Below are 121,896 nucleotides of genomic sequence, written 5' to 3' on the forward strand. Positions count from 1 at the left end.
TTCATCACTCCAAAAATATCATACCCAAAGATGGTGGTAGTATTAGCATTTGAAAATTATATTTATATTTGAAAAGAACCCAGATATACTGTTTTTAGCAGGACTAAACAAAAAAAATGAGCTAGCTCTTTGTATAACGAACTATTCTAGAGAAAAACCTCTTTACTGTAAAGTTTAGAAATTGCAAGTATTTCACATTCGATATGTATAGTTTGCTACTGATCAAGCTGTGGATGAAGCCTGGTTTCTAACTCCCAACAGGTCAGGAATTCCTGGGATATATCTCAGCTTTGCTTGTCAGCAAGGGTAGAACTGTTATGTTTTCTACACATAGCAAGATATTTTAGATGATTGGAAGGCTTAATTTTTCGAAATTTCTTTAATCGCTCTACATGATTGAAGATGCACTATAACATGGCAAAATGGATTAATGGTACCAGGATGAGGTATTATATCTGCATCCTCAGAATTAATGTAAAAGTTCAGGTTTGGTATCATACCTTTAACTCTCGGGCTTGAAAGGCAGGATAAAAGGTAAATTCTGGAGAAGATCCAGAAACTAGCCTTTATGCACCAGAAGAAAACAGAGACCTGGGTCAAACAATGTAGAAGGAGAAGATGAACCAGCATCCGAGTTATCCTGTGAACTCCACATGTCGTCTATAACATGCTCATAGTAATGTGTGCTCACACAGTTACACATAATTAAATATAGTCAAATTGCTAAGCATGGAATACAATGCTGTTGAGAACACACATCATCCCCATTCTGAGGGATTAGTGCTACTTTAGCACTTGGAGAGATAAAGAAACAAAGAGCTTTGGAGACTATTCAAAGATGGTCAGTGGGGAAATAATTTTCAGTTCCATCTACTCCCATGCCTGTTCCACTTGGACAGGTGGTTACAATCTATTTCTCCTCTGAACCCTAGTAAGGTGAGTGATAGCAAAGAATCTCAGAGTGTATGTTTTGTTTCTTGAATAACAGAGTCAAGGCTCTGTAATACCGTGCTTCAGTCTAGGGCTGAGCGGGATTCTGAGCTAGAGACTTGGGGGAGCTTTTTGCTAGCTTTGTGTATTGTGGAGCATTTCTGCTGACACTGCAAAAAATTCTCATGGCAACCAGTAAAATAAGTTTCTGAGTTCTTGCATTCTCCCTCAGAGGAGGCAGATGACAGTGGGTGTTGCTCATCATTATGGTACACGGGAACTTCAGATGATCATGTCACGCTCAAGGCCTAATAAATTTTTTCTCCAGGTCTCAGCCAGAAGGAGCTCCAGCAAGGTAAATAGGGGAGGGCCCCAACCTGTGGGTCAGGAGATGAAAACACTTTGACAGGAACACAATCCCATGGTTGGCTGTACAATCTAAGCACCTTCCCGTTTAAAATTCGAGATGCATGGATTCCTCAATTCCTTTCAACCAATAAATTAACAGACAGGTGCATGGCCAGGATGTCAGCAGCTAGATATTGCATCATAGTTAGTCACTTTTCTGTTGCTGTGGAGACATCACAACCAATGAAACTTACTGAAGGAAGAGTTATTGGGGATCCAGTGCCATAGGATTATAGTCCAGGGCCCTCATGGTGGGAAGCATGAGATCAGGAAATCAGACTGTGATGGTGCTGGAGCAGTAGCTGAGGGCTTAAACTATTGGGAGGCAGCCAGTGGTCACTGGGAATGGCATGGTCTTTCTGAACCTAAAAAGACTATCCCTGGGAGTAATCCTGTCTCAATCGAGGCCACACCTCCTAATTCTTCTCATATAATACCACTGACAGATAATTGAGAATTCAAACATGTGAGGTAACAGAAGCCACTCTCATTCCATCTACCACAACCAGTATTATGGAAACAATGTTGATAATCCCTGAGCAAGAGGGTTTATATTCATAGCATGAGGGCTCCCTGTGCAGTCTTGGCCTAAAACCCATTATTTCTCCAGGCTTTGTATCCTTCACCTACAAAATAATGTCATCATGGTGAGTAATTATCCTTGTCAGCTGGGCACAACCCAGAATCACCTGAAAAGAGCATCATATCAGTAAGGAACTTACTACACTGGTTGTGCCTGTTAGCATGACTTAAGGGGATTGTTTTAACTAAATTAATTCTCTAGGAAGATTCATCCCACTGACGGTACCAACTTTCTATATACATAGGGTAATGAACTATATAAGTGGAGAAGTTGAACTGAGCACAATCAGAGAAGCCACTGAGCCTACACACATTCATTTATCTGTTCATGGTTGTGGATTAAGCCTCACCAAATGTCTCAAGCCTTTGCTACCAAAACATTGCCACAATGATAGACTTCAAGCTAGAATTGTTAGTTAAAACAAACCCTTTGTCTCCCATGTGTCTTTTGCCAAGATATCTTACCACAGCAATGGAGAAGTCACTAGGACAGACATCCAACTTACTGTGAAGTGCCTGTCAGATTCAGGTTCTTTGTATTAGGTGTGTTTTAATTAGAACTAACCTTGAGTCAGGTCCCTAGATGTAATTTTTTCTCTTGAATCTATTTTAACTTTTCTCTTACACATTTTAGCTTCCCAGGTTCTTTGGCAGAAAGACCCAGCAAACAGGTTATCTTGCTCATATGTCTGCCTTCCATCCTAAAACACACATATAATTGAGTCTGTGTAGGATGCTCTCCATAGGGTTATCTATCATTTCAACCTAGCTCAGTTGCCAGAGGAACATCTGTCATGAGTGAATATGGGCATTTCTTCCTCATCTGCACTGAGCACCAGAGGCGCAATGTCATTGCAGCACTGGAACCATCCCATCTTCATGGCATCTCTGTTCGGCTATTTCACAGTTATGCAACTTGAGCAGCTTAGGCACACCACGGACACCAATAAAATGAGGAAGTGACCTTGTTTTTCCATGATGATCAAGTTTCCCTAGCAGCACCTCACATTTGCAACACGGAACCGTTGTTCAAATCACATGGAAAATTTCTACACACCAGGCATATGTTAACCATCTCTATAGCCATGTGATCTTCACATTTTCTCAGCTGCCCTGAGTGGTGCTTATTCCCCTGCCTCAGATTGTAGAACAAGAGGCCTGAAGAGACTTACACATTGTTTAAGGTGACACAACTTTTGAATAAATGACCAGACCCATCAGCACATCATTCCACACCCTTAAGTATCATGCTGTCTGTCAGTTATGCTCTGGATCAACCCCTGTAATGTGTAGTCTCTCCCTGGCAAAGATCCACTGCCTATTTCTTGCCGTTTGGTGGTGAGTCTGTTTTTCATATCCTGTGATTCTTTCCTTCTTAGTGTAGACTAACATTTTCTCTCTGTGATCCTTTTATTTCTGTGTTTCTCTTCTGAAGCTGAACATTTCCACCTCATAGAAATTTTCTGTATAGTTCTGGAACTTTTTATCAAAGCAGTGTTATGCTCATGGGAGCTCACACATCCTATTGTAGACTTAGGGCTTATGTTTTGGGTTAGGACTATGGGCAGCATGCAAATATTTTTTTTGAACACAAGCTTATAGCAGTTCTGTCATGATTTTCAATATCCATCTGTTTTTGGGCATGTGGCATCATTTAATAAAGAAAATATTTTCTCTGGGATCCAATTTGGTAAGGACACATTTGGCAGGAGAACCTACCAAGAGATTTTCAAGCACCAAGTAAAATTTGAGCCCATGGCCTTCTGGGAAATGCTTGTATCTCATGATCCATCTATTTTACTCTAGGAATCTCATTATCTGGCATGTTCTGGGTTCAAAAGTGATTAGCTTTATGCTTTAGACTTATGTTGTTATGAAATTATGTCAATTTTATTGATATTATTAAAGTATTATTCATATAATCAAGGCTCCAAACTCATGGACTTTTTAAAATAAATATAACAATGAAATATTTACTAACAGGAACCTGAAAATGCTTTAAATAGGGTAGAATGCAGAAGAAACATTGGGTTAAGAAGCCTCTGTTACCTTGTTTACCTTCCTGATTCTCCATGGCTTCTCAACAAAATGAGGGGTTTTCTTTCATGTACACAATTCCTAGGAGTCTCTTGAGATTGATCACCAGCAACTGTAGTGTGTGTGTGTGTGTGTGTGTGTGTGTGTGTGTGTGTGTGTGTGTGTGTGTGTATTGGTGTGAAGAAGCACCTGGGCAGGACATTTCTAACTTTTCACTCATCATCTGCACTAACACTTTATGCCTGATTTTCTGTCATATGCCACACACTGTGATCTCCATGTTGGACTCAATAGGAAAGGTTGTTCTTTCACTTTCCTGTTGGTTAGAGCAGCCATGAAGAATGTCCAAGCCACTGGTCCTTCTGAACACTTTATGAGGTTTGAGTGCAACATCTGTCACAATTTTCTTTCCCATCAGCTCTGTTGGTGGAATTTCTTCTTCTGAATTCGAGCCCTTGGGAGAATAGAGACTGACATCTAATTGACCGAAACTTTTTTCTCTATCAACAATTTCTGTCTGGATATTAGAGCCTGCACCATCCATTGGATGCTTGGCAAAGTGCTGCTTGTCTGCAAAATGCAATCTAAGTTTTAGTTGTAATTCTATGTTTCTCAATTAGAGGCTCATAAGTATTGAGGGTAAAAGAATGTTCCACCGGCCTCTTCTTTCCAAAAAGAAACAAGATCACGGTAAATATTGCCTTGGTTTGACCAGAGACCTTGATTGGAATACAAGCCTTTTCCCATTCGTTGCCATTTGTTAAGGCAAAAAACCAGTAACCACAACCATATTGGTCATATGGACCAGCCTCTGAGTTTATTCTGTATAATATGACTCAGTTCTATCAATAGTTCCTTGAGATGGAGAAACCAACCGAGGTTCATAGAAACTTACTCAAACTCTGTAATGACAAAACCAAGACAGAAACTCACTCATATTTTTTGAAACCATTGCTCCTGTTTGTTCCAAAGTTTTCTAATCTGTTGAACTTCAGCTCTGCTAATTTTATAGCAGTAAATGAGGAACCATAGGACATAGAGAAAGGGTTATGTCATGTAATTAAGAATTTGTGGTATGCACTGAATAGCAGACAAAATCGGGGAATGATAATTTCAAAGATATCCCTTCAGCCACTTTATGTAAACACATCTCTGTGAGTTTCGTGGTAGTATTGCCTCCTGGTAAATCAGGAGGGTTGGCCACAGCTCCCCCACATTACACAAAGAATTTTTGTTCACCTCTTTCTGGATGAGAGTCCTTTTACTTTTCTTCAAATATTGGGCTGCTTTTACAGCAGAGTGATTAAAACATATTTATGATAGGCCCAGTTATAAATTCTATAGTTTGTGGCATTGGCTGTCGTTGCTACCCAGTGGCGAGACTGAATATTGCAATTAATTCATTGTGAGAATCAGCAGACAGCATCACTGGGTTGTCCTACAACCAGAACAGTACCTGCATCTGGAGGTGAGTGAAGTAATCAAGATACTAAAGAAAGAGTTTAGTTAGTTGTCCACTAATAGAGAAAGTGGGCACAGTGGGTTGCATCAGAACCTGATTTTGAAGATTACTCAGAATCTAGAATCCTCTTGTTGTGAATAGTGGAGTGAGGTTGTGTTGTGTATATATGAAATCGTCAAGATAATCTGGGTTTAATTATAGTCTACGGGGTCATTCCTTGTACCATATAGTCCTCACATCCAGCTTCGTTGACATTATCCACGCCTCAGCTCTTCACCTGTTGGTAAAGAGATGCATAAAGCATGAAGCTACCATGCTTCATTCAGTATGAAGATTGTTTCTTCAAGACCACTTAGGGAAGTTCACCATCAAATAAGGGTGAGACAGTGTTGAGTGGTAAACCTTCGTCTCCTCCTTGGGACATTTGCAATGCATATTGGCACCACAAAGTTCCTGACACATTCTACATCACATAAAGTGAATAAATTTAAGTGTCATAGGGTCTTCCAATGTAATTTGATCACAAAAATCTAACCTAAACATCTATTGTTTTAGTTGTTTCTCCTGCTAAAACAAGACAATACCCAATAATTGCAAACAGGGGTTATTTTTGCCCAAATTGCAATGGAAACCATCACTTAATATCACTGAGAGCTTGATCCTCTCCATGCCTTGGTGCACTTCTCATCAACAATCATGACTTCCTCATGTTTTCTAATGTGTATCTCAAGATTATCTAGAGGAAATAAGAGAATCAAAGAACCTGGTTATTCTGAAGGAGGTTGTATACACAGCAAGGCTCTGTTGTGGGATGATGTGTTATTTTTTCAAAAAATCAACAAAAAATATTTAAAAGGAAGGTAGGAAACATTTCTCAGTCTGTACCAGGTAGATTTTTCCAGAGAAATGGAACGAAATCTCTAATTGGCTAGTTTGTGGAAAACAGAGTTATTTTCTCAGGAGAGAAGAGAGAGAGGAGGGGCAGATGGACAGCTGTGATGTGATTTCATTTTGAATAAAACTTCCATTCAGAAAAGGGGTCAAAGTTTAACTTCCCAAGACCGACCTGGATGAGGGTCATCGTGGTTGGCAAGTTGCAATACGAATGCTGGTCACATCTCTTGAGCAAACCAACTAAGGAGACCCATATAAATTTACCACAAAAAAATGTTTCCAGTAAAGTTCTGATTGGCAAAAAATATAACTGTAACTTGGAGCGGATGAATATGCCTGTTCTTATTTTTATTTTATTTTACTTTTTTCCTTAACAATTCTTTAGCATCCCTACTCAGGGTCACAGTTCATCTCTAGAGTCCGTTGTGTATATCTGTAATGGCTTATTATAAGAAACTTTTCTTTTCTGAATTAACTTGGAGTTTAAATTATGTTGGGCACAAGAGGAACCCACAATAATACTAGTTTGATAGGTTTTGAAATATTTAGGAGCAGAGCCTACTGGAATAAACAGGTATCTTGGAAGATTGGCTTTGAGTTATAACCTGCTCGGATGTCATCTTGTGTTTTCTACATCCTAAATGAGACAGGAGTAATCAATAACCTGTGCTTTTGGTTCTCATCACCACACCAGATGCCTTAAGCACAATGCCATCCCTTATATAATACTGAACCTTCTGAAACTATGAAGCAAAATAAATCCTTCCTCCTTTAAGGGGCTTCTGTCATATACCTTGAGATAGTGATGAGAAAAGCAGAACACACTGAAGGACTCCAAAGACATGGTGTAAGACTGTCTATGTCTGAAAGAACGTCTCTGGAAGCTTGACTTGATAGGTGCTGGCCTGAGGTGTTGAGTCCATGCTAAACAGTCATATGAGTTGCTAAAATCTCATTTTTCATCAATACAGCATTGACTCTCTTCATTCTAACTCCTAATCCAAGTCCAACATCTCTCATCCCAGGCCATATTTTATAATCCACAGGGACTATAATCTGTTAGTCATCTCACAGCAGGCCTAGGTATTGAATATTATTCAAGAGAGCCCTGAGACTAGATTCTTTTCAGCTGAACTCTCTGACAGTCCTCTACACAGACATTTCTAGACGAAGAAGATAATCAGATATATCTGCCTGCAGCTGTCTCAAGGGATCTGCACGTAATATCATTAGAGTTCATAATGTTGCCAGTGGTGGGAGCATCATGTCACGTCTCATCAGGTTTAAACAGGTCATCTACTAACCAGCACTTTTCCCCACAGACTATAAAACTGTGGTGAACTGCCTCCTACATCTGTCAGGGAACAGCTGAGTGTTTTTGTGTATTCTTCTTAAATTTCCTTTCCGAAGCATCAATAAACATTGCTAAACCTTCTGTCATTTTCTTTCACTAACAGCCCTAGCAGAGAAGAGAAACATGGGTTTCTATCTCTGTTATCATACACACTGGGTAGACATGTTAAAGGTCACTACACGTCAGAATCCCTGGTGAGTGACCCTGAACCGATTTACCCCTTTTGGGTGTTTATGCTTCTCTTTCTACTACAGCTTTCAGCTGTGCTTTTAAGTTACTGTTATGAGATTTCTCCAAAATCCTAGTGAAGGCACTTAGTGCTATGACTGTTTCTCTTAACATTCTTTTCAATGTGTGCCTTAAGGTAGGGTATGAGTGCTTTCATTTTCATTGAATCCTGCAAAGTTTCTTAATTCTTTATCTCTAACCAAGTCATCATTGAATAGAGAGTTGTTTAGGTTCTGTAGTATGTGTGTTTTCATTGTCTGTTGTTGAAGTCCAATCTTAATCTTTGGTGATCTGATAGAAAGCAGGGGGTTACTTCAATTTTCCCTTATCTATTGAGGTTTCTTTTGTACCCAAATCCATGGTGAGTGCTGCAAAAGGTTCTGTGAGGTGCTCAGAAGAAGGGATATTCCTTTATGTTGGGGTGAAATGTTCTGTAGATATTAGGTAAATCCATTTGTTTTCTAGCCTCCATAAGTTTCAGTGTTTCTCTGTTCTGTTTTTTTTGCTTTGTTTTTTTTTTTTACCTGTTCACTGATAAGACTGAGATGTTGACGTTCTACATTATTATTGTGTGGGGTTCAATGTGTGCTTTGAGTTTTAGTAAAGTGTCTTTTATGAATGTGGATGCCCTTGCATTTGGGCATAGATATTGAGAACCGGGACTTCATCATAGTGGGTTTTTCTTTTGAAGAGTGTGAAGTGTCATTCTTCATCTCTTTTGATTACATTTGGATGCTTGTTATTTTATTAGATATTATAATGGCTATTCCCCCTTGTCTCTTGGATCCATTTCTTTGAAAATATTTTTATCCATTTGATCTCTTTTTGCTGTCAAATTGCTCTGGCTAGTACTTCCAGTACTATATTGAATAGTAAGGAGAGAGTGGGCAGCCTTGTCTCATCCTTGGTTTTAGGTGAATTGATTCATGTTTCTCATCATCTAGTTTAATGTTGACTACTGGGTTGCTATATATTGCTTTTTCTATGTGTAAGGGTGAGCCTTGAATTACTGACATTTGCAAGACTTTTAACAGGAAGGGTTGTTGAAATTTGTCAAATGCTTTATCAGCATCTAGAGAGATGATCATGTGTTTTTGTGTTATTTTTTCCTTTGAGTTTGTTTATATAGTAGATGCCATTGATGGATATCCATTAATTGGACCATGCTTGCATCTCTTGGATGAAGCCCACTGGATCAGGGTAAATGTTCATTTAAATGTATAATTGGATTCAATTTGCAAGGATTTTATTGAGTATATTTGAATCAATGTTCATGAGGGAAATTGGTCTAAAAGTCTTTTTCTTTATGTTTTTTTTTGTTTTGTTTAGGAATGAGCATAACTGTGGCTTCAAGTATGAGTTGGGTAGAATTCCCTCTGCTTCTATTTCGTGGAATACTTTGGAGAGTATTTGTATTAGATCTTCTGTGAAGGTCTGATAGAACTCTCTCTAATAAGCTTTCTTAGGTGTGTCTCATTTCCAGGCTCCAATCACAGTATGCCATGTGCTGCTAAATAATCTTCTTAACCCTCCTAATGTCCCAGTGGAAATTCTCAGCATATGGATAGAGTGACCAAATATGAGAACTATCAGTAACTTTCCATGATTACTTAGTGAATAGGCATTAGAATACAAATGATTGCTGAAGGCATGTTAGAGAAAACAAGTTTCCAAAGAGAGTTCCTTGGAAAGTTTACAATGATTAGTGTCATAATATGATATGCACAATTAAATATATGACATGTTTTTTTTTTTATTTTGAAAGACACCTCTCATGACTGCCTGAATAGATGTATCACAGATCCAATGCAAATGAAAATTTTTCTCCTGTGAGCTCTGGGCTTTCTCCACCTAAAATGTCCCATCCAGACAGGATGATATTATCCAGATCACACACGTCCACAGAGAATATTAACATGGTCATTTTGAGTGAATCAACTTTCTCTGGATATCACAATCAGTCTGTATCAAATCTAATAAGCACTGATGGGATCCAAAGAATGCTGATTTATTCAATGAAGTCAGACAAGTCCAGTGCCTGAGGCAAAGAAAGTAGAAAATTAGATCTGTTCATCCTCTAATTAACCTTGAAACTTTATCTTAACTTACAATTTTAGAGAATTAACAAAAAGGCAGGAAGTAGGAAACTATAAATAATGACACAGGAAAAATAAATATCTTACTAGAGGCTAAATGATTAAGTCATCTCTTCATTTACAGTGTCTTAAGAAGAGTAAACAATCTCCATTATAGTTCAGGAATACACCACTGTGCTTCTGTGTGATGTCAATCATGCTTCAAAATTTTAGGCTGATCAGTTCAAGAACTTGTTTTGTGACTTCAAATTCAGCTTTGTGGACGCAGTACTGTCTCATAGAAGTTAGAAATTTTGTAGACAGAAGGCTTTTTTGTTTATCTTTATTCATTTTCTTCATAAGTGCATTACACTGATAGTTAATAGGTCTATAGAACTTCGTGGACTGTAAATGTTTTGTTAGGTTTATCTTCCTTTTTCCCTGCCAGAAGTATGGGCATCTTCAACATGAACAGCCTCCATCATGCTTAAGATAGTTTCCCTTGTTCCCTTTAGTGTAATTTGTAAAGATATGTTTCTTCAAGATGTATAGACATGGGCTGGAGAGACAGCTAAGTGGCTAAGAGCACTGACTGTTCTTTCTGGGGTTCCAAGTTGAATCCCCAGTAAGCACATTGTGCCTTACAACCATCTGCAATGAAATTTGATGCCCTCTTCTGGTATGTCTTAGGACAATGATACGTGTACTTCCATAAAACAACAAATATAAATATTTAAAAGAAAGTTTTTAAAATTAATGTGGAGATACATCTTGTGTCAAGACATTAATATATGCATGCTCCCCCCTCACAGAAATACAGAAAACAGAGTGAGGTGCCTGCTGGAGAAGTCAGAACTTCCTTAGAGTCACATCATAATTTAGAGATTTAGGACTTCTTCCCATCAGGACGCACAACTTCCATAATTTTTCCATACATTAATAAGAAATATGGGACTTCTTCCCATGTGGGGATCCAATAAACAGAACAGCTTCTCCCGCTGCCCCATCATATCCACCAATTATCATGTGGATCCCAAGAACAAGGCTGCTTCCCACACAGGTACATGATAGTCAGGACTGCCTTACATATGGATAAGTAGTGTGTCTTACCTCTTCCCATTTGCGTACATGATATCTGAGAATTTTCCCATGTAGGAACAAGATCTACAGGGTACTATTTGTGTACGGATGCCCAATATACAGGACTGTTTTTCTGTGACTTTAATGACATCCAGTATGTCTTTCCATGTGTCAACAGATGCCAAAGACTGACTCACATAGAGGTATATGACCTTAGATACTTAATCATATTAAAGTGAATAGTCTTAATGGCTGTTTCAGAGGTGGGTCCATGAGATTCTATACTTTTCCTCATTCAGGAACAACATTTTCAAGACTGTTTTCCATGTAGCTATGTAAAATCCAGGAATGCTTTCCTCACTGGTCATAATAAGCTGGTCCTCCTCAATTGTACATGTATTATCCAGAACCACATGGATACAGAACATCCAGCACTGTTTTCCACATGGGTAAGGGTTATTCAGGACTCCTTTATAAACAAAACATGATATCCAGGGCTTCCAACCATCCAGGAACATGATATTCAGGACTACTACACATTTGGAAACAAGATATTTACAAGGTTATCCCATGCAGGTATTACGTATCCACATATTCTTCCAATGCTAGAACATGAAATACAAGAACTAATATGGAGGCACATACATGTAGTACTTCCTCCTATGGAAAACCCAAATTCAGGACTGCTGCCATTCAGGCTACCTAATTTAATGAATTCTTGCTCTCAATACATGATATAAGAATTTTTGGCCTTTGTATACTTGATATGCAGGACTGCTTTCTATGCATGAAAAATTTATATATGAATACTTTTTTCATTTATGATTTATTTATTCATTTTACATTCTGGGCACTGCACCCCTTTCTCCTGACCCTCCCTCACAATTTCCTTTTCCCCATCCCCTCCTCTTCTTTTTGCTTTCTGAGCAGGGAGGAAGCCCTTTTGGATATTACTCCACCATGCTACATCAAGATACAACAACTTCTTATGTAGGAAAATAATATGAAGAATTGTTTTTCATGTTGATACATGACATGTGTGACTAATTCCAACGTGGATACATGATAACAAGGACTTTTCTGAATGCTGATACAAGATATGTAGGACTTAAGTCTCTTGCATGTAGAGGATAACCAGGACTACATGACATTTGGATTTTATATATTAAAACTTCTTGTAGATTCCTCTGAGCTGTTCTAAAATCCACTCCTCCAGGTTGAGGCGCTTCAGCAGCTCCTTGTGGTCTTACTTGAAGGTGACCTTCCCTTGTTGTCTCACCAGGCCATCTTCATCCGCGCCCCCCTGGCCCTCGCCTGCGGCCCCAGTGGGACTCTGGAAGTAGACCCGGGGCCCTTGCTGCCACTGCCTGGCCTAGGGCCCGGGGCAGCCAATGCCCCCCACCCCGCGGGGCCGCTGTCTGCCAAGGCTGTCCCCTGGGCGGGCCACATGCAGGCTTGGGCCCCTCCCTGGGCCACAGCCTCCAGGATGCCCGCTGCTGGCTCTGGTTAGCTCGCAGCCTCTGCTCCGCGCAGCTCCGCGGCGAAGGCAGCGGCGGTGGCGCCCGGGGTTCAATATTGTTTCCTATGATGTGCATCCATACAATATTTCTTCCAGTTAGGGTACTTGATATCCAGTATTTTGTCCCATGTAGGTACTGATATAGAGGAATGCTTCCCATACAGGTACATGATACACAAGATTTCTTCATATATGAACATGTTAATGCAATAATGCTTTCCATGAGGTATGTGTTTTGGATGATTTTTCCCAAGTGGAAACAAAACATCCAGGGTGTTGTTTGAATCTCTTAAGAAATACTAGTGTGGGTTTATTGCATACATTAAAGTTTATGTTCTCAAATGAAAGACACACACACACACACACAGCCTCTATATTAAAATATGCCTCATACTGCATAATAGTTGGGCAACTGAATAACCTCCATGTAGTTCGAATCCATTTTCCCATCGATATCTCTGAATTACTAATTACTAATTTCTATGTTCCATCTTCGATGCTCTCTTTTTCAATTACTTAGCCCTTTGGGTCATGTTTTCTTGGCACAGTGCCCAGAGAACTGTTCTTGCTTCTTTACATCATGGTGGCTCTTTCCTGCACACACTTCGAAGGCATGGATGCTCTTCTTCCTGCTCCTTCATGGTCTCTAGCCTGGCAAACATAAAACATAAAACATACTTAGGTCTCTTCTCTCCAGCTATTAGCTGCTGACACCTTTATTTACCAATCAGAATCAATTTGGGGCAGGTTCCCAAAAGCTACACGCAAAATCCAGATCTTTGAGACTGGCACTTAACATTACAATAATCTGATAATGGTATACTAACCCCAGAAAGCTCTGAACATTCCAGAAACATCTCACAGACTGTGTGAAGTTTAACCAAAAAATTAATATATATATATTAATTAAAATAGAATTGTATAACATCTCCCTTTGCTCCCTACAGCCCCCTTCCTAGTTTCTATCCTCTTCCTTCAAATTAATACCCTCTTTTCCTATATTATTGTTACATATATACTTGTGTGTATGTATATGTACCCACAAATACTTAATTAAAACCTTAAAAATGCATTCATATACTTTTATGGAAAAATGCTGAAAATTTGTACATTTATCTTTGTTTTTAAAATAAATAAATGAATGAATAAATAAATAAATAAAGTACTCTAATGAAGCAAAAACACAAAAGCCAATGGACAGCAAAAGACAAGACCTCAACACCAAGGCTGATTCCCATGTGTTTACATGATAATGAAGCCTCCTTCTAATGCCCATGCACAACATCCACTTCATTGGATCACAGGGACAAATAGAATCCAGGGCTTTTCTTCACGCAGAAACATTGGACTCAAGACTGTTTATCATATATCCATTACATTCTGGAATGCTACCCAAGCATTTATACTTAAATCTTCATTTGTAATGTCCATTTTCTGAAGCATGTCCTGGATGGCAGTCTCTTGGTTGCCCTAAAGGCGATCACGCATGCGCTGCAGGTCTCCAGCGCCCTCTAGTGTGTAGCGCTGGCTTTGCCCAGAGGCTTCTCATCCTTGGAGCCTGATCCACTGGTTGCACAGCTCATCATCCAACTCTTCTGGCAGCAGTGGAGTGAAGGGCAGAGAGCCATCAGCAAGTGAAATCTTAGTCTGAGAGGGTGCTATACACCATTTCTATTTTTACTAAGAAGGAATGAGGCTTTCAATTATGGCCTTCGGGTTTTTGTTGTTGTTGTTTGTTTGTTTGTTGAGCTTCATAGGGACTGTAAATTGTTTCTGGGGTATTCAGAGCTTTCTGGGGCTAGTATCCAATTATTAGTGACTGCATATTATGTCTGTTCTTTTTTGAACAGGGTAACCTCAGGATAATATTCTCTAGATGTATCCATTTTCCTAGGAATTTCATGAAGTCATTGTTTCTAATAGCTGAGTGGTACGCCATTGTGTAAATATACCACAACTTTTTATCCATTAATCTAGTGAAGGACATCTGGGTACTTTCTACCTTCTGGCTATTATAAACAGGCTGCTATGAACATGGTGGAGCATGTGTCCTGACTGTATGTTGGAGCGTCTCTGGGGTATATGTCCAGTAGTGGAATAACTGGGTCTTCAGGTAGGACTATGTCCAATTTTCTGAGGAACAAACAGACTGATTTCCAGACAGGTTGTTTCAGCTTACAACCCCCACCAACAGTGGAGGAGTGTTACTCTTTCACCATCATCCTTTCCAGTATCTGCTGTCAGGGGTCTCGCCCTACTGTGGGCTGCAGGGGCAAGTCCTTTGTGAGCTCTGCCCAGCCCTCTCAGCACCAAGGTCACTCACAGTGCAATATCGCCAGACCTATGTCCTCTCACTTCTGAATAGAGGCACAGAACATATATGGCTGTCATACCAAATTCATAGGACATAGAAGGCCAATATGGTATGGCCTGCAGAGGTCTCACTGGAAATAGTCTGTGAATTTTTCTCATTCATATTTGGTGAACAATGGTGTTTCTGAATATCTTTTAGCAGGTGCCATCTCTGGGGCAGCTGTAAAAGTCAGTACATGAGGGATTTTAGTTCATAAGAGATGGGACACTGAACTTTGTGGATCCCTGTGAGGATGTTGTCCTGTTGCTCACCTTGTGTGTTCCCTTGGATGTTTCAGTTCTGCATTGAGAGTAACAGGATTATCACAGGAGGTGAAGGGAGAGGAGGACCTTGGAAAGAGAGGAGGCAAAGAAAATGAGGGGTTAGAATGAGGTCCTGGAGGAGATGGGAGAAAGGTGTAGAACATCAGAACATCAAATAATATGTAGCTAGGGAGGAGGTGTGTTGAGGAATTGCAAATAGCCACTGTAGGGCCCCAGACAACAGGAAAATGAGAGACTCCTAGGACTCAGTGAAAAGGATTTTAGCCGAAATGTGCAGAGATGATGGAGATAGGACCTTTAGAGAACTCCTGCAGTAGATAGGCATGGTCCCCAATCAAGGGATGGGCCACCCATCTCAAATATTTTAACCCAGAAATATCCCTATCCAAAGGAAGAGTAAGGAAAAAAATGTAGCAGGAACTATAGGAAGGGCCATCCAGGGTCTTTCATACCTGTGAATCCATCCTGTCTGCAGACATTAACGTGATGCTGTTGCCTTTAACTAGAGGTGTTTTCTGACAGTGACTGGTTGGGCTGTTCCTTGGAAGGTCTGGAAAGCAATTTAGATGTAGATGCTTGAAGCTAACCTTCAGACTGAAATCAGGGACACCAGTGGGGGAGCTATCAGTAGGACTAGAGCAGGAAAGGGGATTGCAATGGAAGGAAGAACAACATCAGCTGACCAGATGACCCAGTGCTCCCAGAGACTAATTATACTTAAAAGTATCATGGGAAATGAAGTCCCAAGCTAGCAGAGAAAATGGCCGACATATATTCAACATCTCTAAGCATCTGGTGGCCTTGATGTTCTCCGTGTTCTGTCCTCCAAGGGGGAAAAAAAAACATTGAGCCCCTGGACAGAAGCTTCAAGTGTATCCCCTCTTATCTTTCCATTCCTCACTAAACCAGGAAATCTGCCAGTAACCCTGGCCTGACTTGACTCTGCCTTACAGGGAGACTTTAACAAAAGCAGACAAAATGGCTCCAGACAAGGCAGGTGGGTCTAATCTCAGAAAAGGCACAAAGCTGCCTTTTGGTACAGCCTTTAGAAGCCATACAGAAATTGGAACCCAAGCCAGGCATGATTGTGAGAATCATGGGTATGAGTCATCCTCTTACTTCCTGAAAATACATCCCTACCCACTAATCCGTGTTCCATCCATCTAGAGGTTTTATGGCACTCTGGATATTGATATTGATGTACTACTTGGTAGAGTTGTTTGAGCTCCGAGATCCAACCATACTCAAGATCAGGAGAGTAAGCAATAATTTCCTACTTCTCTCTAGACGGAGACATATAAAGAGGGATTTCAAATAATCCACCCAAAGCTTACAGGCCCCAAACATTCCATATGGTTACTGACCTTATACCATGCCTTAGATGCCAAACCCAGTTTCCCCAGGCCCAGCACACAGGAGGATAGAAAACCTACAGTCCAGTTCATCATCAGAGAATGTGAGCCTTTCACTCATTTTCTGTTCAAACACAGATTAGAGCCAAGCCCCCTCTCTGATGTTTTTCTGAAGAACTGAAGCATTGTTTGGGATAAACCACATAAAGAGTCCTGAGCCTAAACTGTGAGTCATACAACTGTTCACAACTGACAGACACAGGTAATCTCAGGTTCCAGCCTCACATCCGTTTCATACTTGAAATATCTTATCAGTACCTACTCTACGTGACTTCCTGTCTTTGGAGTTAGAATATCTGGGATAAAAGTCTGTTATCCCAGTAAAATAATTCAAATAACTAGGTTTTAAACCTCAGACGTTTTTGGCAAAGCCTAAATATTAAATATTATTTTAGAAGCTATAAAGAATCCCCTGGTCAGTGACTGATATTGGCAGATAGAGGACATATGAGAATTCATTCCATGCCAAGTCAACAAGGGGAAGAACCATAGGAAAAGCTACCAGTAGCACTGTCGACTTAAATAGTAAGAGGCCCACAGACCTTCTCCTTGACAAATATGTCAGCATGGCAGTCTTGTGCACATATACCTAGGAGAAGAAGCATTTCAGCCTTCCAGGTCTCATGTTGCATGATGTTCAAATAATGGGGCTTGTCTTTTCCACCTGCAGCAGCTAAAGAGATATTCACTAAGAGGTACCATGGCTCCAATACAAGCTGAAAACAAACTGCTATTCCCATCTGGATGAGCTGAGCTACAAGGTCGAGCAGCTAGAACTTAAGTGACATGCCCTGGGGAAGAAGGTAGAATGTATCTTTCCCCCACGATGCTTCAGAGCTAGACAACTTGTCTGCACCCAGTGCAGCATCACAAAGACACTGCCTTATGTCTCCCCATCTAGGTTGAGGGAATTTGATGGCCACAGTTCCTCTGTCCTCTCAAAGAGGCTCTGTCAAGTTAATGTCTGGCAGCAGGCTGGCTAGGCCAAAGTTAACAGTACTAGATATGCTGCTATTCCAAAAAAAGTGCCTGATTATTTGAGCATTGTAAATCCATTGCTGTTGCTACAGAGAAAGGCCCACTCAACATGCAATTACACACTCTGTAGTGTCAGTGTCATAGGACCAGTCATCCATCTTTCCTATTTCTTGCCTGGTATCGATGGCTTCTCAATCTGAGGTCTATTTTTATCATTTCTTTGCTTTCTCTTTCACACTCATGGTTGTTTTAAACCATTTGAGCAATCTCCAGTTTTCCGGACCTACTTATATGCTCAAAATATTTAAACCTTTGAAGATTCATTCCCAAGATCTGAGGTCAACCTCACAACAAGAGCAATATTTTTGAGCCCCCAACAATTCTAATATAAGCTGAACAAACATTTTCTGGGACCTCATAATCCTGGTAAGTTTTGGGCACAAAGCCTGGTTAAAGATAAGCCTGGGGAATGGTGAAAATACACTTTTTTTTGTGGCTTCACTCTCTGGTTTAAAAGAAGACAAATACCAAAAAGTCATAGTTGGGAAGCAGAACTCACCATGCAGGAGGGAGGAAGGTCAGTGTTACCAAGTAGGGCTAAAACCAGGTACAAGTTTTGTTTTTCCTGAGCGACATGACTATCCAAAGTTAGTAAGATCCCTGAGAAGAAGGGCAAGTTTTAGTCAGCTGTGTTCTGGGCAGGGATGAGTGGTCTTGCACAAGAAAGCTACTCTTCAAAACAGAAAAACTGGTCAGTATAGTTGGGTTAGACTAGTCACAGGTTCAAAACCATCAGTGGGCTACCTGACTGCAAAACAACTACAATCTGTTTCAGACAATGTCTGGAGATTTTCCTGCTAAAAAGAGTCATCATATGCATGCTGTTCAGGAAAACGCCCCATGGGGCATGTCAGGTACTGCACAAGAGTGCCCTGTGGCATTCTCTATAGCCATCTCCAAGAGTTCCAATGATAAACCATAGTCACAGTTGGAGGAGAGTGTGTGCCTTCAGTCACACAAAGTGTGGGAGAGGTGGCACTGCCACCTGTTGCTCAAGCAGTGCTGTGGACAAGAAAGTGATACCCTGCTCAGCCCTTGTACCTCACCACCTATGGCAAGGATCAGACTTGACACTGGTGTGACTAGAGCAAGAGAGCTGCCCCTGCCACTCACTTACTACAACACTGGGGATTTCAGGCCCTGGATCTTGCTCGGGAAGTTCATCAGAGCTAGCCCTATACATAACGATTGTGTATGAGCAGCCCACAAGGGTCTTGCTTCTTGTATACTATGCAATAGTAAAGATGAGGGAGAGACCCCTCTCTGCTCATTCATCCACTGACATCTATGGCAGGCAGGAGAGATGGCCCTGTGGTCACTGTCAAGGAACATCCATGTCCTCCTTAACTGCAATACTTGAAACACTGGGAGTGGCACCTAACCTAGGCAGTAGGGTAGAGCTCTTCCTCTTTGCAAGGAATACTGCATAGGCACTGCCATTGAAAGGGGGCTAGTGCCCACAACATGACACACTCAGATGATTCTCATGCACAGATCCAGGCATTTGAATTGTCCCACACCAATATCTAGATCATTGGTGAACTACTGTAGTACATGAAGTGGCCAGTTCTACACGTCCAAAACTCCAAGATTTATATAATATAGATAATCTCCATGATAACAAGATACCAGAGAAGAGTCCCATTGAAATTCCAGTGTTGATAGAGTAGCTGAAATAGCATGCAATGCCAAACAGGCATCATAATGAAAATGTGCAGGCAAAAATGTGTGGAGCAAATGGTGATATACTACAGCTTCCACAGAAAAATACTGAACCTGAGATTGGGGAACGTGGGCGAGGGTGAAGAATGGAATAGGGAGGAATGGAAGATAGGAGGATTGTGGCATGTGCAGGGACATTCACTCACTCACTCACTCACACACTCACACACATGCAAACACACACACACACACACACATAGAGAGAGAGACATACACAAAAATATTATAATGTCAACCAGGATAAAGCTCAGAGATCTTTGGGATGAGAGCTAGAAAGACTGTAAATGCCACAGTTGTAGTTTACATTAAGGACACCACCAATTTGTTGGAAGTAGAACCACACACTGATGGTTACAGTAAGAATGAGAGCTAAGCAAGCTCACCAGGAAGAATCTCATGAATAGGGAACTGAGGACTTGGACAAGAAATCCAATTACAAGCTGAGAAATGGCTGGCACTTGACAGGGGATAGGGAAGGGAAAGTCTTTTCTTTGATGCAATCCCTGAGAGGGCAATGATGCCAACCCAGACTTCATGACTTAGGTTCATTGGGTAATAAAATATGGACATGAGAGAAAGACAAGAAGAAACATGATGAGGAGGTAAGGAAAGAGGTAAGGAGCACGAGGAGGAACTAACAGGTAGGTGAGGGAGAGGCAGAATATGAATATGAAGAGGAGAAGTATAGGAAAGGGTGCTGAAGAGGAAGACCAAACAACTTGTCAGAGTTGAGTGGAATCAGATAAGTGTCTTCTGTATCCTTTGCCTGAGAGATTGAAACATTCTTTTCTGCAGTGAATTAAACTGGAAAGTAAACAATGCCAAATAGCTCCAGGAAGTTCCTGAAACTGACCAGATTCTTTAGATCTCTCCTTTTCATGATGTAATCAACCCAAAGCCCTCAGAGTCTCTCTCACACAAAACAAGGAACAAAGACAACTGAAACCAGACCACCTCTTGCCATGCTGCCAGGAAAAAGTTTTAACAAACTGCTACTTGTAACAGATAACTCATCTACCTATTAAGCTACTCTCAGACTGTGAAGTGTGCTCCAAGTTCCCAGCTTTAGTGAGCTTGTAACCCATGCTGGGACTAGCTTTGATGATGATTCTGTCTTTGATTCTCTCTTCCATTGAGTCACCTTACACTCCATATTCCTGGGAATAATTGTCATTGCATCACAAAGCTAGACTTTATGGTATCTATACTATGTTCTTTGTTTCCTATATGCAGTGGGTAGATTTATGTTTTGAATATTCACAGGGAATGTTTTGAAGGGAACAACACACAGGAGGAATAGAGAATGCTCACTACAGGAACAGGATTAAGCTGAGACCACAAATGCACACATAAACACACATGTTTTTCACTGTTGATTTAAAGTGGCTAATTTCTGACTCACTCAGGCACAGCAGCAAATAATCAGTATCTCAGATTTTCAACAGGAAAAGGTTGCAATGGGTAGAATACACTGAATTGTTGTTACTGGGCATGGCAAATAGGTGAGTTAAAAGGGGATTCTGATTGCAGAAGTTCAATTCTTTGATAACCGGACATGGGTAGGAGCCTCAGAAAGAAGACAGAGTAAAATAAGCTAATGGAATTGGTTGCTAAACTAAAGAATGGAATATAAGGATTTAAGAATAGAGGAGAAATTAGTAAAGGCACAGCCCACTAGAAAGATATTTCTCATACTCTGACTGGAATTCAATAACCCCTCTGGTTATGTCACAAAACAGAGGATGTTGGGTAGGAATGCCAATGCATTTTTGGTAGCACTTGGAAGAAGGGGAGATGAATATGTTTGAGACAAGTCCTTTGAACTCTTAAATATTAACCAAATTATTGTTTACAAAAAGAAAGCAGAACAATGAATGCTGGCAATGTGGTAGACAACAGGGCCTTAGACACTGGTAATGGTAATGTGAGCTTGTCTAGTGACTGTGTAAATCAGGATGCAGGTTTTTCAGAATACACAGATTGTCAATATGACCTAGCTGTACTACTCTATGGTATATAATGGATGCCAACATAGCACAGAGGTAGGTATTGCACATCATTGCTCACTACACTAGGAAGTATGACACCAAACAATTGAAACAAGACACCCATCTCCAGAGCTGTGGACAAATGAAATATAATACTCATACAAGATGGGATTAGCAGAAGTCATTATCTGGACAATGGAAGCAGTCATGGAAAATCACATTACGTATATCAAACCAGCTACAGTCTTAAATTCTATATGAACACATTAAGTCATCATACATACATAAAGTTTACATAATCTTGTGTAATATGGAGACAATGGAACCAATGTAATGGGAAGTGGGTGACAAAGGGAGGTGAGTGAGATAAAAAAGAAATATACTACACAATATTCATGTGCAAAACCTTTTCTGAACATTTGTGGGCAGAAGAAATGGTCACGTTTTTAAGAGCTATCATTGTTCTTGCAAAATACCTGAGTTTAGCTCCTAACCACATGTTGATTAAAGATCCAAGTCATGCCTCAAGGCCATCCATGAACCCTACATTGTAAAAATTGGAGAGACACCTCAAGAGTGAAAAATACTGTCTGCTCATCCCGACGACCTGGGTTGCAGTATCAGCACACAAGTAGTGACTCACAATCATCAGTGACTCCGGTGTAAAAGAGGAAAATTACTCAGAACAAGTAAAATAGGACTGCTGTTTGATCCATCAATATGATGCAGGGATACTCGGTCATACAGGCTCATTGCTGCACTGTTTACTATAGCTCAGAAAAGAAATAAGCTAGGAAGAGCTCCAACACATGAGTGGGAAGAGGAAATCAGCAACTTGCCCTGTACATTTGTCCCTAATAATATAAAGTACCTTGTTGTGGCTCTAACCAAGCAAGAAAAGATCTGTATGACAAGAACTTCAAGTGTCTGAAGAATGAAATTGACGAATATCTCAGAAGATGAAAAGATCTCCCATGCTCATGGACTGAAAAAATCCACATAATAAAAACTGCATGGTCTTGATACACAAACAGGCAGGAAGATCTGTGGAATAGTGTTGAAGGTCCAGAAATGAATCCACATACATATAGTCAGTGGATTTTAGACAAAGGAGTTAAAATCATCCAAAGGAAAGCATTTTCAACAAATGGTGCTGTTTGAACTGGAGGTCAGCATGTAGAAGAATGTAAATCTCCTCATCCAAAATTCAAGTCCAAGTGGATAAAAGACTTCCACATAAAGCAGATACACTAAAACTGATGAAAAGAAAGTGGGCAAGACGCTGAAACACATGAACATAGAGGAGGATTCCATTAACTGAATACCAATGACTTATCCTATAAAGTCAAGAATTAAGAAATTGGACCTCATAAAATTGTATCACTTCTGTAAGGCAAAGGATGTCAATAAAACAAAACAGCAATCAACAGATTGGGAAAGGGTCTTTACCAATCCTACACCCATTCGAGGCTAATATCAAAGGTATACAAAGAATTCAAGAATTAGACTTCAGAGAACAAAATAATCCGAGTAAAAATGGGATGCAGAGGTAAACAAAAAATTCTCAACTGAGGAATATAAAATGGCTGAGAAGCACCTAAGCATGATTCAACATTCCTAGTCATCAGGGAAATGCAAATGAAAACAACACTGAGATTCCACTTCACTCCAGTCAGAATGGTTAAGATGAAAAAAAAAAATCAGGTGACAGCAGATTCTGGCAATGATGTGGAGAAAGATGAAAACTCCATAATTGCTGGTGAAATTTGAAGCTGCTACAAGCACTCTGCAAATCAGTCTGATGGTTCCTCAAAAATTTGGCCATAGTACTACATGAAGATCCAACTATACCACTCCTGGAAATATACCCAAAAGATGCAGAAACCTTTAACAAGATTATAAGCTCCACTACAATCACAGAAGCCTTATTTATAATAACCAGAAGGTGGAAAGAACCCAGATGTTATTCAACAGGAATAAAGACAGAAAATATGGTACATTTGCACAATGGAATACTACTCAGCTCCTAAAACTTATGACTACATGAAATTCTTAGGAAAATGGATGGAACTAGAAAACATCATCCTGAGTGAGGTACCCCATTCACAAATGAACATCCATGGTGTGTACTCACCAATAAATAAATATTAGCTCAAAAGTTTGGGATACAATTCCCAAAGAAACAATTCCCATACCATATGAAGCTCCAGAAGAAGAAAGACCAAAATGTGGATCCATCAGTCCCTTTCAGAAGAGAGAAGAAATACTCACAGGAGGAATGACATTGACCAAAAGGGGAGCAGGGCCTGAAGGAAAGGTCATACTGAGACTGCCCCATCTCGAGATCTATCCCATATGCAGCCACCAAAATCAGTCACTATTGTTGAAGTCTAGACATGCTTGATGATATAAGCCTGATAGGTATGTCTCCAGGAATAAGGATGATTGCAGCTAATCATTGAATTGTACAAGGAGACCCCAATGGAGGAATTAAAGAAAGGTTAGAGAAAGGACTGAAGTAGCTGAAGGGATTTACAGCCCCATAAAAAAAACAACAGTATCAACTAACTAGACCCACCCCCAGAGCTCCCATGTATCAAAAACTAACCAATGAGTACACATGGAGGGATCCATGGTTCAAGTAACATATTTAGCATAAGATGGCATTGACTGGCACCAATAGGAGGAGAAGCCCATGGTCCTGTCTGTGAAGGCACCTTTTCACCAGTGTGGTAAAATTCCAGGTGGTTGAGGTGGGATTGTGTGATTGGGAGTGGGAGCAGTTTTACAGAAGCATGCGAGGGGGTTGAGCCTCCAGGGGACAGGATAAGAGAACAGGGAAAGGGGATAACATTTGTACTGTAAAGACATAAAATATCCAATAAAATTGTCTATGAAGAAAATCGGGACCAATGGTATGAAAATGTGAAATTTTTAAGAAAATGGATGCATCTAGAGAACATCATCCTGAATGAGGTAACCCAGTCACAAAAGAAGAGACATAATATGCAGTCACTGATAATTAGATACTAACCCCAGAAAGCTCTGAACACCCCAGAAATAACTCACAGACTATATGAAATTCAAGAAAAAAATAAAGAAAATGAAAAACCTTTATGCTTAATCTTTACACACCAAGAAAACTTTGACTATTTCCAGGTTACATCTGGTTTTACAGGTACTTTATGCTCATTGTAACTAGTAAGATTTTAATGCATCCTATCAAATCTTTTTTAAAAAATCAAGTACTGACAGAAATGCATTCTCATACTTTTATGCATAAATGCTTAAAATCTGTACATTTGTCTTTGATTTGTAAAATAAAGTTGTAAAAGAACAGAAAATATGTTCATAATAAAGAAGAGAGTCAGATACAGAAGGAATAAACTCACCATATATACATGTGCATATATTTTCAAAGAAGAAAAAGAAAGAAGACAGGGTTGGGGAAATGACTATGTGGTTAAGAGCTCTCATTGCTCTTGTGGAAGACCTATGATTGGCTCTTTCGAACATATAGTCTGAGTCAGGGTTTATTACCTGCACAAACATCATGACCAAGAAGCAAGTTGGGGAGGAAGGGGGTTTATTCAGCTTACACTTCCATATCACTGTTCATCACCAAAGGAAGTCAGGACTGGCACTAAAGCAGGTCTTGAGGTCAAGAGTTCTACAAGCACTAATTGATCTTTGTTAGATTTTTCTGTAGGTGAGAGGTAATGTGGACAAGAAGGGGAGTACCCAGGAAAAAGCCATAGGACTGACATGTCCTCCTCTTAACCTGTTTGCTTTCTAGTAGTCAATGTTTCTTTTATTCCTGCCCATTAAGGCAGGAACTTATGTTTTTTCTTTACTTTTTAATTTTTTTTTAAATTTTCACTTGGCATCAATGAGTGTTTTCCTTGCCTACATGACGGCAGGCCATTCCAGCCCTTGGTATGTGAGGACAATAGAGGAATATGTTGATCCATTGGTCCTGGAGATTAAAGATGTTGTTAGCCACATGTAGGGCCTGAAACCACCATGTGAGTCCTGTGAAAGAGCATCCTGTGCACATCACAACTGCACTGTCTTGCTAGCACACCCATATCATCTTATAGGAATAAATTTGAAATGTAAGATTAACTTATAGGTTATCTTTGTCAATTTTGATTAAATATATTCCTCCTGCATGGACAAATGCTTATTCAGTGGATGAAAAATGTAGCCCCTATGAAAGACCCCCGCTTAGCAACAATAACGCCATTTCTTCAAGGCTGTGTACACCGGGCAGGCCAGGTCATGGCCCAGGTGGCCAAACAAGATACTGATGGGCAGCCAGCTTGCAACAGACAGAGAACAGAAAGCCCCCAAATAAGCCCTATAAGGCAACTGCTCTCAGAGAAGCACAAAGCAGCTATTCTCAGAAAAACTGCAGCCCCAGCTGACACCAGGAGCAGTGTCTTTGGAACCGTGTCCTTAGACTCACTCCTTGACCACACTTAAACTAAAAAATTAGAACGCTGTAACTATGCTTCTGCTTCTGTACCTCACTTCTGCCCCCCAAGCTCAAGACACAGACACAGATACAGGCACAGGCACAGACAGACACAGACACAAGAATGCCAAAAAGTAGACGGTGGAGCCTCAAGACGACCCTGCTTCTAAAAGCAAAGCCTTCAGGAAGAAAAAGGAGCCCTTGGGAAGAAAGCAGCCACTGCTAAAACCAGAGATTCAAACAAAGGAGCTTTCTGATCAAGAGGCAACCATTCCTGAGACCAAAGGAAAGAATAAAGGGAAGGAAGCCAATAGAAATGTGGGATAGAAAATCCTCAGGCTGAGGAATGGACTCTGCCATTCTAAAACAAACTCAAAATCAGTGAAGCTCCCAGTGAAGAAAGTAATAGTGAGACAGAAAAGGAAATACCCATGGAGCACAAAGAAAGAGCTCTCTTTAAGTTTTCGATATCTGAAGAGACTTTCAAAGATTGTGGGGTGAACTTCCTATTTCCTTCACAAGCCAGGACATTCCACCATGTGTACACTGGGAAAGAATTAATTGCCTAGCCATGTACAGTAACCAAGAAGACATTCTCCTTTGCTATTCCTTTGAGAAACTTCATGGTCTGCGACAAGAGAGGAAGTGAGGCCAAGCCCCTCAGGTTCTATTCCTGGACCTAGAAGAGAACTAGCAAATCAAGTGACCAGAGGCAACAGTGACATCAGCAAAAAGCTATCAGTAATTTGTTCTTCGGGTGGAACTACCTAAGGTGGTCATTTTGAAGGAGTGCATAGTGGGGGTGATATCTGTTTGGAACCCCAGGTTGTGGTAATACTATTTGGATATGGGTTTTGCTAATCAAGTGGAAGAAATTTTATGTGTTGCAAATAAGAAAGCTTTTGAAGACAACCCCCAAACACTGCCTTTTCTCTAAAACTTGACCTCATGGGATTTTAATGTTTTGAAGAAATACACAAAATGTGCACACAAACAGCTGGACCTGATAGGGATGAAGACTCAGGAAGCAGCCGTAACTGTGGACACCTGGTGATTAAGTGTCACAGGACAGAGAGGGCAGTGAGGATTGGGGATGTGATCTGAGTGCACAGTGGTCATCTCTGGCACACACCCATCTTCTCTGATAAAAAGGAGGAGGTCAAGGAGCTGTTGCCTAACACATTCATAAAGCACGATGTCCAGTCTGTACATGGCTACATTACAAAGAAGCCAAAGGAAATCACACTGGAGGGTGTTTCAATGGCAATTTTCGAGTCTTGGTTGCAACCACTGTTATTGCCTAAGGAAGACATGGTGGTTCAGAGCTGTTCATCACAGGATGTGGAGTCTTACATTCATAGTTCAGGGCGTATAGGCAGAACTAGAAGGACAGGGGTCTTCTTTCAGCACAAAGAAGAGGACAGTTACTATAAGTGAAGCAGAAATCAGGAATTAAATTTAACAAATAGGTACTCCTTGTGAAGAAGAAATAATAAATGTCTCTAGCAAAGATGCCAACAGGCTTTTGGATTCTGTGCCTCCCACGGCCATTGGCCATTTCAAGCAGTCAGATGAGAAGCTCATTAAGGAGAAGGGAGCTGTGAGGCTCTGGCAGCTTCTCTGGCCCAAAGCTCAGGGACCACATAGGTTGACAGTGCTCTCTGATCAGCTCCCATGTGGGTTTACTGACCCTGGTCCTTCAGTGCTTTGTTGAGATGTCCAACATCTGTAACTCTTGAACAAATCTTAAGAAGCTGCTGGCCAAGATCATTGAAGCCAAAGTGAAAGGAATGGTCTTCCTCAGAGGAAAACTGTGAGTCTGTTTTGATGTCTGCCCTGAAGCAGTTGCAGAAATACAGTACAACTGGCATGATTCAAGACACTGGCAGCTCACAGTGACCACTCAGCAGCTGGAGCTGGAAGGAACTCTGGAAGGATATCTAGATGGCAGAGGTGAGCAGGATGGCAGCCATGGTGCTTTCAGGGGACAGTTTTGTGGATGCAGGAACTATCAGAAACACAGGCAGGAACAGTGAAGAGGAGGAGGAACTTCAGACAAAGCTCAGAGGAGACACAGGAGGCTGCAACAAAAGAAACAGATCCCAGAACAAAATCCAGAGATGAGTTTTAGTAAAGTAGTAGAGGCAAGAAGAAACTGTTCCTACTGGGGAGCCCAGGGCCCTTCCTGCTCTCAGAGTCCCAGTGCTTCCTTCCTGTTTGATCATTGCAGTTTGATTTGGCCTCCTTATTTGCAGAGGGAGGCTTCTGAACTGTCCAAGCACTTATCATAAACTGTCTTTATTTTGGAAAGTGATAGGAATAAATAAATTAATCAATAAATAACCTGAAGAGGACTAAACAAGGGCTCTCCTATTGGACCTTCAGTGCACCTCCCAGGTGATGCTCCTCTAACTGGAGGCTCATGAGCCTAAAGAGCTGGAGGGTGCAGAGCTGACCAAAGCTCTCTCTCTGGCTGCAGCTTTAATGCACTTCCCTGGTGCAGAAGATGCCCTCTGCAGCCTGTAACTGCTAAACAAGTAAATATCTGTCTTTTGATCTGCTAAAGAAGATAATTGAGGATAGTCTCATTTTCATGAGAGTGGAAATGTCCCTGTTGCTCAGAGTGGAAATAGCCACACTGCAGGATAACCCTATCTCCATGGTGAAGTTCATGCTCTAACCTCACAAAGAACCACTGTGATAGAAGAATGAGTGTCCTCGGTATAAGACTGTGAACTGGCCTGTGAGCTTTGTCCAGTTAGAGCAGGAAGCTAATTTGGGTGACCTGTGGGACTCCTTCAGAGTTTTCTAGGTTGTTCATTTTAAGGTTGTATTATCTCACAACCTCTGTGCACCAGAGCACAGGGAACAGCCTCATGGACAGCAATTTGAAAACAGAGACTTTGAGAAGTCAGTAGAGTGTGGGTTTCTTACTTGGCCAGGGTTCATTTGGCACTGTGAAATTGGCCTGGCACCTGAAAAGCAAGGCTCTGGTTGCCATCAAAACGGTTACAATTAGCAAGAAGAACATCAGAGGGATCAGGACAGAAAGAGCAATATTGGAGACACTACATCATCCTTACATCATTTGCCTTTTCCAAGTCATAGAAACAGCAAGTAACATACATTTCATATTGTAATATGTCCCAGGAGGAAACTTATTTGAAATAGTAAAAGACCAATTCCGACTGTCTGAGGAGGAGGCAAAAAAAAAAAAAAAAAAAAAACAAAACAAAACAAAACATTTGGACAGATAGTTTCGGGAATAAAATTCTGCCACCAACGAGATATTGTACACAACGAGATATCAAGCCGGATAACATAGTAAGAGATGCCAGAGGTAATATTAAAATAATAGACTTTGGCCTAGCCTGGAGATGCAGAACTGGGAGATTAATGAAAGTGCCACTTGGAACCAGAATATATTTTGCCCCAGAGCTTATATTAAGTGAGCCCTATGAGGGAAAGAAGTCGGATGCGTGGAGTTTGGGCGTTTTGCTGTTTTTTATTACAACCGGGTTCTTCCCCTTTAGAGGAAAGACCATTAAAAGAGATAAGTAACAATATTGTAACAGGGACCTATGCAGTTCCACGTTTCCTCCGGGGACCTATGCAGTTCCACGTTTCCTCTCTGGACAACTGGAGAACCTGATCCACCAAGTCCTCACGGTTTCCCCAGAGATGAGGCCTTCCATCAAAGAAATTGAAACCATCCATGGGTGAGGAAGTGAGAAATAACCATCTCGACCAAGATCGACTCAGATTTCAAAATTATCTATATGCTCTGTTACATGAGGTACAATGCCAGCCAGATATTGAATTCCTGCACAAAAGAAATATGATGCACCAATGGGTGCATATTTAACATTAAAAGAACATGTACACCTAGGGCATGAGCATGGATCTCCCTCTTCAGCCAAGGCTGTGGATCCCTGCCCTACATGATCCCCATCCCCAACACATACTCTTCCCCTAAAGAGAAGGGCCAGTGAACCAAACTTTGATGCCTCCTCCGCATCAGGCCCTCAGGAGAGCAGGGGCCTGTTCCACTGGCACAATCAGGACACAAGCTGGCCAGGAGTGTGTCCCTGCCCCCCATTGCTCAGCATTACCCCTGTAAGCAGAGCAGAGCTTCTAGCAGTGCCCCACATTCAACAGAAGTGGCTGGCCCATGTGTGTGTAACAACATATTAGAAATTGAAATACTCCCGCCTACTTCACAAGACTCTGACATGGAAATATCATCTCCCTGTAAGAAGATTGGGCAAGTGAAGAAACTTTGTAGGAGGAGCTGAAGTCTCATATCCAGGCCATAAAACCCATGACAAAGGAGGAGTGGGATGCACGACCGAGCATCATTCACAATGTAGTGGACCCAGAGACAGGACACACAAGACTCATCAAGGGAGACTTTGTGAGGTTTTAGAGGAGATCGTAACTGGCACAGAAAGATCAACAATCAAGCCACCCAAGGGGCGATGGGGGTGAGCCTGCTTCCCTGAGGGCCCCGACACCCCCAGGTGGCCTGAGGCTTCCAGGTGTTTCTTCATGTGGCTGGTCACCAAGGCTAGGCAAGATAGGTGGGACTGAGGGAGGAGGCCCCTTGTCCCTGAAGCCCCCAGTGGAGCAGTGATTGTCAGGCCAGCATCTTCCTGTGGAAGTCAGGAGTGGTGGGGCAGATATTACACTTTTACTGTTCCATGCAATTTTGATCCTTAAAATAATCACTGGTTTACACAGAATTCTGGAAACAACACAGAGCTACACCTGATGAGGAGACCCTGAAGGTTTCATCCCTCCAGACATTGGTTTTCGTCTGAAAAAAATCAATAGCTTTCCTCCTGTGTAGATGTGCCATGGCACGAATCCCACGCTCCTGTGCTGTACATACACAGCAAAGTCACTGTCTCCTGTACACCTCTTGGGCCAGCCAAGTGACTCTGAGTCTGAGTCCAGTTTGTCAGCTGCTCAGGCACAGAACCCCATGACTGGACAGCAGGCTCTCATCCAACACAGGGAAGTTGCAGAATTGTGGCCAGTGTTGTGTAGAAGGAAGGGCTCAGACACAGTGTAGGATTCCTATCCTTGTTTGCACAGAAATAAAATGGCTGTATGACCTTAATCTGAAAAAAAAAAAAAAAAAAGATTAGACACTTGCGCCCACCACAAAGAAAAGCAGATCAAAGCTGACATATGCTTAGGATTTGGAATGTCAACTCAACTCTCCTTGTCTAGTGAGTGTTTACACACTGTACTGTATCCGTAGGACCCGAGACAGAGCCTCTAAGCAAGTTGCAAGATATGGTTTATAATTAATAGCCAATGGCATCCTCAATAGCATGGAAAGAAGCTACAAGAAAATCTCAAACCCAGACTTCTGGGGGTAGAGGGACCAAGATCCAGAAAGGAAAGCCTCCTAATTAAAAACTCTTCCTGGAGAATTGCAGGTCTATAAGATGGATGCCCTCAGATGACTCTCGGTAAAATTCAAGTTTTCCATCTGAACAGGGATCTTATGAAGATTATGATGTATGGTTGGATCCAGGGAAAGATGCTTCCATTTGGCTAAATCTGAGATGTTAGGATGCTTTATTTACATGGGGGAGGATCTCTGGTGTTGTGGCTAGGTGGGTGACATCATGGTCCTAGTGAAATATTGTGTTCACTTGTTCTGACACCAGTAGGCATTGACTTGAATTGAACTAATGTCTACTCTTCTCAAAGAGAATTATTGTATTTTAAACATCCTTCAACCTAGCCAGTTCTTATGTCTCATGACAGACTCCATTGACCCACATAAAACTTCACACACACATACAAAATCCTGTCTTCTAAACAATACATGCGTTACAAAACTAAAGAGATGGTCCTCAAAATAAGACACTCAAAGTTAGGTACTTTGAAAAAGTGTTTCACAATATTGTTATCTGAAAATATAATTAAAATGTATTAGGTGGCATGTGCTCCATCCGTGACTAGTAACAGGAACCTAAGTGCAACAAGTGATGGGCAGGACAACAAGAATCATGGATGCTTACACACTGAAAGTGCGATGTAAAGAAAGGTCAGCCACCCTGGTGGCCAGCATGAAAGTTCCTCAGAACAAGTTGATTAGGAGTGCTGTCTGATCTGTCAGTATGATGCAGGGAAACTCAGACAGTCAGGACCATTGTGGCACTGTTCACTATCAGAAAAGAACACAGCCAGAATGAACTCCAACACCTGAGTGGAGATAAAAATCAGGAACTAAGCATATCATTAATGTTCTGTTTAGACTCTCTCCTCTCTGAGTTTGTGTGTGTGTGTGTGTGTGTGTGTGTGTGTGTGTGTGTGTGTGTGCGCATGCGCACGCGCGTGAATGTAGTTTTTGCATGAGATGTCTTATTTCCATTCTCTTTCCAGTGGCCTGTTTACTTTCCTGACATTGATTTTTGGATTTCCTTCCATTCTCACTGTGATGTTGTGTCATATGCATTACAAACTAGTATAAGCCTCCCTTTTCTTGCCCACTATATGTCCTGACTTCCCCTCTCAGAACTGGTCTACTCTTTTGTCTTACTGCTGTCTGAATATTACAAGTGGATTGAACTTTGTTTTAGGGCAGTAATTGGTTTCTCTTAGGAGTAGATAGTTTCTTGTTCATTTCTTCACAACCTTAACAGGATGATTCTGCCAGGAAGAACATTAAATTGCTAAAATAAAACATATCTGTCATTATGCCATGGAATATGAACCTTGAATTCAGATTCAGTTGCTGGTAGAGAACAGCAATATCAAAACTGATATAGTACAGGTACTTCCCTGTGGTTTCCACATTAGTAATATTATGACTGTCAGGTCACTTCAAGGCAAGGGTAGGCTAATGTTATGAAGTCAAGCCCATATAACTATGCTCACTCCTGAGGTTTCTCTTTCTCAAAAGGCTGGACAAGAAGTGAGGCTGAGTATTTTCCTTGACTTCTGCTAACAGGTCCAAGAAAATCACAAAACATGGACTTGAAATTAAACCAAGAGAGAGACAGGAGGACAGTAGTTACAAAATAACAGCTTCATAGACCCTAGGGATAAAACTCCAGCCAGACTGCAGACTTTTATACATGGTGTTACTTTTTCTTATAATTTTCTCACAAATGCTCCACAAAAACAGAAGATGGACACTGACCCTCTCAATATATCTTCAGAGTGGCTCTTTCAACTTTTGCCTTCAGGGCCTTTTTCTTCCTTCTAATAATGCTAAGAATCTGTTTAAGGGTTTGAATGAGGTTCGATCCCTTAGGATCATGTATTTCAGTATATGGTTCTTCGTTGGTAAATCTGTTTCAGAAGTATAATGCAGAGGGCTGGATCTCTGTCAGCAGGACTCAGGATCTGCCCAGGAAAGGCTGTGCTCACAGTACAGCTGCACGGGCTCTTTTACAGCTCAACCAGTGCAGAGCTTGAGGACAGGGATGGTGATTCCCCCAGAAGTGTTTTTATTTTCGAGAATAGATTTCGATATTCTAGGTATTTTGTTATTCCAGATGAATTTGGAAATTGCTTTTCCCAACTCTATGAAGAATTGAGTTGGAATTTTGATGAGGATTGCACTGAATCTGTAGATTACTTTTGGCAAGATGGACATTTTTACAATTTTGACCCTGCAAATCCATGAGCATAGGAGATCTTTCCATTTTCTGAGATCTTCTTCAATTTTCTTCAGATTCTTGAAGTTCTTGTCATATAGATCTTTCACTTGCTTGGTGATGGTCACACCAAGGTATTTTATGTTCTTTGTACCTTTTGTGAAGGGTTTCAATTCCCTACTTTCTTTCTCAGCCTGTTTATCCATTGTGTACTGGAAGGTGGTTGATTTGTTTCGGTTAATTTTATAGTCTGCCACTTTGCTGAAGTTGTGTATTAGTTGTAAAAGTTCTCTCGTGGAATTTTTGCGGTCACTGAAGTATGCTATTATATCTCCTGCAAATAGCAATATTTTGATGTCTTCCTTTCTAAAGTGAATTCATTTGATTTTGTTTTGTTCTCTAATTGCCCAAGACTTCAGTACTATACTGAATAAGGAGGGGGAGAGTGGGCAGCCTTGTCTATTCCCTGATTTTGTGGGATTGCTTCATGTTTCTCACTGTTTAGTTTGATGTTGGGCACTGGATTGTTTTATATTGCTTTTACTACGTTAAGGTATAAGCCTTGGATTCCTGCTCTTTCCAAGACTGTTATCATGAAGGGGTATTGAATTTTGTCAAATGCTTTCCCAGAATCTAATGAGATGATCATATGATTTTTTTATTTGAGTTTGTTTATATGGTGGATTATGTTGATGGATTTCCAAATATGGAATCATCCCTGAATCCCATGATGGTGAATGATCATTTTGATGTGTTCTTGGATTTCTTTAGAAAGAATTTTATTAGTTTTGCATCAATGTTCTTGGGGAGACTGGTCTTAAGTTCTCTTTCCTTGCAGAGTCTTTCCATGGTTTAGAGTAATTGTGGCTTTGAAGAATGAGTTGGTTTGTGTTCCCTCTGTCTCTATTGTCAAAAAAACCGCAGCTATACTCAGAAAAACCGCAGCCCCAGCTGATACCAGGAGCAGTGTCTTTGGAGCCGTGTCCTTAGACTCACTCCTGGACCACATTTAAAGTAACCAATTAAACCCTGTAACTATGCTTCTGCTTCTGTACCTCACTTCTGCCCCCCAAGCTCAAGACACAGACACAGATACAGGCACAGGCACAGACAGACACAGACACAAGAAGGCAAAGAAGTAGAAGGTGGAGCCTCAAGACGACCTTGCTTCTAAAACAAAGCCTTCAGGAAGAAAAAGGAGCCCTTGGGAAGAAAGCAGCCACTGCTAAAACCAGAGATTCAAACAAAGGAGCTTTCTGATCAAGAGGCAACCATTCCTGAGACCAAAGGAAAGAATAAAGGGAAGGAAGCCAATAGAAATGTGGGATAGAAAATCCTCAGGCTGAGGAATGGACTCTGCCATTCTAAAACAAACTCAAAATCAGTGAAGCTCCCAGTGAAGAAAGTAATAGTGAGACAGAAAAGGAAATACCCATGGAGCACAAAGAAAGAGCTCTCTTTAAGTTTTCGATATCTGAAGAGACTTTCAAAGATTGTGGGTGAACTTCCTATTTCCTTCACAAGCCAGGACATTCCACCATGTGTACACTGGGAAAGAATTAATTGCCTAGCCATGTACAGTAACCAAGAAGACATTCTCCTTTGCTATTCCTTTGAGAAACTTCATGGTCTGCGACAAGAGAGGAAGTGAGGCCAAGCCCCTCAGGTTCTATTCCTGGACCTAGAAGAGAACTAGCAAATCAAATGATCAGAGGCTACAGTGACATCAGCAAAAAGCTATCAGTAATTTGTTCTTCGGTTGGAACTACCTAAGGTGGTCATTTTGAAGGAGTGCATAGTGGGGGTGATATCTGTTTGGAACCCCAGGTTGTGGTAATACTATTTGGATATGGGTTTTGCTAATCAAGTGGAAGAAATTTTATGTGTTGCAAATAAGAAAGCTTTTGAAGACAACCCCCAAACACTGCCTTTTCTCTAAAACTTGACCTCATGGGATTTTAATGTTTTGAAGAAATACACAAAATGTGCACACAAACAGCTGGACCTGATAGGGATGAAGACTCAGGAAGCAGCCATAACTGTGGACACCTGGTGATTAAGTGTCACAGGACAGAGAGGGCAGTGGGGATTGTGGATGTGATCTGAGTGCACAGTGGTCATCTATGACACACACCCATCTTCTCTGATAAAAAGGAGGAGGTCAAGGAGCTGTTGCCTAACACATTCATAAAGCACGATGTCCAGTCTGTACATGGCTACATTACAAAGAAGCCAAAGGAAATCACACTGGAGGGTGTTTCAATGGCAATTTTCGAGTCTTGGTTGTAACCACTGTTACTGCCTAAGGTAGACATGGTGGTTCAGAGCTGTTCATCACAGGATGTGGAGTCTTACATTCATAGTTCAGGGCGTATAGGCAGAACTAGAAGGACAGGGGTCTGTATCTACTTCTTTCAGCACAAAGAAGAGGACAGTTACTATAAGTGAAGCAGAAATCAGGAATTAAATTTAACAAATAGGTACTCCTTGTGAAGAAGAAATAATAAATGTCTCTAGCAAAGATGCCAACAGGCTTTTGGATTCTGTGCCTCCCACGGCCATTGGCCATTTCAAGCAGTCAGATGAGAAGCTCATTAAGGAGAAGGGAGCTGTGAGGCTCTGGCAGCTTCTCTGGCCCAAAGCTCAGGGACCACATAGGTTGACAGTGCTCTCTGATCAGCTCCCATGTGGGTTTACTGACCCTGGTCCTTCAGTGCTTTGTTGAGATGTCCAACATCTGTAACTCTTGAACAAAACTTAAGAAGCTGCTGGCCAAGATCATTGAAGCCAAAGTGAAAGGAATGGTCTTCCTCAGAGGAAAACTGTGAGTCTGTTTTGATGTCTGCCCTGAAGCAGTTGCAGAAATACAGTACAACTGGCATGATTCAAGACACTGGCAGCTCACAGTGACCACTCAGCAGCTGGAGCTGGAAGGAACTCTGGAAGGATATCTAGATGGCAGAGGTGAGCAGGATGGCAGCCATGGTGCTTTCAGGGGACAGTTTTGTGGATGCAGGAACTATCAGAAACACAGGCAGGAACAGTGAAGAGGAGGAGGAACTTCAGACAAAGCTCAGAGGAGAAACAGGAGGCTGCAACAAAAGAAACAGATCCCAGAACAAAGGCCAGAGAGGAGTTTTAGTAAAGTAGTAGAGGCAAGAAGAAACTGTTCCTACTGGGGAGCCCAGGGCCCTTCCTGCTCTCAGAGTCCCAGTGCTTCCTTCCTGTTTGATCATTGCAGTTTGATTTGGCCTCCTTATTTGCAGAGGGAGGCTTCTGAACTGTCCAAGCACTTATCATAAACTGTCTTTATTTTGGAAAGTGATAGGAATAAATAAATTATCAATAAATAACCTGAAGAGGACTAAACAAGGGCTCTCCTATTGGACCTTCAGTGCACCTCCCAGGTGCTGCTCCTCTAACTGGAGGCTCATGAGCCTAAAGAGCTGGAGGGTGCAGAGCTGACCAAAGCTCTCTCTCTGGCTGCAGCTTTAATGCACTTCCCTGGTGCAGCAGATGCCCTCTGCAGCCTGTAACTGCTAAACAAGTAAATATCTGTCTTTTGATCTGCTAAAGAAGATAATTGAGGATAGTCTCATTTTCATGAGAGTGGAAATGTCCCTGTTGCTCAGAGTGGAAACAGCCACACTGCAGGATAACCCTATCTCCATGGTGAAGTTCATGCTCTAACCTCACAAAGAACCACTGTGATAGAAGAATGAGTGTCCTCGTATAAGACTGTGAACTGGCCTGTGAGCTTTGTCCAGTTAGAGCAGGAAGCTAATTTGGGTGACCTGTGGGACTCCTTCAGAGTTTTCTAGGTTGTTCATTTTAAGGTTGTATTATCTCACAACCTCTGTGCACCAGAGCACAGGGAACAGCCTCATGGACAGCAATTTGAAAACAGAGACTTTGAGAAGTCAGTAGAGTGTGGGTTTCTTACTTGGCCAGGGTTCATTTGGCACTGTGAAATTGGCCTGGCACCTGAAAAGCAAGGCTCTGGTTGCCATCAAAACGGTTACAATTAGCAAGAAGAACATCAGAGGGATCAGGACAGAAAGAGCAATATTGGAGACACTACATCATCCTTACATCATTTGCCTTTTCCAAGTCATAGAAACAGCAAGTAACATACATTTCATATTGTAATATGTCCCAGGAGGAAACTTATTTGAAATAGTAAAAGACCAATTCCGACTGTCTGAGGAGGAGGCAAAAAAAAAAAAAAAAACAAAACAAAACAAAACAAAACATTTGGACAGATAGTTTCGGGAATAAAATTCTGCCACCAACGAGATATTGTACACAACGAGATATCAAGCCGGATAACATAGTAAGAGATGCCAGAGGTAATATTAAAATAATAGACTTTGGCCTAGCCTGGAGATGCAGAACTGGGAGATTAATGAAAGTGCCACTTGGAACCAGAATATATTTTGCCCCAGAGCTTATATTAAGTGAGCCCTATGAGGGAAAGAAGTCGGATGCGTGGAGTTTGGGCGTTTTGCTGTTTTTTATTACAACCGGGTTCTTCCCCTTTAGAGGAAAGACCATTAAAAGAGATAAGTAACAATATTGTAACAGGGACCTATGCAGTTCCACGTTTCCTCCGGGGACCTATGCAGTTCCACGTTTCCTCTCTGGACAACTGGAGAACCTGATCCACCAAGTCCTCACGGTTTCCCCAGAGATGAGGCCTTCCATCAAAGAAATTGAAACCATCCATGGGTGAGGAAGTGAGAAATAACCATCTCGACCAAGATCGACTCAGATTTCAAAATTATCTATATGCTCTGTTACATGAGGTACAATGCCAGCCAGATATTGAATTCCTGCACAAAAGAAATATGATGCACCAATGGGTGCATATTTAACATTAAAAGAACATGTACACCTAGGGCATGAGCATGGATCTCCCTCTTCAGCCAAGGCTGTGGATCCCTGCCCTACATGATCCCCATCCCCAACACATACTCTTCCCCTAAAGAGAAGGGCCAGTGAACCAAACTTTGATGCCTCCTCCGCATCAGGCCCTCAGGAGAGCAGGGGCCTGTTCCACTGGCACAATCAGGACACAAGCTGGCCAGGAGTGTGTCCCTGCCCCCCATTGCTCAGCATTACCCCTGTAAGCAGAGCAGAGCTTCTAGCAGTGCCCCACATTCAACAGAAGTGGCTGGCCCATGTGTGTGTAACAACATATTAGAAATTGAAATACTCCCGCCTACTTCACAAGACTCTGACATGGAAATATCATCTCCCTGTAAGAAGATTGGGCAAGTGAAGAAACTTTGTAGGAGGAGCTGAAGTCTCATATCCAGGCCATAAAACCCATGACAAAGGAGGAGTGGGATGCACGACCGAGCATCATTCACAATGTAGTGGACCCAGAGACAGGACACACAAGACTCATCAAGGGAGACTTTGTGAGGTTTTAGAGGAGATCGTAACTGGCACAGAAAGATCAACAATCAAGCCACCCAAGGGGCGATGGGGGTGAGCCTGCTTCCCTGAGGGCCCCGACACCCCCAGGTGGCCTGAGGCTTCCAGGTGTTTCTTCATGTGGCTGGTCACCAAGGCTAGGCAAGATAGGTGGGACTGAGGGAGGAGGCCCCTTGTCCCTGAAGCCCCCAGTGGAGCAGTGATTGTCAGGCCAGCATCTTCCTGTGGAAGTCAGGAGTGGTGGGGCAGATATTACACTTTTACTGTTCCATGGAATTTTGATCCTTAAAATAATCACTGGTTTACACAGAATTCTGGAAACAACACAGAGCTACACCTGATGAGGAGACCCTGAAGGTTTCATCCCTCCAGACATTGGTTTTCGTCTGAAAAAAATCAATAGCTTTCCTCCTGTGTAGATGTGCCATGGCACGAATCCCACGCTCCTGTGCTGTACATACACAGCAAAGTCACTGTCTCCTGTACACCTCTTGGGCCAGCCAAGTGACTCTGAGTCTGAGTCCAGTTTGTCAGCTGCTCAGGCACAGAACCCCATGACTGGACAGCAGGCTCTCATCCAACACAGGGAAGTTGCAGAATTGTGGCCAGTGTTGTGTAGAAGGAAGGGCTCAGACACAGTGTAGGATTCCTATCCTTGTTTGCACAGAAATAAAATGGCTGTATGACCTTAATCTGAAAAAAAAAAAAAAAAAAGATTAGACACTTGCGCCCACCACAAAGAAAAGCAGATCAAAGCTGACATATGCTTAGGATTTGGAATGTCAACTCAACTCTCCTTGTCTAGTGAGTGTTTACACACTGTACTGTATCCGTAGGACCCGAGACAGAGCCTCTAAGCAAGTTGCAAGATATGGTTTATAATTAATAGCCAATGGCATCCTCAATAGCATGGAAAGAAGCTACAAGAAAATCTCAAACCCAGACTTCTGGGGGTAGAGGGACCAAGATCCAGAAAGGAAAGCCTCCTAATTAAAAACTCTTCCTGGAGAATTGCAGGTCTATAAGATGGATGCCCTCAGATGACTCTCGGTAAAATTCAAGTTTTCCATCTGAACAGGGATCTTATGAAGATTATGATGTATGGTTGGATCCAGGGAAAGATGCTTCCATTTGGCTAAATCTGAGATGTTAGGATGCTTTATTTACATGGGGGAGGATCTCTGGTGTTGTGGCTAGGTGGGTGACATCATGGTCCTAGTGAAATATTGTGTTCACTTGTTCTGACACCAGTAGGCATTGACTTGAATTGAACTAATGTCTACTCTTCTCAAAGAGAATTATTGTATTTTAAACATCCTTCAACCTAGCCAGTTCTTATGTCTCATGACAGACTCCATTGACCCACATAAAACTTCACACACACATACAAAATCCTGTCTTCTAAACAATACATGCGTTACAAAACTAAAGAGATGGTCCTCAAAATAAGACACTCAAAGTTAGGTACTTTGAAAAAGTGTTTCACAATATTGTTATCTGAAAATATAATTAAAATGTATTAGGTGGCATGTGCTCCATCCGTGACTAGTAACAGGAACCTAAGTGCAACAAGTGATGGGCAGGACAACAAGAATCATGGATGCTTACACACTGAAAGTGCGATGTAAAGAAAGGTCAGCCACCCTGGTGGCCAGCATGAAAGTTCCTCAGAACAAGTTGATTAGGAGTGCTGTCTGATCTGTCAGTATGATGCAGGGAAACTCAGACAGTCAGGACCATTGTGGCACTGTTCACTATCAGAAAAGAACACAGCCAGAATGAACTCCAACACCTGAGTGGAGATAAAAATCAGGAACTAAGCATATCATTAATGTTCTGTTTAGACTCTCTCCTCTCTGAGTTTGTGTGTGTGTGTGTGTGTGTGTGTGTGTGTGTGTGTGTGTGTGTGTGCGCATGCGCACGCGCGTGAATGTAGTTTTTGCATGAGATGTCTTATTTCCATTCTCTTTCCAGTGGCCTGTTTACTTTCCTGACATTGATTTTTGGATTTCCTTCCATTCTCACTGTGATGTTGTGTCATATGCATTACAAACTAGTATAAGCCTCCCTTTTCTTGCCCACTATATGTCCTGACTTCCCCTCTCAGAACTGGTCTACTCTTTTGTCTTACTGCTGTCTGAATATTACAAGTGGATTGAACTTTGTTTTAGGGCAGTTATTGGTTTCTCTTAGGAGTAGATAGTTTCTTGTTCATTTCTTCACAACCTTAACAGGATGATTCTGCCAGGAAGAACATTAAATTGCTAAAATAAAACATATCTGTCATTATGCCATGGAATATGAACCTTGAATTCAGATTCAGTTGCTGGTAGAGAACAGCAATATCAAAACTGATATAGTACAGGTACTTCACTGTGGTTTCCACATTAGTAATATTATGACTGTCAGGTCACTTCAAGGCAAGGGTAGGCTAATGTTATGAAGTCAAGCCCATATAACTATGCTCACTCCTGAGGTTTCTCTTTCTCAAAAGGCTGGACAAGAAGTGAGGCTGAGTATTTTCCTTGACTTCTGCTAACAGGTCCAAGAAAATCACAAAACATGGACTTGAAATTAAACCAAGAGAGAGACAGGAGGACAGTAGTTACAAAATAACAGCTTCATAGACCCTAGGGATAAAACTCCAGCCAGACTGCAGACTTTTATACATGGTGTTACTTTTTCTTATAATTTTCTCACAAATGCTCCACAAAAACAGAAGATGGACACTGACCCTCTCAATATATCTTCAGAGCGGCTCTTTCAACTTTTGCCTTCAGGGCCTTTTTCTTCCTTCTTATAATGCTAAGAATCTATTTAAGGGTTTGAATGAGGTTCAATCCCTTAGGATCATGTACTTCAGTATATGGTTCTTCGTTGGTAAATCTGTTTCAGAAGTATAATGCAGAGGGCTGGATCTCTGTCATCAGGACTCAGGATCTGCCCAGGAAAGGCTGTGCTCACAGTACAGCTGCACGGGCTCTTTTACAGCTCAACCAGTGCAGAGCTTGAGGACAGGGATGGTGATTCCCCCAGAAGTGTTTTTATTTTCGAGAATAGATTTCGATATTCTAGGTATTTTGTTATTCCAGATGAATTTGGAAATTGCTTTTCCCAACTCTATGAAGAATTGAGTTGGAATTTTGATGAGGATTGCACTGAATCTGTAGATTACTTTTGGCAAGATGGACATTTTTACAATTTTGACCCTGCAAATCCATGAGCATAGGAGATCTTTCCATTTTCTGAGATCTTCTTCAATTTTCTTCAGATTCTTGAAGTTCTTGTCATATAGATCTTTCACTTGCTTGGTGATGGTCACACCAAGGTATTTTATGTTCTTTGTACCTTTTGTGAAGGGTTTCAATTCCCTACTTTCTTTCTCAGCCTGTTTATCCATTGTGTACTGGAAGGTGGTTGATTTGTTTCGGTTAATTTTATAGTCTGCCACTTTGCTGAAGTTGTGTATTAGTTGTAAAAGTTCTCTCGTGGAATTTTTGCGGTCACTGAAGTATGCTATTATATCTCCTGCAAATAGCAATATTTTGATGTCTTCCTTTCTAAAGTGAATTCATTTGATTTTGTTTTGTTCTCTAATTGCCCAAGACTTCAGTACTATACTGAATAAGGAGGGGGAGAGTGGGCAGCCTTGTCTATTCCCTGATTTTGTGGGATTGCTTCATGTTTCTCACTGTTTAGTTTGATGTTGGGCACTGGATTGTTTTATATTGCTTTTACTACGTTAAGGTATAAGCCTTGGATTCCTGCTCTTTCCAAGACTGTTATCATGAAGGGGTATTGAATTTTGTCAAATGCTTTCCCAGAATCTAATGAGATGATCATATGATTTTTTTATTTGAGTTTGTTTATATGGTGGATTATGTTGATGGATTTCCAAATATGGAATCATCCCTGAATCCCATGATGGTGAATGATCATTTTGATGTGTTCTTGGATTTCTTTAGAAAGAATTTTATTAGTTTTGCATCAATGTTCTTGGGGAGACTGGTCTTAAGTTCTCTTTCCTTGCAGAGTCTTTCCATGGTTTAGAGTAATTGTGGCTTTGAAGAATGAGTTGGTTTGTGTTCCCTCTGTCTCTATTGTCAAAAAAACCGCAGCTATACTCAGAAAAACCGCAGCCCCAGCTGATACCAGGAGCAGTGTCTTTGGAGCCGTGTCCTTAGACTCACTCCTGGACCACATTTAAAGTAACCAATTAAACCCTGTAACTATGCTTCTGCTTCTGTACCTCACTTCTGCCCCCCAAGCTCAAGACACAGACACAGATACAGGCACAGGCACAGACAGACACAGACACAAGAAGGCAAAGAAGTAGAAGGTGGAGCCTCAAGACGACCTTGCTTCTAAAACAAAGCCTTCAGGAAGAAAAAGGAGCCCTTGGGAAGAAAGCAGCCACTGCTAAAACCAGAGATTCAAACAAAGGAGCTTTCTGATCAAGAGGCAACCATTCCTGAGACCAAAGGAAAGAATAAAGGGAAGGAAGCCAATAGAAATGTGGGATAGAAAATCCTCAGGCTGAGGAATGGACTCTGCCATTCTAAAACAAACTCAAAATCAGTGAAGCTCCCAGTGAAGAAAGTAATAGTGAGACAGAAAAGGAAATACCCATGGAGCACAAAGAAAGAGCTCTCTTTAAGTTTTCGATATCTGAAGAGACTTTCAAAGATTGTGGGGTGAACTTCCTATTTCCTTCACAAGCCAGGACATTCCACCATGTGTACACTGGGAAAGAATTAATTGCCTAGCCATGTACAGTAACCAAGAAGACATTCTCCTTTGCTATTCCTTTGAGAAACTTCATGGTCTGCGACAAGAGAGGAAGTGAGGCCAAGCCCCTCAGGTTCTATTCCTGGACCTAGAAGAGAACTAGCAAATCAAATGATCAGAGGCTACAGTGACATCAGCAAAAAGCTATCAGTAATTTGTTCTTCGGTTGGAACTACCTAAGGTGGTCATTTTGAAGGAGTGCATAGTGGGGGTGATATCTGTTTGGAACCCCAGGTTGTGGTAATACTATTTGGATATGGGTTTTGCTAATCAAGTGGAAGAAATTTTATGTGTTGCAAATAAGAAAGCTTTTGAAGACAACCCCCAAACACTGCCTTTTCTCTAAAACTTGACCTCATGGGATTTTAATGTTTTGAAGAAATACACAAAATGTGCACACAAACAGCTGGACCTGATAGGGATGAAGACTCAGGAAGCAGCCATAACTGTGGACACCTGGTGATTAAGTGTCACAGGACAGAGAGGGCAGTGGGGATTGTGGATGTGATCTGAGTGCACAGTGGTCATCTATGACACACACCCATCTTCTCTGATAAAAAGGAGGAGGTCAAGGAGCTGTTGCCTAACACATTCATAAAGCACGATGTCCAGTCTGTACATGGCTACATTACAAAGAAGCCAAAGGAAATCACACTGGAGGGTGTTTCAATGGCAATTTTCGAGTCTTGGTTGTAACCACTGTTACTGCCTAAGGTAGACATGGTGGTTCAGAGCTGTTCATCACAGGATGTGGAGTCTTACATTCATAGTTCAGGGCGTATAGGCAGAACTAGAAGGACAGGGGTCTGTATCTACTTCTTTCAGCACAAAGAAGAGGACAGTTACTATAAGTGAAGCAGAAATCAGGAATTAAATTTAACAAATAGGTACTCCTTGTGAAGAAGAAATAATAAATGTCTCTAGCAAAGATGCCAACAGGCTTTTGGATTCTGTGCCTCCCACGGCCATTGGCCATTTCAAGCAGTCAGATGAGAAGCTCATTAAGGAGAAGGGAGCTGTGAGGCTCTGGCAGCTTCTCTGGCCCAAAGCTCAGGGACCACATAGGTTGACAGTGCTCTCTGATCAGCTCCCATGTGGGTTTACTGACCCTGGTCCTTCAGTGCTTTGTTGAGATGTCCAACATCTGTAACTCTTGAACAAAACTTAAGAAGTTGCTGGCCAAGATCATTGAAGCCAAAGTGAAAGGAATGGTCTTCCTCAGAGGAAAACTGTGAGTCTGTTTTGATGTCTGCCCTGAAGCAGTTGCAGAAATACAGTACAACTGGCATGATTCAAGACACTGGCAGCTCACAGTGACCACTCAGCAGCTGGAGCTGGAAGGAACTCTGGAAGGATATCTAGATGGCAGAGGTGAGCAGGATGGCAGCCATGGTGCTTTCAGGGGACAGTTTTGTGGATGCAGGAACTATCAGAAACACAGGCAGGAACAGTGAAGAGGAGGAGGAACTTCAGACAAAGCTCAGAGGAGAAACAGGAGGCTGCAACAAAAGAAACAGATCCCAGAACAAAGGCCAGAGAGGAGTTTTAGTAAAGTAGTAGAGGCAAGAAGAAACTGTTCCTACTGGGGAGCCCAGGGCCCTTCCTGCTCTCAGAGTCCCAGTGCTTCCTTCCTGTTTGATCATTGCAGTTTGATTTGGCCTCCTTATTTGCAGAGGGAGGCTTCTGAACTGTCCAAGCACTTATCATAAACTGTCTTTATTTTGGAAAGTGATAGGAATAAATAAATTATCAATAAATAACCTGAAGAGGACTAAACAAGGGCTCTCCTATTGGACCTTCAGTGCACCTCCCAGGTGCTGCTCCTCTAACTGGAGGCTCATGAGCCTAAAGAGCTGGAGGGTGCAGAGCTGACCAAAGCTCTCTCTCTGGCTGCAGCTTTAATGCACTTCCCTGGTGCAGCAGATGCCCTCTGCAGCCTGTAACTGCTAAACAAGTAAATATCTGTCTTTTGATCTGCTAAAGAAGATAATTGAGGATAGTCTCATTTTCATGAGAGTGGAAATGTCCCTGTTGCTCAGAGTGGAAACAGCCACACTGCAGGATAACCCTATCTCCATGGTGAAGTTCATGCTCTAACCTCACAAAGAACCACTGTGATAGAAGAATGAGTGTCCTCGTATAAGACTGTGAACTGGCCTGTGAGCTTTGTCCAGTTAGAGCAGGAAGCTAATTTGGGTGACCTGTGGGACTCCTTCAGAGTTTTCTAGGTTGTTCATTTTAAGGTTGTATTATCTCACAACCTCTGTGCACCAGAGCACAGGGAACAGCCTCATGGACAGCAATTTGAAAACAGAGACTTTGAGAAGTCAGTAGAGTGTGGGTTTCTTACTTGGCCAGGGTTCATTTGGCACTGTGAAATTGGCCTGGCACCTGAAAAGCAAGGCTCTGGTTGCCATCAAAACGGTTACAATTAGCAAGAAGAACATCAGAGGGATCAGGACAGAAAGAGCAATATTGGAGACACTACATCATCCTTACATCATTTGCCTTTTCCAAGTCATAGAAACAGCAAGTAACATACATTTCATATTGTAATATGTCCCAGGAGGAAACTTATTTGAAATAGTAAAAGACCAATTCCGACTGTCTGAGGAGGAGGCAAAAAAAAAAAAAAAAAAACAAAACAAAACAAAACATTTGGACAGATAGTTTCGGGAATAAAATTCTGCCACCAACGAGATATTGTACACAACGAGATATCAAGCCGGATAACATAGTAAGAGATGCCAGAGGTAATATTAAAATAATAGACTTTGGCCTAGCCTGGAGATGCAGAACTGGGAGATTAATGAAAGTGCCACTTGGAACCAGAATATATTTTGCCCCAGAGCTTATATTAAGTGAGCCCTATGAGGGAAAGAAGTCGGATGCGTGGAGTTTGGGCGTTTTGCTGTTTTTTATTACAACCGGGTTCTTCCCCTTTAGAGGAAAGACCATTAAAAGAGATAAGTAACAATATTGTAACAGGGACCTATGCAGTTCCACGTTTCCTCCGGGGACCTATGCAGTTCCACGTTTCCTCTCTGGACAACTGGAGAACCTGATCCACCAAGTCCTCACGGTTTCCCCAGAGATGAGGCCTTCCATCAAAGAAATTGAAACCATCCATGGGTGAGGAAGTGAGAAATAACCATCTCGACCAAGATCGACTCAGATTTCAAAATTATCTATATGCTCTGTTACATGAGGTACAATGCCAGCCAGATATTGAATTCCTGCACAAAAGAAATATGATGCACCAATGGGTGCATATTTAACATTAAAAGAACATGTACACCTAGGGCATGAGCATGGATCTCCCTCTTCAGCCAAGGCTGTGGATCCCTGCCCTACATGATCCCCATCCCCAACACATACTCTTCCCCTAAAGAGAAGGGCCAGTGAACCAAACTTTGATGCCTCCTCCGCATCAGGCCCTCAGGAGAGCAGGGGCCTGTTCCACTGGCACAATCAGGACACAAGCTGGCCAGGAGTGTGTCCCTGCCCCCCATTGCTCAGCATTACCCCTGTAAGCAGAGCAGAGCTTCTAGCAGTGCCCCACATTCAACAGAAGTGGCTGGCCCATGTGTGTGTAACAACATATTAGAAATTGAAATACTCCCGCCTACTTCACAAGACTCTGACATGGAAATATCATCTCCCTGTAAGAAGATTGGGCAAGTGAAGAAACTTTGTAGGAGGAGCTGAAGTCTCATATCCAGGCCATAAAACCCATGACAAAGGAGGAGTGGGATGCACGACCGAGCATCATTCACAATGTAGTGGACCCAGAGACAGGACACACAAGACTCATCAAGGGAGACTTTGTGAGGTTTTAGAGGAGATCGTAACTGGCACAGAAAGATCAACAATCAAGCCACCCAAGGGGCGATGGGGGTGAGCCTGCTTCCCTGAGGGCCCCGACACCCCCAGGTGGCCTGAGGCTTCCAGGTGTTTCTTCATGTGGCTGGTCACCAAGGCTAGGCAAGATAGGTGGGACTGAGGGAGGAGGCCCCTTGTCCCTGAAGCCCCCAGTGGAGCAGTGATTGTCAGGCCAGCATCTTCCTGTGGAAGTCAGGAGTGGTGGGGCAGATATTACACTTTTACTGTTCCATGCAATTTTGATCCTTAAAATAATCACTGGTTTACACAGAATTCTGGAAACAACACAGAGCTACACCTGATGAGGAGACCCTGAAGGTTTCATCCCTCCAGACATTGGTTTTCGTCTGAAAAAAATCAATAGCTTTCCTCCTGTGTAGATGTGCCATGGCACGAATCCCACGCTCCTGTGCTGTACATACACAGCAAAGTCACTGTCTCCTGTACACCTCTTGGGCCAGCCAAGTGACTCTGAGTCTGAGTCCAGTTTGTCAGCTGCTCAGGCACAGAACCCCATGACTGGACAGCAGGCTCTCATCCAACACAGGGAAGTTGCAGAATTGTGGCCAGTGTTGTGTAGAAGGAAGGGCTCAGACACAGTGTAGGATTCCTATCCTTGTTTGCACAGAAATAAAATGGCTGTATGACCTTAATCTGAAAAAAAAATAAAAAAGATTAGACACTTGCGCCCACCACAAAGAAAAGCAGATCAAAGCTGACATATGCTTAGGATTTGGAATGTCAACTCAACTCTCCTTGTCTAGTGAGTGTTTACACACTGTACTGTATCCGTAGGACCCGAGACAGAGCCTCTAAGCAAGTTGCAAGATATGGTTTATAATTAATAGCCAATGGCATCCTCAATAGCATGGAAAGAAGCTACAAGAAAATCTCAAACCCAGACTTCTGGGGGTAGAGGGACCAAGATCCAGAAAGGAAAGCCTCCTAATTAAAAACTCTTCCTGGAGAATTGCAGGTCTATAAGATGGATGCCCTCAGATGACTCTCGGTAAAATTCAAGTTTTCCATCTGAACAGGGATCTTATGAAGATTATGATGTATGGTTGGATCCAGGGAAAGATGCTTCCATTTGGCTAAATCTGAGATGTTAGGATGCTTTATTTACATGGGGGAGGATCTCTGGTGTTGTGGCTAGGTGGGTGACATCATGGTCCTAGTGAAATATTGTGTTCACTTGTTCTGACACCAGTAGGCATTGACTTGAATTGAACTAATGTCTACTCTTCTCAAAGAGAATTATTGTATTTTAAACATCCTTCAACCTAGCCAGTTCTTATGTCTCATGACAGACTCCATTGACCCACATAAAACTTCACACACACATACAAAATCCTGTCTTCTAAACAATACATGCGTTACAAAACTAAAGAGATGGTCCTCAAAATAAGACACTCAAAGTTAGGTACTTTGAAAAAGTGTTTCACAATATTGTTATCTGAAAATATAATTAAAATGTATTAGGTGGCATGTGCTCCATCCGTGACTAGTAACAGGAACCTAAGTGCAACAAGTGATGGGCAGGACAACAAGAATCATGGATGCTTACACACTGAAAGTGCGATGTAAAGAAAGGTCAGCCACCCTGGTGGCCAGCATGAAAGTTCCTCAAAACAAGTTGATTAGGAGTGCTGTCTGATCTGTCAGTATGATGCAGGGAAACTCAGACAGTCAGGACCATTGTGGCACTGTTCACTATCAGAAAAGAACACAGCCAGAATGAACTCCAACACCTGAGTGGAGATAAAAATCAGGAACTAAGCATATCATTAATGTTCTGTTTAGACTCTCTCCTCTCTGAGTTTGTGTGTGTGTGTGTGTGTGTGTGTGTGCGCATGCGCACGCGCGTGAATGTAGTTTTTGCATGAGATGTCTTATTTCCATTCTCTTTCCAGTGGCCTGTTTACTTTCCTGACATTGATTTTTGGATTTCCTTCCATTCTCACTGTGATGTTGTGTCATATGCATTACAAACTAGTATAAGCCTCCCTTTTCTTGCCCACTATATGTCCTGACTTCCCCTCTCAGAACTGGTCTACTCTTTTGTCTTACTGCTGTCTGAATATTACAAGTGGATTGAACTTTGTTTTAGGGCAGTTATTGGTTTCTCTTAGGAGTAGATAGTTTCTTGTTCATTTCTTCACAACCTTAACAGGATGATTCTGCCAGGAAGAACATTAAATTGCTAAAATAAAACATATCTGTCATTATGCCATGGAATATGAACCTTGAATTCAGATTCAGTTGCTGGTAGAGAACAGCAATATCAAAACTGATATAGTACAGGTACTTCACTGTGGTTTCCACATTAGTAATATTATGACTGTCAGGTCACTTCAAGGCAAGGGTAGGCTAATGTTATGAAGTCAAGCCCATATAACTATGCTCACTCCTGAGGTTTCTCTTTCTCAAAAGGCTGGACAAGAAGTGAGGCTGAGTATTTTCCTTGACTTCTGCTAACAGGTCCAAGAAAATCACAAAACATGGACTTAAAATTAAACCAAGAGAGAGACAGGAGGACAGTAGTTACAAAATAACAGCTTCATAGACCCTAGGGATAAAACTCCAGCCAGACTGCAGACTTTTATACATGGTGTTACTTTTTCTTATAATTTTCTCACAAATGCTCCACAAAAACAGAAGATGGACACTGACCCTCTCAATATATCTTCAGAGCGGCTCTTTCAACTTTTGCCTTCAGGGCCTTTTTCTTCCTTCTTATAATGCTAAGAATCTATTTAAGGGTTTGAATGAGGTTCAATCCCTTAGGATCATGTACTTCAGTATATGGTTCTTCGTTGGTAAATCTGTTTCAGAAGTATAATGCAGAGGGCTGGATCTCTGTCATCAGGACTCAGGATCTGCCCAGGAAAGGCTGTGCTCACAGTACAGCTGCACGGGCTCTTTTACAGCTCAACCAGTGCAGAGCTTGAGGACAGGGATGGTGATTCCCCCAGAAGTGTTTTTATTTTCGAGAATAGATTTCGATATTCTAGGTATTTTGTTATTCCAGATGAATTTGGAAATTGCTTTTCCCAACTCTATGAAGAATTGAGTTGGAATTTTGATGAGGATTGCACTGAATCTGTAGATTACTTTTGGCAAGATGGACATTTTTACAATTTTGACCCTGCAAATCCATGAGCATAGGAGATCTTTCCATTTTCTGAGATCTTCTTCAATTTTCTTCAGATTCTTGAAGTTCTTGTCATATAGATCTTTCACTTGCTTGGTGATGGTCACACCAAGGTATTTTATGTTCTTTGTACCTTTTGTGAAGGGTTTCAATTCCCTACTTTCTTTCTCAGCCTGTTTATCCATTGTGTACTGGAAGGTGGTTGATTTGTTTCGGTTAATTTTATAGTCTGCCACTTTGCTGAAGTTGTGTATTAGTTGTAAAAGTTCTCTCGTGGAATTTTTGCGGTCACTGAAGTATGCTATTATATCTCCTGCAAATAGCAATATTTTGATGTCTTCCTTTCTAAAGTGAATTCATTTGATTTTGTTTTGTTCTCTAATTGCCCAAGACTTCAGTACTATACTGAATAAGGAGGGGGAGAGTGGGCAGCCTTGTCTATTCCCTGATTTTGTGGGATTGCTTCATGTTTCTCACTGTTTAGTTTGATGTTGGGCACTGGATTGTTTTATATTGCTTTTACTACGTTAAGGTATAAGCCTTGGATTCCTGCTCTTTCCAAGACTGTTATCATGAAGGGGTATTGAATTTTGTCAAATGCTTTCCCAGAATCTAATGAGATGATCATATGATTTTTTTATTTGAGTTTGTTTATATGGTGGATTATGTTGATGGATTTCCAAATATGGAATCATCCCTGAATCCCATGATGGTGAATGATCATTTTGATGTGTTCTTGGATTTCTTTAGAAAGAATTTTATTAGTTTTGCATCAATGTTCTTGGGGAGACTGGTCTTAAGTTCTCTTTCCTTGCAGAGTCTTTCCATGGTTTAGAGTAATTGTGGCTTTGAAGAATGAGTTGGTTTGTGTTCCCTCTGTCTCTATTGTCAAAAAAACCGCAGCTATACTCAGAAAAACCGCAGCCCCAGCTGATACCAGGAGCAGTGTCTTTGGAGCCGTGTCCTTAGACTCACTCCTGGACCACATTTAAAGTAACCAATTAAACCCTGTAACTATGCTTCTGCTTCTGTACCTCACTTCTGCCCCCCAAGCTCAAGACACAGACACAGATACAGGCACAGGCACAGACAGACACAGACACAAGAAGGCAAAGAAGTAGAAGGTGGAGCCTCAAGACGACCTTGCTTCTAAAACAAAGCCTTCAGGAAGAAAAAGGAGCCCTTGGGAAGAAAGCAGCCACTGCTAAAACCAGAGATTCAAACAAAGGAGCTTTCTGATCAAGAGGCAACCATTCCTGAGACCAAAGGAAAGAATAAAGGGAAGGAAGCCAATAGAAATGTGGGATAGAAAATCCTCAGGCTGAGGAATGGACTCTGCCATTCTAAAACAAACTCAAAATCAGTGAAGCTCCCAGTGAAGAAAGTAATAGTGAGACAGAAAAGGAAATACCCATGGAGCACAAAGAAAGAGCTCTCTTTAAGTTTTCGATATCTGAAGAGACTTTCAAAGATTGTGGGGTGAACTTCCTATTTCCTTCACAAGCCAGGACATTCCACCATGTGTACACTGGGAAAGAATTAATTGCCTAGCCATGTACAGTAACCAAGAAGACATTCTCCTTTGCTATTCCTTTGAGAAACTTCATGGTCTGCGACAAGAGAGGAAGTGAGGCCAAGCCCCTCAGGTTCTATTCCTGGACCTAGAAGAGAACTAGCAAATCAAATGACCAGAGGCTACAGTGACATCAGCAAAAAGCTATCAGTAATTTGTTCTTCGGGTGGAACTACCTAAGGTGGTCATTTTGAAGGAGTGCATAGTGGGGGTGATATCTGTTTGGAACCCCAGGTTGTGGTAATACTATTTGGATATGGGTTTTGCTAATCAAGTGGAAGAAATTTTATGTGTTGCAAATAAGAAAGCTTTTGAAGACAACCCCCAAACACTGCCTTTTCTCTAAAACTTGACCTCATGGGATTTTAATGTTTTGAAGAAATACACAAAATGTGCACACAAACAGCTGGACCTGATAGGGATGAAGACTCAGGAAGCAGCCATAACTGTGGACACCTGGTGATTAAGTGTCACAGGACAGAGAGGGCAATGGGGATTGTGGATGTGATCTGAGTGCACAGTGGTCATCTATGACACACACCCATCTTCTCTGATAAAAAGGAGGAGGTCAAGGAGCTGTTGCCTAACACATTCATAAAGCACGATGTCCAGTCTGTACATGGCTACATTACAAAGAAGCCAAAGGAAATCACACTGGAGGGTGTTTCAATGGCAATTTTCGAGTCTTGGTTGTAACCACTGTTACTGCCTAAGGTAGACATGGTGGTTCAGAGCTGTTCATCACAGGATGTGGAGTCTTACATTCATAGTTCAGGGCGTATAGGCAGAACTAGAAGGACAGGGGTCTGTATCTACTTCTTTCAGCACAAAGAAGAGGACAGTTACTATAAGTGAAGCAGAAATCAGGAATTAAATTTAACAAATAGGTACTCCTTGTGAAGAAGAAATAATAAATGTCTCTAGCAAAGATGCCAACAGGCTTTTGGATTCTGTGCCTCCCACGGCCATTGGCCATTTCAAGCAGTCAGATGAGAAGCTCATTAAGGAGAAGGGAGCTGTGAGGCTCTGGCAGCTTCTCTGGCCCAAAGCTCAGGGACCACATAGGTTGACAGTGCTCTCTGATCAGCTCCCATGTGGGTTTACTGACCCTGGTCCTTCAGTGCTTTGTTGAGATGTCCAACATCTGTAACTCTTGAACAAAACTTAAGAAGCTGCTGGCCAAGATCATTGAAGCCAAAGTGAAAGGAATGGTCTTCCTCAGAGGAAAACTGTGAGTCTGTTTTGATGTCTGCCCTGAAGCAGTTGCAGAAATACAGTACAACTGGCATGATTCAAGACACTGGCAGCTCACAGTGACCACTCAGCAGCTGGAGCTGGAAGGAACTCTGGAAGGATATCTAGATGGCAGAGGTGAGCAGGATGGCAGCCATGGTGCTTTCAGGGGACAGTTTTGTGGATGCAGGAACTATCAGAAACACAGGCAGGAACAGTGAAGAGGAGGAGGAACTTCAGACAAAGCTCAGAGGAGAAACAGGAGGCTGCAACAAAAGAAACAGATCCCAGAACAAAGGCCAGAGAGGAGTTTTAGTAAAGTAGTAGAGGCAAGAAGAAACTGTTCCTACTGGGGAGCCCAGGGCCCTTCCTGCTCTCAGAGTCCCAGTGCTTCCTTCCTGTTTGATCATTGCAGTTTGATTTGGCCTCCTTATTTGCAGAGGGAGGCTTCTGAACTGTCCAAGCACTTATCATAAACTGTCTTTATTTTGGAAAGTGATAGGAATAAATAAATTATCAATAAATAACCTGAAGAGGACTAAACAAGGGCTCTCCTATTGGACCTTCAGTGCACCTCCCAGGTGCTGCTCCTCTAACTGGAGGCTCATGAGCCTAAAGAGCTGGAGGGTGCAGAGCTGACCAAAGCTCTCTCTCTGGCTGCAGCTTTAATGCACTTCCCTGGTGCAGCAGATGCCCTCTGCAGCCTGTAACTGCTAAACAAGTAAATATCTGTCTTTTGATCTGCTAAAGAAGATAATTGAGGATAGTCTCATTTTCATGAGAGTGGAAATGTCCCTGTTGCTCAGAGTGGAAACAGCCACACTGCAGGATAACCCTATCTCCATGGTGAAGTTCATGCTCTAACCTCACAAAGAACCACTGTGATAGAAGAATGAGTGTCCTCGTATAAGACTGTGAACTGGCCTGTGAGCTTTGTCCAGTTAGAGCAGGAAGCTAATTTGGGTGACCTGTGGGACTCCTTCAGAGTTTTCTAGGTTGTTCATTTTAAGGTTGTATTATCTCACAACCTCTCTGCACCAGAGCACAGGGAACAGCCTCATGGACAGCAATTTGAAAACAGAGACTTTGAGAAGTCAGTAGAGTGTGGGTTTCTTACTTGGCCAGGGTTCATTTGGCACTGTGAAATTGGCCTGGCACCTGAAAAGCAAGGCTCTGGTTGCCATCAAAACGGTTACAATTAGCAAGAAGAACATCAGAGGGATCAGGACAGAAAGAGCAATATTGGAGACACTACATCATCCTTACATCATTTGCCTTTTCCAAGTCATAGAAACAGCAAGTAACATACATTTCATATTGTAATATGTCCCAGGAGGAAACTTATTTGAAATAGTAAAAGACCAATTCCGACTGTCTGAGGAGGAGGCAAAAAAAAAAAAAAAAAAAACAAAACAAAACAAAACAAAACATTTGGACAGATAGTTTCGGGAATAAAATTCTGCCACCAACGAGATATTGTACACAACGAGATATCAAGCCGGATAACATAGTAAGAGATGCCAGAGGTAATATTAAAATAATAGACTTTGGCCTAGCCTGGAGATGCAGAACTGGGAGATTAATGAAAGTGCCACTTGGAACCAGAATATATTTTGCCCCAGAGCTTATATTAAGTGAGCCCTATGAGGGAAAGTAGTCGGATGCGTGGAGTTTGGGCGTTTTGCTGTTTTTTATTACAACCGGGTTCTTCCCCTTTAGAGGAAAGACCATTAAAAGAGATAAGTAACAATATTGTAACAGGGACCTATGCAGTTCCACGTTTCCTCCGGGGACCTATGCAGTTCCACGTTTCCTCTCTGGACAACTGGAGAACCTGATCCACCAAGTCCTCACGGTTTCCCCAGAGATGAGGCCTTCCATCAAAGAAATTGAAACCATCCATGGGTGAGGAAGTGAGAAATAACCATCTCGACCAAGATCGACTCAGATTTCAAAATTATCTATATGCTCTGTTACATGAGGTACAATGCCAGCCAGATATTGAATTCCTGCACAAAAGAAATATGATGCACCAATGGGTGCATATTTAACATTAAAAGAACATGTACACCTAGGGCATGAGCATGGATCTCCCTCTTCAGCCAAGGCTGTGGATCCCTGCCCTACATGATCCCCATCCCCAACACATACTCTTCCCCTAAAGAGAAGGGCCAGTGAACCAAACTTTGATGCCTCCTCCGCATCAGGCCCTCAGGAGAGCAGGGGCCTGTTCCACTGGCACAATCAGGACACAAGCTGGCCAGGAGTGTGTCCCTGCCCCCCATTGCTCAGCATTACCCCTGTAAGCAGAGCAGAGCTTCTAGCAGTGCCCCACATTCAACAGAAGTGGCTGGCCCATGTGTGTGTAACAACATATTAGAAATTGAAATACTCCCGCCTACTTCACAAGACTCTGACATGGAAATATCATCTCCCTGTAAGAAGATTGGGCAAGTGAAGAAACTTTGTAGGAGGAGCTGAAGTCTCATATCCAGGCCATAAAACCCATGACAAAGGAGGAGTGGGATGCACGACCGAGCATCATTCACAATGTAGTGGACCCAGAGACAGGACACACAAGACTCATCAAGGGAGACTTTGTGAGGTTTTAGAGGAGATCGTAACTGGCACAGAAAGATCAACAATCAAGCCACCCAAGGGGCGATGGGGGTGAGCCTGCTTCCCTGAGGGCCCCGACACCCCCAGGTGGCCTGAGGCTTCCAGGTGTTTCTTCATGTGGCTGGTCACCAAGGCTAGGCAAGATAGGTGGGACTGAGGGAGGAGGCCCCTTGTCCCTGAAGCCCCCAGTGGAGCAGTGATTGTCAGGCCAGCATCTTCCTGTGGAAGTCAGGAGTGGTGGGGCAGATATTACACTTTTACTGTTCCATGGAATTTTGATCCTTAAAATAATCACTGGTTTACACAGAATTCTGGAAACAACACAGAGCTACACCTGATGAGGAGACCCTGAAGGTTTCATCCCTCCAGACATTGGTTTTCGTCTGAAAAAAATCAATAGCTTTCCTCCTGTGTAGATGTGCCATGGCACGAATCCCACGCTCCTGTGCTGTACATACACAGCAAAGTCACTGTCTCCTGTACACCTCTTGGGCCAGCCAAGTGACTCTGAGTCTGAGTCCAGTTTGTCAGCTGCTCAGGCACAGAACCCCATGACTGGACAGCAGGCTCTCATCCAACACAGGGAAGTTGCAGAATTGTGGCCAGTGTTGTGTAGAAGGAAGGGCTCAGACACAGTGTAGGATTCCTATCCTTGTTTGCACAGAAATAAAATGGCTGTATGACCTTAATCTGAAAAAAAAAAAAAAAAGATTAGACACTTGCGCCCACCACAAAGAAAAGCAGATCAAAGCTGACATATGCTTAGGATTTGGAATGTCAACTCAACTCTCCTTGTCTAGTGAGTGTTTACACACTGTACTGTATCCGTAGGACCCGAGACAGAGCCTCTAAGCAAGTTGCAAGATATGGTTTATAATTAATAGCCAATGGCATCCTCAATAGCATGGAAAGAAGCTACAAGAAAATCTCAAACCCAGACTTCTGGGGGTAGAGGGACCAAGATCCAGAAAGGAAAGCCTCCTAATTAAAAACTCTTCCTGGAGAATTGCAGGTCTATAAGATGGATGCCCTCAGATGACTCTCAGTAAAATTCAAGTTTTCCATCTGAACAGGGATCTTATGAAGATTATGATGTATGGTTGGATCCAGGGAAAGATGCTTCCATTTGGCTAAATCTGAGATGTTAGGATGCTTTATTTACATGGGGGAGGATCTCTGGTGTTGTGGCTAGGTGGGTGACATCATGGTCCTAGTGAAATATTGTGTTCACTTGTTCTGACACCAGTAGGCATTGACTTGAATTGAACTAATGTCTACTCTTCTCAAAGAGAATTATTGTATTTTAAACATCCTTCAACCTAGCCAGTTCTTATGTCTCATGACAGACTCCATTGACCCACATAAATCTTCACACACACATACAAAATCCTGTCTTCTAATCAATACATGAGTTACAAAACTAAATAGATGGTCCTCTATAGGAAGCCGTTTGCGCCAATAGATGGCCCCAGCTTCCCGCCCATTGTTCAGCCTTCAAAAACCTTTCTCCTCGTGTTTCTTGGCAACCACATAAATCATAGCCCAATCTCAGGGCACGTGATTGAGCTACAGGAGGATGCACCAATCAGGTAGCAACACAAGTTTCTTAGGCATTTCTCCCCCACGGGAGGGGATTGAGAGAGATAGTGGTGAGATTGCGGGAGACCCCACATGGAGAAAAGGCAGAGAGATACCTCGTGGAGAGAGACCCGATAGGAGAGATTGCAGGAGATCTCACGTAGAGAGAGACTGGGCAAAGAGATCGCACGTGGGAGACTGCACGTGAGAGGTCGCCTAGACAGTAGAACCCGGTAGGGAGTCCCCGGCTCAGAGAGAAGTTTCCTGCTCAAGAAGTCTCCTTCTCAGAGTGCTGTACAATAAAGGTTGTCTGCAGAAGAATCTTGTTTGTTGCACGCCTGTTCCTATCGTCGGGAAGCGTGGGCGCGCGACAAGTGGTTCCGAAAATCCCGGGAGTGCCGAGGGGACCCTTAAGTTCGCTGAGGTGGATTCAGAACTGTGAAAAGGTAAATGGTAAGCTCCGAGAGGCATGTCTCTCTTTGCATTTTATGGGGTGCCAAAAGAGCGTGCCAAAAACTTAGGCATGTCTCTTCTTGGATTTTCTCCGGAAGTAGAAGGGTTATTGCTTGCATTTGTGGTAACTGTTGTAACATTACTGTTGTGGAAGTTATCTAGACACAAAGTTATCACGCAGCACCAAGAGGTTGGGTCAGAAACGGAGCGTAATCAAATAGGGAGCGCGCAAGAAAAAAGCTTAAGAGGTAGTCTCCTAGAGACATATTCAAAACAAGTCAGAAACGGAGAGATGGCAAAAAAAAAATAAATAAATAAATAAAAAAATAAAAAAAAAAAATAAAAAAATTAAAAGAGGTAGTCTCCGAGAGACATGTTCAAAACAAGTCAGAAATGGAGATATGGCTGAAAAACCGCTGAGAGAAGAGAGGATCTCGTCCGGGGAAACAGAGTATAATTTTTCCGGAGAGAATGCTTTGTATCCGCTAAAGGAACAATAGGCCTTAGAGCTGGCAGAAAATTAGAGGATGAATTATTTGAATCTGTGGAGGAATATTTAGAGGAGGAGGCAGCAGAATGTGAGGTGGAGCGGTTTCAGCCAGGACAGAGGACTCCTGTAACACAACCAGAAGCTCTTAAAGCAGCTGCCGTCTCTGCTCTTCCGCTTTACCCAGAGAGGAAGTGCGAGTTCTTTTGTACTCCGGAGACATGCCATACCATCAGGCAAATGTTTCCCTTGTTTGAGGATGATCACTGCCTCGAACATAAGCAAGTTAAAGAGTTGGCAAAGTCAGTCCAAACTTATAGAATCACTGCTAATTATACAAAAAACCTGGATAGGCTAATGCCACCTAGATTGCCGGTCGCTGGCCTCTTTCCCAGCCAAAGGGTAATTTGTTTATTCCTGCCCAACCTAAGTGGTCACCTTTCTGTACAGGAAGAGATTCAGCCCTGTATCCTTGGATTGGCTGTCAATCTCGGGGTGTACGTTAGGCAGTTAAGGGCCCTGAAATATATGGGGCAACCAGCTCCCCAGTAGTCTGGGAGCAGGAGAACCCCCGCGGAGAGCCACTCCAGTTTCCCTGGTATTGGACCTCCGTGCCACCACCAGAATTGTCCTGACCGCACAAATGGGAGTTCAGCCTATCCCTTGTGACTTTAATGGGCCATTACCAGCTATAATACAATAGGGCTGCTTTTGGGATGGTCATCAGCCACCCTTAAAGGTTTGGTAGTACAACCTGGGGTAATTGATCAAAATTATAAAGGCCAACTAAAGATCATGTGCTCCTCCCGATGGGTTTGTTTCCCATCTCAATTGCTCATCCTCCCCAATAGTCCTGCCCAATTTGCATCAAACTGGGCAAGAAGGGAGAACAAAGGGAGAAGAGAGAACAAGGCTTCAGTTATTCAAGCACTGACTTAGCATATCTATTAGGAGATTTAAATACTCGACCAACCTAAATTTGGAGATTAAAAGAAAACTTTTTAAAGGACATTGGGACTCTGAGGCAGACAAAAGCATCTTATCTACCAGGTGGTGGCCTGCTAAGTGGCCAGTTAATCTTCCCATTTTTGCAAGGCCTTGGCTATGAAGCCAGTCCTACTATTAGTTCTAAATTATTAAAATCGAAAGCCCCTGAGAAACAAAAAAGAACTTTTACACCATATGTCCTTCCACTACCTGTTAATCTATGGGGAAGAGAAATTTTAACAGAACTAGGTCTTAAACTTATGAACAATTGTTTTCTGCCTGCACAAGAGATAATGATTAATATGGGGTATATCCCCAAAAAGAGGCATTGGCAAATGAATGTCACCCATGTTCCCTCCTTCGGGAAATTAAAATATGTACATGTGTCCATTGACACTTGCTCAAGAGTTATTTTTGCTTCTCCTTTATCAGGAGAAAAGGCTTCTCATATTAATACTCATTGTCTTGAAGCGTGGAGTGCATGGGGCATTCCTAAAGTGTTAAAAACGGACAATGCTCCTGCATATACCTCAGCAAAATTCAAGCAATTTTGCCATCACATGGGAGTATCACTCCTGACAGGATTGCCTTATAATTCTCAGGGTCAAGGCATCATTGAACGTGCCCATCGAACCCTAAAGGTTTATTTAAACAAACAAAGAAGGGGAATTGAGGAAGTGCCCCCTACGCCTAAAATGGCCATTTCTACTATACTTATTACTTTAAATTTTTTAAATTTGGACACTCATGGCCATTCAGCTGCCGAGCGCCATGGACAATGGCCTGTGCCACCTAAAGAGCTAGTGAGATGGAAAGATGTCCTCACTGGTAATTGGAAAGGCCCGGATCCTATTTTACTATGATCCAGGGGAGCTATTTGTGTTTTTCCACAGGGAGAAGAAAGTCCAATTTGGATCCCAAAACGTCTAACACGTCGACTGTTACCAGAACAAGAAGCTGTTCCACCTGCTTCTGATGAGCCTGTTCTGCATGACGATTCAAGCGGAACCGAGTTAGAAGATTCTGTCGGTGTTCCAAAAACCGATGCCCAGGTGCCTTAATGCAAAACTATTTTCTTGTTTGTTTGTCACCATTGTAACCTTTAATGTACTGTACTTGCCCTTAGACACAGAGGTTATGGGGATTATAGAACTCTTGCCTTATCAAGTAATTTTGGCATGCTTTTGTGCAGAGAGACTGTGTTTCTGCTCTAGATGGTGTGCAAACTCCGTACCCAACAATATCGTGACAAAGTGGTCATAGCACAAGCTCTGGCTGCACTCGAAATGGGCACCTCTCCCTCTGTTTGGCTTAGTATGCTTAGGAAAAGTGTTGGGTCTGTGTCTGGATAGCCCCTGCACCCTGAGCTTTTCGAGGCATTGCACCAGGATCGGGTGTCCTACACTAAGGCAGCCTTTGCACCCTGCAGGGCTTGTTCCCATTGCACGCAGGAAGGTGTCTTACCCAAAATTATAAGATATGCTTTAGGAAAAGTGTTGGATCTGTGTCTGGATAGCCCTTGCACCCTGAGCCTTTGAGGCATTGCACCAGGATCGGGTGTCCTACACTAAGGCAGCCTTTGCACCCTGCAGGGCTTGTTCCCAGTGCATGCAGGAAGGTGCCTTACCCAAAATTGTTGCTGATCATGGTCTTGAACCCTAAACGTCCAACAAGAGCCTGATGGTTGATCGGCCATGTTTTATGTTTTTTATTTAAGAGAAAAGGGAGAAATGTAGGAAGCCGTTGGCGCCAATAGATGGCGCCAGCTTCCCGCCCATTGTTCAGCCCGCAAAAACCTTTTCCCTCGTGTTGCTTGGCAACCACATAAGTCACAGCCCAATCTCGAACAAGTGATTGAGCTACAGGAGGATGCACCAATCAGGTAGCAACCCAAGTCTCTTAGGCATATATAGCAGTGCATTTCTCTCCCACTGGAGGAGATTGAGAGAGATAATGGTGAGATTGCAGGAGACCCCACATGGAGAAATGGCAGAGAGATACCACGTGGAGAGAGACCAGATAGGAGAGATTGCAGGAGATCCCACGTGGAGAGAGACTGGGCAGAGAGATCGCACGTGGGAGACTGCACGTGAGAGGTCGCCTAGACAGTAGACCCCGGTAGGGAGTCCCCGGCTCAGAGAGAAGTTTCCTGCTCAAGAAGTCCCCTGCTCAGAGTGCTGTATAATAAAGGTTGTCCGCAGAAGAATCTTGTTGTTTGTTGCACGCCTGTTCCTATCGGCGGGAAGCGTGGGCGCGCGACAGTCCTCAAAATAAGACACTCAAAGTTAGGTATGTTGAAAAAGTGTTTAACAACATTGTTATCTGAAAATATAATTAAAATGTATTAGGTGGCATGTGCTCCATCCACCGTGACTAGGAACAGGGAACCTAAGTGCAACAAGTGATGGGCAGGACAGCAAGAATCATGGATGCTTATACACTGATAGTGCGATGTAAAGACAAGTCAGCCACCCTGGCGGCCAGCATGAAAGTTCCTCAAAACAAGTTGATTAGGAGTGCTGTCTGATCTGTCAGTATGATGCAGGGAAACTCAGATAATCAGGATCATTGTGGCACTGTTCACTATCAGAAAAAAACACAGCCAGAATGAACTCCAACACCTGAGTGGAGATAAAAATCAGGAACTAAGCATATCATTAATGTTCTGTTTAGACTCTCTCCTCTCTGAGTTTGTGTGTGTGTGTGTGTGTGTGTGTGTGTGTGTGTGTGCATGCGCACACGAGTGAATGTAGTTTTTCCATGAGATGTCTTATTTCCATTCTCTTTCCAGTGGCCTGTTTACTTTCCTGACATTAATTTTTGGATTTCCTTCCATTCTCACTGTGATGTTGTGTCATATGCATTTCAAACTAGTATAAGCCTCCCTTTTCTTGCCCACAATATGTCCTGACTTCCCCTCTCAGAACTGGTCTACTCTTTTGTCTTATTGCTGTCTGAATATTATAAGTGGATTGAGCTTTGTTTTAGGGCAGTAATTGGTTGCTCTTAGGAGTAGATAGTTTCTTGTTCATTTCTTCACAACCTTAACAGGATGATTCTGCCAGGAAGAACATTTAATTGCTAAAATAAAACATATCTGTCATTATGCCATGGAATATGAACCTTGAATTCAGATTCAGTTGCTGGTAGAGAACAGCAATATCAAAACTGATATAGTACAGGTACTTCCCTGTGGTTTCCACATTAGTAATATTATGACTGTCAGGTCACTTCAAGGCAAGGGTAGGCTAATGTTATGAAGTCAAGCCCATATAACTATGCTCACTCCTGAGGTTTCTCTTTCTCAAAAGGCTGGACAAGAAGTGAGGCTGAGTATTTTCCTTGACTTCTGCTAACAGGTCCAAGAAAATCACAAAACATGGACTTGAAATTAAACCAAGAGAGAGACAGGAGGACAGTAGTTACAAAATAACAGCTTTGTAGACCCTAGGGATAAAACTCCAGCCAGGCTGCAGACTTTTATACATGGTGTTACTTTTTTCTTATAATTTTCTCACAAATGCTCCACAAAAACAGAAGATGGACACTGACCCTCTCAATATATCTTCAGAGTGGCTCTTTCAACTTTTGCCTTCAGGGCCTTTTTCTTCCTTCTTATAATGCTAAGAATCTATTTAAGGGTTTGAATGAGGTTCAATCCCTTAGGATCATGTACTTCAGTATATGGTTCTTAGTTGGTAAATCTGTTTCAGAAGTATAATGCAGAGGGCTGGATCTCTGTCATCAGGACTCAGGATCTGCCCAGGAAAGGCTGTGCTCACAGTTCAGCTGCACGGGCTCTTTTACAGCTCAACCAGTGCAGAGCTTGAGGACAGGGATGGTGATTCCCCCAGAAGTGTTTTTATTTTCGAGAATAGATTTCGATATTCTAGGTATTTTGTTATTCCAGATGAATTTGGAAATTGCTTTTCCCAACTCTATGAAGAATTGAGTTGGAATTTTGATGAGGATTGCACTGAATCTGTAGATTACTTTTGGCAAGATGGACATTTTTACAATTTTGACCCTGCAAATCCATGAGCATAGGAGATCTTTCCATTTTCTGAGATCTTCTTCAATTTTCTTCAGATTCTTGAAGTTCTTGTCATATAGATCTTTCACTTGCTTGGTGATGGTCACACCAAGGTATTTTATGTTCTTTGTACCTTTTGTGAAGGGTTTCAATTCCCTACTTTCTTTCTCAGCCTGTTTATCCATTGTGTACTGGAAGGTGGTTGATTTGTTTCGGTTAATTTTATAGTCTGCCACTTTGCTGAAGTTGTGTATTAGTTGTAAAGTTCTCTCGTGGAATTTTGCGGTCACTGAAGTATGCTATTATATCTCCTGCAAATAGCAATATTTTGATGTCCTCCTTTCTAAAGTTAATTCATTTGATTTTGTTTTGTTCTCTAATTGTCCTGGCCAAGACTTCAGTACTATACTGAATAAGTAGGGGGAGAGTGGGCAGCCTTGTCTATTCCCTGATTTAGTGGGATTGCTTCATGTTTCTCACTGTTTAGTTTGATGTTGGGCACTGGATTGATTTATATTGCTTTTACTATGTTAAGGTATAAGCCTTGGATTCCTGCTCTTTCCAAGACTGTTATCATGAAGGGGTATTGAATTTTGTCAAATGCTTTCCCAGAATCTAATGAGATGATCATATGATTTTTTTATTTGAGTTTGTTTATATGGTGGATTATGTTGATGGATTTCCAAATATTGAATCATCCCTGCATCCCATGATGGTGAATGATCATTTTGATGTGTTCTTGGATTTCTTTTGAAAGAATTTTACTAGTTTTGCATCAATGTTCATGGGGAAACTGGTCTGATGTTCTCTTTCCTTGCAGAGTCTTTCTGTGGTTTAGAGTAATTGTGGCTTTGAAGAATGAGTTGGTTTGTGTTCCCTCTGTCTCTATTTTGTGGAGAAGTTTGGGGATTATTGCTATTAGGTTATCTATGAATGTTTGATAGAATTCAGCACTGAACCCATATGGTCCTTGACATTTATTTGGTTGGGAGGCTTTGTATGACTGCTTATATTTCTTTACGTGTTATGGAATTGTTTTGATGATGTATCTCAACCTGATTTAACTTTCGTATCTGGTACCTGTCTAGAAATTTGTCCATTTCCTCCTGATTTTCCAGGTTTGTTGCATATAGGCTTTTGTGTAGGATCTAAATATTTCTTGAATTTCCTCAGTTTCTGTTGCCATTTCTCCCCTCTAATTTCTGATTTTGTTAATTTGGATACTCTCTGTGTGCTCTCTAGATAGTCTGGCAAAGGGTTCATTGATCTTGATTTTCTCAAAAACAAAGTTCTAGTTGATTCTTTGTATACTTTTTTCTCTATTTAGTTAATTTCTGCTCTGAGTTTAATTATTTTCTGCCTTCTAATCCTCTTGGGTGTATCTGCTTCCTTTTGCTCTAGGGCTTTCAGCTGTGCTTTCAAGCTGCTAGTGTATGCTCTCTCTAGTTTCTTTTTACAGGCACTCATTGCTATGAGTTTTCCTCTCAGTACTGCTTTCATTGCATGCCATAAGTTTGGGTATGGAGTGACATCATTTTTGTTATATTCTACAAAATATTTTATTTATTTAATTATTTCATCCTTAACCATGTTATTATTTAGCAGAGCATTGTTCAGCTTCCATGTGTATATCTGCTTTTGGACGTTATTGTTAATAAAGATAAGCCTTACTCCATGGAGATTTGACAGGATGCATGGGAAATTTTCAATCATCTCATATCTGTTGAGGCCTGTTTTGTGATTGATTATATGGTCAATTCTGGAGAAGGTGTTGTACCTTTCTAAGAAGAAAGTAAATTTTTTTATTGTGGATGTCACTTAATTCCAGTTGGTTCATAACCTCTGTTAGTTTTGCTCTGTCTCTGTTTAGTTTCTGTCTCTATGAAGGTCCATTGATGCAAGTGGGGTGTTGAAGTGTCCCACTATTATGGTGTGTGGTGTAATATATGCTTTGAACTTTAGTACCTTTTTTTTTTTTTATAAATGTGGGTGCACTTGTATTTGGATCGTAGATGTTCAAGATTGAAAGTTCATTTTGATAGATTTTCCTGTGGTGAGTAAAACATGTCCTCATCTTATTTTAAAGCTTTTGGTTGAAAAGAAAATCTCTTTTATTTGATATTAGAATAGCCACTCCAGCTTGTTTCCTGGGCCCATTGGCTTGGAAGATTTTTCCCCAGCCTTTTAAAAAGTATGGAATGCTTCAGGAATTTGCATGCCATCCTTGCACAGGGGATATGCTAATCTTCTCTGTATCTTTCCAATTTTAGCATATGTGCTTCTGAAGTGAGCATGACCTCAAGCAGTAATACAAAGGTGATTACTAACACAAGGCTGTGCTGGCCTCTTGGTCCCTGCATTTCTTTTTCATAAGAATAACTCTGTGTTAATGTTTTTCAGATGGATGTGTGTCCCTGTCCCTCAGGAGGGGACTGTACCTTACCTCTGTTTATGGTCTCTATACTTTTTCTCCTGCTTCCAGGATATTTTAGCTAATGTCATTGCTTTCTCCCTTCCTTTCTGGGTATATTTCAACTAATGACAACTATCCTGGTTCCTGAGAGTCTCTTGATTTCCTGTCATCTGAAACATTCTAGTGGCTACTCTCAGTTCTCCGTCCACCCCGGGTACATAGCTCTGTTCACATTTCTGGTACTCTGTACTTCTCCCTGTCTCCCCCCACACTGGATCCTGCCCTCCCTTTCCTCTCCTCCTCCCTCTACCTCCCATATCCATACCTCTCTCTCCTTCCTGTGTTTATCTTGTTCTGCCTTCTAAGTAGGACTGAAGAATCCCCACTTTCATTGTGCTTCTTCCTGAACTTCATATGGCCTTCTACTTGTATAGGTCTGTGATTTGTGTCATGGGTATTCTGAGGTTTTTTTCTAATATCCATTTCTCAGTGAGTACATACCATGTATATTCTTTTGAGACTGTGTTACCTCACATAAGATGCTTTTTTCTAGTTCTATCCATTTACCTGCAAATTTCATGAAGTCATTGTTTTAAATAGCCTAGTTGTATTCCATTGTGTAAATGCACTACAATTTCTGTATTAATTCCTCTGTTGAGGGACATCTGTGTCGTTCCTCAGATTCCTCAGAAATGTCCTTAGCATATTACTCCTTCTGCTTTTGGAAAAACAGCCTTTCTGGCCCTACATTGCCTGCTGGAGGTTGTAATGGAAACAAAGATATTAGAGATAGGCTGATGTGTCTTTGACTTATACTCTTGGAACATCTGCCCTATACTTACCCAGTAACAAGATAATTAGAACAAAGTAAATATAAAAAGGTAAACTGGGTTCAGTGGGCTAGGAAAGTTTTTCTGCAGGCCAGGGTAAAAGCCTATTCCTACTCCACCATCAGGCAATCATGTGGTATAAGAGATTGGGACCACATATACCAAGCCTCTCTAAGAAATGATACTGCGAAAAAGAGAGATTGGCTGGAGTTATTTATCTCTTGCTTTTACTGATGAACAAAGAATGGTTTGAAAAAAAATGATAAAAGATTGAGGTATTAAGTCCTCCCTTTCTCAAAAAAGTTATACAGGGTCACTGTGCTATCTTATGTCCAAAGAAAAAAAATGATAAAATTGAACCTATGAACAAATTATATATATATATGTGTGTGTGTGTGTGTGTGTGTGTGTGTGTGTGTGTGTGTGTGTGTGATATATAAAAATTTAATTATATTAAAATGAAATAATATTTGCATCTGCTTTAGTTTGAAATTTTCTTGGACCTAATGATAATTAGACTCTAATCCATATGACAATATGGCCAGGTTGGCTTGGATGTTTTTATTTTGTCTAGTGCCCTGGAAACCACAATATTCTTAACGTTGGTTTCTGGGGTTATTTATGAATAATGAGTATAAAAGTTAGTTCTGTTCTATCACAGTTTATGAATGATAATTAAACATATCAACCCCCAAAACATTTAAAAACATGTGCCTGGGGACAAAAATAATATAATCTATGTTTTGGAATATGAATCTGTCCTTGCCTACTGAATTCCTTATAAATAAAGAAGCAAGGGGACTGCCAATCACTCAGGCTTCACTCACTTCTTTCTCTCTGACTCCTTACTTCCTCAGTAGAACATTGTCAACAGCAGGGCTGGCCTCTGGCAGCATATAGTATATATGTATGGGCAGAAGTACAAATGTAACTCCTGACTTCCACCTCCCTGAAGTCTCACACTGGGGTTTTCCTTACTGTTGCCATCCTCCCACACACAGCCTCTGGCGAAAAGCACTAATTGCTTTGAACCCTGTACAGATGCAGCTCTAGCCTCGACAATGGTGGTGGATCTCAGGCAGGGGCATGCCTAGAGTCTGAGGAGGCCAATACACAGAGAGTATGGGGAGGTGGGGAGGGGAGGGTGCTTTCCTTCCCCAGGCTTGCAGGCATCACCAGGCAGCCATCCATAGTCGCTGAGGACTCATAAGTTCCAGTGGATTCAGAGAGCCAGCTGCTTAAGCAGCCCTGCCTTCTTGCTCTGGGAACAAAGAAGGTGATGGCCATGTCTGCAGCCTCCATCATGTCTCCCAAGGAGGAGCTAAATGGCTATGGGCCAGAGGAGCTCAACAAGCTCTGAGCGGTGCTGCCCATACTGGAGAGCATGAGCAAGGCGACTAAGATTTCCCTTGCTGATGGCTCTCTGCCCTTCACTTCACTGCTGCCAGAAGAGTTGGATGATGAGCTGTACAACCAGCGGCTGGAGATCAGATCAGGCCATAGGCTCCAAGATTGAGAAGCCTCTGGGGAAGTCCAGTGCCGCGTGCTTAAGGACGCTGGAGACCTGCAGCACATGTGTGATGTCCTGCAGATCAACCAAGAGACTGCCATCCAGGACATGCTTCAGAAAATTGACATTACCAATGAAGATTTAAGTATAAATGCTTGGGAAGCATTCCAAATGTAATGGATATATGATAAACAGTCTTGAGTACAATGTTTCTGCATGAAGAAAAGCCCTGGATGCTATTTGTCCCTGTGATCCAATGATCTGGATGTCATGCATTGGCATTAGATGGAGGCTTGGTTATCATGTAAGCACATGGGAATCAGCCTTGGTGTTGAGGTCTTGTCTTTTGCTGTTTATTGTAATTCTAAGAGCCAGCCTACAAGACCTGGATTCTGCGTGCAGCTTTTGGGAACCTGCCTCAAATTGACTCTGATTGGTAAATAAAGGTGTCAGTAGCTAATAGCTGGAGAGAAGAGACATAAGTATGTTTTAAGTTTACCAGGCTATAGACCATGAAGTAGCAGGAAAAAGAACCTTCATGCCTTCGAGGTGTGTGCAGGAAAGAGCCACCATGATGTAGAGAAGCAAGATCAATGCTCTGGTAGTTGTGCCAAGAGCACATGATCCAAAGGTTAAGTAATTGGAAGGGAGAGCATCGAAGATGGAACATAGAAATTAGTAATTATTATCTCGGAGATATCGATGGGAAAATGGATTCATACTACATGGAGGTTAGTCAGTTGCCCACCTGTTATTGTGCATGTGGCATATTTAAATATACAGGCCGTGTGTGTGTGTGTGTGTGTGTGTGTGTGTGTGTGTGTGTGTGTCTTTCATTTGGGAACATAAACCTTTAAGTGGGTAATAAACCCACACTGGTATTTCTTAAGATATTCAACCCACCCCCCCCCAAGTCTCCCTCCCCAGCTGGCCTGCCTCCCCCACCCATGACAGTGGTTATGGCTGCCCAGAGTCTGGCCCCCTGAGTAGCAGACAACCCAGCACCCCACTTCCCCAAAGTGGAAAAGAATGTCAGGCTCTGCATCTTTACTCAGAGGCAACAGCAACACCAAAGAGTGAGTTCCTGTGCCCAGCTCTGAGCATGTTGTTGAGGTCACGGGCAGGCAAGGCTGCAAGATTAAGGTTCCAAGGGCCATCCCAAGTCCTACATCAAGACATTTGTCCAAGGCAAGGACGTAGGTATTCTTGGTGACTAGAACAGAGTCCAGAAGAAGTGGTCAAGGTCCATCCTGACATCTTCTAAGCAGCTTAGTGCTTCTACAGGATAAGAGCTTCAGGTAACCATCTGGTGCTGCCTTTGGCATGGCCCCTGCTCTAGCAGTCCAAGTGATCATCCATGTACGAGTGTCCAACTGTGTGGTGAGATTTTAGGTGGGCCGCATGGGAGAAACCATCAAACTCTTCCAGCAGCTGACCAACACATATGTCATCACTCTAGCCAGAACCATGACTCAGTGTTTTGAGATCACCAGAGGCATTGAGGAACATGGCAGGTGGGGGCATGAGAGGAGACAGAGAAGCACATTGCCATATGCACTGGAAGTATTCTTGAGTACAACAGTGAAGATGACTTCCTAGCTGCCAGACCCAAGGCTTTCCCGGGCAGCTGCTGCTCAGAAACCTGTCAGGTACATGCACCAGGCTGTAAGCCTCTCTCCACCTCCATGCAGAATAGCCTGGGATGCATAGGTGCAAAGGCAAAATGGACTGGGCCTTTGAGGCCCTGCACTTAGGTGAGCAGGGCTGGGACTTAAGTTGTAGCAGATATCTGTTTCCATGCTACAGCTGTACTGTGGCATGGTGGAGACAAGCCCCCAACCCACACTGTGGGTGGGACACGAATACACCACACCCAATCTGGTACTCTTCTCCTGACTGCTCCTCATCTTCTTCAGCCAAGGCATGTGCAGGACTCTCAGCATATCACTCTCCTGCCACTTCTGAGGGGACAAAGCACCTGGCCTTTGAGGCTGCCCAGAGAGCCACTGCAGGAATTCTCTAAACGGGGGATGGCAGGCTGAAGAGCCCAGGTGGCAGGTAGGAGTGCTTGGTGTGCTTTGAGAACAAGTGACAGCAGCCCTGATGCCCTGTGGACACAACCTTTTCTGCATGAAGTGTGTTGTACACATCTGGGAGAGGATGGACCCAGAGTGTCCTGTCTGCCACATCACCTGCACATAAGCCATCTGAATATATTCCTAAGCACCATGTGCCCTGTCTCCTGGGCCTACTCCCTAGGGTGCCACTCTGGACCTGTAGGGCTTTTTGAAAAAGAGGTGACTACAGAACAAGGTGCTTGGAAATATTCACTAGCTGTGGTGGAGCAGAGAAGACCTAAGGGCCTGAGTGTGGGGTCACTTATAGAGCCTCTGGTTACTCTTGAGTGTGGGACATGAATTTGACTAGAGTTGCAACTCTGACACCTCAACACACTCTTAAATCTGGGAGCATCTCAAAGAAGCTTTTGTTTAGCTTGAAGTGGCCACCAGGATATCCTGACCTTTCCCTTCTGCTTATCCATGTCTCATTGTGTCTGTTCCTCTGGAGCATAACAACAGGGAGAATTGGCATCAGTATCTAGAGATGCTCTTATTGATTGGCAGCCCTCTGGCCCTGACTTCTCATCTGTTAACATGACCCTTTACTGACCCCACACTCACAAACATACTCCTGTCCTGAGTTCCCAAGGGTATAAGGAGATGGGGACATATTAAACATCTGGGTACATCTGGGGGGAAGGAAGATGTCATTCACTAAAGGGTTCACAACTCACCTGTCTTACAAAGCTGGGCTAAAGAGATCTTGAAAGAGGAGATCCTCTTTCCCCTCCAACTTTTTTCTTGGCTGTTCCTTATTTCCGCCTCCCCCCCCCCCCGGACCTGCCATTTGCTGTATAGTTTTCTTTTTCTTCCATTCTCCTCTCCCTTCACCCCATCCAGGAGTTACTTTCAGTCCTTTGTTACTTTTGCTACTTGTAACTCAGCTTTGGGTATATCAACTTCCTGGGAGAGAAGTCTGGAGAAAGATTTGATGGACCCCACCCTTCATTCATCTTCATGTTGTGGACAGCCCTTTCACAGACTCCTCAAGAATCACTTCTAATTATTGATGGAATGGTTTTACACTCAGTTGAAGTTTGAGACTAGAAACTAATAATAGGGTACATGATAGAAACTAATAGTGGGAATACATAAAAGGTTGGAACCCCACCTTTATCATCTACGGGCATTATACTTATCCTGGATCTTCTGCATAAGGAAAGGAAAAGGAGAACGTAGGGAAAGTCCTGGGGCAAGAGCGATGTGGCTGGAAGAATTCACCTTCCCCTCACTTGCAGTGGCCTCCCCTTGACCTCTCTGCACCTTTCTCAACTATTATTAAATCCTTATTAGTCACAAACTATAAGATCTCTGTCTTACCACTGGCTGAACAGAGACCCCTTTGCTAGGGGTCAGGCCAGGGCAAAGCAGGATTGTTTTGCAGTGTTGCCTGTTACAAGAATCAAGTACTGTGATAGTACTAGCACCCCTTTACTCCCCCCTTGCTCACTTGTGTCTGTCAGCATCCACCTATCATCCAGGTTCTGCTGGGCAGGCCTGGAGAGGATGGATGACCAGGAGGCACAGGAGATGCTTGTGTAGAGTTCAGTAGGTCTATTGTGAGATAAAGCCCAGGTGTCCCATGCTTACAGGAAGGGAAAATGATTTGAGAGTAAGGTTCTCTCTCTCTCTCTCTCTCTCTCTCTCTCTCTCTCTCTCTCTCTCTCTCTCTCTCTCTCTCTCTCTCTCTCTCTCCTCTTTGTTTTGCCTCTTGGAAATTAACTTGCCTTTCCTCAGCCTTTCCCTCCAGACAACCAGCCTATGATGGGAGGAAAAAGGAGGTCACAGCCCAGAAAACTGGTCTGTGGCAGCTTCCATCCTCTCCACCAATGTGAGCCATCTTCAGATGACATGGGCACCCCAAGCTGCCAAGATTAAAGGGATGTGAGGAGGTGGGAAGGAGGAATGTCTGTCAATCCTTCTCCCTATCCACTATCCATTCACAAATGTTAAAAATGTTATACCAGGAGCACCACAGATCCAATCTCACCCTTGCTTGCTGAGCCTTTTCTAGAAACAAGAACAAAACTGAACAAGTGCAAATTAAAGCAATGATGGAGCTAGAAGAACACACAACAGAGGAGAGGAAAAAATGCAAAACTGAGTAGTTTTTTATAATTGAATATTCTATTTTCATAAATACTTTTATTAACATATAAATATAGCAAAGAACCTGGGCTAATATAAAAGAATAATTTTTTCCTAGGTAAATTATTATATGAATGAAATATACCACTCTATGATAAAGTTATTCTTTTTGTAGCTAGAAATATAGTGAAAGAAATTATTTCTTTTTTGTGACTTCTTTTAAATTGAACAAATTTATTCTAAAAAACCAAGAAAAATGTACAGATTTTAAGCATTTACGCATAAAAGTATGCGAATACATTTTTGTCAGTACTTGATTTTTTTAAAGGTTTGATAGTATGTATTAAAATCTTACTAGTTACAGTGAGCATAAAGTACATGTAAAACAAGATGTAACATGGAAATAGTCAAAGATTTTTTGTTGTGTAAACATTAAGCTTAATGGTTTTTCATTTTCTTTTCTTTATTTTTTTGGCTTTTGTTTTTTCTTGAACTTCATATAGTCTGTGAGACTTTTCTGGGGTATTCATAGATTTCTGGGGTTAGTATCCAATTGTCAGTGACTGCATATTATCTCTGTACTTTTGTGACTGGGTTACCTCACTCAGGATGACATTCTCTAGATGTGATATTTTTTATTTACATTTTAGATGTTATCCCCTTTCGAAGTTTCCACTCTAGAAAGACCCTGTCCCATTCCCCCTCCCCCTGCTCCTATGAGGATTCACCCTCACCAACCTACCCCTCCCTCACACCTCCATACCCTGACATTCCCTATACATGGGAAGTGAGCCTTTGCAGAACCAAGGAAATATCCTCACATTCATGCCAAAAAAGGCCATCCTTTGCTACATATGCAGCGGGAGCCACAGGTTCATCCATGTGTACTCTTTGAATGGTGGTTTAGACCTTAGGAGCTCTGGCTGGAGAAAGTGATCCTTACAAAACCCTGGAAGTCCCCTTTTCCACCTTGCTACAAGTGGGTTCAAGAGCCATGTGTAGTTATCCCATGAACGAGCCAGCAACTGCTGGTCAAGTCAGACTCCAGCACCCATGCAGTGAGGGAGTGCCATTGCAGCTTCTACGTTGTTTGCCTTCACATCTCTAGTAGGTTCTGATTATATTGTTGTTATTGTCGACACACAGTCTGTACTTCAGACTGGAATTAAGCTAATAGCCATCTTTTTGCTGCCTTCAATTGCTGGGGCTATAAGGCATGATGGCTTTGTAGAGACTCAGAGAAGTTAACATCCCAAGAAAGACTTCCTACTCAGCAAGTATAGTGCAAGTATTGTCCTTATGGACCTGGGAGAACTAGCTCACCCCAACCCTAAGAACAGAGATAAAATTGTGCAGGGGACGTGGGTTGCGCCAGTGCTCCACTCTGTGTTCAGGTAGAGATCACCCACAGGGCCACATCACATCACCTTCCAACACAGAAAGCTGGAACCATGGCTTTTGCATGTAAGAAATAGGCATTTTAAGCAAGTAACTTCGAAAAGACCTAGCTGGCAATGAGGCCACGATTGGGAGAGGCCTTTTGGCTTTAGTTTGATTAAGAAGTATAACAGTGATTGACAAGTTACTTCAGGATCCTAAACACCAAACACATCTCCCTCTCCCCAATGTGCTCTTCTCACACCATCTAGAGACTAGAAGTCCCCCTGCCATATTTGTCTAAGAACCCTCAATAGTTTGAGACATTAGCATCTGGGAATGAGAAGCATTTCCCCAGACCTACCTGAGGGTGAGTGTTTTAAGGGTCAAGTAATTGAGTGGTTGGTTGGAAACAGCCCTGGGGCAGGGAAGATGGTCTCTCTACTGTAGAAAGAAGAGTAGAGTCATGGTCAGACTAAATTTGGGGTATCAAGTGACTCATAGAAATCATCAAGGAAGATTTTAAAAGCAAAGTAAATATGTGAATAAAAAAGACCCAAGAATAATCAAATGAAAGTGATATTACACTTGATGCAGAGAAACAAAGAAGTGGGGGTTACTGTATTAAATATGCTATTGAGAAGTCAATTTTATTAAAATATTACTATGTAAAAGAAGAAGAAAGAAAAGACACATAAGACACTTGAATAATGAAGCTGGGAACACGTGGATTATCTGAGTATGCCTATGGCTACCAGGAGTCTAAGGCTGTTTCATTGGTATAGAACAAGACAGATATCTAGACTGGGTGGGAGGTCTCTGTGAGCAGTATCAGGCTGTAAACATCCAAGAGGGAGATCCACAGTTGCTAGTTACTGTACCCAGTGATAAATCATGCATTAACCATCAAGATTGGACTCCACAACAAAGCTTTGCCTTTGCTCTCCATCCTCGCACATATAAGTAATACCATTGCCAAATGAAAATGGGACAACTGGTCCCTTAAATCCTAGTGCACTGCAAAATTGACTGCCTCAGGACCCCTCCCATTCAGTTTTCTCTTGGTCCCTACACAAACAGGTTGGAGAACATTTCATTGAGATCAGTGGGTACCAGTCTGGACATCTCTCAGACAAGGGTTTTATACCAGGCAGGTCAGAGCCAACAGCTTCTCTCAGTACTGTCACAAACAGATCTCCAACTAGTGAACATTGAATTCAAGCCTGCAATTCTCCAGACCTTCCTTTCTGCTGTAAATAGGTCTTGAAACAGCTACAAAGTACAGCTAGCTACTTCTGAAATTTAGACACTCTACATAGATCTCTGCCCCTGGTGACATTTCTCCTGAAACTAGCACTGCTCTTTCCATTTGTATGGTGCCCATGTGTGCTAGCCAAGTTGTCAACCACAAATCTGAATGGAGAAAAATTGTGACTGAGAGAAAACCTGCATCAATAACTGACAGCAAAGTGTATGGTGAGTTTCTTCATCAGGGACTAGTATGGGAGTATTGTAACCCACTGGGGGATGTGCACTTACTGGGCATCATTTTCTGAGCAGAAAAGTCAGGTCAGCAACACAGGACATTCACGGCTTTACATGCGTCCATGTGCAAAATACATGTATATCATAGGCTACTTTGCATTGTTTTGAAGACATTATGACCAAAAGCAACACTGGGTACAAAGGGTATTTTGGGGCTCATGTAACCTATTCATTGGCCATTTTTGAAGGGAAGTCAAGGCAAGAAGAAACGAAGAAAGGAAGGATGATAGACACGCCCCCTTTGAGAAAGGTGGTTGGTGGGCGGAACCTTGGGGGATGGTCAAGCCCTAACTGTCAGAAGCTGTAGTTTAACTTACATTAACTACCTCAGTACAGGAGGAGCGATACTCAGATACACTGCCTTTGTCTCCACAAGACATTTCTCACTTTGGGGTATAGAGGTAACAAGACAGGGTTTCTCTGTGTAGCACTGGCTGTCCTGGAGATCCCTCAGTACACCAGCCTGTCAAGGAATTCAGAGATCTACCTGGCCCTGCCTCCTAGTATTAAAGGTGTTCACCTCCACCACAAGTCTTCCCCAGGTGATTTCTAACCATTTAACTACCAACTGTGGAGAGTCCAGTGACCATCCCCAGGCAGCAACCACAGGGAGAGCAGCAGATGAGAAGCAGGCCCTGTGGCCTAAGGGAACAAAGCATCTGTTTGGGCAGGAGGAATACTTTTTAGACACTCTATGTGGAAGGTTAATGGTCATGCTAAAGTAATCTCTCCAAGATATTCAAATCAACTGCTGGCTTCCTTTGAAGCTAGCACCTTAAGTAGACAGCATACAGAGACCCCTGGATTTGCAGGAAGTGTTTAGGGAATCAACCAAGTTTGGATTCTTCCCCAAGTTAAATCATAATGTCTCCATATTCTGTTTACAGATCCCAGCCTATTTATCTCCATAGTTAAACAGCCCAGAAGCAGGAGGTATTCAGGCTGTAGTTGGCCTGGCATGTGATACAAGTCCTGTAAGGCATAAAAGTCATCGAGGATGCCCTTGAGAAGGACTATGAAGGTGGCCTAGGAAGCAGATCTAGGTGTCCTCTTTTCTTTTCCAGAAAGTTGTCTACAAAGCTGAAACTGGCTCTGGATGAATTCCAATCTCCTATTTTTATTTATAATGGGAAATAAGCATACTAGATACTGAAACTTCACTAAGAGACTGAAGGAATTTGGTTTCTGTTACAGGAGTCACCACACCTGTTAAAGTATGCAAGTGAAACAACATCAAGCCTTTGGCCTCAGCCTCTAGAAAGTACTGCTGTAAAGTCCAGCGAAAGAATGCCAGCATGGGTGTGCCATATTGCCATCCAAAATGACAGCTGTGAGAGTTTCAGTGTCCACAAAGTTTTGTTCCAATGCACAGCTCTATGCCTCTGAGAATGTGAAACCTCTGTCCAAGGGAGGCCAGTCCTGACTGCATGGGACAACTCCCACATTCTGCTCTATAGGAGGCTGTATCCAATCACAGACCTAGGACACTCCCACTGACCTCAGAGGATTGGGGAAAGAAAGGACAGTCCTCAGTATAGCAGGGTGAAGATGCAGCCAGGTATAGGGAAGACCTTTAGGATGTGTCCTGTGATCATGCAGTTGATCCTTGCAGCTCTGTAGTCATTAATAATAGTAAAATTAAGTCAAACATGTCCCTCTCCAAGTACTCAGAACTGCTCTTCTGCCTAATCCATGAGCTATAAAAAAGGAGGTTGAAAGGAGGTTAACATTCAGGCCCTGAAGAAATGTCAAACCTCATGGGAAAGTTGATGATAATGAAGTCCTAAGTTTTTAGTGCCTATAGAAGGAAGGACGAGTATCTGAAAGAATGAAGATGGGTTTGCTTAATTGCCTTTTACCCCCAAACAACAACCTGGCCAGTATCTTTAACCTCTGATGAGGTATAGAACCCCAATCTTGAGCTTCAATGTAGATTTCTCCCTCAGGAGGACAGTTATCCATAAAGGCAGGTGGTCCCCACTTTGGAAGATGACAGAAAGGCTTTCAACCTCCTCTGAGGCTTCTCCTGCAACTTTCCAAAGTGCTTCCCATAAAGAAATAGGGCAAGGCCCATAAAGAAGGATAAAGTTTTCAGACATAGGAAGAAACTGCAAGCTCATCATGGACAACAGCCTCATGGACAGCAATTTCAAAACAGAGACTTTGAGAAGTCAGTATAGTGTGGGTTTCTTACTTGGCCAGGGTTCATTTGGCACTGTGAAATTGGCCTGGCACCTGAAAAGCAAGGCTCTGGTTGCCATCCAAACGGTTACAATTAGCAAGAAGAACATCAGGGGGATCAGGACAGAAAGAGCAATATTGGAGACACTACATCATCCTTACATCATTTGCCTTTTCCAAGTCATAGAAACAGCAAGTAACATACATTTCATATTGTAATATGTACCAGAAGGAAACTTATTTGAAATAGTAAAAGACCAAGTCCGACTGTCTGAGGAGGAGGCAAAAAAAAAAAAAAAAAAAAAAAAAAAAAAAACAAAACATTTGGACAGATAGTTTCGGGAATAAAATTCTGCCACCAACGAGATATTGTACACAACGAGATATCAAGCCGGATAACATAGTAAGAGATGCCAGAGGTAATATTAAAATAATAGACTTTGGCCTAGCCCAGAGATGCAGAACTGGGAGATTGATGAAAGTGCCACGTGGAACCAGAATATATTTTGCCCCAGAGCTTATATTAAGTGAGCCCTATGAGGGAAAGTAGTCGGATGCGTGGAGTTTGGGCGTTTTGCTGTTTTTTATTACAACCGGGTTCTTCCCCTTTAGAGGAAAGACCATTAAAGAGATAAGTAACAATATTGTAACAGGGACCTATGCAGTTCCACGTTTCCTCCGGGGACCTACGCAGTTCCACGTTTCCTCTCTGGACAACTGGAGAACCTGATCCACCAAGTCCTCACGGTTTCCCCAGAGATGAGGCCTTCCATCAAAGAAATTGAAACCATCCATGGGTGAGGAAGTGAGAAATAACCATCTCGACCAAGATCGACTCAGATTTCAAAATTATCTATATGCTCTGTTACATGAGGTACAATGCCAGCCAGATATTGAATTCCTGAACAAAAAAAATATGATGCACCAATGGGTGCATATTTAACATTAAAAGAACATGTACACCTAGGGCATGAGCATGGATCTCCCTCTTCAGCCAAGGCTGTGGATCCCTGCCCTACATGATCCCCATCCCCAACACATACTCTTCCCCTAAAAAGAAGGGCCAGTGAACCAAACTTTGATGCCTCCTTCGCATCAGGCCCTCAGGAGAGCAGGGGCCTGTTCCACTGGCACAATCAGGACACAAGCTGGCCAGGAGTGTGTCCCTGCCCCCCATTACTCAGCATTACACCTGTAAGCAGAGCAGAGCTTCTAGCAGTGCCCCACATTCAACAGAAGTGGCTGGCCCATGTGTGCGTAACAACATATTAGAAATTGAAATACTCCCGCCTACTTCACAAGACTCTGACATGGAAATATTATCTCCCTGTAAGAAGATTGGGCAAGTGAAGAAACTTTGTAGGAGGAGCTGAAGTCTCATATCCAGGCCATAAAACCCATGACAAAGGAGGAGTGGGATGCACGACCGAGCATCATTCACAATGTAGTGGACCCAGAGACAGGACACACAAGACTCATCAAGGGAGACTTTGTGAGGTTTTAGAGGAGATCGTAACTGGCACAGAAAGATCAACAATCAAGCCACCCAAGGGTCGATGGGGGTGAGCCTTCTTTCCTGAGGGCCCCGACACCCCCAGGTCGCCTGAGGCTTCCAGGTGTTTCTTCATGTGGCTGGTCACCTAGGCTAGGCAAGATAGGTGGGACTGAGGGAGGAGGCCCCTTGTCCCTGAAGCCCCCAGTGGAGCAGTGATTGTCAGGCCAGCATCTTCCTGTGGAAGTCAGGAGTGGTGGGGCAGATATTACACTTTTACTGTTCCATGGAATTTTGATCCTTAAAATAATCACTGGTTTACACAGAATTCTGGAAACAACACAGAGCTACACCTGATGAGGAGACCCTGAAGGTTTCATCCCTCCAGACATTGGTTTTCGTCTGAAGAAAATCAATAGCTTTCCTCCTGTATAGATGTGCCATGGCACGAATCCCACGCTCCTGTGCTGTACATACACAGCAAAGTCACTGTCTCCTGTACACCTCTTGGGCCACCCAAGTGACTCTGAGTCTGAGTCCAGTTTGTCAGCTGCTCAGACACAGAACCCCATGACTGGACAGCAGGCTTTCATCCAACACAGGGAAGTTTCAGAATTGTGGCCAGTGTTGTGTAGAAGGAAGGGCTCAGACACAGTGTAGGATTCCCATCCTTGTTGGCACAGAAATAAAATGGCTGTATGACCTTAATCTGAAAAAAAAAAAAAGATTAGACACTTGGGCCCACCACAAAGAAAAGCAGATCAAAGCTGACATATGCTTAGGATTTGGAATGTCAGCTCAACTCTGCTTGTCTAGTGAGTGTTTACACACTGTACTGTATCAGTAGGACCCGAGACAGAGCCTCTAAGCAAGTTGCAATATATGGTTTATAATTAATAGCCAATGGCATCCTCAATAGCATGGAAAGAAGCTACAAGAAAATCTCAAACCCAGACTTCTGGGGGTAGAGGGACCAAGATCCGGAAAGGAAAGTCTCCTAATTAAAAACTCTTCCTGGAGAATTGCAGGTCTATAAGATGGATGCCCTCAGATGACTCTCGGTAAAATTCAAGTTTTCCATCTGAACAGGGATCTTATGAAGATTATGATGTATGGTTGGATCCAGGGAAAGATGCTTCCATTTGGCTAAATCTGAGATGTTAGGATGCTTTATTTACATGGGGGAGGATCTCTGGTGTTGTGGCTAGGTGGGTGACATCATGGTCCTAGTGAAATATTGTGTTCACTTGTTCTGACACCAGTAGGCATTGACTTGAATTGAACTAATGTCTACTCTTCTCAAAGAGAATTATTGTATTTTAAACATCCTTCAACCTAGCCAGTTCTTATGTCTCATGACAGACTCCACTGACCCACATAAAACTTCACACACACATACAAAATCCTGTCTTCTAAACAATACATGCGTTACAAAACTAAAGAGATGGTCCTCAAAATAAGACACTCAAAGTTAGGTACTTTGAAAAAGTGTTTCACAATATTGTTATCTGAAAATATAATTAAAATGTATTAGGTGGCATGTGCTCCATCCGTGACTAGTAACAGGAACCTAAGTGCAACAAGTGATGGGCAGGACAACAAGAATCATGGATGCTTACACACTGAAAGTGCGATGTAAAGAAAGGTCAGCCACCCTGGTGGCCAGCATGAAAGTTCCTCAGAACAAGTTGATTAGGAGTGCTGTCTGATCTGTCAGTATGATGCAGGGAAACTCAGACAGTCAGGACCATTGTGGCACTGTTCACTATCAGAAAAGAACACAGCCAGAATGAACTCCAACACCTGAGTGGAGATAAAAATCAGGAACTAAGCATATCATTAATGTTCTGCTTAGACTCTCTCCTCTCTGAGTCTGTGTGTGTGTGTGTGTGTGTGTGTGTGTGTGTGTGTGTGTGTGCACGCATGCGCACAAGCATGAATGTAGTTTTTGCATGAGATGTCTTATTTCCATTCTCTTTCCAGTGGCCTGTTTACTTTCCTGACATTGATTTTTGGATTTCCTTCCATTCTCACTGTGATGTTGTGTCATATGCATTACAAACTAGTATAAGCCTCTCTTTTCTTGCCCACAATATGTCCTGACTTCCCCTCTCAGAACTGGTCTACTCTTTTGTCTTACTGATGTCTGAATATTACAAGTGGATTGAACTTTGTTTTAGGGCAGGAATTGGTTGCTCTTAGGAGTAGATAGTTTTTTGTTCATTTCTTCACAACCTTAACAGGATGATTCTGCCAGGAAGAACATTTAATTGCTAAAATAAAACATATCTGTCATTATGCCATGGAATATGAACCTTGAATTCAGATTCAGTTGCTGGTAGAGAACAGCAATATCAAAACTGATATAGTACAGGTACTTCCCTGTGGTTTCCACATTAGTAATATTATGACTGTCAGGTCACTTCAAGGCAAGGGTAGGCTAATGTTATGAAGTCAAGCCCATATAACTATGCTCACTCCTGAGGTTTCTCTTTCTCAAAAGGCTGGCCAAGAAGTGAGGCTGAGTATTTTCCTTGACTTCTGCTAACAGGTCCAAGAAAATCACAAAACATGGACTTTAAATTAAACCAAGAGAGAGACAGGAGGACAGTAGTTACAAAATAACAGCTTCGTATACCCTAGGGATAAAACTCCAGCCAGGCTGCAGACTTTTATACATGGTGTTACTTTTTCTTATAATTTTCTCACAAATGCTCCACAAAAACAGAAGATGGACACTGACCCTCTCAATATATCTTCAGAGTGGCTCTTTCAACTTTTGCCTTCAGGGCCTTTTTCTTCCTTCTTATAATGCTAAGAATCTATTTAAGGGTTTGAATGAGGTTCAATCCATTAGGATCATGTACTTCAGTATATGGTTCTTAGTTGGTAAATCTGTTTCAGAAGTATAATGCAGAGGGCTGGATCTCTGTCATCAGGACTCAGGATCTGCCCAGGAAAGGCTGTGCTCACAGTTCAGCTGCACAGGCTCTTTTACAGCTCAACCAGTGCAGAGCTTGAGGACAGGGATGGTGATTCCCCCAGAAGTGTTTTTATTTTCGAGAATAGATTTCGATATTCTAGGTATTTTGTTATTCCAGATGAATTTGGAAATTGCTTTTTCCAACTCTATGAAGAATTGAGTTGGAATTTTGATGAGGATTGCACTGAATCTGAAGATTACTTTTGGCAAGATGGACATTTTTACAATTTTGACCCTGCAAATCCATGAGCATAGGAGATCTTTCCATTTTCTGAGATCTTCTTCAATTTTCTTCAGATTCTTGAAGTTCTTGTCATATAGATCTTTCACTTGCTTGGTGATGGTCACACCAAGGTATTTTATGTTCTTTGTACCTTTTGTGAAGGGTTTCAATTCCCTACTTTCTTTCTCAGCCTGTTTATCCATTGTGTACTGGAAGGTGGTTGATTTGTTTCGGTTAATTTTATAGTCTGCCACTTTGCTGAAGTTGTGTATTAGTTGTAAAAGTTCTCTCGTGAAATTTTTGGGGTCACTGAAGTATGCTATTATATCTCCTGCAAATAGCAATATTTTGATGTCTTCCTTTCTAAAGTGAATTCATCTGATTTTGTTTTGTTCTCTAATTGCCCAAGACTTCAGTACTATACTGAATAAGTAGGGGGAGAGTGGGCAGCCTGGTCTATTCCCTGATTTTGTGGGATTGCTTCATGTTTCTCACTGTTTAGTTTGATGTTGGGCACTGGATTGATTTATATTGCTTTTACTATGTTAAGGTATAAGCCTTGGATTCCTGCTCTTTCCAAGACTGTTATCATGAAGGGGTATTGAATTTTGTCAAATGCTTTCCCAGAATCTAATGAGATGATCTTATGATTTTTTTATTTGAGTTTGTTTATATGGTGGATTATGTTGATGGATTTCCAAATATGGAGTCATCCCTGAATCCCATGATGGTGAATGATCATTTTGATGTGTTCTTGGATTTCTTTAGAAAGAATTTTACTAGTTTTGCATCAATGTTCTTGGGGAGACTGGTCTTAAGTTCTCTTTCCTTGCAGAGTCTTTCCATGGTTTAGAGTAATTGTGGCTTTGAAGAATGAGTTGGTTTCTGTTTCCTCTGTCTCTATTCTCAAAAAAACCGCAGCTATACTCAGAAAAACCGCAGCCCCAGCTGATACCAGGAGCAGTGTCTTTGGAGCCGTGTCCTTAGACTCACTCCTGGACCACATTTAAAGTAACCAATTAGAACCCTGTAACTATGCTTCTGCTTCTGTACCTCACTTCTGCCCCCCAAGCTCAAGACACAGACACAGATACAGGCACAGGCACAGACAGACACAGACACAAGAAGGCAAAGAAGTAGAAGGTGGAGCCTCAAGACGACCCTGCTTCTAAAAGCAAAGCCTTCAGGAAGAAAAAGGAGCCCTTGGGAAGAAAGCAGCCACTGCTAAAACCAGAGATACAAACAAAGGAGCTTTCTGATCAAGAGGCAAACATTCCTGAGACCAAAGGAAAGAATAAAGGGAAGGAAGCCAATAGAAATGTGGGATAGAAAATCCTCAGGCTGAGGAATGGACTCTGCCATTCTAAAACAAACTCAAAATCAGTGAAGCTCCCAGTGAAGAAAGTAATAGTGAGACAGAAAAGGAAATACCCATGGAGCACAAAGAAAGAGCTCTCTTTAAGTTTTCGATATCTGAAGAGACTTTCAAAGATTGTGGGGTGAACTTCCTATTTCCTTCACAAGCCAGGACATTCCACCATGTGTACACTGGGAAAGAATTAATTGCCTAGCCATGTACAGTAACCAAGAAGACATTCTCCTTTGCTATTCCTTTGAGAAACTTCATGGTCTGCGACAAGAGAGGAAGTGAGGCCAAGTCCCTCAGGTTCTATTCCTGGACCTAGATGAGAACTAGCAAATCAAATGACCAGAGGCTACAGTGACATCAGCAAAAAGCTATCAGTAATTTGTTCTTCGGTTGGAACTACCTAAGGTTGTCATTTTGAAGGAGTGCATAGTGGGGGTGATATCTGTTTGGAACCCCAGGTTGTGGTAATACTATTTGGATATGGGTTTTGCTAATCAAGTGGAAGAAATCTTATGTGTTGCAAATAAGAAAGCTTTTGAAGACAACCCCCAAACACTGCCTTTTCTCTAAAACTTGACCTCATGGGATTTTAATGTTTTGAAGAAATACACAAAATGTGCACACAAACAGCTGGACCTGATAGAGATGAAGACTCAGGAAGCAGCCATAACTGTGGACACATGGTGATTAAGTGTCACAGGACAGAGAGGGCAGTGGGGATTGTGGATGTGATCTGAGTGCACAGTGGTCATCTATGACACACACCCATCTTCTCTGATAAAAAGGAGGAGGTCAAGGAGCTGTTGCCTAACACATTCATAAAGCACGATGTCCAGTCTGTACATGGCTACATTACAAAGAAGCCAAAGGAAATCGCACTGGAGGGTGTTTCAATGGCAATTTTCGAGTCTTGGTTGCAACCACTGTTACTGCCTAAGGTAGACATGGTGGTTCAGAGCTGTTCCTCACAGGATGTGGAGTCTTACATTCATAGTTCAGGGCGTATAGGCAGAACTAGAAGGACAGGGGTCTGTATCTACTTCTTTCAGCACAAAGAAGAGGACAGTTACTATAAGTGAAGCAGAAATCAGGAATTAAATTTAACAAATAGGTACTCCTTGTGAAGAAGAAATAATAAATGTCTCTAGCAAAGATGCCAACAGGCTTTTGGATTCTGTGCCTCCCACGGCCATTGGCCATTTCAAGCAGTCAGATGAGAAGCTCATTAAGGAGAAGGGAGCTGTGAGGCTCTGGCAGCTGCTCTGGCCCAAAGCTCAGGGACCACATAGGTTGACAGTGCTCTCTGATCAGCTCCCATGTGGGTTTACTGACCCTGGTCCTTCAGTGCTTTGTTGAGATGTCCAACATCTGTAACTCTTGAACAAAACTTAAGAAGCTGCTGGCCAAGATCATTGAAGCCAAAGTGAAAGGAATGGTCTTCCTCAGAGGAAAACTGTGAGTCTGTTTTGATGTCTGCCCTGAAGCAGTTGCAGAAATACAGTACAACTGGCATGATTCAAGACACTGGCAGCTCACAGTGACCACTCAGCAGCTGGAGCTGGAAGGAACTCTGGAAGGATATCTAGATGGCAGAGGTGAGCAGGATGGCAGCCATGGTGCTTTCAGGGGACAGTTTTGTGGATGCAGGAACTATCAGAAACACAGGCAGGAACAGTGAAGAGGAGGAGGAACTTCAGACAAAGTTCAGAGGAGAAACAGGAGGCTGCAACAAAAGAAACAGATCCCAGAACAAAGGCCAGAGAGGAGTTTTAGTAAAGTAGTAGAGGCAAGAAGAAACTGTTCCTACTGGGGAGCCCAGGGCCCTTCCTGCTCTCAGAGTCCCAGTGCTTCCTTCCTGTTTGATCATTGCAGTTTGATTTGGCCTCCTTATTTGCAGAGGGAGGCTTCTGAACTGTCCAAGCACTTATCATAAACTGTCTTTATTTTGGAAAGTGATAGGAATAAATAAATTATCAATAAATAACCTGAAGAGGACTAAACAAGGGCTCTCCTATTGGACCTTCAGTGCACCTCCCAGGTGCTGCTCCTCTAACTGGAGGCTCATGAGCCTAAAGAGCTGGAGGGTGCAGAGCTGACCAAAGCTCTCTCTCTGGCTGCAGCTTTAATGCACTTCCCTGGTGCAGCAGATGGCCTCTGCAGCCTGTAACTGCTAAACAAGTAAATATCTGTCTTTTGATCTGCTAAAGAAGATAATTGAGGATAGTCTCATTTTCATGAGAGTGGAAATGTCCCTGTTGCTCAGAGTGGAAACAGCCACACTGCAGGATAACCCTATCTCCATGGTGAAGTTCATGCTATAACCTCACAAAGAACCACTGTGATAGAAGAATGAGTGTCCTCGGTATAAGACTGTGAACTGGCCTGTGAGCTTTGTCCAGTTAGAGCAGGAAGCTAATTTGGGTGACCTGTGGGACTCCTTCAGAGTTTTCTAGGTTGTTCATTTTCAGGTTGTATTATCTCACAACCTCTGTGCACCAGAGCACAGGGAACAGCCTCATGGACAGCAATTTCAAAACAGAGACTTTGAGAAGTCAGTATAGTGTGGGTTTCTTACTTGGCCAGGGTTCATTTGGCACTGTGAAATTGGCCTGGCACCTGAAAAGCAAGGCTCTGGTTGCCATCAAAACGGTTACAATTAGCAAGAAGAACATCAGAGGGATCAGGACAGAAAGAGCAATATTGGAGACACTACATCATCCTTACATCATTTGCCTTTTCCAAGTCATAGAAACAGCAAGTAACATACATTTCATATTGTAATATGTCCCAGGAGGAAACTTATTTGAAATAGTAAAAGACCAATTCCGACTGTCTGAGGAGGAGGCAAAAAAATAAAAAACAAAACAAAACAAAACATTTGGACAGATAGTTTCGGGAATAAAATTCTGCCACCAACGAGATATTGTACACAACGAGATATCAAGCCGGATAACATAGTAAGAGATGCCAGAGGTAATATTAAAATAATAGACTTTGGCCTAGCCTGGAGATGCAGAACTGGGAGATTAATGAAAGTGCCACTTGGAACCAGAATATATTTTGCCCCAGAGCTTATATTAAGTGAGCCCTATGAGGGAAAGAAGTCGGATGCGTGGAGTTTGGGCGTTTTGCTGTTTTTTATTACAACCGGGTTCTTCCCCTTTAGAGGAAAGACCATTAAAAGAGATAAGTAACAATATTGTAACAGGGACCTATGCAGTTCCACGTTTCCTCCGGGGACCTATGCAGTTCCACGTTTCCTCTCTGGACAACTGGAGAACCTGATCCACCAAGTCCTCACGGTTTCCCCAGAGATGAGGCCTTCCATCAAAGAAATTGAAACCATCCATGGGTGAGGAAGTGAGAAATAACCATCTCGACCAAGATCGACTCAGATTTCAAAATTATCTATATGCTCTGTTACATGAGGTACAATGCCAGCCAGATATTGAATTCCTGCACAAAAGAAATATGATGCACCAATGGGTGCATATTTAACATTAAAAGAACATGTACACCTAGGGCATGAGCATGGATCTCCCTCTTCAGCCAAGGCTGTGGATCCCTGCCCTACATGATCCCCATCCCCAACACATACTCTTCCCCTAAAGAGAAGGGCCAGTGAACCAAACTTTGATGCCTCCTCCGCATCAGGCCCTCAGGAGAGCAGGGGCCTGTTCCACTGGCACAATCAGGACACAAGCTGGCCAGGAGTGTGTCCCTGCCCCCCATTGCTCAGCATTACCCCTGTAAGCAGAGCAGAGCTTCTAGCAGTGCCCCACATTCAACAGAAGTGGCTGGCCCATGTGTGTGTAACAACATATTAGAAATTGAAATACTCCCGCCTACTTCACAAGACTCTGACATGGAAATATCATCTCCCTGTAAGAAGATTGGGCAAGTGAAGAAACTTTGTAGGAGGAGCTGAAGTTTCATATCCAGGCCATAAAACCCATGACAAAGGAGGAGTGGGATGCACGACCGAGCATCATTCACAATGTAGTGGACCCAGAGACAGGACACACAAGACTCATCAAGGGAGACTTTGTGAGGTTTTAGAGGAGATTGTAACTGGCACAGAAAGATCAACAATCAAGCCTCCCAAGGGTCGATGGGGGTGAGCCTGCTTCCCTGAGGGCCCCGACACCCCCAGGTGGCCTGAGGCTTCCAGGTGTTTCTTCATGTGGCTGGTCACCAAGGCTAGGCAAGATAGGTGGGACTGAGGGAGGAGGCCCCTTGTCCCTGAAGCCCCCAGTGGAGCAGTGATTGTCAGGCCAGCATCTTCCTGTGGAAGTCAGGAGTGGTGGGGCAGATATTACATTTTTACTGTTCCATGGAATTTTGATCCTTAAAATAATCACTGGTTTACACAGAATTCTGGAAACAACACAGAGCTACACCTGATGAGGAGACCCTGAAGGTTTCATCCCTCCAGACATTGGTTTTCGTCTGAAAAAAATCAATAGCTTTCCTCCTGTGTAGATGTGCCATGGCACGAATCCCACGCTCCTGTGCTGTACATACACAGCAAAGTCACTGTCTCCTGTACACCTCTTGGGCCAGCCAAGTGACTCTGAGTCTGAGTCCAGTTTGTCAGCTGCTCAGGCACAGAACCCCATGACTGGACAGCAGGCTCTCATCCAACACAGGGAAGTTGCAGAATTGTGGCCAGTGTTGTGTAGAAGGAAGGGCTCAGACACAGTGTAGGATTCCTATCCTTGTTTGCACAGAAATAAAATGGCTGTATGACCTTAATCTGAAAAAAAAAAAAAAAAGATTCCAGTGATTCCATCTCTGCCTCCCACTTGTGTACCAAGTGAACTCTCAGCTGTTCCCCTCACAATGCCTTTGCTGCACCATAGTAGACTTTTGGTTTTTAAATGAGTCTAAAGTACACACTCACTTTTGTAAGTTTCCTGCCTTGGTCCTGGGGTATTATTACAGCAAAATAAGGAAGATACAGATCTTAGAATCTACTGCTAGAGTGGAACAAACGTGCTGACATTTACACATTCAGAAGTCATGGTCAGTGAAAACTTTAGTGGCCTTTGCTGTTAAATAATAACATTGGGGACTGTTAAAATGTTTGTTATTGAAGGGAAAGTCAATCCACCATCCTACCAACTTGGGGTATTTATAATCCTCAGCAATGACAACCACCGCCAGATCTCAGGTTATCAGAAGCTGTAGAAATGCAGCTCATCCAAGCTGAAGGCAGAGCTGGGTCAGGAGATTTTTGACAACAACTGCCCTGACTAACTTCTTGTAAGTGGCTCCACAAGCATAGATGAGCAAGTCACTCCTGCAAACCCACAGCTTTAAATAAGACAGAATTGGGTAAATTAATTCTGTGGTCTGTTGTGCAAATCGGAGGTACACAGATATTTGCTGATGGATTCCCAATGTATGCCACCTGGTGCACTCCTGGGCATTACCAAAAAGTTGTTCCAAAACATAACAAGGGCACATGTTCAACCATGTTCATAGCAGACTTATTTATGATAGCTAGATGCTGGAAAGAACCCAGATGTCTTTCAACAGAGGAATGGATATAGAAATTGTGGTACATTTATACATTGGATTACAAATCAGTTATTAGAAATAATGACTTTATGAAATTCATAAATGGCAGTGGGTAGAACTAGAAACTTTCATCCTGAGATAGGTAACTCAGACACTCACTCACATGCACACACACATACACACACACACACACACACACACACACACACACACACAAAAAACAAACAAACAACAACAACAACAAAAAAAAAAAACCCAAAACATGATATGTACTCACTGATGGCAGATACTAGCCTGTAAAAGATCCGAATACCTAAGAACCAATTCACAGACCTTATGGAACTCCAAAAAGAGGAAGACCCGAATTTGAATGACTCAGTCCTTAGAAAGGAGAACAAAACACTCACAGGAATAAATTCAAGTCCTTAGAAAGGAGAACAAAACACTCACAGGAAGAAATTCAAGGTCAAATAGAAGAGCAGAGATTGAAGCAAAGATCATTCAGTGACTGTCTGGCATGGAGATCCATACCATATGCAGCCATCAAACAAAAGCACTATTGTTGATGTTGAGAAGTGCTTACTGGCAGGAAGCAGATATGGATGCCTCATCAGAGGATCTGCATGAGTCATACATATGCATTTGAGGATGTTTGCAGCTAACCATTGGACTGAACACAGGGACTTCAAGGAAAGATCTAGAGAAAGGACTAAAGGAGCTGAAAGAGTTTGCAAACTCATGGGAAGAATAACATTATCAAACAAATGAGCCTTCTAGAACTCCCATGGACTAAAACAACAAACATTGAGCCCACTTGGAGAGACCCATTTCCCAGTTCCATATGTAGCAGAAAAACAGTATTATCTGGCACCAATGAGAGAAGAGGCATTTGGTCCAGTGAAGGCATGTTTTCCCAGTGTAGGGGAAAGCCATGGCCTTGAGGTAGAGAGGGTGGTTAAGAATGGGAGAATCTTCATTGAAGCAAGTGGAGGGGGAGGGGAGATGGGAGTGGGAGTAAAGGAAATAACATCTGAAATGTAAATACAGAGAATAAACAACACAATAATATAAAAATACTAATTTACAAACTAGAAATCAGGATCTATTAGTTTCATATTTTAGTCTGTAAAACGCAAAAATATTTTGATGTTTAATGCCTGCATAAACAGTGTCAAGATTGTGGCATTACTGTATAATTGACTCTATCTGCACAGATATTTCCTATGACTCTTGTCCTGCAGCAAGCCAGACCCAATTATTAGCTCAATGATGTCTCCTTCTAGAGCACACTCAGGACCTTGATGTTACTAGAACCTGGAAGAGGCTCATGATGTTTGGATGGTGTAGTAAACAGTGACAATGCCGTGACAAACTCCCATATGTGTTACACACTCACTGGGTTCTACATCTTGCATCTTTCAGAGGACCAATTTTCTTGGAAGATAAATGGTTGTTTTTTGTCTTCAGAGCCATCTTGATGCAACAGAGTCTTAACAGGCAAGCTCTGTCTTGCTAAGTCTATTGAACCAATGAATTCTATGACATAGTGATGAGGTTTCATTGTCCACGTCTTCTTTAGGAGATGGACATTTCATTTTACAATATGCTTTTATAGACACATGTGGCAAACTCATCTCCAGAATGGAAGGCAAGGGCAGTGTCTGTGCTCTTCTTCTTGACACAATGTAAACCAATGGCAGGTATGGAAACACTCCTGCCACTATGTATCCTGACAGTGTCAGGAAAATAGGTCCATGATATTCAGAGGGCCAGATGTGGCCAATGTTGAACTAACTGATTCTTTTTTTGTAACATGAGAGATAAAGTGATGTCCTGGTGACAGAGGTGTCATAGGGCCTGGGTCCACAGGCATGGATGAAGACATAGATTTATGTCTAAGTGTGTTGCATACCTGTTCTTTAAAAATGAAAATGGCTTCATCATTTGCCATGCTTATTCTATTTCGGGGACTCCAATATTTTGTGGCATTGAGCCATATGCTTCAGAGAATGTCTCTAATGTTAGAATAAAGATAGATCACAATCTAGGTATTTAATGACTCAATTTATGACCCAATGATGTTTCTAATGTCTTCAATAAGGGGCCTCGTATCTGGCGGAAGTGGAGAGAATATGGTGAACAAGGGTTTTCAAGTTGTCCATAGATGTTAGCTGGAAAGTCATAGGTCATGTTGGCAATCTTTTTTGCGAGCTTTTTCTTGGTGCTTCCTCTGAAGAGTACACATTGGTGATAAGATAGAATTATATGCCCTGGCCACACACAACTGCTTCCTTACTCTCATATGGTTTCCCTAGTACGAGATCTAGGCAATAATAGCCTTTGCTCCAACATCGTGTTTTCAGTAAAAGCTGAGTTGCACTTGATGTCTAAGCCAGGTCTATGACTTTCACATTACCCTTTAAATCTGAGGATATTCTGTGGTTTCATGTGTAGATATGCAATGTCCAGTTTGTGGCATTATTTTATGACTGCAAATATCAGCCACAGTATTTTCTTTAATAATTCCTTCTGTAGCAGGCCATACTCCATTATTTCTTCTAGAGCATACACAGTATCTAGATGGACCAGCTTAAATGTTACTCCATCCTGGAAGAAGCTAAAGATGTTAGGATGGAGTGGTGGAAATGTCAGTGTTTTGATGCACCAACACATATCTGCTCATCCTTTCATTAGGTTCAGTGTCTTGCTTCTTTCTTAGACTGTACTTTCTGGGAAGAAACATGGTGGTGGGTTTTTGTCTTCACCGACTTCTTGAAGCAATAAAGTCTTGAAAATAAAGCCCTGATTCTGTTGAGCAGTTTCTTGAAGCACCCTCTGTGGGGGTGATGAGGTTTTCTTATACAAATTTTCCCTAGGGGTCAGGGGCCTTTCCTCTTATTATATGATAATGCAGGCACATGTTGCACACATATCTCCAGAGTGGAGGACACAGCAATATCTGGGTTCTTTTTCATGACACAGTATAAAGCATTGGCAGGTATGGAAACACTTCTTGACACTTTGTGTCCTCATAGTGTCAGAGCAAAAAGTTCATTCTATCTAGAGGGACAGATGTTGAAGCTGCCAAAGGTGGTCTCACTATCACTTCTCTTTGGTGAAAGAGGAGAGTAAAAAGGATGTGCTGGTACTGGGGTGGCATAGAGCTCAGGTCCAAAGTCCTGGCTGAAATCACAGATCCATGCTCAAGTGCCTTGCATACCTGTCCTTTTTAAATCATTGCATCTCCTTCATTTGCCATAATTATTCTATTTTTGGATTCTAATATATCTAGGGAATTAAACTACCTGCCTCAAAGCATGTCTATAATAATGGAATAGGGGTAGATCACATTCCAGATAGTTAATTCACACTTCATGACACAAGGTGTCTTCAATGGAAGGTCTCATGTCTGGAAAAAGACAGTACCTGGTGAACTAGGATTTTGTACTGGAGAGTGATGTTAGTTGGAATGTCATAGGTCACTGAGAAAATCTCTTTTTCTAGCTCTTTCATGGTGATTCCTCTGAGGGGTTGGTACAATTGTGATAAGGTACATTATCTTACACCCACTCCACAATCTACTTTCTTGCCTCATATGTTTTCCTCAGTATGAGCTGTGGAGCATAATAGCCCTTGCTACAACGTTGTATTTTCACAAAGGCTGGGTTTGCAATTGATGGCAGAGCTTGTCTATAAACTTTCCCCTCTAATTCTGAAGACATTTTGGAGATTTATGTATGAATCGACAAACTCAAGGTTGTGGCAATAGTTTATGGTTTCCAATAGCAGCCATATTATTTTCTCTGCCCTTTTGTCCTGTAGCAGTCCATTCTCCATTATTATGTCAAAGAAGTTTCCTGCTTGAGCTTACTCAGTATCTAGATGGACCAGCTTTGATGTTACTCCATCCTTGAAGAAGCTAAGGATGTTAGGATGGAGTTGTGAAAAGGTCAAAGTTGTTTGGCACAATCCTATACCTGCTGACCTTTTCATTGGGTTCTGTGTCCTCCCTCTTTCTGACAACACACTTTTCTGAAAGATAGATGATGGGATTTTGTCTTCAGAGACCTCTGAAAACAACAAAGGTTTGAGAGGCAAACCCTGATCCTCTTGCCCAGTCTCTGGAAGCAATCAAACCTCGGTGTGGGTGGTGAGGTTCCTTGTTCAAGACTTCCCTAGGTAGCATGGGTGGTCCTCTGCTGATATCCTGCTACATACAGGTGTAATGCACATTTACAGAATGCAGGACAAAGGCAGTGTCTGTGCTCTTCTTCTTGGGGCAAAGTCAAGCAATAGTAAGCATGGGAGCAATTCTTGCTCCCCTGTGTCATGACAGTATCCTGGCAACTGTCCCATGCTCTGTTATGGAGGGGGATGATGTTGGACTTGCTGGCCCTTCTCACTGTGGAAAAACCACAGATAAAATGATGTGCTGGTGAAAGGATGGCATAGGGCCTGGACCCACAGGCTTGGCTGAAGTTGTAAATCCTCGCAAAAATTCTTCAACTTGTTCTTTTAAAGTCAGATATGTCCTCATCATTTTGTCATATCATTTCTTTTGGGGGATTCTATTTTTTTCAGTGGAATTAAACCCCATTCCTCTGATTTAAGAATCTAAATGGGTCCCACCCAAGTTATTTACTTTACATTTTATGACTGAAGGATGTCGCTCAATATTCTCAATAGAGGGCCTTATCTTTGGTGAAAATTTGAGTATCTCGTGAATTAGGGTTTCATGTTGCCCAGGTGATTTGGAACGTCACAGGTCCCAGTGTCAAACTTTTTCTCCAAATCTTTCATGGTGCTTCCTATGAAGGGGTTGCAAACAGTGATGACAAAATAGAATAGCACACCAAGACTCCAAACATATTTATCCTTGCCATCATATGGCTCCTCTACTCTAGGTTCTCAAGCAAAAAATCCCTTAATCCCACACTGCCTTTTCAGTACTTGGCTGGGTCTGCACTTGAGGGTCAGGGAGGTTCTGTCAAGTACATTGTGCCCCTGGTATATCTGAGCATATGCTGGAGCTTTATTTCTAGATGGACAAAGTCCTGATTGTGGCAGTATTTTATGGTAGCCATTATTTCCCCAAAATATTTTTTTTTTTTGCCTCTTTCTCTTGAGTAGGCCCTCCTCCATTATTAGGTCAACATGTTTCCTCCTGTAGCATAATCAGTAACTAGATGGACTTGGTTTAGTGTTACTAGAACCTGGAAGGGGTTAATAACATTAGGAGGGTGTAGTTAACAAGGTCAGTGTTTGATGTACCCTCCCATACGTGCTTCTTCTTTTTGGGTTCTGTATCTTGTTTCTTTCAGAGGACACACTCTTTTGGAATATGTATGTTGTGTTTTTGTCTTCAGAGACCTCTTGAAACAACCCAGTTTTGTGAGGCAAGCCCTATTTCTCTTGCCCAGTCTCTTCAAGTACTCTATCATCTCAGGTGGTGATAAGGTTTTTTTGGGTCAAGTCTTCCTTAGGTGCAGGGGCATTTCGTCTTCTGATATACTGCTGTAGACATGTATGGCAGTCATATCTCCAGAATGGAGGGCATAGGTACTGTCTGTGCTCCTTTACTTGAGAAAATGTAAAGCAACGGCCAACAATGAAACACTTCTTGTACCTTGTATCCTCATAGTGTTAGGGCAACAGGCCAGTACTCTCTAGAGGACAGACATGAAGGTGGCCAAAATTGATGATACTAGCTCTCCTCATTGTTGTAAAACCAGACATAAAGAGATGTTTTGGTGATAGGATAGCATAGGGCCCAGTTCCACAGGCTTCACTGAAGTTGTAGATCCTTGCCCAAATGCTTTTCCTGTTCTTTAAAAATCTTACCATACTCTTCTTTTTCTCAGATTCCAATATATCTGTGGCATTAAACAACATTAATAAGAAAATATCTAAAATGTTGGAACCTGAATGAGTCACAGTGCAGATATTTACTTCACATTATTATGACCCAGGATGACTTTCAATAGATTCAATGCAGGGCTTAATCTCTGGGGAACATAAGGATTTGGTGAATAAGGTTTTCAATTTTCCCAGAGGTTTGATTTCTATTGTCACATGGTACTGTAACAAACTTTTTCTCCATCTCTTTCATGCTTCTTCCTCTTAATGGGTGGTAACCTGTGGTGATATACTACAATGCCATACTTTGACTCCACTCATCTGTCACACTGCCATTATATGGCTCCCCTCTTATGAAGTATGAGGAATAAAAGTCCTTTCTCCAACACTGCCTTTTAAGTCAGGGTCTCAATTAGCACTTGGTGTCTTGGCCAGCACTATCTACTTTACCCTCTGTATCTTTGAAGATATTCTGGGGTTTTGTTTATATAAAAAAAACAATATTAAGGTTTTGGCAGTACTTTAAGGCTGCCATTATCTTACTAAATGTGTTTTACCTCTTCCTCATGCAGCAGGCCTTCCTGCATTATTATGTCAAAGAAGTTTTTTGCTAAAGCATACTCGACATCTTTATGGACCTGCTTAGATGTTACTACTTAGTCCCTTGAAGAATCTAAAAATGTTAGGATGGAATACTGAACAAGGTCGAGGTTGTCATGTGCAATCCCATACATGCTTACTCTTTCACTGGGTTCTGAGTCCTGCCCCTTTAGAGGACCCACATTCTTGGAAGGTTGCCTTTTGTCTTCTGATATCTCTTAAGGCAACAGAGTCTTAACAGTCAAGCCCTAACTCTCCTACATAGTTGCTTGAAGAACCCAATCCTCTTAGTAGGGGATGAGGTTTCCTTGTTCAAGTCTTCCTTAGGAGGCAGGGGCATTTCATTTCAGAATGGAGGGAACACATATTATCTGTGCTCTTCTTCTTGGGACAATGTAAAGCAATGGCAGGTATGGAATCACTTCTTGCCACTTTGTGTCCTGACAGTGTTAGGGGAACAGGTCCATGCTCTCCAGTAGGTCAGTTGTGGAGGAGGTCAAAGTTAGGTTCATTAGCCCTTCTCTTTGGTGCAAGACCAGTGATAAAGTGATGTCCTTGCTATGTGGATGGCCTGAATCCTGAATCCACAGGCATTGATGAAATCCTGGATACATGCCAAAGTGCCTTGCATACATGTTCAAATATGGCCTCATCATTTCAGCATACTTACTCTTTTTCAAGGATTCCAGTTTCTTTAAAATAGGTTTTCAAGTTGACAAGAGATATGAATCATACTGTCATAGGATTTTCTGACAGTCTATTTCTTCAACTTTCCTTGTGCTTCCTCTGAAGAGGTTAAACCCGGTTGTGATAAAATATAGTAGCATAACCTGACTACACTCACTTGCCTCATTACAATCACATGTATCCCCTAGTATAAGTTCTGGGTCATAGAAGCTCTTGCTCCAACATTGTGTTTTTTGTAAGGGGCTGGATTTGCACTTGATGGCAGGCCACATCAACTGTACATTACCCTTTCTATCTCTTAGTATATTCTGGGGATTTTACATGTACTATGTCCAAGTTGTAGGGGTACTTCCTGGTTACCAAAATTACCCTGAATATTTTCCTTGCTTTCTTATCCTGCAGTAGGCTTTCCTCCTTTCCTCGGTTGAAAATGTTTTTACCTGGAGCATCCTCAGTATCTAAACAGACCTGCTCTATTGTTACTAGAACCTGAACCAAGCTAAAACTATTAGGATGGTGCAGTGAACAAAAACAAGGTTGTGATGCACATCCCGATACTTGTTTACATTTTCACTGTGTTCTGCATCCTGCCTCTTTCATTTTGTGGATCCACATTTTGGAACATGTGTGGAAGATTTTTTTCTTTAAGAGACATCTTCAAGCAACTGTCTTTACAGACAATCCCTGACTTACCTACCCTCTCTCTTGAAGCATGAAAATTGTCTGAGGAGATGATGAAGTTTCCTTGTTCAAGTCTTCCTTAGGTTACAGGGGCAGTTCCTCTTCTGTTATACTACTGCAAACACATGGACCAGTCACATCTCAAGAATAGATGGCACAGGCAGTATCTGTGCTATTCTTCTTGGGATAATGTATAGCAATGGCAAGCGTGGAAACACTTCTGGCAACCTTGTGTCCTGATGGGTCAGGGCAAACCCCTCTACTCTCCAGTGGGCCAGATGTGGAGGATAAAAAAGCTGGGCTCACTGGCCCTACTGCTTGTTATAAGACAAGAGATAAAGTGATGTCCTGGTGATGGGTACAGCATGTGGCCCAGACATAAATGCTTGGGATGCACAATGTCAAGGTTGTGGCTGTATTTTATGGTTGCCACCATCCCCCAAATATTTTCATTGCCTCTTCCTTCCGCAGTAGGTCCTCCTTCATTATTAGGTCCAAGGAGATTCTTCCTGGCAGAGACTGAGTTACTAGATTAACCTTCTTTGGTGTTTCTAGAACGTGAAAGAGGCTCTTGATATTAGGATGGTTTAGTGTCTCAGTTGTTGATAATTCTGCCAGAATCCTCCTGATGAGATGCTTGATGATCTCTAAAATTTTATGGTCTTGAAAGCCTGTGTATTTTGTGGCAGCTGACATCCATAGTGTCAAATATACCCTGGTCAATTGGAAAGATGGATTATGTACTGACTGCTGAGTTGGTTCTTGCCAGAAGTGCTATCCATAAGGCTAGATTCCTTAGATGGTCTCTATCAGTACTTTACACAATTTATGTGTTGCTTTAGACCAATATTTCACATTTTATAGCTGTTAAAATTTCTTATTTTCTCATAATTGTAGTTTCCTGATTTGTTCTGGAGGAAACCTAAGAATTAGACATACTTACAGATTCAATGGGATACTTCTATCTCTGCATAATTACCTCCAAGATCCTGCCTGACACACCCTTACCTAACTTTATAAAGTATGGGGATGATTCCATCCTAAAGTACTTAGAATGAAGTTTCTCATTTTCTACTTCTCCCAAACTTCATCTCAATGATCTTTGTTAGATACCAGTTTAAGATGTTTGTTCTGTGCTCCAGAGTAGTTTTGTTCTAGATCACGTTCTTACAGGCAGGCAGGAAGGCAGCTGTTAAGAGATGTTCTTTTTACAGGGAGGAAGTCGTTTCCAAAGCCATGTTATCCAAAACACATAACGTTCTTTAGATATCCTGGCCTCTTCCAGTAGAATGTTTTTTTTAAGAAGATACTGAGACCCCTGAGGACCCCAAATACATATACAGGATACAAATTCTTTGTCTCAATTCAAAGAATTTAACATGACTGAAGAAAGTTTCACTCACATTTATGACAAGTCATGTCAAAACATTGAATATATAAACCAACATTTTGTAGGGCTACTAAAGATTAAGATTTCAGTTTTGGAAAATAAACCCCTGGTCAGGCTAGAGACTTACTTACTCCAGGAGGAAGAGGCTTGACAAGCTCCTGGGCATGTCAAACTCCTGTGTTCCTGTTGTTCATGGGGCCAGGAAGCCGGACAACTGTCTTCCATGGAGTATCATATGTGCCCACCATGTGTCAGCCTCAATGTTGAAAGTGATTGCCTATCTTACTCCAACCCAGTGTACTTCACTTGGCTTTGTTAGGATGGAGAAAGGAAAGATACACAGCAATAATGAATGGCAACTGCAGGCCTAGGCGCCTGTGAACAATACCCATCAGCAAGGCTAACCTTGTTGGAAGATACAGATGTGTTAGCAGAGCATGTACTTTAATCCTGCCCTGGAAGAAACAGTGCACACAGGATGTCTGAGGGAAGGATCCTTTTGTGCTTGTTCAAACAAGATGTGAGTTAGGGTAACTACTGCACAGAAAGGGATATTTCTCAGTGCCAACAAGTGACCTGATGATAGACAGAGGACCCTAAAAGGATTCATTATGAGAGAATATTGACCAGGTCTGTCTACAGAGGTTATGGTATATATAGTGGACTCAGCATATTCTCAGCAGGCCAAAGAATTAGGACATGCTTGATTAAGAAGAGAAAAGGGTTCAAGGAAGAAAGAAACAAGTCCTCCTGGTGTGGATCAGACAATGAAGCTTAAAAAGGGGACATCTGTGTCTGTGATAGGAGTCCCAGGCCAGGAAGAGCTCACTATACCCAGAGGACGGATGCAGTGTATAGGTCTGTGTGGTACAAAGTCCAGAAGTCTTCTGAGGGGGGAGTGAAGACTATCCAAAAGACAAAAAAGAGGACCCAGGGACGACATTTACCACTGCTTAGAATACACAAAAATTCTTCAACATATAACAAGGATACATTTTCATAGCAGCTTTAATTATAAAACTTAGAAGCTGGAAACAAATCAGAAGTACCTCAGTAGAAGAATGGCTATAGGAAATGTGGTACATTTATACATGGATTAATAGTCAGAAATTAAAAACTGACTTTATGAAATTCTTAAATGAATAGTTGGAACTAGTAAATGTCACCCTGAGTGAGTTAACTGAGACACAAAAGAACACACATGGTATGCACTCACTCATATTAGCCCCAAATCTTATAATGCCTATGATACAACCCACAGACATTACGAAGGTTAGGAGGAATAAATACCAGGGTGTAGATGCTTCAGTACTTCATTGACGGGGGACCATGATTAACACAAGTTGTGGGCAAAGGGGGATCTAGAATGAAGAGAGGGGGGAATGAAAATAAGGAGATAGTTCAAGGTACTGGAGGGGATGGAAGAAAGGTACAGAGAGTCAGGAAATCAAACAACGTGTAACGGGCATGAGGAGGTGGAGATAGCCACTGGAGGGTCCCAGATGGAAGGAAAATGAGAGGCTTTTGGTACAGGATAAGAATGACTTTAGCAGAAATGTGCAGAAAAGGGGAGACAGACCCTCCAGACCCTCCTCCAGTAGATTGGAAAGGTCACTAATCAAGCAGTGGGGTCACCCATCTCAAATATTTTAACCCACAAATGTTCCTGTCCAAAGGAAGAACAAGGACAAAAAATGAGGCAGAGATTAAAGGAAGTGTTATCCAGGACATTAGCCACCGGGAAATCCATCCTGTCAGGAGACACCAAACCTGACAACTTTTACCATTGTCGAGAGGCACTTCCTGACTGGAACCTGGTTTAATGTTCCTTGGGATGTCTGGCAAGCAATGTGGATGTGGGTGCTTTTAGCTCTCCATTAGACTGAAATCGGAGACCATAGAGGGGGAGCTATCAGAAGGACTAGAGGAGCAGAGCAGGATTATAGCCTATTAATGAAAATAATCTTAGCTGACCAGAAAACCCAGTGTACCAGAGACTAACTATATTTTACAGCATTGTGCTAAATGAAGTCTGAAGCCAGCAGAGAAAATGACTAACATATACTCAATATCTCTTGACATCTTGAGGCCTTACTCTTTCTCCATGTTCCTTGCTCCAAGCTAAACAAACATAGATTCCCTCAACAAGAGCTTCAAGTGCATCTCCTCTTCTCCCTCCATGCATCAGAAAACCAGAAAATCTGCCAGTAAACCCTGGCCTGACTTGACTCTGTCTGACATTATTCTGGGCATGTATGAGTTGTCTTTCACAAGAAAGCTACTCTTCAAAACATAAAAACTGGTCAGTATATCTGGGTTACCCTAGTCACAAGGTTCAAAACCATCAAAGGGCTACTCGTCTGCAAAACAAGGACAATCTGTTTCAGACAAGGTTTGGAGATTTGCCTGCTAAAAAGAGTCATCATATGCATGCTGACCACTAAAACTCCCCATGGGGCATGTCAGGTACTGCACAATAGTGTCCTGTGACATTCTCTATAGACATCTCCAAGAGCTCTAATGGTAAACCATAGTCACAGTTGGAGAACAGTATGTGTGCTCAGTCAGACAAAGTGTGGGAGTGGTGGCACTGCCACCTGTTGCCAATTCAGTGCTGGGGACAAGAAAGAGACGCTCTCTGCATTTTTACCTCACCACCTATGGCAAGCATGAGACTTGACTCTGGTGTGACTAGAGCAGCTGAGCTGCCCCTGACACTCCCTTGCAAGAGCACTGAGGAGTTCAGGTCCTGGACCTTGTCTCTGTAGCACAATAGAGCTAGCCCTGGGTGTATGGGTTGTATATGAGCAGTCCCCAAGAGTCCTGCCTCTTCTCTGCTAGTCAGTGGTAATGATGAAGGACAGATCCCTCTATCCTCATTCATTCCTTGATTTTAATGGCAGGAAGGATGGCTGGCCCTGTGGTTACCTGTAACACTGGCCATGTCCTCATTAGCTGCACTACTCAAGACAGTGGGGCTGGAAGGGAACCTGGCCAGCAGGGTAGAGCCTGCCCTATTTGCACAGATGGTAGTTACACAGTCCCCTTGGATGGTGCACAAACCAGGAAGCTTATCAGATGAGATAATTCATGTGCACAGATCTAGCGCTTTGAATTGTCCTACACTAATATCTTGCCACTCAGTGATCTCCTGGAGTACATGAAGTGTCCAGTACTAGACTACAGATCCAAAGCTTTATGATCCTCATGATACAGATAATCACCATGACAACAAGATATCTGAGAAGAGTCCCATTGAAATTCTATTGTTGATAGTTGATAGAGTAGCAGAACCCTCATACCACACCAAACAGTCATGTTAATGAAAATATGCAGACAAAAATGTGTGGAACATGGTGGCGTACTACAGCTTCCACAACAATATTTTTTCCCTTGGACTGGGAAAAGGTGAGAATGGTAAAGAATGCACAGGAGAGGAGGTTGAGATAGTGGTAATGTGGGACATGTGTAAAACTCACACACATGAGCCCAAGCACATGCACACATAAACAAGTACACAAACACACACACACCACCACCACCACCACCACCAACACCATCACCACCACCACCACCAAAATAGTATAATGTTAAGCAAAACAGAGAAAGAGCAGAACTCCCAGCCCAAAGTTCACAGATCTTTGTGAACTGTGAATGCCACAATGAGAGTTAACATCAAGGACACAGCAGAGTTGTTGAAAATAGAAACTCACAGTGATGGCTACAGCATGCATGAGAGCTAAGCAAGCTCATACCAGGAAGAATCTCATGAATAGGAAAGTGAGGACATGGCCAAGACATCTTACCACAAGTTGAAAGATGCTTGGTCCTTCACAGATTCTGTGAGAGGGAAAGCCTTTTTTTGATGCAAACCCTGAGAGGTCAATGATCCCAAACTCAGACATCTGACTGTGATTAGTTGGGTAACAAAAACTGAACCTGATAGAGTGATTAAAAGAAACATGAGGAGGAGAGGAGTGGTAAGAGATGAGAAAAGTGAGGAGGAGCAAATTAGGAAGTGGAGGGAGAGAAAGAGGATGAAGAATATGCAGAGAATAGGAGAACATTGTAGAGGAGGACCTGACAACTTGACTTCTGTATTCTTTACATGAATGATTGAGACAATCTTCTCTGCAGATAATTAAACAGGAAGGAAATCGATGCAAAATAGTAGTAGGAAGTCCCTGAAACTGAAAACATTGTCTAGGTCTCTCTTTTCCAAGATGTAATAAACTGAAACCACTCAGATTCTCTCTCAGAGAAGCTACAGAGACAACTGAAATCAGACTAGCCCTTTCCCTGGCCAAAGCAAGTCGCCTCTCACTCCATATTCCTGTTTGTAATGGGAAATAAAAGTCATTGCATCACCAAGCCGGACTTTGTGATATCCATACAATGTTCCTATGTTCTTTCCTATTTTCAGTGTGTAGATTTATGTGTTGGATATGCTCAAGGAAGGTTTTAAAAGGAGAATCTGGAGGTAAGGTCTTCATCTACAAAGTAAGTTCCAGACCAGCCTGGCCTACAATGAAATCTTCTCTCAGAAAAAATAATCATTTTATGGACTTGCCGCAGTGTCACAAATCTAGACGGCTCTGAGTTTATAGTCAGTCTGGGCTACATAAAGAGGCTCTCACTGAAATACAGAGTTTAGGAGTTCATCCTGGTACTCCATTCTTATCTATGGTCTCAGGTACTCCAGAAGTAGAAGCAGGAGGCTTACCCAAGCCTGTGAGCTCAAGGCCAGTGTGGCAATGCAAAGAGAACCTGTTGGTGAGCTGAAGTGAGCAGACATATGGTAGGAATGGGCACCAAGCTTAGCTGGGGCATCAATGGGTCTTGGGTTTTTTTTTTTTTTCATTTTTGGTTGTGAGACAGGATCTCATAATATAACTCAAGCTGGCCTTGGACTCATGGGATATACCTGTCTGCTGCCTGTGTGCTCAGATTCTTTAAAAGCATTGGCACCACAGCTCGACAGAGTGATCCTCCCTAAGCCTCTCAGGTTGAACTTTGACACTTAGCATGAGCATTTATGCCTGCTCCATCATTAAGAACTAAGCTGACAAGTATATCATGGTTTCCCAGTCCTCAACTCCTGATTCAATGGGTCCCTTTTGATTACTTGGAGTTTTTTATTGAAGGTTTTTTTATTACCTTAGCTTCCTCCTTGCCTGAGACTAGGCAACCCAGACTCCGGGCACACCCATCTGCCTTGCTTACTGGTTTGCAGAGTTCAGACCCTACCACCAACGCGTGGAAAGGAGTACCCTGGTAAGGTGGCTGTAGGTTCTCCCCAATGGGGACAACTTGACACACCTGGCACTGCAGAGGTCTCCTTGGGCAAGCAGATGAGTCAAATCAAGGTAGAATCAGGTTCTCAGTTGAAAAGACAAAGAGCTGGGGCTGCAGCTCTGGTTACACTGCATATATATATATATATATATATATATATATATATATATATATATATATATATACACATACATATATACATAATGCTTCTTAGTGAAACATCACATTAATATTATTTAAAGCAGTATTTTTTGTTCCGTCTCATGTTCCCTCTCTTTATCTTCTGTTCCTCTTTCTGTCTGTGTGTCTGTTTCTTTTTATGCTGTTTATATAAGTGCACACAGTTATGACAACCAGAAGAGGGCGCTAGACCAACATGGAGCAGGAAATACAAGTGATAACTAATCCTGGGACATGGTTTCTGGAAACCACAATAAGATCATCTCCATGATCAGTAATGTTCTTTCTATGAGCTGTTTGTCTAGATGGTCCCACTGTGCTTCAAGAGAATCTATTGATGAACTACACTTTACTGTGGGAGAGAGAAGTGTCAGGAAGTTCTTCCAAAGAACTATTTATGTTCTCCCTACATCATATGAAAATCTTTAGTAAGAGAGTCTGGAGGTAAACTTCCAAAAAAGGACACTTGCTGAACATTTATGCTCAAAACATTCATAAAAAAAACTTTACCAAAGCTCAAAACACACATTGAATTCCACCCAAAAATACTAGGAAACCTTAACACCGAACTCTCACTAATAGACAGGACATTGAGAAAGAAACTAAAGAGAGATAAGGTGAAACTAGTAGAGGATAAGAACCAAATGAATTTAACAGATATCTACAGGACATTTCACCCTAAAACTAGACGAGCATAAGGATCATTTTGATCAAGACAAATGCTGATTAAAAGTGTTGAAAGAAGGACATGATGCCAAGTGTTCAGAAACTGCACATAGTGGTTTGAACATGCTTGGCACTTAAAGAGGCGTTATTGGAGGTTTGTCCTTGCTGGAGTAGGCGTTTCACTGTGTAGATGAGCTTGGAGATTCTCCTCCTATCTGCCTGGAGGCAAGTTTTCCCTTTGCTTTTGGAACATGTTGTAGAACCCTCATCACCTCAAGTGCCCTGCTGGTCAAGACATGGCCAAGCTTTCCACTGCAATGATTTCAATTGACACTCACAAGAGTAAAATACTGCCTTGGTCACGGGGTCTCTTCCCAGAAATAGAAACATTAATCCTGACAGCGCAGGGGAAGTAAGGGTCATCTCTGCCAAGGGAAGAATTGCTGAGAGCTGCAAAGTGGGTCACAAGTACAAGGCTGCTCTGTCACTCTTTATCCTTTGCACACAGTTAAGGAAACTGCTAGGCCTGAGCAGTTGATGCTGAACAATGCCAGCAAAAGCCTGCAGTGCATGCAAGTCCGTACTGGGGTACAAGGTGGGAGGTAAGGAGTCAGCATTGAGATGCTGCAGAAACCAAGCAAGATGAAAAGTTGAAAAGGGAGCCTAAATCCAAGATTAAAGAAGCACCAGAATTTATGGAAGAGGCTGCTTCTTCAAAAGTGAAATCAGTTTTTTAAAAAAGGGCCTTCGGAAGATGATGTGGATCCCTCTAATCCAAGAAAGCCAAGAAGTACGAGGAGGATCCTCAAGATGACCCTGCTTCTAAAAGCAATACCTCCAAGAAGAAAAAAGAACCCTTGCGAAGAAAGCAGCCTTTGCTAAAACCATAGAGATAAAATCCAAGGAGCCTTATGAAGAAGAGGCAGCCATTCCTAAGAACAAGAACAAGAATAAAGGGAAGGAAGCCATTGGAGACATGGGATAGAAAAGTCACAGGCTGAGGAATCGACTCTGCCATTCTGAAAGAAACTCAAACTCCAGTGAAGCTTCTGGTGAAGAAATTAATAACAAGAAAAAAAAAAAAAAAAAACGGAAATACCTGTGGAGCAGCAAGAACAAGCTCTCTCAAATGTTCCCATATCAGAAGAGACTGTCAAGCTTCTCAAAGCTCATGGGGTGTACTTCCCATTTCCAATTCAAGTCAAAGCATTCCATGTGCACAGTGGGAAAGAAATAATTTCCCAGGCATGGATACCCACACAGAAGACATTCTCTTTTTCTATCTCTTTGGGAAACTTCAAGGTAGGCTCCATGAGAGGAAGAGAAGCCATGTCCCCCTGGTTCTACTAGAGAATTAGTAAATCAATTGATCACAGACTTCAGTGTCATCACAAAAAAAATAAAAACTATCAGTAGCATGTTTTTATGGTTAAACTCCCTAGGGTGGCCAAACATAACGAATATGGGGTGTGATTGACATCTGGGTTGGGACCAGACGTTGTATTAAAGAATATTTGCAGAATGGCAAACTAAATCTCTTCAAATATAATCATGTTGTTTGTCCTGGATGAGGTCAACTGGATACTGGATATAGGTTTTGTTGACCATGTAGAATAAATTTTAGGTGTAGCATACAAGAAAGGTTCTAAAGACAACACCTAAGCATGAATTTTTATCTGCAGCTTGACCTGATACCTATTTAATGTTCATAAGAAATACATGAACTCTGCATACGCACAAGTGAACCTGATGGTAAAAAGACTCAGAAAGCAGCCATAACTGTGGACAACTGGTGATTAAGTGTCACAGGACAGAGAGGGCAGTGGGGATTGGGGATGTGATCATCAGTGGTACTCAATCATCAACTCTGAACAAAAGGAGCTGTTGCACAACACATTCATAAAGCAGGATGTCCAGTCTGTACATGGCAACATTATAAAGAAGCAAAAGGAAATCACACTGTAAGGTGTCTGAATAGCAGTTTTAGAGTGTTAGTGACAATCAATGTAGCTGCCCCCTGGGTTAGATCCCTGAAGTAGTCTTGGCTGTTCAGAGCTGTTCACCAAAGGATGTGGAGTATTACATTCATCTCTGGGGTGAACAGGCAAAGCTGGAAGTTCAGGGATTTACATCTGCTTTTATCTCACAAAGAAGAGGACCAGTTAGCACAAGTGGAGAGGAAAGCTAGAATTAAATTTGAACACATAGGTGTTCCTTCCACAACAGAAATCATAAATGTCTCTAGCAAAGATGCCATCAAGCTTTTGGATTCTGTGCCTCCCACTGCCACTAGCCATTTCAAGCTGTCAGATGAGAAGCTCATTGAGGAGAAGGGAGCTGTGAGGCCCAGCAGCTGCTCAGGCCTACATATCAGGGACCACATCTGTCAAGCATGCTTCCTGATCAACTCATAAGGGTGCTATGTAACCATGTTCCTGCAGTGCTCCATTGAGATGCCCCCTGTTAGTGATGCTTGGAAAGAACTTAAGGAGCAGCTAGGGAGAGCATTGATGATAAGGGATAGGGGTGATGCGCCTGAAAATAAACTGAGTCCCATTGGATGTCTGCACTGAAGCAGGTGCAGAAATACTGGAGACCTGGCATGATTCTAGATATTGTCAGCTCACTGCTGTGACTCAGCAGTCAGAGCTGGAAGGACACTCTGAAGGACATCAAGGTGGCAGTGGTCAGGATGGCACCCATGGTGCTTTCATGGGAGAGCAGGGTAGAAGCAGGAACTTCCAGGCACAGGGTCAGGGACAGAGAGGAGGAGGTAGGAACTTTAGGGGACTGCCAACAGGAGGTTGCACGAAAAGTAACAAATCCCCAAACAATGGCCAGAAGCTGAGTTTTAGTAAACCCTTTGGTCAGTGAGTAGTGGAAAAGGGAAATCTTCCCACAGTGGACTCCATCGCACTTCCTGATGTCAATTCCCACAGGACTTCCCTTCTTTTTGATAGTTTCCCTTCCTTCCCTGCTTCCTTACAGAGAGAGACTTCTGAACTGTCCAACTTGCCATCATAAACTGTCTTCATTTTGGAAAGGAATAAGAATTCATTGTACCATTTTCCATCAACCTTCTATATTTACGAGGAAAATCAACCATAAATCTGCCAAAACGAAATAACAAACAAGCAAATACCAAGTAGAAGGCTATCATTGGGCCATCCACTGTTTCAAAGAACAAGGGCTCTTCTCAGTCTACTTAGTGAAAAAGAAAATGACTCACATTGAGAGAAATCAAGACTAGTAGATGGATTTGTCAACTTGTCACAAAAGAAGAAAGGACAGAAAAAAACTCAACAAATAAATTACCTCTACTCTTTGTCCTTTGGTCATGTCTACAGGCTCTTTTCTTGATCGTTGATGAGGTAGGTCCTTATAGAACATTGTGGGTAGCAGCAACGTTAAGCAGTGGTTCTTGGTCATATAAGAAGGCAAGCTAAATGAAACCAGAGAGAAAATGCAGATGAGAAAATTTCTTACATGTTTCTTGCCTTCCTTTCTGCTTGACTTTTTACTCAGTGTAGGGTTTTGTGATGCTTTTAAAACTCAACCAACCATTTCTCCCCTAACATGGTTTTGGCCATGTCATTGATCACAGGCATAGTGTACAAAAAGGAAAACAAACAGCTGAATTGGGCAGTCCCTCTGTCCATGAATTCTTGCAGATATTTGATTACACACTGAAACCAGAGGTTGTAATGTTTCCTGGTAAAAAGTGTTCCTAGTAGTGATATGATTCACCCCAATACATATCTTTAATCCCAAAAGACAAAGGTAATGTAGAAGGTAGCACCAAGCTTGAAAGCTAGATATAGCTGAGTAGCAGAAAAAGTGATGATTCAGAGAAGCATTTGACAGAATAGGTTATGACACATTCTCATAAGAATAAAGGGGGGACCACTTAAGAGAGAGCAGTGGATGGCGAGAAAAGAAGAAAAGGAAGCAGTTTTACTGAGAGATTTAGAGATATCAGAGAGAACGATGAAGGGGTGAGTTTATGACAAAGTAAGTCTCAGAGGTGAAAAATATTTTAGGCCTTGATAAGACCATACGAAGGGTACAACCTTCTCATACTAGGTTTATGTTACCACAATGAGCAGTAAGCCTGAGAGACTACATTTACACTAAGAGAATAAGCAAGAGATTTGCAATTGATAAACAACTAAACACCCTAGTCCATTGCTTGATCGGTCCTGTCTCTGAAGAAGAATATGACAAGAACCAGGGTTGGGAAATAGGACAGAGTGTTTGTTATATTTTGGTCCCTCATTTTACCCTAGTGCTTATGAGCTGGTTTATTTTTGTCACAAAGACAGAGTGATATCTGGTCCAGAATGAGATCTGTCCCACAAAAGGAGCAGTGTCTCAGAAAGTAAGAGACAGAAATAACTGGAGAACCCCCAATGCAGACCAGAGGCTCAAGCAGTTCTCTAGGTGGTATCCTCATATTCCCTGAAAAACTGACTTAATGGCAATCATCTCACAAGTTTACACGGGAGTTCTAAAACTCCATTCTCCTATCTGAAAGGGGTCAACTCAGTGGTTTTGCAAAACGCCCTGTGTTGGAGATGCAGGACAGGAGCCTGGAGGGGAGTGCAAGGACACCTCAGTGCTTCTCCAAAGATGAGTATGTTCATCCCAAAGATAATCTAGAAGACTCTTTTTATTTCTAGTTTTCAAATACAATGAGGTCCTTTAATGCACACTAGAAGCAAGACTCTAGAACAGAAGAAAGAGTTACTGTAGAGAGGGTCAAGGTCTCCACATTCCATGGATTTTCTTGCTCCAGATCACAAAATCAGAAGCCTGTGAATGTAGCTTTAACAAAGCTTATTTGTAGACAAACTCTCTGCATATCTGTACACATATCACCTGACAATATACAGCTTATGTTCTATTGACTGAGGCAGGAAATAAAGAACCACTAGCAAGTGAGATGAATGAATGAATCCTGGAAGAGGCAAGAGCACTATGTTGACCCTGAATTCTGAGCAAGTCAGACTCATCAGACTGAGGACAGGTAGCCAAAACTGTGTCAGATATTAACTAGAATAAACAAGTTATATGAGTTATTAAGTAGTCTGTGAATAAGCGAGTGCTTATGGGATAGACATTTAAGTTATTAAGTCTAAGAGTTGTTATTCTGGAACAATGAGCCTGGGTAGAAGGCAGTAGTCACCAATAGCACACTGAATGTCAGGATAGAATCAAGCCTTAAAGCTTGAGAACTCTTGGTTAGAAGTCAGTTTCCTAGAAAAGGTGCAGGAAAAAACAGAGAGGTATTGTAGAAGGCTGCTCTAAAATAAACAAACAAACATACTAATAACCTGATGAGGAGAAAATAATGGTCATTCTACTGGACCCTCACTGCACCTCCCATGTGCTGCTCCTCTAACTGGAGGTTCATGAGCTAAAAGAGCTGGAGGGTGCAGAGCTGACCAAAGCTCTCTCTCTGGCTGCAGCTTTAATGCACTTCCCTGGTGCAGCAGAGGAGCTGAGCAGCCCGGGCCTGTCAAAAACCAGCACTTGCCTGTGACAAGAGCCTGCCATGGCCCCTAGACAAAACAACGCAGTGGCATTCTGAGAGCCTGGTCTACCTTCCCAGACTGGGCAGCAGATGCAGCGCAAAGAGAAGCTCTAGCCCAGAAACCTGCAAGGACAGCCTACTGGACGAAGCACAAAGATAGAAGATAAATGCCATAGACATGTGCTGGCCCTGGAAGCCTGCAAAGACAGAAAGGGAAATTGAACACTGTCACTGAGATGTGGTGGCATTAATAAGCCCCAACCTGAAAACAATAAAAAATACGAACCTGCGTATAAAAAAAAATCTTAGAAATAAATAATATAATCATGTCTCCAAGGGAAAGAGAGTATAACGAAATTATTTTTGCATTAAGAAATGGAGAGATCGAGAAGTGCACAGATTACTGACACTGCTGGAAGCAGCCTCACTACAGAAGTGGCCCAGCCACCTTTCTTAGCCCAGAGGCATCAGGGACACCCCTACCCCATGAGTCACCTCCTTCTGCTCCATTTAGCCCCCCTGCCCTTACCACTGCCTTGTCAGGTTTTCCTGCCTCCTCTTCCCCAGTGACCCTGCCCCTTCCGGAAGGCAACCGCCCCCTTCTTCTACAGCCCAGCGCCCCAAAAAATCCTCCTGACACAAAGGTGGTTGTAGTGCCTTCTACCTGGTGCTACCCACAGCCTCCGCCTCAGTGCTGGCCCTTCCCAGTGTCCGATGCCATCCAGTACCCAAGGCCTCAGCCTCCAGACCCTGTGCTGCCAGGAGCCTGTGCAGGGCCCATGCGCCTGCGCTGTCCTATGAACGCTGGGATTGGGCCCTGCTGCGCCTGCGCTGTAGGCAGTGGCTGTAGGCAGTGTTCTGGAACCCTGTGGCCAGGCTGCCCCAAGACCCTGCACACACCCACAGGGCCCAGCCTGTGAGAAGTGCACTTGCGGTTGTGTGCTGCTGTGTTCCTGGTGTGGCAGCTACACATCCTGGGGCAGTCCATGTGCCAGGCTGAGGACAACGGAGATACCTGGGCCTCCCTGCACGCTCAGGTATCACCACTTTGAGTGGAGGAGCTACAGGAGCAGCTGCAGTCACTGGCCCAGGCTGACCATGTGCGTGAGGTCACATGGAGGCTGGAGAGGGTCGGTCACCACTTTCTGCGACTTCATGAGAGGCCCAGGAACAAGCAAATGATCCAGTGTTACTGCTTATAAATGCTTGACCCTACTGAACATTCTTTCTTTCCTTCACACCACTCAGCGCTCTGCGTGCTCACCCTGCTGGCTTTCCAGATGCTCAACCTCAGCTGGAGAAGGAACTAAAGGCACACTAGCCTGGCCACATTTCCAGAGGGCCCAGTGGTAGGAAGTGGTCATGTTTCACTTGGGATTGCAGGGCTGTCCTCTGTGCAGGTCAGATGCATTGGAGGGTAGATGAGGCACGGGTTGACAGTGGCTCTGAGCAGAGTCCAGTCTGTCTTCGATTTTAAGGGGAACAAAGCAAAGGGTGGCTTTATTTCCTTCTCAAAACTTTGGCAACGGTGGTGGACCTTGAAAATGAAAAAATAAAAAGAACGGTCATTTTCCTTCTCAAGCATATATGAATGAGATGTTTCTATCATCCTTTCTGATACATTTTTTCCTGTTTCCAGCTAGCTCCTTATACAGTGCCTTCACCCCAGAATCTCTTGACACTTGACTCCAGAATCACACCCCAGCTATGGCTTTTGCTGTCTCTCTCTCTAACTTCCAGGGCTCCCTGGTGTCCATCCTTGCCTTTTTCAGTTAATAATAATAATATATTTAATATAATATTTAATATTTTTATAGTTCAGTCTTTATTCCCCTTGTTCTGTGCTCTGTCAGTTCCTCATCCTAATTTTCGTCCCCCATCTCCAAAATGATGTTCCCACCCTTTCCCACACAGACAACTCACCAAACCTCTCCACTTCCTGGGGCCTAAAGTCTCTCATTGAGACCAGACCAGACAGTCCTCTGCTGTGTATATGTTACAGGCCTAGACTATGCTGCCTGGTTGGTGGCTCAGTGTCTGAGAGATCTCAGTGATTCGGGTTTGTTGAGAATCCTGGTATTCCTGTGAAGTTGCCCCTTCCTCAACTTCTTCCATCCTTTCCCTAATTTAACCACAGAGGTCCCAACTTCAGGCTACTGGTTGTGTGTAAGTATCAGCTTCTGTACTAGTCAGCTGTTAGTTGTGCCTCTCAGAGGGCAGGCATGCTAAGCTCCTGTCTGTAAGTACACCATAGCATCAGCACAGTGTCAGGCCTTGAAGCCTCCCCTTGAGATGGATCCCAATTTGGGTCAGTGTTGGGCCACCTTTCCCTCAGTCTCTTCTCCATTTTTGTCCCTGCAGTTTTTGTTTGTTTGTTTGTTATCTGTGAGCTACTGGGTATTACTAGTCAGTAATGGAATATACTTCCCTGTCCTAGTCTGTAAACATCCAGAACATTGCTCAGCAGGAGAGCATCATGGAGACAAGTGGAGCCCTGCTTGGCCCTGGAAAATGTATGTCAAGGAGTCATTAACAGGCAATGAGGTGGGGTAGCTGGTAGGGAATGGGAGAATCTTCATGGAAGCAAGGAGAGGGGGGAGGGGAATAGGAGAGAGGAAGGGGATAACATTTTAAATGTAAATACATAGAATATCTAAGTAATTGATTTTAAAAAGAAAGAAAAAGAATAATCTCTACCTGATCAAACCCTGACTATGTCTTCTATCCAGAAATTTCTTTTTTCCTTTAAGCAGCAAGACAACCTTGGGGTCTGAACCTCTTTCGGTTTATAACTTTCCTTTACATATCTAGTGACCAGCTCTCCTGTTTTGAACCTTCCTTTGATCGTCTTTCTCTACTACACATGCACTAGCTTTTTAAAACTCTTTGTTATGTTGTCAGTTAAGTATTCTGACCAATATGGAGCTGAATTTGTAAGACATCAGTCATAATAACTATATTATTACCACAATTCACCAGTGTGAGCTCATTAGCAACAACTTTTACTTTTCACCTTGTCTCAACATAATGAGGTTATTAATTAAAGAAAGAGGTATAAATGTTCTTGCTTTGCTTATTACCATCTGGAGAGATGGTTGGGCCCTTTGTCACAGTTCCTGTTAAATTGCTCTAGGGTGATACATTTAGATCTTTACAAAATGATATTTTCCTTCACTAAAAACTTGTTCTCTTTTAAATGTTTTTAGGACCCAATATTGATAACATTTATGTTGCTGTGAAAAAAACACCACAACCAAAAGCGGCTTATAGAAGAAAAAGTTCATTCTGACTCATCGTTACAGAGGAATAAGTGTCTGTTATGCAAGGAAGTCCATGCAAGGAAGACTTGGCAAGTAGGCAGGCCTGATGGTCAGAGAAAGAAGCTAAAAGCTCAATGTTCCATTGAAAGCAGGAATTAGAGAGAGAAAACTGGAGATCATGTGAGGCTTTAAACTCACAAAGACCACCTGTTGTGACAAACTATGGTTAGCATGGCCACACCTCCTATGCCTCCCCAAACATTGCTAACAACTGGGAAACAACTGTTTAAGTATTGAGCAGGTGAGCATCAATGAAAAGCACTTCAGTTCCCACAATATTCAAGCATTAATGTGACCTCACACAGCCTTAGGAGAAGCAGTAGAGGGTAAATGGTCAGATGCATAGTCCCTTACAGCACCCTTTCGAGGGTTGAATCCTGAGCTTTGCTACCTGTGTATCAGCCTGCATAGGTTTAACCTCTCTCTCTCTTTCCCTCTCTTTCTCTCTCTCTCTCTCTCTCTCTCTCTCTCTCTCTCTCTCTCTCTCTCTCTCTCTTTCTCTCTTCCTTACATGGACAAGTATATTTATGCATAAGAAATACTTATACCAAAACCTTGCATATATTGATCACTTACTATATGTGAACATTTATGTTGATTTACTTTATCCAAATAAAATCTTTTGACTGTTCCTGTGAATAAGGCACTTAATGATTCAATTTAAAGTAAATGGAGCAGAATCTATCTATTGACAAAGAAAATAATGTCAAGTGAGAATACCTTCTGTTTATCAGGGGTATCAAGTAGATCCCCATAAACAATACAGACAATTCAGTTACCATTACTCTTGGTCACCCCCAGGAACTTGGTGGTAAGAACTCGTTGCTGGAGACATTATAAGCTTTCATCACAGAACAGGAGAAATCAAGCTGATAGTAATCTAGAGGCTTCCTCACTACAGAATAGCTTGCACCATGCCAGAAGTACTATACAGGCTGTTGAGGTAAAGAAAAAATCATCAAAAGACCTACCTAGCTGTGAACTCCATGAGATTCAATAACTAGCCTACTATGATATGCTCATTGATAGCATAAAAGCTATGTGGGTAACCAACTAACTTCTGTTTGGATTTAAGGCCACTACAGAGGAAGGAACTTATACCTGCTATGGAAATTTTACCAAGAACCCATGGCTGTGATGCTCATATACCCTAAAGGAAACCTAACTTCTGTTCTTCAGGTCAATGCAAATTACATCAAACTGCCTTCTAAATACTTAGCCTTGTTTCTATAGGTTAGTGCAGCTTTCACTCCTCAGTAGACATGATCCGTATTACAGAGTACATAGGTTAACACAAAGACTCACAGACAAATTCCAGAGAATAAGTGACTGTTGAGTTTCCGGTTCCAAATTGGACATTTATATTACAGTTCCCTAAGGTGAGCATCATGGAAGTGTGGGTGTAAAGATTTTAAGACCAGTTCTGCTATGCAGATATTTCTGGATGTGAACACACAGGAGCTGTGACTGCCTCCTCGAGACATACACAACATCAAGCCAATACCATTACATAATGTGTGGGGGAAGGGAACCATAAGGACCACACCTGGAAGAGAACTGTTGGCACTTGATGATTGCTAAGGGAGTGTGGCCCATGGTTGGTTGTCCATGCTGCAGTGACTGCCCCTATATCCATGTGTGTATGGAGAGCTTTAATTAGACACAATGGTTTATAAGTGGGTTTTTTTTGTATGAAGAGAATATGAGGTTAAATGGGGCATGTGATGTGTATTGAGGGTCTGATACAACTTAGAGGAGGCCAATATGATCAAAATATTTGTGTACATGCATGGCTTTCTATTTTAAATTTTATTTTGTCATTTTTAAGTATTAGCATTTGTGCAAATCTATGTCACAGATTTCCCTGGAGCTGGAGTTACAGGTGATTGTAACTTGACTGAAATGGACATCTATTCATCTCCATATATGACATTCTTTCATGTGTGGGGTATAGCGGAATTTTATTGATGGTGTTCAAGAGAGTAGGGAGGTTTCTCTAGGCCCCTCCTATGATTATGACGGTCTTGGATAGAAGTTGTGCGGGAGATGCTCAGTATTGGGGCCAAGTCAGGAAAGGACTCCTCAGCATCTGAGGGACTCTCTCTAGGTCTCAGTGTCCTTGCTGGGGGATAGGTGGTTCAGAGTTTCTTACTCATTAGAGGCCATGTAGGCCATAAGGTCCACCACCTTATTGCTGTAGTCATACCAGGAAATGATCTTCACAAAGAAGTCATTGAGAGCAATGCCAGCTCCAGCATCAAAGGTGGAAGAGTGGGAGTTGTTGTTGAAGTTACAGGAGACAGCCTGGTCCTCAATGTATCCCAGGATCCATTTTATTGGCCCCTCGGCTGCCTGCTTCAGCACCTTCTTTATGTCATCATACTTGGCAGGCTTCTCTAGGCAGCAACAAATACATTGGGGTCGGAACATGGAAGGCCATGCCAGTGAGCTTCCCATTCAGCTCTGGGATGACCTTGCCCACAGCCTTGGCAGCACGAGTGGATGCAGGAAGATGATGGTGTGGGCTGCCCCATGGCCATCACACCACAGCTTTCCAGAGGGGCCATCCACAGTCTTCTGAGTGGCATTTATGGCATAAACCCTTGTCATGAGTCCTTCCAGGATGCCAAAGGTGTCATGAATGACCTTAGCCTGGGGGGACTAAGCAGTTGGTGGTACAAGATGCATTGCTAAGCTAAAAATCTTGATGGTGCTGTCATGTTTCTCATGGTTCAAACCCATCACAAACAAGAGGGCATTGTCTGAAGTGTCAGAGATGATGAACCTTTTAGCCCCACCCTTTGTTGGTGAAGACGCCAGTAATCTCCACAACATACTCAGCACCAGCATCACCCAATTTGATGTAAGCAGGATCTAGCTCCTGGAAGATGGTGAAGGGCTTCCCATTGATGACAAGCTTCCCATTCTCAGCCTTGACTGTGCCATTGAATTTGCCATGGGTATAGTTATACTCAAACATGTAGACCATGTAGTTGAGGTCAATAAAACAGTCGTTGATGGCAACAATCTCCACTTTGCCAGATCCTGAGCAGAAGGCAACACTGGTAACCAGGCACCTAATATGGCCAAATTTATTCACACCAACATTCACCATCTTGTCTAAGGGACAGAGCTGGCACTGCACAAGAAGATGCGGTTATTTATGGAACAGGAAAGAGAAGAGAGCCCATATATGACATTCTTAAAGAATAGATGAACACAATTAAGCTTTTAGAAAGTCGGTTTGAAGTCCAACCACAGTATCTCAGAATGTAATCTTACTTAGAGAGAGAACCTTTAAAGAGGTCATCAAACAAAAACAAAGCCATCAGAGTGAGAATGTCCTCATTCTGTTAATTTCTAGGGAAATTAGCCTGTTAATATGGTCGATGTCCTCATATGAACAAGGACTTTGGATATAGCACAAACAACGAGAAGATGAGAAGAGAGTCAGGCATAAAAATGGTACTCTTCAAACCAAGAAAGGGGACTAGAGTTGGCTCAACCCTTTCTAGTCTTCAAAAGAAACCAATCCTCCCATCACTTTTATTTTGGACTTTCAGCCCAGAACTATAACGTAAGCTCCTGCTATTGATGCTGCCCATCAGTGCATCCTGATTACAGCATCCTAGGGATTTGATGTAAGTAGTTGTAAGAATACGTCTATCTCCAAGAAGCATGCAGTGTGACCAGAGATAAATGCTATCTCAATCTCTGATGGAAAGTGATACAGTGTCAATAGTGCCCTATGCCAATTATAAGACACAAAGGAGCACACCTAAGTCCAATGACATCAAGAGTGCTCTCCATCTCTATCTCATTCTCTCCTTCTTCTCTTCTTCTTTCTCCTCTTCATTCTGGTTTTCCATTCTTTCCTAATTCATCTACCAATAAATATTATCTAAGTAGAATCCAGACTTGTGCATTAAAGTTATAAACCATCTATGGGCAGGGGGTGTAGCTCGGGTGTTAGAGTGCTTGCCTAGCATGAACAAGTCATGGATTCCAGTACTAAACTAAATAAGACTATGTTTATTATATACAACGCTATACCAAGAAACAAAACAGAGAACATAAAGGTACAACTCTACAAACAAGCAGCATGTCTTGATCTAACTTCTCAGGTAAATCAATCATTTCAGCACCTTGCAGCAGATGCCTGCCCACCAACTTTGCCCAGAGTGCTGCTTCAGTCTAGCCATATGTGTGGGAAGAGGAAGGACCCATTACTAAGAAAGCATAATTAGGAGATGACTTGGTGACTGTGTGTTACCAATGCCATATGAAGAGATGCATGTGACTGTTGAACTGCACAGTGCAAGGCTGACAGCTCTAGGGAAATTAGCCTGTTAACAATTATAACCTTTTAGGAGATTTGTGATCCTGACAATGGGTCCTTAAATCAGAGACAAGCAGTAAATATTAAAAGTATGGCTTAACCTTTTATTGGCCCTGGGCAGTCTTACTCCACAGACACCACTCTAGTGGGGAGAAGAGAGTTATAACTCTGTCACTCAGTCCACAAGCTGCGCCCTTCAAGAAGTTCCCTTCCCAGACAGTTCACTCCACCCACCCTGTTGCTTCTGTCACAGGCGGATAGAACCACCCCAGCATGTTCCATTCCTCCACCACCCAGAACAAACATGACTGCAAAGCCTGGGAGCTTGTCAAGCAGGTTTGTATATTAACTTCTCAATCCACAAACCCTCTACACAAAAAGCTTAAATCCAGTGGACAAAGATACAAACTACACTTCTGTATAATATAAAAAGGCCTATAGAAATCTTTAAGAATATTTGTATCTACCTATTGTCAATTAAGACCTTCTGAATCTAGATTCTTTTTCTCCAGCTCCATCTTGATTCCTCCTCAAATCCCCTTTCTTCCCTCCACTTTCATTTTGCTAGCCTATTTTTTAGCCTATTTACTGCCTATCTCTCTACTGCCTAAGCATATATCACCCACATGAGACTCACAGGTTCCAATATGATGTGCTCATCGTATGATTCTGATCATGTCACCTGTCTCTCCACCTCAGCTTCATTTTGAAAACAGAGATAAATATTCCATTTCTAAGTTTGATATGAGGACTGATTATGCACTGGATAATACAGAAGCATACAGTAAACACAAATGTACTACACTGCTGGTGTCTGATACCTTCTGTTTGGTTTTGCTTTCTTCTCCAGGCTGAGTTCTCTGAGCTGAACCTGACTGCTTATGTTACTGGAGGCTGCATGGTGGACATGCAAATTGTGAAGAATGGCACCAAAACTGTGTGGTAAGCAGATCTAAAATACAAAAGCCATCTTAAAAGTGTATGTGAGAAGCCTCAAAGAGTTACCTCCACACAGGCCTGCATGGTACCTGTGGCCACTTTCAGGGGGCATGTGTGTATTGTTGTGCCAAATGATTTCCACAGAACTCTAGGTGCTATTATAATAGAAATGATTAATGACATGAGTACACAGGAAGCAACTGTGATGTCCAGAAATAAGGCTTGGGATGAAAGTCGTGGGTTCTCATTATGGATCTGTGACCCTATTCTGTCTATATTTGGTTCCTTTTGCTCTCTGTCTTTTAGAGGCAAGGTAGATATAGCAACACTGCAGCCAGGGCCTGCCAAAGTTTCCATAAACTCATGCATGTGGGAGTAGCCTATCCACAGTGTAGAGGAGAGCAGAAAGACCAGAACCCTTCCTAGTGACACAGCAGACTAAGCATTCAGAAAATCCCCTCCAACCACAGCAGAACTAAAAGCCCTGGTTATCAGATTTTCCAGAAATTGGTGTAGGATGTGTGCTGAGCTGGAGAGGAAATGAGGGAATTCTTTGGAAGTTAGAAATGACAAATACACATGCATAAGAGAGATAAAACTCACATCAATGCTGTTCTGTGTGCTTATGCTCTGGAAAAAAGATGCACGGCTAAGGTGTTAATGTCTATATGGCTATGAGATGAAGCTTGGACCTGGACAAGTAGGAAAAGCAGAAAATCTGGTAGAAATGGCATATATACTTAGTATCTTGTCAAATGGTAGGATGTGGTTATTGAACCATGGATAGGATATCAGAGTTATGCAAGTTAAAAACAATCTCTACAGGTTAAGATAGGAAAGCTATGGAGTATGCTTGGGAGATATAGAGTGATTGGCTAGAGCAGTCATCTACTGCATGCTTTCCTAGTCCAGGGTAGACAGTGAGTGGCTCCATATTTCCAGTAAAAGTAGGCCAGATCATTGGAGCCACCGCTGAAAACTAGTTTCCGACCATTTCAATTCTTAGAAGCCTTTAGGGAGTTGGCATAACACTAATTATTAACAGGGAGCCGATAATGGACATTGGAAGCCAAGAAAAATAAACAAGAATCACTATTATTTGAATGTGACATATCCACCTCACGCTCATTTTGTTGAACATTTAGTCCCTAACTGGCTGTACTGTTTTTGGAGTTATCCCAAATCTTTGTGATGTGGGGGACAAGCTGGAGAAAATACGTCATTAAGGCAGGTATGGAAAGTTATGCCTGTCCTCAGTTCTATCAAGTTCTCTCCATATCCTGCTCAGACACACTGTTGCTCTGGACCAGATTCATGTGATCCCACCATTATGTAAGCACTAAGGCCATAACTTCTCCAAAATGATGGGCTGAAATCCCTCTGAAACTGTGATCCAAAATCTGCCTCTCCTCTCATAACTATAGTCTCTCACTGTTGTGTCACAGTGATGGGAAAAGCAACTAACACAGGTACAAAAGCCACTGTGTCTTTAGACTGACTATGCTACTTGTCCCCAAAATCTTTAGACTATGTGCAGCACAGCCCACATTAAGAATTGGATTAGATAGGCTAGCAAAGGAAAGGAAAAAGAAAGTCAACCTTCAGGCCCACTTATATTAGAGAATGTAATGGTTCATTACTCAACACACACACACACACACACACACACACACACACACACACACACAGGTGCGTGCACAGTGAACTAAGACCCCCATAGAAGTCTACCTTCAAGGTGAATGTGAAACCAAAGTAGCTGAGCCCTCACAGAATGAAGTGGGTGAGGCCGAGGAAGTCTTTGGCATAAGACTTGTTGCCTGCTCATCACAAGCATGACAGAAGTATAAGAAAACCCCTTATAAAAGAACACAATTTCAATCTATGCTTCAGAGACATATTTATACAATAGCTAGTACATGGTTGGAATTAACCAGCACTGGTGCCAGAAACTAGCAGAAATAGGAATAGTAGACCACAGGAACCAGGCTTCAGAGAGACTAGACATTACAGTTTCCAGACACAGATTAGTAAAAGAGAAAGTGATGCATATATGAAAAGGAGAAGAAAATCAAGTTGGAAACTATTTGCAGAGAACAGGAATCTATAAATAGTAAGCATTCTAGTTTGAACCTGTGCAGATCTCGTGTGTGCTGTCACCATGTTTTAGAGTTCCTGTCTGCATCAGAGCTGTTGTACCTGGAAAATGGTATTTCCTTTGAGTTGTCCACTAGCTCTGGCTCTTACAATCTTCCAGCCTCTTCTTCCACATAGATTTCTAATTCTTGAGGGAAGGGATGTCATACACCCCACTTAGAGCTGAGGAGGCCAAAGTCCCTTGCTCTCTGTAAATTGTCCAAATGTGATTGGTTCCCTGTGTTAATTACCATCTACTGCAATAAAAGTTTCTCTGATTATGATTCACTGATGCACCAATCTATGAGTATAACAATGTGTCATTAAGAGTCATTTTATTACAATGTTCAATTAACAGAATGATTGGGCTGAATGTTCCCCTAAGATCCATCATCTGTCTACTTACTTTCAGATTCTTGGCCTCATTAAAAATGTCAGGGTATGGCTTTCATGTCATGGAGCTGGCTTTAAAACAAAGAGGGGAAGTGGGCATAAAGTCCCTCCCCTAATCAAGAAGGTATTTGCAGTTGATAACTGTTGGGAGAGGGAAAGTCTGTTTACTTTGACGAAATAATACTGGATAATATCAAGCATACCACAGGTCAGTCTGCATGTTAAGTAATAGTTAAGCAACACAAAATTGACTTGATGTTTTTTATTGTTTGGTTGGGGTGGTTTGATTTGTTGTTTAGTGGTGGTGATGGTGGTGGTGGTGATGGTGGTGGCAGTGTGGTGGTGATGTGTGTCATTTTCATGTGTGCTGCTGTTCTTACTGCTGTTATTTTTGTTTAGTTTGGTTTTGGCTTTTAAGACAAAAAATAACACAAATTTAGATGGCTAGAAAGGGGAAATATGGAAGGTGTTGGGGATGGAAAAATATGACCAAAACATACAATAAATATTTAAATGAACAATGTTAAAAATAAGAACTT

General features: G+C 42.3%; 1 pseudogene across 1 annotated transcript; it reads left to right on the forward strand.

Moving 5' to 3' along the window:
- Nucleotides 1–35,778: 35,778 nt before the first annotated feature.
- LOC308435405 (nucleolar RNA helicase 2-like) lies at nt 35,779–118,838 on the forward strand (annotated as a pseudogene). The gene is made up of 4 exons: nt 35,779–36,429; nt 110,801–111,066; nt 111,199–111,270; nt 118,743–118,838. The product of its transcript is annotated as a nucleolar RNA helicase 2-like (transcript).
- The last annotated feature ends 3,058 nt before the right edge of the window (nt 118,839–121,896 follow it).

Source organism: Micromys minutus, assembly GCF_963924665.1.
Source record: "Micromys minutus genome assembly, contig: SUPER_22_unloc_1, whole genome shotgun sequence".
NCBI lineage: Eukaryota > Metazoa > Chordata > Mammalia > Rodentia > Muridae > Micromys > Micromys minutus.